Below are 126,061 nucleotides of genomic sequence, written 5' to 3'. Positions count from 1 at the left end.
TTTATAGGCTGTTAGGGTTCATGCTTTCCTAGCCCTTAGTCATAGGCAGCTAATACCCATTAATTATTTTGTTAATGTAGTTTAAATAGTAAAATCAAAACACTGTTATAATGGAGTGATAAAGGATATACAAATATCAAAAATAGAGAATGAGGAGAGCACTCAAGAGAGCAGATACTGCTGTGATCAAGGTTTTAATGGCAGAATACATGATTAAACACACAACATGTTTCAGGACTTGCATGCCCTTTCTCAAGTGTAAGAGGATTGATGCATTCACACAGGTGAAAGGATTGAAAGCAGAGCGTTAGAACAATCCCCAAAATTTAAGTATATACAAATGTGTTTATGTTTTGGCACCTTTACAAAAAATGCCCATGAACACTAGAATGGCAGTTCTACATACAGCAAGGATAAGACATGGGTGGCGGGTGGATATCCTTGTTATAGCCTCATCTAGTGTGTCAAGCAGAGTGTGCTGGAAGAGCCCTGAGGCACGGGAGCCCTGAAACACCAGCTTATGAACGATGGAAGAGACTCTAATCAACAAAGACAAGCAGCAGGAGGACAATGGCAGTTGGAGCAAGGTTCCAAGGCTTAAAGAACATGTAAACTCTACCATATATATATATAAATTGGACACATCTCTCCCAGAGATCTGTGGTTCCCACTTGAATACTGCACTGTCTGCATCCCCCTCCCCCACCAATCCATTCCCTAACTTGCTCAGCATTTATATACGCAAAAACTAGGGAGCGGTAGAGGATGCAGTATGCAATGGGACCCTGTCCTTACCCCATAGGGCAACCGTAAGAACAGGGGTAGTCTGTGTCCTCTGATGTCTGCTTGCATTTTTGGTCTGTATGCATATGGCAAATGTTAGCACTCTAGATGAGTCCAGATTAAATCAAAAGAATCAGCTGCAGCCAGAAATAACCTTCCTTTGTGTTTATAATTAGCTTTATGCATTTGCTAACTTGTATTTGTTGCCTAAACAAATCTCTGCCTGATTTATTGTGTTAAGCGGAGCCTTAGATTATACATATTCATGACCTGCCCCAGAATTTCCTACAGAAGGAAACTTTGTGCCATTTTTCCCATAGTAACATAATACGATTTTGCGGGCTGGAGTATTTTCATAAAGAATTGTCATTTCATCTTTTATTATAATTGTCCCATTAGTTCAGTATGTGTATTGCATATAGGACATTTTCCACGTGTTACTTGCCATTGGAATGTTGGAAAACTCTGTATTGAGAAATACATCAATGAACTAGTTTCACAATAGTCTCCATACTTATGATATTTCAGAACTGCTCTTATTTCCTTCATTCCATTTTATCTACAATGGCTTGTTTACATTGGTTTACTCTCTACTGTCATGCCACCTACCTCTGTCTTCACTTGTGGAATTTTACACTACCTATAATGTATTCTGCATTGTGGATAGCCTTTACTGGTGTAATTGTAATCTATATACAGTTACCATCATGTCTAAAATCTGATGTAGATTCATACACCTATGCATTTTATTCAGTCTATTTCTGTTTTTACATGATTGAATGCAATTTAATATACAGTATATCAAAGCAATAGGTCTATAGATATCGCATTTGCCAAATACAGCAGAACGAAACGAATGATGTTGAGCACGGGGCCAATTCAGAACTGCAGCTGTGATGCAACCCAGCCGATGCTGACCGGCCCCCTTGCCTGTTTTCTTGTATCTGATTGGTTGAGTCACAATAGTGTTTTCAGTGCATATATTCACTAACATTTTGATTGCCTCATATAAAACATATTACATGTGGTGATCCTAGGTTTAGTGAATGGTAATGCATTTTTAGCAGATTTGTTGTCTGTGGGTAGCACAGATTTTCCTGAGGGTGTGCATTATGTGCCGTTCCCTAAAGGTACTCATTTTTTAAAAAAGCAACTGTGCATAGTGTGCTGAAATCTCTGCAAACTACTATTAGTTATATTTGTTGTATTTTGTGTGGCTTTATTTACTGCTGTTGTGTCACTTAGCATGGCTAACAACCCTATTGCTTTGAATTGGTTGTTTTGCCACCTAATCCTATTTAAATTCAGACACGTATAACAATTACAGTCTGCATGGTTAAAGAGAAGGAAAGTGCCAAATCAAGTGCGATCACTTGGGGGTGCCAAACTTTTGGCACCCGTCCCAGTGTAAAAGGACTTTCCTTCTCCTTTAATAAGCAATTTAGGTACATGATGCAGTTTGCATTAATTTTTTCAGTATTTATCACGATTAACCAGTATGTCCATTTTTAAAATAAAAAAAAAATGGATTTGCGCACTCTCTGTTTCCTAAACTGATCTTACACGATTCAGTGGTGCAGGGGGTTGTGGGAGCACTCCTAAGGCTAAGTAAAAATGTATTTAAGTATAATGGAAGTGCTACTGACTTGGCCAAATTAATCAGTGCACATTCCCTAGGCCCCTGTCTAAGTAATTCAGTAAATATGCAAGTGCATGTGTTCACAAAGACAGGGTTTTTTATTTACAAAGTTATGAACATAAAGTTAATAAGTCACCATACCACTTCAAGGTAAACCCCACATGGTGGTCCCTAACTTGTTTACCTCTGGTCATAGTATAAAGAATCTTTATACTAAAAAGGCTTGATAAAGGGTCGTGAGGGCCCAAAACATTGCCTTGAGGCAAATGTTTTTTTCAAACTACCAGAGTGCTGCTGTTGAATTGTTACACCCAGAGTGAATTGTTACACCCAGAGAACAGCGGACAGGGCACGTGTAGATTCAAATAATAAATTAGAATAATTTATGGCACCCTAGGCCCGGCCTTTGTGGCCTTGCCATAAATCCGGGCCTGCACCTAGATGAACTTTAACAGTGAAATGACTAGTAATTGAGCCCAACAGCAAAATCATTGGGGCTATTACAGGTATGGTAATTTAAGTAACTTATGCAAAAACTTACAGTAAGTAACTTATCTAGCAACAAGAAAGCAGAACAGTGTAAGAGGTAGAACTTAGGGCAAACTTCACTGACCCCCAATGAATTAAAAAACTTAAGGTAAACACCAGTAATCCCCAATTAAGACACTGACTTATTAATATTTTTTTACTATTTATATGAACTACTACTGACTAGTTATTTGGACCCACAGCAAGATCATTGGGTCTCTAATCTTATGAAATGTAAGTAATTTCTTACTATCATAGAAACTTATATGTAACTTGTGTGTTAAGCAATTTCAAAACAAAGCAGCTTGACAAGGGCAGAAAGGTATGTAATGTTTAGGCTAGGGCCAGACAGGGCTGAAACCAGCCACTTAAATGCGCTGGATGATTTCAGAAACTCACCGCCAAAAAGTTTCCTCTTCTTCTTCTTTTGGGTCTGGAACCCTTTTGTCAGTTCTGGTGCTTACACTCTCGGCCGATTTTGCAGTGTAATGTGTAAGGCAGGCACAGTCCCTCATAGGCTGACAGGGAATGTGAGTATGAATGGATGCGATTGTCACAAAGTTGCAAGTTGCAACACGGCTGCCGGGGGCACAATGCACAAGTGGGCATAAACTTCCCAGACCTGGCCGGCGTGTAGTTTCCTCAAGGCAGAGGCCATGGCAGATAGATCACCGTACAGTACACGGTGCCGAACACTTCCCCCGGGTCAGCCTTGAAGCCCAGCCGACACCAGCTTCTCCGCATACTTGCAGCGGGTCTTCTTCTTGGAGATCACTGATCTGGATGGGCACAGCCTCCCGCCCCCCCACCGCACAGCACTGAGAACAGCCGAGATCATCAGCTTCACCGAAACAGGTGGGTCCTGCCCTCAGGTGCTCCAGCCGGGCAAACACACAGGGGATTCGGCCTCAGGGGAATCAGCAGGTTCTTTGGGCAAGCAACTAAGAGCACAGCCGAGCACAGAGAAAAGTCTATCTAATTGGGGGGTCGGGCGCTGATCGAGGAGTTCGGGGGCGGCGGGGATCCCTGACTTAGGCTGCGGAGCTGACCTTCTGACTGGCACCCCCAAGGACTGGGCTTCGGTGGAGACGGACCCCGAAGTGAAGGCTGTGGTTGTCGGATTCGATGAGCATTTCAGTGTGGGAGCTAATGGGGAGCCCGCTGACATCGCCTTCCTCTGAACACACATGAACACACGCTGTCAGTAGAATGGGAAAAGAAATTGAGCACAGCACGATGGATCGTTGTCGCCCTTTCACCTTTTCTGTAGAGGACAGGAAGTAAAGTTTCAGTAAGCTATTTTTAATAAAGGCTTTTCTATTTTAAATTTTAATTTGTCTTGGTGTTTTTATTTCGTTATGAAATGACGTTAAAAAATGTTTTTGATGTTACTGGTCCTTTAAATAAGAGGCTTTTGGCAGAGCCCAAAAAACTCAGCAGCCACACTTAGATACATTTGTAACAATTTAAGATATGCAAAAATTCAATTGTAACTATTTAAGATAAGGAGATTGCTTGGGGAAACTGTGACTTGCAGCTTCATTATCAAAACTGTAATAACACATAAAACCTGACCCTAAATCCCCCAGAAATGCGTTCAAACTTTCTATAGCCTGCTAAATTTAGTAAAACAATGTGTTATTTAGGGCCATGAAATGGGAATGCTCAAAACACAACGATTCCCATAGGGAGGAAGCACACCAAACATATGATTTTGCCTTTTAGGACATTTATTCAGCAGTGTTGGCAACACTGCTGAATAAATGTCCTAAAAGGCAAAATCATATGTTTGGTGTGCTTCCTCCCTATGGGAATCGTTGTATGAAAACCAGGCTTGGAAGTAGCTGGAGGAGTTGAATGCACCCTAAAGAAAAAAGGAAAAGTAAGTGGTGTGCTGAAGAATATGTATGCTGGTAAATGCTCAAAACACTACACGCAGTTGATCTTTTTGTCCCTCTTTCTAGTGTTGGGAGGCATGAATAGACCCCTAGTTACACTGCAGATATAGTTAGGGTTGCCAGCTGGCCAGTATTTTACCGGCCTGGCCGGTAAAAATGATGCTTGATGCCAATATTATTATAAGGAAAAAACGGGAAGAATATAGGAAGGCCGGTATTTTTTTTCCAGAAAAGGTGGCAACCCTAGATACAATAGATATTCTTCCTCTCCGTTCATTCCTTTCCTGTAATATCATAATTTTTACCAGCCAGTTTGCAGATGTGCACTGTATTTGTAGTATTAGGGCAGAGACACGTGCTACTATTTTGGGAGATTAGTCGCCCAGCAACGCTTCCTCTTCAGGCAACTAATCTCCCAGAACTGCCTTCCCGTCGGCTAGAATGTAAATTGCTGGTGGGATGGCACTCGGATTGCTTCGGCTTTCCAAAGTCATCTGAAGTTTCCTTGAGGCAACTTTGGAAAACGAAGCATTCCGAGTGCCATCCAGCCAGCGATTTACAGTATACACGACGGGAAGGCAGTTTGGGAAGACTAGTTGCCAGAAGAAGCAGCAATTTGTCGCTGGGCGACTAAACTCCCGAAATAGCAGTGTGTCTCTTGCCCTTAAAGTAAGGCAAGTTCAGCTGGAATTTCATATGCCCTCTATGCGCAGAACTAGACACCATTTTGGTGGAGGTGTTTTGAAGCTGATTTCCCTCTATGCACAGTCAGAACTAGACGCCATTTTGGTGGAGGTGTTTTGAAGCTGATTTCCGAGTTATAGAAATTATACTTTTCAACCACAGATTAATACATCGTAAAGTATTTAAAATGAATTAATTAGACCCTAGTATAAATACATTGCGTTATCTTTTTTAAAAAAAAGTTCAGTATTTGTTTTCCATCTCCCAAAATGTAAAGAAAGCTGAAGCTAGACCACCGCCTCCACACAAAGAAACCTCCTCTCACACAACAGACTATCTCCCTGTTCAAATGTTAATAAAGCGCTTGCATTCAAAAGAGAGGGGTGGTGAGAGAGAGAAAGTCTCTATACTCTCGCGAGAATAATAATTCTGGTGACGCGGCTGAGGGGCAAGATCAGATTGCGGCCTTTCCGAATCTCCTTGTGTGTCGCGCTGCTTTTGCTGTGTGAAGAGAACCAGGTGCAGAGAGAATGGCGGAGATCGATCAGCAAGATTCCCAGGACGCTCTGAACAGCAGTGATAGCCTGTGTGAGGACGCAAGTTTTGCGGAGGAATCAAACGGTGTCAAAAAGTACGTATGGCAAACTATAATGCAGCACGCGCAGGCCTAATAATAATAATAATTAGTGCGCTGGTTGTAGGGGGAATATGAGTGTAGTTCTCTGGCTGTACTCCACCTTCAGCTCTAAATAAAGCAAGCTAATGCGACTCTAAGTGTTGTCGCGAGTATTAATTAGTAATGGGGAGGTGGAGTAATCTTGGGGTACGGGCAGTATTGTTCATGCGGGGGACTATTTAATGTTGCTCGGTCACGAGTCCGCCAGGCGCCGTGGGTACAGGCCCTTATATCTGCGCCGGGCTCTAGCAGTAGCAACTGATTGGAGGCAGAGGCCTCGCCATTGTGTCAGAGCGTGTGCAGATAACAATGGGAGGGAATCGAGCTCCAAGCGCGTCGCTATCCTTTATTGTGTTTCCTGGGATATCTCCTAGCAGTAACTGGGCTCCGCACTGAAATCATTTACGGCCCGCCATAAACGTTAGGAATAAATCATGGTTTATAAGCGGCTGCATAAAGCCAGTGTCCCAATGGAACCCCTAGAGCTCCCGCAATTCTGAATCCTGCGAGAACTTTACCACGTGATACCATTAATAATAACATAGAAGCGCTTGGGAAGCACAAAGGCGATTTTGGGCCACTTGGCGCCTGTGATTTCCGGTGGGGGAGGGGCCTTTGTTAGGTTATTTCAAATTGTTCTACATTAGATCACCTTTCAGTTACACTTTAGTATGATGTAGTGTTCTATTCTCAGACTATTTGTAATTCGTTTATTCTTTTTTGTGTTTTTCCAATTGGTTAGCTTGTTTTATTTACCAGCTCTCCAGGTTGCAATTTCTGAATTCTGGCTGTAAATTACCCTAGCAACCATGCCTTGCTTTTGCTAATTACCCTAGCAACCATGCCTTGAATTTGCTAATTACCCTAGCAACCATGCCTTGATTTTGCTAATTACCCTAGCAACCGTGCCTTGATTTTGCTAATTACCCTAGCAACCGTGCCTTGAATTTGCTAATTACCCTAGCAACCGTGCCTTGAATTTGCTAATTACCTTAGCAACCGTGCCTTGAATTTGCTAATTACCCTAGCAACCATGCCTTGAATTTGCTAATGACCCTAGCAACCATGCCTTGAATTTGCTAATGACCCTAGCAACCATGCCTTGAATTTGCAAATGACCCTAGCAACCATGCCTTGAATTTGCAAATGACCCTAGCAACCATGCCTTGAATTTGCAAATGACCCTAGCAACCATGCCTTGCTTTTGCAAATGACCCTAGCAACCATGCCTTGCTTTTGCAAATGACCCTAGCAACCATGCCTTGCTTTTGCAAATGACCCTAGCAACCATGCCTTGCTTTTGCAAATGACCCTAGCAACCATGCCTTGCTTTTGCAAATGACCCTAGCAACCATGCCTTGCTTTTGCAAATGACCCTAGCAACCATGCCTTGCTTTTGCAAATGACCCTAGCAACCATGCCTTGCTTTTGCAAATGACCCTAGCAACCATGCCTTGCTTTTGCAAATGACCCTAGCAACCATGCCTTGCTTTTGCAAATGACCCTAGCAACCATGCCTTGCTTTTGCAAATGACCCTAGCAACCATGCCTTGCTTTTGCAAATGACCCTAGCAACCATGCCTTGCTTTTGCAAATGACCCTAGCAACCATGCCTTGCTTTTGCAAATGACCCTAGCAACCATGCCTTGCTTTTGCAAATGACCCTAGCAACCATGCCTTGAATGTGCAAATGACCCTAGCAACCATGCCTTGAATGTGCAAATGACCCTAGCAACCATGCCTTGAATGTGCAAATGACCCTAGCAACCATGCCTTGAATGTGCAAATGACCCTAGCAACCATGCCTTGAATGTGCAAATGACCCTAGCAACCATGGCTTGAATGTGCAAATGACCCTAGCAACCATGGCTTGAATGTGCAAATGACCCTAGCAACCATGGCTTGCTTTTGCAAATGACCCTAGCAACCATGGCTTGCTTTTGCAAATGACCCTAGCAACCATGGCTTGCTTTTGCAAATGACCCTAGCAACCATGGCTTGCTTTTGCAAATGACCCTAGCAACCATGGCTTGCTTTTGCAAATGACCCTAGCAACCATGGCTTGCTTTTGCAAATGACCCTAGCAACCATGGCTTGCTTTTGCAAATGACCCTAGCAACCATGGCTTGCTTTTGCAAATGACCCTAGCAACCATGGCTTGCTTTTGCAAATGACCCTAGCAACCATGCCTTGCTTTTGCAAATGACCCTAGCAACCATGCCTTGCTTTTGCAAATGACCCTAGCAACCATGCCTTGCTTTTGCAAATGACCCTAGCAACCATGCCTTGCTTTTGCAAATGACCCTAGCAACCATGGCTTCAATTTGCAAATTACCCTAACAATAGGGTTGCCACCCGGCCGGAATTTTACCGGCTTGGCCATTAAAAATGATGGTTGATCCCAATGTTATTAATAGGGAAAATAAATAAATATATAGGAAGGCCGGTATTTTTTTCCAGAAAAGATGGCAACCCTGCCTAACAACCATGCCTTGATTTTGCAAATTACCTTAGCAACCATGCCTTGATTTTGCAAATTACCCTAGCAACTATGGTTTGATTTGGCAAATTTACAAAGTGCACACTCTTAGAGCACTGGTCAGATTATATTTTAATTAATTAGAATAATGGCACATCAGAAATGTTCTCCACTTGCAGACAAAGGACTGAAAACACCCATGCTGCCCACTGTAGAATACAGTATCACTGCTCAGGTGAATTTTTAAACCATAAAATGTGTTTTGGGCCTGTATGCAAGTTGAAAGGCAATTACCATTGAATGAGGTGTAAACTTAAAGGGGGTGTTCACCTTCCAAACACTTTTTTTCAGTTCAGTTGTTTTCAGATTGTTCCCCAGAAATAAAGACTTTTTTCAATAACTTTCCATTATTTATTTTTTTTTACTGTTTTTCCAAAATCTAAGTTTAAAGCTGAATGTCCCTGTCTCTGGTGTTTGAGTCTGGCATCTCAGTAATTCAGGCCAGACTCTGAACTGTTACAATTTTGCAACATTTAGTTGATACATTTCTCAGCAGCATCTCTGGAGTATTAGCAACAATTGTATCAAGTCTAACAGCTGCCTGTAATGTATCCATTTAGAACAGTTTACAGGGTCGGATGCCCCCCCCCTCCCAGGGCTGCTTTAGAAGATGAAAAAAGACAATTTACACTTCAATATTAGAAAAACAGCGACACATAGAAAATAGAAAGTAATTGGAAAAAGTCATTATTTCTTGTGATCTAACTGAAAGCAACTAGTTGTTTGAAGGTGAACCACCCCTTTAAGGCCCCCCATACAAGCAAAGATTCTTTTTGGTGAATGACCGATTTTAGTGTAATCCAGCCAATCCATCAGATTATCGTGAGGTTAGTGGGAATCGAACAATCGTGCAGCTAACTATTTTTCATCTGACATCTGTTAGAAAATTGATCGCCAGTTTAAAAAATTTTCATCGGTCACAGTGAAATCTATCTATGTTTGCAGGGCCAAAAAGACAGCTACCCTCAGTTTTCCTGGCTTCAACTAGACTATATTGCTTGAAAAAGGAACATTGTTTCATACTTACCGTAATTTTCTTTTCCTGGTCATCCTAATAACCTTTGGGTGTGCTCTCTCCCTGTTGGATAAACAGAAGAAAACACATGCCTCCCATACCCATAAGTACCTCCTCCTCCAACTCCCCTTGTCTTAGTACTAAGCACAAACAAGCTAGGGTGGGTATGCTGCCATAGGGATGACCAGGAAAAGAAAATTACGGTAAGTATGCAACAATTTCCCTTTTTCCTGGTCATCCCTGGCAGCATAATAATAACCTTTGGGTAATACCACAGCAATAAAACACAAAGGGAGGGAAAATAACATGCTGAATATGCTTTAATCAATAAAAGCTGCAAGGACAGACTGTCCAATAGAATCTCTGAAAAATAAAATTAATAATGCTTACTAATTATGAGATGATGCCCAGTTAGCTGCCCTGCAGATTGTCTCTGAAGAGACTTCTGCTTCTGCTGCTCAAAAAGCAGGAACACTCCTGGTAGAATGTGCCTTCAAGCCTGAAGGTGATGGTCTGTCCTGCTCTGTATACACCTTGGAAATAGCTTTATTAATCTACTTTCCCAAGGTTCTCTTAGATGCAGGTTCCCCTTGTCTTGCACCTGCTGGAATAATGAATAGTCTCCTAGATTTCCTAACTTCCTCTGTTCTTTGAATGAAGCTTGAAGACACCTTTTTGACATCTAAAAGACTCTCCTCTCTAACTGAAGGCATAGATGGAAGAACAATAGGTTTATTAAGATGAAAATTAGGCACCACCCTTGGTAAAAAAAAGACAGGACCAGTTTCAAGACCACCTTCTCCTCATGGAAAACTGTATAGGGCTGATCCACAGACAAAGCTTGCATCTCTCCAACTCGTCTAGCCAATGTCAAGGCAACCAGTAAAATATTTTGTTGTCTTCAGAGACAATGGGCAAAGGGAAATATCAAGACCCAGCTCAAAGGGTGCCTTAAGGACCAGAGGAAGATCCCACAGAGCAGCAATCTTTTTCAATGGAGGTCTGATTCTCAGAACTTTAAAAAAAACTGATCAGATAAGACTCCTCTGCCCATTTCTCGCCTAATACCGCAGATAAGGCTGAAATTTAAACCTTCAAAGAACTGAGACTGCATCCATAATCCAGATCAGACTTGAGAAAAGCCAAGATCTTGGAAGTAGAAGGGTTTAGAGGATACCCGAGCCTCAGACCAGGAAGCAAAACGGTCCCAGATCCTATCCTGGCCTTCATAAGTGTTTCGACCACCGGATCAGAGCAACCCTGTTGCTTCAGTCAAACTTTTCAATCTCCGAGCCACTATATTGAGGGTTACTGGATATGGGTGCAGGCACGATCTCTAAACTATAACGATCTCTATAACTCTCCGACTCAGAACATCTGCCTGATAGTTCAAGACTCGTGGAATGTGGATGACTGTGATGTCCAATAAATGGGACTGCGCCCAAGCCATGATTGGAATAGTTTCTTTTAAGAGCATGATGCTGCCTGTGCCTCCCTGCTTCCTTTTATATGACACCGCTGAGGCATTGGCCTGAAAGCAATCCATGCTTTCCGAATCGTTCTCCACTCCAAAATGTTTGATGGCAGGTGTAACAAATCTTTCTTCCACACCCCCCTGAGCTTCTGTACTTCTGTATGGCCTCTCCAGCTTGTGCCAGATGCATCGGTAGAAACCTTTATCCATTGAGGCTCTACCAGGGGAAAAACCCCTGCAAAAATTCACTGGGCCCTGCTACCACACCAGCTGAGACTTGAACTAGAGAGATTTTCTGTGACCAATCCTTGAGATACTGATTCCAGTGAAAGGTCATAGAATGCTTAAATGTTCTTTCCTTGTATGTTCCTGCACACTTGGTAAAGGGCCTAACCCAAAAAAATCATGTAGTGATTTTCACTTCCCCAATAAAATATTTGCAGTGTAAGACTACTGCCATGGATTTGTCTTGCACTTCAACTCTTCTACTGACCAATTCCAGTGAGCCAGGAATCACCTCTGAACAGGCCTCATTCTCCACCTCGCCCACTTGACAAGACTGATGGTAGAAGTTAGAAGACCCAGAAATTCTGTGAGTTCCCTGGCTTGCAAAGAATTGAGATTCTGGAGACGCTTCACCTCGGAGGTAACTTGAGAATTCTCTGCTGGGGTAAAGAACCAATCCCAGCCTAGTGTTGAAGAGAGCACCCAGGAATATAATCATCTGTGTGGATACTGGTTGGCTCTACTCTTCATTCAGAACCCAACCAAAATGTATAAGAGTTGACCTCATCAACAGTAACTAGTTCTTGAGTGTCTCTGGATGTCTTGCTACAATTAGAAGATAGACTTCCAAATCCTCTTTCCTCAGTTTGGTAATGAGCACCACTAACACCTTGGTGCAGGTTCTTGGCAAGGTAGAAAGCCAGGAAATGAAATTGAAAATGAGACCTTCCCAGGCAAATACTAAAAGACGCTATTACTCTGCCACAAGAAGGTGAAGATATGCATCCTTTAAGTTGAGAGAAGCTAACTAATCACCTATGTGGAATACCAACCAAGATGGCAAGTGACCCCATCTTGAATTTCTGATGTTTTAAAAACTTGTTCATACGTCTTAATCTAGAATAGGCCATAAATCTCATGATGCCTTTGTAACTTGGAACAAGGGGAAATAACGCCTAGACCCCATTGCTGAGGGGAAACTGGCAAAATTGCCTCCTTTGCAAGTAGCTGAGATATGTAGTCCTGAAAGACTAAATAATTGGTTCTCCCTGAAGAAATGAAAATTGTCTTGACTTTTGTAAAAAGTTGGACCAGCCTCATCTCATTGTGGCTTTGGTTGCATTTTAGGGGATCTGGAATTCTTAGCCTTAGAGGCATGAAAAAAATCACAACTGACCAGAATGCCAGAAGACTTGTATTCCTTCCCAGGCCTGTAGTATCTAGCCTCCTCTTTGTGCTTGGAAGAACCCATCTTGTCTTCTCTCTTGAAAACACTTAGTTTGGGGCAAAGATTTGGAAATAATAATGCCCAAAGATTTACCAAAAATACTCGTACTCTCGAAGGGAACAATTCCGCTGCTTACTTCAAATCAGAAATGGCTTCACAGACTGCTTCCTTAGGAAAATTCTCCATAACAGCCTAATCAATGTTCTCTGCCCAAACAGACATTGCTTTAAAAAAATAGCTGCAACAACTGCAGCTTACAAGCAGCTTTCTTAAATTCTGTCTGTCCATTGGATGCTTTAAAGTTGAAATGTTGTCAGTCAGAAGTGGTCTTTTTAGATAGACGGGCCACTGGAGCATCCACAGTTAGCGGATTTTGCCAGATCTCCAGACAGGTTAGAAATTTTTATTCTCAACAGGAAACTCTTTAGGGCTTTTCGCCCACTCCTGGTCAATTATGTCCTTGATTCCTGCATCTGAATTAGGGAAGGAATCAATTAGTCACAGGAATAGAGAGAGATTACCTTCGCACACCCTGGCCTTCCTAATCTTTGAGTCCCAGGTGCTCAATGAAAGAGGCGTTGGCAACCTCCAGTTCAGCGTGAAGAGTAGAAGAATCACTGGCACAGCATGGGTTATTTCTAGCAGGGAGAAAACCCTTGCTCATTTATTGCGGATGCAACGTTTTGGGGCGTAACCCCTTTGTCAATCATACTGGATGTTAGTGAACACAGTATTTAAAGGATTGCAAATTCGGCTCTAATTAGTAAGCACAATTACTTAGAAACTTACAAGACTTAAAAGAATCAAAAAGTGAAAAAGGCCACAATTACAAAGTGAATAGTTCCAGCAGACGAAAAATTGTCAAAGGTTGTGAAATGTCCTTCAACCGTGGATAAAATTTGTGTCCGTGTAGTGATAAAGACTTTTGTTTCAAAATTGTCCAATCTGCACAATGAGTTCATGTACATTACATAAAAAGCAAAAGTGGAAAAGTCCAACACAATAGTATATTTCATAAAATATCTTTCCAAAAGGATAAGTGTCCAATATAGTGATAAAATAGTGTATCAAAAACCTGTCATTCCAAAAGCGCATTTACAATGTATCAATCAATCAATAAATTATCTAAAATTACTTTTCAAACAATACTAAGTAACAAGTGCCATAAGTAACAGTAAATGCTAAGGATTCAATGCTAGTACAAAGTGTATAAGAATAGCTCTTTGGTCAAACCACAAGGTTACATCTTGACAATAGAAAATATATAATATAAATATTTATTAATAACCGTTAAACTTCTATCTTACCCTACATGTATGGAGAGAAGCGAACCTTTCCATGAGGCATAGCACGGCAGATTGATTATCTAAAAGGGGAAAATAATTATGATTAATAGACAAAAAATTACAGGAAACAGCTCATATGAAATGCCTCATTTAACCCTTTTGGATAACGGGTTTGTAAAAGCCAGATCCAGATCTCTCTAGAGCAGTCATTTCTTTAGATCCATGCCTGGTTTTGGAAATACTTTTTCTAATATTTGCCACTTTTGGATAACATGTTTGTAAAAGCCAGATCCAATAACACTCTCTCTGGAGCAGTAATTTCTTTAGATCCATGCCTGGTTTTGGAAATACTTTTTTCTAATATTTGCCACCGGAGTTGTGAAAGTTGATGGGTATGAGAATAAATATGTTTAGCAAGTAGTTTCCCCCTTAAATTTTTCTTTTTGTTCGTGATTCCCTGTAATAACTTGTGACGGATGATGGGTACGAATGGTCGATTTGTGTTCATTTAACCTTAATTTTATGGCCCTACTCGTTTGCCCTATATATAATAATCCACAGGGACATTTAATACTATAAATTATGTCCTTGGTATCGCATGTAAAAAAGCCCTGTATTGTATGTTTGGTACCTTGGTGTGGATGAATTACTAAAGGTCCAGACCTCACGTCCCCACCGACAGCACTTTGCAAATTCCTCACGGCAATCCGCAACACAATTCTGGAACTTGGAACTTACCTCGCCTGCATCCTGACAGAGTTCTCCGGTTCCTTTTTTAGAGGAAGGCCATTATACATCAAGAAACGCAGGACACGGAGGGGCCGTGGGAGGAAAACCCAGGCTCATACTCTAGCAAACATGGAGGCACCGCAGGTAACTAATGTTAATTTATCTAAACACGAATTAGAGACTAATGAACTATCCATCTTAAGTAAAGGGTTAAACTTTGTACCCACTTACACCGCAGCACCATTCAGTATGGCGATTTATATGTTTCAATTTATCAGAAATTTGAAACTCAAGGTGTATTTTGCTGGAAAAGATCCTGAGTTAGCGGATAATTTTGTTAAAACACTAAAAGAGAATGGTGGTGCAAAAAAAAGTAATTTCGGTCCCCCAGGGTCTTTTCCTGCCATTGACACCTTTGAAGCAGTAGTAATGGCTGATATCAGTAAACAACTAACGAAAACTAATAAACTTCGAGAAAATATATAAGTTGCTGAGCGCAACGCATTGAAAGCATTAAAGAATAATTCTCTGATATCATCCTTACTAAATCTGATAAAGGAGGTGGTATTGTGTTGCTGGATAAAACTGCCTATGAAATAGAGGCTCAACACCAATTACAGGAGGCTCTGTTTGGCAGTGCACCTGATTTGTATGCAACCAAAACTTGCCTTCAAGTCAGGAATTCAAAAATAAGCTCCTGCTTTGAAGCCACTGGGAGCTACATCCAAGTGGTCGGAGGGCAACATGTTGCTCACAAGGCACTGATTGGGGATCACTGCCTTAAACCTTGCCTTACAGTTACCACCGAATTTTTAACACGACTGAATAGCCTGAATTTACAATCTGACAACTTTACGTTATGCTCCTTGGATGTCAAGGACCATTTTACTTCTATACCCCACTCTGAAGGCATTGATTGCATGCGCACCTATTTGTCAGATTTGAATCTCCCTGACTATAGGGTTACATTTATTTGCCAATTACTTGATCTGGTGTTATCAAGGAACTACTTCACATACAATGATGAATATTTTTTTACAACTGCAAGGCTGTGCCATGGGTGCCAACATGGCACCTGCATATGCCAACATATTCATGGATAATTTAGAAAAAGCCTATATTTTATCTCACCCCGTATACAATCAATTTATCTATGAATATATGTGGATGACACATTCTTTCTTTGGACAGGGTCGTCTGATAAGTTAAAAGAATTTGTCTGTCACCTAAACAGTGTCCATCCCACTATTAAATTTACTTACAAATCGGATCCTTCCAGATTACATTTTTTTGGATGATGATATTCAGGTGGTGGATAAGGTGCTGGTCACTTCATTATACAGCAAACCAATTGATAAAAACAACTTGCTCAGACCTACTAGTTTCCACCCACCAGGTATATTTAAGGGGTTGCCAAAAAGCCAGTTAATGAGGGTAAAACGTATTACATCTACACCTGAGTTATTTAAATCAGAGTCTTTGGCTATGGTGCTATGCTTTGTAGAGGAAAGATAAACAAACTGCATTGATGGATACAAGGAGGGAGGTGGAATAGATTCCTAGGGAAGAGGCCCTCATTAGAAAGCCAAAAGGTAAGCCCAAAACTCAAAGAATACTCTTTATAACTTCTTATGACACAAAAGTGCTTTAGGAGCATTATTTTAAAACACTGGAATATCCTGAGCACAGATCAGAAGCATGGGCATTTACTTTGCTTACCACCCCCGTTTTTATATAGGAGAGGTAGAAATATTGGTGAATTGGTAAACCAAAGAAAAAGCAAGGTGTGCACATTCTTTTGGTGGCCCAAAATTGTGGAACCTTCCCCTGTAGGAATTGTGGTCACTGCATTGCCATAACCCCTGGACCTTTTGTAATTCATCCACACCAGGGTACCAAACATACAATACAGGGCTTTTTTACATGCGATACCAAGGATGTAATTTCTAGTATTAAATGTCCCTGTGGATTATTATATATAGGGCAAAGGAGTAGGGCCATAAAATTAAGGTTAAATGTACACAAATCGACCATTCGTACCCATCATCTGTCACCAGTTATTACAGGGAATCGCGAACAAAAAGAAATATTTAAGGGGCAAACTTTACTTGCTAAACATTTTTATTCTCATACCCATCAACTTTCACAACTCCGGTGGCAAATATTAGAAAAAGTATTTCCAAAACCAGGCATGGATCTAAAAGAAATTACTGCTCCAGAGAGAGAGTGTTATTGGATCTGGCTTTTACAAACCCGTTATCCAAAAGGGTTAAATGAGGAATTTCATATGAGCTGTTTCCTGTAATTTTTTGTCTATTAATCATAATTATTTTTTCCTTTTAGAGAAGCAATCTGCCGAGCTATGCCTCAGGGAAAGGTTCTCTTCTCTCCATACATGTAGGGTAAGAGAGAAGTTTAACTGTTATTAATAAATGTTTATATTATATATTTTCTATTGTCAAGATGTAACCTTGTGGTTTGACTAGAGAGCTATTCTTATACACTTTGTACTAGCATTGAATCCTTAGCATCTACTGTTACTTATGGCACTTGTTACTTAGTATTGTTTGAAAAGTAATTTTAGGTAATTTATTGGTTGGTTGATTGATGCATTGTATATGCACTTTTGGAATGACACGTTTTTGATACACTTTTTTTTCACAATATTGGACACTTTTATCCTTTTGGAAAGATATTTTATGAAATATTGTGTTGGACTTTTCTGCTTTTGCTTTTTATATAATTTACATGAACTCATTGTGCAGCTTGGACAATTTTGAAACAAAAGTCTTATCACTACACGGACACATTAATTTTATCCGCGGTTGAAGGACATTTCACAACCTTGGACAATTTTTCGTCTGCTGGAACTATACACTTTGTAATTGTGGCCTTTTTCACTTTTTCATTCTTTCAAGTCCTGTAAGTTTCTAAGTCATTGTGCTTACTAATTAGAGCCTACTTTGTAATCCTTTAAATACTGTGTTCACTAACATCCGGTATGATTGACAAAGGGGTTACACCCCGAAACGTTGCATCCGCAATCAATTAGTCTCAAACATTCGGAACTTTCAGTTTCCTCCTCAGAGGAATGGGGTTCATAATCATTTGAAATAAGGGATCTTAAACAACAGAGGTTCTTTAGAAACCATAGGTTGCCTTATGGTGGCCATAGATGCAAAGATCCGCTAGTTTGGCGATGTTGCCAAACGAGCGGATCTTTCCCCGATATGCCATTAACAGGCATGGCTATATCGGGGGTAATCTGATAGTTCGGTCGTATGGCCGAACGATCAGATTACGATGTGCCATGGGCTCCTGTGGGATCGGTCGGGTCAAAATCAAAACTGACCGCTCTCCGCCGGATGAAAAATGTCGCCACACACGATCCGAAAATCCTCGATTCGTACGATCGGATCTGTGTCTCTATGGCCACCTTTAGTGTATCAGCAACAGTGTTCTTGATCCTTTGCATAATAGACTCCTGATTGAGGGATATAGTAGAAGTGGAAGCAGACTTTCTTTATCATGCACAGCAAATACCTATGTCTGGCAAAGTCTCTTATGCTTTATAGCAGGATTGACACAAGCCCAACAGGGTCTGAAATCTGCACTCTCCTCCATCCTGTGCCGTTTTTTAGAAGCAGCAGGGACATAATGAGAGTAATAATAAATGAACAGCTCTTTTCGCAGAACCCTAAAATAAAATATAAGTATGCTGGTAGGGCACTCAACCAGTAGATTGTAAGGCAGCCTGATCCATGTTGTAGCACTATAAGGACTTTATAGGTACAGAATGCTGAAGCCACACTGTTTGAAATCAAAAGACCCACCAGTGGTGTCACTTCCGGTATGCGACTGCAGGTGGCACCAGAGCACCAAAAAGGTATGTATACAAACAAGCCTGCCCCGGCTACAGGGGCCTCTGCACAGTAATATATCTGCAGAGCTTCGGGTGGAGGGAGCTGTAGAACTGCACCCAGTGATCGGATTACAAGAATCCATGAGTGCCCTACCCGCAACTTCTACTTACCCACAGTAAAAACAAAGATGAGTGGTGTTGGTACTTATGGGTATGCGAGGCATGTTGTTTTCTTCTGCTTATCCAACAGGGAGAGAGCATACCCAAAGGTGGTTATTATGCTGCCAGGGATGACCAGGAAATAGTCTTTTTAGTTGATGGACAAATGGTACATTTAAACAATTGTTTAAAGATAACGAAAAGATATTTTAAAAATCTTTACATCTATGGCCAGCTTAATACTTCCTTTGTCCCTTGCAGATATCCTTTGCCTTTCTTCCCCAATTGCACAAAACAGAATTCCCATAATACTCTCCTGTACCTAAACAGAAAAGGCAGAGCTGTACATTGTGGTTGATGAAAACTACTTTCCGTGCCTTGCCAGGCATTACAAAGTAAATTAGTATCTGTGGCCCACAGCCTTGGGCTGTTGCTCAGCTTCTCTTATTCTAATCCACCTTTTTGAAGTCTTTTAGTTATTCTGTGTGCTGGTTATGTTGTTTTAATGAATCTCTGTTTCTCGCATCGATGCCAGGTTCTGACACCATGTTTCTGTAACCTCTGTGCAGGTATTGATATTAAAATGCACTTGAAATCCTATGTAAATGTGTAACTTACACTGGCTATGTATTTTCCAATTAAGTGACAGTGAAGACCAGGTTAAAGAAGAAAAGACTTCATTAAAGGAGAAAGCTGCTGGAAATAGGAAGATAAATAGGTTCCATCCATATGGAAAAGATAAAGGTTCGGGAGAAAAGAAGGGTCAGAGTCGCAACAGAGTTTTTATTAGTAATATTCCCTATGACATGAAGTGGCAAGCTATTAAAGACCTTATGAGGGACAAAGGTAAGTCATTGTGATTAATAGTTCTCAGGGCAAGGCAGTCTTCCTTTTTTTTTTTTTTATTCCTTCTACTAGCTAAAAATACCCACTTCTTTGCAAAAGTAACCATACCTTTCATTTGGTTTTTACTTATTTTTTTTAACAGAATAAAAATGGGCTTGCATGTTTTTATATTCATTGTTTCCTGGTAATATATTGCAGATAATTTCCAAAGGCAATTTAAAGAAATCATCCTAGTTAATGAATGGATAGGTTATGGATGATGTTACATTTATGATGCAGTGTAATTACTATACTACAGGGCGTATTGCCTGCATTGTCTATACTGCCAGAGATGGTCTGTTTTACAGTTTTCCTTCTGTCTGCTGTTGCAGTTGTGAAATTTGGTTTAAATAATCCATATAAATTCCACCTCCTCTTTCCAAAATTATTGGGTGAAACGTGTTCTATTCCACTAGTCCCAAAATGCAACATTTGGTCTTATGCTTGCAATTGTCTTTGGTGTATCTGTTGTAAGGTGACAAGACGATTTGGTTTATCTTTTTTACTGTATTCCTCTTGTTTGTAGCTTTGCTGTGAAACACATGATTTGTAAATGTGGATGTTTAGGCAATTTTACAATTTGAAGACAATTTGATGTCACCTTAAAACAGCTGTTGCAAGTTGGATGACAAATATCAGTGATAACGTTGACGTGATAACACGGTCAAGGACTGTTTTGCATCTGAATTAGTTCACCAACTATATTCATACTTGCCAAAACATCATGTGCTGAATAATTAGGTGAAAATTTGGTAGCTTGTATTGCTTTTGATAATGTGGCTTTCACATTTTAAGAAAATGAGCTAAATAATCTAGTTATTGAAAGGAGGTATGATGGTCTGAGTTGATTGATGGTGAATAATAGGTTTTTTCTTTTTGTAGAGGTGTGCACAGGGCACAGTAAAGAACGCTACTGGTGTTAAATGTATTGTCTCTTGGTATTTTTTCCTTTGTATGTCTTATGTAGTTGGTGAGGTTACATACGTGGAGCTCTTTAAGGATGCTGAAGGAAAATCAAGGGTAAGTGCCGTGGGCAACAATGTCTGAGCTGTTCTGAGCCTCAGCAGTTTCTGTAACATCTGTACATGTTTTTTGGAAAGTAAGTTTCATTTTCTTCTACTGTATCGCTGTACACATATTTCAGGCTCCAAATTTTGCCACTCTTTCGTCCAAATAAAATTGGTTAAAAGTAACCAACTGGATTACCATTGTTTAAGGGTTTGCTTCTAAAAGCTTAATAAAGACAAATTGAGTCAGTGTCTGCATTCTGGTCTCACTCTTGTTCTTTATAAAAGTCCAATGGTAAATTACTCAGTAGTGCTAGTATTGTAATGAACTACTTTGCATATTAATGACTGCTTGTGTGGTTTGCTCGGCTGCTTAACAGCCAGTGTGGTGAATGTTTTTGAATTAGTGAGCTTGCCAATTTTATATAGGGGAAAAAATATGATGGATTACATATTTAATGCTGATGAGTATAGGGACAGTCATTGGCCATGTGGAAGAATTATTTACATTTGCTTTAGTCTTGTCATTGTTTTTCAAGGTGTCTTAGCTAAAAATATTTAATTAGACACAAACGGATTGAATAAAAACTTCACAAAATATTATGTATTTTATTAGTAATATAAATATTTGACAATGTTATAAATATTTTACATGCAACCTTTAGTAATGCTTGTGTACATTTCTATGATGTAATCTTTTAATATTGTCTTTTTGGTTTTTTTCTCTTTCCATGTGACTTTATGGATATAGGGTAACGGGTACGTATAACTTTTTTTTGCGTTATTATATTGGTTGCAAATAGTGGTGCTAATTTTTATTTTTTATTCCTCACCTCCGCAGAGTTGTAGAATTTAGAGATATGGAGTATGTAACAAAAGCTGTAGAAGTGATGAACAAGCAAGATTTAAATGGTAGACCACTTAACATCAAAGCAGTAAGTTATTTTATTTCCTTGTGAAATTGTTTCTTGTATGTAGTAGTACAGTTATAGGATTTATTATCCAGAATGCTCGGGACCTAGGGTTTGTTGGATAAGTGATCTTTTAGTAAGTCTGCAAAAAAATAACAAAAAACATTCAGACATTAAGGGGGTTATTTATCAATGGTCGAGTTTTTTTTTCCCAAAAAAATTCCAGTTTTTAGAGGGTAGTTTCAGAAAAAGCTCAAATTTTTCGAGATTTGTTATAACCACAAAGCTGCCAAAAAGCTCAAATCCAAAAATACTCCAGCTAAAACCTGTCGCTCATGTAGAAATCAATAGCAGGGGTCCCTAGCACCATTTGAAGATTTTTTTTTTTCGGTGGGTTGCTCCTTAATTAATTGCATTCATTTGAGTTTTTTTACATTTCAGTTTTTCATTAATAAGTAAACATACCAGTTGTGAGTTTGAGGTAGAAAACCTCACACATTCGACCTTTGATAAATAATTCCTTAATGAGCCCAATAGTATATGAACCCAATATGGATTTATGCAGCTTACTTATGATCAAGTTGATGGTACTGGTTTATTATAAAGAGAAATTTTTCTTTTTGTAATCCTGAGCTTTCTTGATCATGGATTTACCAATAAGTACCTGTACTGTGATGTCTGTTTTGTACTTTTGAGTGGGAACTTTATACCTGCTCAAAGGTAAAAAGAAAATGTATTTTTGTTTATGAAGGCATGCTGCTCTGTAGTTTTCTTTTATTTAAGCGCTTAATTAATGTTACATTGAAAGTTTTATTTGCTGAACAACACCTACATAATAAGCATTGCCTACACTGTCCTAACCGTGAACTGCTTTCCCAGAATGTAATTGAGTCATTCATAGGTTTGTAAATTAGATTTATAGCGGTGGTGGATTACAGCTTTTATTAAATGGGTTCCAGTAGGCTAATGACAGATATGGTGAAGAAACGCAATTGACTCCGAATCCTGTCTTTTCCTCCTTTTAGTTTTCTTAAAAGGAAACCCTGTATATAAACCCCCCCCCCCCGGGAAACGCCCCATACTTTATATTTACCCCTTGTCACAGATTCTGGCAGCGGACTTCACCGCATCCATCTTCCGGGTCTTCGGTAAGATGACTGGGAGATCGCCAATCTCCGTCAATTTCGGTGCATGCACAGTTGTCAAAGACCGGCAAATTGCTCCAACTGTGCATGCGCCGGCATACCGATCTCCCAGTCAGCTTACCGAGGACCTGGAAGATGGATGCTGTGAAGTCTGCTGTCAGAAGCTGCGACGAGGGGTAAGTATAAAGAATGGGGCATTTCCCCAGGGGGGCAGTTAGCCTGGAAGGAGGGGGGTCTACGTGGGGTGGGGGATACAGGGTGAAACCTTTAACGGACAAGGAAAACCTTTGGCAAGAATATTGCAAACGCTTCTTACCAGGACTTCCAAAATATGCATGATTTTATATGGATGTATGATGATATCAGTGGAACCAATATAGGGGCTTTTATAGAGAAGATTTTCTTCAGGCTCAATTAGTGAAAAGTATGGAGATTTGGGGCTGGACTTGTGCCTGAAATAGTTTGGGAATTAGGGTTTCTGTTTTACTATATTTGCATTTACATGTCTCAATACACCGGGTCTGTTGCAGCTCAAAAATGCAGTGTGACTTGCAGATGCAGTTGAAAAGAATGGCATGGATCGTATCCAGCGGTCATTGGTGGGAGAAAAAAATGACCTGTTCATGTCTAGCGTGTCTCTGCACAATCTGCAGTTACTTCAAAAAAGTAACTTAGATTCTGAGCCAAAGTTAAATCCTCTTGATTGGTGTCACATCTTTGCCAACCCCCTTTCCCCAGGTGTTGTTACAACTCCAGCCCTGCCAATTTCTAACACCAGAGGGAGTCTGGTTGATTGTGGATAAAAAACATTGAGGACTGGTTGGGTGTGAGATGACAAACTGCAGAGTTACTACGGTCAGATTTTGCAGGTCCACCGACTAAGTGTAAATCTTGTTCTGTATAACTCTGTTGGACATTTAGTTATCTTTCCTGTGGACATAAGAAATATTTTGACACTTTTCTGGTTTATTTGTAGGATCCTGATGGAGAGCATGCTAGAAGAGCTCTGCAGCGTGGTGGTAGTGGAGGAGGACCATTCCCAGGGGGTCATGGTTCAGACATGGGTCCAGGAATGATGAATATCCCACCCTCAATTATGAATAATCCCAACATACCACCAGAGATAATCGGCGCTCTAAGAGCTGGGCGACTGGGAACAACAATATTTGTAGCAAATGTAAGCTACTTTAATATGAAGATGAATTTTACTAGTAGTTGCTATTAAATATACATTAGGATCCTCCTTTATTTTTAAATACTTGAAAATGTTTCCACCAAAGTCATTAGAAGTTATTGAAATATTTCAGTACCTTTTTATTTTAAATTGATTTGTAGGATGGGACTTAGGGTTTCATTAATGCTGAGCTCCCAAATAAAGTGGTGATTTGCATTTAGTACAATAGATCCCTTAAAAGAACAGTAGCACTGAAAAATTAAGCTTTTAGGTAATGAAAAAGTTGCCCTGCACTGGTAAGACTGATCTGTTTGCTTCAAAAACCACTACTATAGTTCATATAAACAAGTTGCTGTGTAGCAATGGCAGAAATTGAAAAATTACTTTTCTCTGTCGTCTAAAGGGGGACACAGGGACTCTTGGGGTTTAAGCTCCACCCTCCAGGAGGCAGGACACTATTAATAAAATTAAAATTAAGGGGGCGTGCCCATATAGTGGCTTAACCCCACATTCTGTAGCATTCCTTCAGTTTTTAAGTGTCCTGCTTCAAGGAGGATGGATACCAGCTTCAACACAGAAGCATGCTATGGGGTGTCACCAGGGCAGGACTGCCTGTTCCTTTGTGTGTACCCCCCCCTCGAGGGATCTCTCACCGGGGTCATATTCTAGCCCTCTAGGCTATAACCGACCTGCACAGAAAAAATTCCTGCAACCCGCTGGGGCCAGCAGATGTTCTGACCGGTTGAGACGCCAGCAGTGAGTATGAGTTGTTCTACTCGTGTCCTGGCCTGCTCTTCCCCCCCCCCCGGTAGGGACCCCCCCCTTAATCAGCCCAGACCTAGCTGCATTCGAGGTGGCATTAACTGCTCTCTCCGACGCTCTTCCACACAGACGGGATGGTTACCGAGTGCGCGCCCTTCTCCTGCACGCAGTGGAACGCATCACGCTGATGCGTTCCAGGCGCCATTTTGTTTTTTCGGCGCGAAGCGTACAAGTGGCTTAGAAGGCGCCGAACTTCTTCCCGCCACTCTACACAGCCACATTAAGCTGACGCTTCCTCATTCTGCCAGCAGCACCTCAGGAGACACGGGAGCCTCTCTTGTTTTTTGGGGATTAGGCTCTACCTTCAGGCAGCAGTCTTGGATTGCCTAAAAGCACTCTTACAAAGCATATCTTCTGACTGACATTCCTCAGCAGGTACCTCAGCCACTGTTCGTATGGCAGAAGGTAAGTCAGGGGGACTTTTCCCCAGGGCTGGGGGGAGAGCACCAGCAGCACAGGTGACCTATTTTACCTGCAAAAACTGCCAACTAAAAATCCCTGGGGGCCAGGCTGACCCACTCTGCAGATCTTGCTCAAAGGGGCAGGGACCAGCGCCCACCCAGGGGCCCATCCCAACGGTCCCTGAATCTGGGGAACCCGCACAGGATTTTGCTGCAGGGGATGGGGTAGCGGGCACTTCCTCAGAACCCCCTGCACCCCTATGGGCAATTCAACTTTCCCAATCCCTGGCATCCCTGCAGGGCCTCCCTTCCATTGCCACCAATTTGGGAAAAGCCCTAGCCAAACTAGGTCATCACTCCAGTGGAAAGCGGAAACGGCTTCCCAGCTCCAAGGGTGACACAGACACCCATTCCCCCTCTGACGTCTCGTCAGCTGGGGAAGATTTTTCTCATTCAGAGGGGGAACTCCCGCCTTCGGATGCTTCCTCAGAAGTTGAGGAGGATAATGCGGAGGATTCCAGAAGCAAGGAACTCCCTCACGACGTTGAGGGTATTATTAAGGGCGTGCTGAACGTGCTAAAAATCACACAAACACCTGACCAACAGGCTTCATCTTCCAACCTGTTTAAAAGAAAACACAAATCTGCTACATGTTTTCCTTCACATGACCAACTCCTTAACATAATACAAGAAGAATGGAATTCTCCGGAGCGAAAATTCCAAGCTACCCGGAAATTTTCGAAATCGTATCCCTTTCCCAAAGACCTAGTAGAAAAATGGTCACTGCCTCCAACTGTGGACGCACCAGTTTCGAGATTATCCAAATCCACAGCATTACCAGTCACGGACGCTGCAGCCTTCAAGGATCCCTCAGACAGACGTCTAGAAGGTTTCCTCAGAGCAGTCTACTCATCCGCTGGCTCCACACTTCGTCCAGCTCTTGCCTCGGCCTGGGTGGCGAGAGCCATTCAGGCATGGGCAGACTCCCTCGTGACAGACATTCAAAATGGCATCCCCAGAACAGACATCCTGTCCTCCGCACAATCCATCACGGAGGCGGCGGCTTACTTGTGCGACGCTTCTCTCGATACAGCACAGATTACTGCCCGCACGTCAGCGCTCTCCGTCGCAGCACGCAGAACACTCTGGCTGAAGAACTGGTCTGCGGATGTCAGTTCCAAGAAGTCCCTTACCTCACTACCCTTTAAGGGACAACGACTTTTTGGTGAGGAACTCGAAAAGATAATCTCACAGGCCACGGGAGGGAAGAGTACCTTTCTTCCCCAACAGAAGTCAAGGCCCATGACCTCCCCCAGACGTGGTCGGTCCTTTCGTGGCAACACCGGACGTTTCTCCAGACGGCACAGTCCTCCCCAACGTTCTCAGTTTCGCTCTAAACCGAACGACAAGGGACGACCAACAAATTCCACAACAAGTCCACGGCCGACAAGGCCACTTCAGGATGACGGGTCACCCCCTCCGGGGTCACGGCAACCACTAGGGGGACGATTGCTGAGATTCCGGGAGGTGTGGACACGATACTCGTCAGACGCTTGGGTAACCGAAATCATTTCCGAGGGCTACCACCTGGATTTCGCCTCCCTTCCTCCCGGAAAATTTCTCATGTCCAGAGTCCCTTCAAACCCAGCCAAGGGCCGAGCCTTTTTGGATTGCATTGCCAACATGGAACAGACTGGAGTGATCATTCCGGTTCCCCCGTCAGAAACATTTTGCGGGTTTTACTCCAATCTGTTCCTGGTTCCAAAGAAAGACAGGTCCTTCCGACCAGTATTGGACCTGAAGTTCCTCAACAAACACATACAATCGGTCCGGTTCAAAATGGAGACTCTCCGGTCTGTCATACGGGGCATGGAACCAGGTCAACTGCTGATGTCCCTCGACATCAAGGATGTGTATCTTCACGTTCCGATCTGGCCTCCTCGCCATCGATTTCTCCGGTTCGCATCCCGGAATCGCCATTACCAATTTGTGGCACTCCCGTTCGGTCTCTCCTCTGCCCCCAGAGTGTTCACCAAGCTCATGGCGGTGACGGCAGCAACGCTACGGCTCCAAGGCATCTCGATCACTCCTTACCTGGACGACCTTCTCCTGAAGGCTTCCACGCTAGAGAAGAGCAGAAGGGACATGCAACAAGCGATTGCACTACTTCAGAGTTTCGGGTGGACCATCAACTGGACCAAATCCAGCATGACGCCCAGTCACCAGATGCTATTCCTGGGTCTCCACTTCGATACCCTGACCCAACGTGTTTCCCTGCCCATGGACAAACAGAGGAAGATCAGAGCGCAAGTCAATCTCCTTCTTCACGGCCGGCGCCCCACAGTCCACCTCGCAATGAAGGTCCTCGGCTTGATGGTCTCGTCCATCGAAGCAGTTCTCTTCGCTCAGATACACTTGAGACCTCTACAAGCCAACGTTCTATCGGGATGGAAAGGGGGCCTTTTGTCCCAACGGATTGTTCTGCAGCAAACAACCCGGGAGTCACTCCTCTGGTGGCTGAATCACCACAATCTGTCGACGGGCCAGTCTTGGGCGACTCCGGCCTGGACCGTGATCACAACAGACGCAAGTCTCCTCGGATGGGGCGCCACGTGGAACACCTCGTCGGTACAAGGCCGTTGGTCGCCAGCAGAAAAGAGACTACACATCAACGTCCTGGAACTTCGGGCAGTCAGGCTTGCCCTCAGACATTGGTCTCCCCTACTCCAAGACAAGTCGATCCGAGTACAAAGCGACAACTCCACCACCGTCGCGTACATAAACCGGCAAGGAGGTACCCGCAGCAAAGCATCCCTAGCGGAGGTAGTACAAATCCTAGCCTGGGCGGAACTCAGCTCAGTCAGACTATCTGCCATCCACATTCCTGGAGTAGACAACACCCAAGCGGACTTCCTCAGTCGGAACCAGCTGGATCCGGGAGAATGGGAACTTCATCCCGCAGTGTTCACAGACCTAGTGAAACGGTGGGGACGTCCTCAAGTCGACCTCATGGCCTCCAGAGCCAACCGCAAAGTTCCAGCCTTTTACGCCCGTTTTCGGGATCCGACGGCGATGGGAGTGGACGCCATGACACAAGTCTGGGATTTCCACCTAGCTTACGTCTTCCCTCCGTTTCCAATGCTCCCTCGGGTTCTGAAGAAAATCAAGCAATCCTGCACGACGGTCATAGTGATAGCTCCGTATTGGCCCTGGAGAACGTGGTTCACGGATCTTCAGGACATGTCCATAGCTCAACCAGTTCGTTTCCCTCCCAGGAACGATCTTCTCCTGCAGGGTCCCATACTACACCACAATCCGGGACTGTTCGCTTTGACGGGATGGCTGTTGAGGCGGCCATCTGGAGACGGAAGGGTATAGCGGACGATGTACTTGCCACTATGCTGAAGTCACGCAAAACTACCTCTTCTAAAGCTTACCATAGGGTTTGGCGCAGCTACTGGACCTGGTGCGAGGCATCCGGGTTTTCCTTCCATGAATGCGATGTTCCCAGGATCTTATCCTTCCTACAGCGAGGATTTCAACTCGGTCTGAAGCTCAGTTCCTTGAAGGTTCAAGTATCTGCTCTCTCTGTCCTTTTCCAGTCTCGTCTCGCCCTAGACGATTCGGTCCGCACCTTTCTGCAGGGAGTACAACATATCGTTCCTCCTTACCGATCGCCAGTCCCCGGATGGGATCTTAACCTCGTTTTGGAGGCTCTCCTTGACCCCCCCTTCGAACCTCTGGGAGTCGTCTCGGAACAGTGGCTTACATGGAAAATGGCCTTCCTCGTTGCCATTTCATCCGCTCGCAGGGTATCGGAAATAGGTGCCTTATCTTGTGATCCGTCTCTGCTGGTTTTCCATCGGGACAAGGCAGTCCTCAGGACTGTGCCTTCCTTCCTGCCTAAGGTCGTGTCATCGTTTCACGTGAACCAGGAGATTGTGGTTCCCTCTCTCTGTCCGGAACCCAAGAATGACAAGGAACGGAGATTTCACAGTCTGGATGTGGTCAGGGCACTTCGCTGGTACCTTGACCGTTCTAAGTCCTATCGCCGCTCTCAAGCACTTTTTGTCATTCCGTCCGGCCCTCGGCAGGGGCTGTCAGCCTCCAAGACCACTATCGCACGTTGGATCAGAGAAACCATCAGGCAAGCCTATCTAGCTAAGGGCAGAACTCCTCCTAACAATGTTCGCGCTCACTCCACACGATCCTTGGGAGCTTCCTGGGCTTGGCGCAACTTGGCCTCCTTGGACCAGATCTGCAGAGCAGCCACCTGGTCTTCGGTTCATACATTCACTAAATTCTACAGCCTTGACACGTTCTCATCAGCGGACGCCGTTTTCGGCCGCAAAGTACTACACTCTGTGGTACGGTAACGTGTCTCTACCTTTTTTGATTCGCTCCCACCCTGCTGTCTGGGGCTGCTTTGTTAAGTCCCCAAGAGTCCCTGTGTCCCCCTTTAGACGACAGAGAAAACAGGATTTTTTGATACTCACCATTAAATCCTTTTCTCTGTAGTCGATAGGGGGACACAGGGCTTCCCGACCCTGAGCGAAATGTTGACCACTTGGTCTTAAGGAAAAGTTTTCCTGATTTACGGTTTTGCAAGTTGAGTGTTAATACGGTTTGTCTTTCAGCAGTCTCTTTGGTACCAACTGAAGGAATGCTACAGCATGTGGGGTTAAGCCACTATATGGGCACGCCCCCTTAATTTTAATTTTATTAATAGTGTCCTGCCTCCTGGAGGGTGGAGCTTAAACCCCAAGAGTCCCTGTGTCCCCCTATCGACTACAGAGAAAAGGATTTAACGGTGAGTATCAAAAAATCCTGTTATTTTAACTCAGGTTAAATATTGGATAACAGATAACACCATTATGTTCTACAGAGCTTATCTGATGTGTAACCTGAGCCGTTTCTCCTTTGAATGACTGCCCCCATTGCTACACAGCAGCTTATTTATAGAAGTAAAAGTAGCTTTTCTAAAACAAACACAGCAGTTTTAAGAGTGTATGGCAACACTGCATTATATTTGTATTACTTTACAACACTCATTTATTTGGTGCTACTGTTCTTTTAAGAAGTTCAAGATCTAAAGCACTATTTATGAAGACCCACTACTTTGTCTTGCTTTTATGAAGGGCAACTGCCGTATTGACATTAAGGAACCATTATAGTTTTAAAGTATAGTTAGTTTACTTTTTTTTATTTAATGAGTGAGCAATCAGTTACTCATACTACAAGCCCACACTTAAAATAGGCAATTTTTGCTGAAAAATTAAAATGCAGTGTTTTCCGCATTGAAAAAAAAATGGGGCAGAAAAAAGGGAGGGGCCTGGGTTTTAAATAGAAAAAAAATTCTCTGCGTACAAGGAGGAACTAGTTTTATAGAAACTGGTAAGACTTTGTACTTCCGCAATACAGTACACCGTCCTACTGGCTTATATATATATTTTTTTTTTTTTTTTTGCAAGGATAGAAGATGCTCAAGAAATTGCAGTAATCTTGTTTTGACATGCAAAATAGATTTCCCATCAGTGACCATACACTGCCAAATCTTATTTTTTATATATCTATCTATCTCTCTCTCTCTCTCTCTCTCTCTCTCTCTCTCTCTCTCTCTCTCTCTCTCTATATATCTATATCTCTATCTATATCTATCTATATCTATCTATATCTATCTATCTATATCTCTATCTCTATCTATCTATCTATCTATATCTCTATCTCTATCTCTATCTATCTATATCTCTATCTCTATCTATCTATCTCTATCTATCTCTATCTATCTCTATCTATCTCTATCTATCTCTCTCTATCTCTCTCTATCTCTCTCTATCTCTATCTCTCTCTATCTCTATCTATCTCTATCTCTATCTCTATCTCTATCTATCTCTATCTATCTCTATCTATCTCTATCTATCTCTATCTATCTCTATCTATCTCTATCTATCTCTATCTCTATCTATATATCTATATATATTTTTTCTATTTTATGGTAAAACATGACTAAGATGAGTCTGTATACAACCATTAGCTGTTTCTGCAGTCACTTATAAATTCATAATAATTTTTTTTTTTTTCCCCCCCCCCTTAAGCTTGATTTCAAAGTCGGTTGGAAGAAACTGAAGGAGGTTTTCTGCATCTCAGGAACTGTAAAGCGAGCAGACATAAAGGAAGATAAAGATGGAAAGAGCCGTGGAATGGGAACAGTCACCTTTGAACAACCAATTGAAGCTGTGCAAGCTATTTGTATCCTTAACATAGTAACATAGTGAGTAAGGTTGAAAAAAGACACATGTCATCAAGTTCAACCTTTTAGGTTTTTTTTTTTTAATCTGCCTGCTAGTTGATCCAGAGGAAGGCAAAAAAACCCATCTGAAGCCTCTCCAATTTGCCTCAGAGGGGGAAAAAATTCCTTCCTGAAAAATGGCAATTGGACTAGTCCCTGGATCAACTTGTACTATGAGCTATCTCCCATAACCATATATTCCCTCACTTGCTGAAAAGCCATCCAACCCCTTCTTAAAGCTATCTAATGTATCAGCCTGTACAACTGATTCAGGGAGAGAATTCCACATCTTCATAGTTCTCACTGTAAAAAACCCCTTCCGAATATTTAGGTGGAACCTCTTTTCTTCTAATCAGAATGGGTGACCTCCTGTCAGCTGGAAAGACCTTCTGGTAAATAAAGCATTAGAGAGATTATTATACGATCCCCTTATATATTTATACATAGTTATCATGGAATTAATTGGGCTAGATCGTTTTGTGTCATCTGCAAACACTGATACATTACTTACAATACCCTCCCCATAGTCATTAATGAACAAGTTAAATAAAAGTGGTCCCAATACCGTGCCCTGAGGGACCCCACTAAGAACCTTACTCCAAGTAGAGAATGTACCATTAACAACCACCCTCTGTACCAAATCCTGTAGCCAGTTTCCTATCCATGTGCAAACGACTTCATTAAAGGGGAAGGAAACCTAGTCGGCGCAAACCCCCCGCTCCCGTTTGTTACCCTCCCTCCTCCCCCCTGGCCTACCAGTCCCGCTGGGCAAATGCCCCAAACTTGTTACTAACCCTTCTGCGCAGGTCCAGTCCAGGGAGTTCACAGACGACATCATCTTCAACGCGATCATCTTCCTGCTGTGAACGGCGTTTTGGCGCATGCGCAGTAGGATCATTTCGCCGGTACGGATCTACTGCGCATGCACCAAAAGTCACGCGCATGCGCAGTAGATCGTTCCGGCTAAATGATCCTACTGCGCATGCGCCGTTCACAGCAGGAATAAGATCGCGTGGAAGAAGATGTCATCTGTGAACTCCCTGGACTGGACCTGCGCAGAAAGGTAAGTAACAAGTTAGGGGCATTTGCCCAGCGGGACGGGTAGGCCAGGGGGGAGGAGGGAGGGTGGGCAACAAAAGGGAGGGGGGGTGGGGGGTTTGCACCAACTAGGTTTCCTTCCCCTTTAAGCAAATCAAATTTGTCTGACATGGCCTATCCTTCATAAAGCCATGCTGATTGCTGCTCATAATGCCATTGACTAGGATAAAATTTTGAATGTGATCCTTTCACAAGCCTTCAAATAATTTGCCCACCACAGATGTCAAACTTACTGGCCTATAATTGCCAGGCTGAGATTGTGATCCCTTTTTAAATATTGGAATAAAATCAGCTTTTCTCCAATCCATAGGTACCATACCAGATGAAAGTGAATCTGAGAAAATCAGAAATAGGGGCTGGTCTAAAACTGAACTAAGCTCTCTTAGAACCCAGGGGTGTATGCCATCAGGCCCTGGAGCCTTGTTTACATTCATTTTTATTAAAGCTTTTTGAATCATATCCTGAGTCAGCCACTGACAAGATTGAGCTGAGCCATTAGTGCAGCTATAAAGTGAGCCTGGGAACTTCTCTATTGTATACATTGAAGAAAAGAACTGATTTAGCACGCTTGCCTTTTCTGTATCTGTTACAACCATACTGGTACCATTATTTAATGGAGCAACACTCTCAACCTGCATCTTTTTACTATTATATATTTAAAAAACTTTTTAGGGTTAGTTTCCACCTCCACCCCAATTAACTCTTCATTTCTTTTCTTAGCCTTCCGGATTGCTGATTTACAACATTTATTAGTGTTTATATCCATTAAATGCAGCTTCTGTCCCAACAGATTTGTAGTTTTTAAATGCCTTTCTCTTCTTCCCTACTAACTTCTTTACTTGTGTATTAAGCCACATAGGATGATTCTTAGAGCTTCTACATTTACTCCTTAAGGGGATAAATTGAGAACAGTAATGATTTAATATCATTTTAAATGACAACCATTTCTTTTCTGTGTTTTTAGCTGAAAACATAATGCCCCAATCAATGCTCTGTAGGGCCCTCAAGGCACTAACATTAGCTTTTCCAAAATTCATGGTTTTTGTTGCACCAGTACATATTTGTTTTTTGCACCAGCCATTAAATGATATCACATTATGGTCACTATTACCCAGGGGTTCATTGACTTGCACATTTGCTATAAGTTCTGGGTCATTTGAGATCACTAGCTCCAGAACAGCATTTTTTATGTGCCATAAAATTGTCATGCAAAAAGTTTATAAACTTGTTCCCATTAACTGATCTAGCAGTACTGTTGCTCCAGTCAATATCTGGGTAATTAAAATCCCCCATTATCATTACTTTACCCAAACGGCAGCCTTTTCTATTTGCATCAGGAGCTTAGCCTCCTCCTCACTTACATTAGGGGGTTAGCATACGCCTAAAATTAATTTGCTGGACTCTTTACAATTGGTGAAGAACTCCACCATACGACTTCTGCCCCCTCATTTTCTAACATAACCGCCTCCTTTATATAAGCTTTTAAATTCTGCCTAACAAACAGACCTACCCCTCCTCCTTTTCTATTGCCTCTGTCCCTCCGAAAAAAGTATAGCCACTGATATTAACTGCCCAGTCATGTGACTCATTCAGCCATGTTTCGGCCACACCAATCACATGTTTTCCCTCCAGCTCTCCCATTTTATATATATTGTGTATTTTTTATGTTTAGAAATAAGAATTATTTGCATATATTTCTACTTTCCCAGTAGATCAGGGCATCAAATGTCCAAAAATTCTAGATTTATTTAGCCATGTTAACCATTTTGAGCAGTCTTCCTTTACAATTTTTATTCCAGCTATGTTCAATGGGCAGTTTTTGTTTGACAGGCCTATGCATGTAAAAATGGTAAGTGGGGGAAAAAAATTCTTTCAAATGAGGAATATTTGTTTTGTCTTTAAAATAGTAGGCAATTGGGTTTTATTATACAGAGACCGGATCAGAACATTTTGTTAATTATTTATTCCACTGAAAAACACCTGAACACACAGGGAGCTGTGTGTAGTACATCTGCCACTTGGTTATGAGGCAAGCATGACCCCTTTCCTTTCAAACAACCCATATTAGGCTTATTAAACCTTTGTTCTGTACTCTTATTGGCTACACAGACAGGGGGTTTTAGCACACTGTCACACTGTTTATTTCTTGCACCAAAGAAGAAATTGCTAGTCCACAGATAAGGAGTAAAACGATGACTTATTTAAAAACCTGCATTTTAGGGGGTTTGTTCAGTTATATATATATATATATATATATATATATATATATATATATATATATATATATATATATATATATATATATATATATATATATATATATATATATATATATATATATATATATATATATATCTATATCTCTATATCTCTATATCTCTATATCTCTATCTCTATCTCTATCTCTATCTCTATCTCTATCTCTATCTCTATCTCTATCTCTATCTCTATCTCTATCTCTATCTCTATCTCTATCTCTATCTCTATCTATATCTCTATCTATATATCTCTATCTATATATCTCTATCTATATATCTCTATCTATCTATCTCTATCTATCTATCTCTATCTATCTATCTCTATCTATCTATCTCTATCTATCTATCTCTATCTATCTATCTCTATCTATCTATCTCTATCTATCTATCTCTATCTATCTATCTCTATCTATCTATCTCTATCTATCTATCTATCTCTATCTATCTATCTCTATCTATCTATCTATATCTATCTATATCTATATCTATCTATCTATATAAAAATATATATCTATATATCTATATATATATCTATATCTATCTCCCTTTGCCCAAATTACCCATTTATACGGGTGGAAGGAGTTCCACCCCATTAAGCATTTACAAAAACATTTTACAAAACCCAACAACATTTTAAATAGGCATAATACAATTTTTAACAAAGGACCAATTTTGGTATTTTTTAAAAAAGGTGTTTTGGTGTATACTTCAATATAAGACAAAAATCATAGTAATGTAGAATTCAGCGGTAAGCTGGCACAGAAAGTGGACTTCACTCCAAAATAGATGCAAATAAAATGTTTTATTACGCAAAAAGGAACATCTGAGGGTGTCCATTTTCTGTGCCAGCTTACCACTGACTTCTACATGTCTGATACTAACTCCGCAAGCTGAAGGTCTAGGGCTTGAGCACCTGGACCCCCTGTTTGTATTGGTAATTGTACCTTACTACTCACCATTTTTGCAATATTGGACTTTTTCCTTATCCCTTACCCCAGTAAATTTTAAAAACCATAGTAATCCTGGGACATAATTATTGCTCCTTATATAGATCTAGTGCAAATCACTGGCACAGAATACATTTTCTTTTAATTATACTATACTTATAGGCCATTTAATGACTGGCTGTTCACATGTCTTGTTTCTCGCCTAGGATGACAAATCACTCCCGCATGATGATTTTATAGACAAAACACCTCAGTTGCCACGTAAGTAAATTGCAAAGGTATGCCTTTGCCCTCCCCTACAATGTAATCTAATCATGGTGTTTCTTTACACATTGGTCTAATTTGTTGGAACAGGTTTTAAAGATAATGAAAAATATTTATATAAGGCTTCTACCAGGGGCATAATTGGACATTACTGATGCTTCGCTGAACTTGTCTATTAATGATAGATTGTTGTAACTATAGATTAATTCTTTGGAAGCCCTCTCTGCTTCTTTGAGTGTTTTACTTATCTGGCTTTACAGGAGCTTTTGCACCCATATTTAAATTTTAAAAGTGCCTATTCGTAATGTTTAGTTTTACTAATTTTTTGCTAATCTCAAAGTGTTGAATTTAGTCTGATGTGCAATGGGCAGTAGTTCTATGCAATAGTTATTAGAAATGTTGTATGCGTGTTTGTGTCTTGGGCAAGCCACCATTATGTACACAGATTACATTCTAAGTTAACACAAAACAATTTTTGTATACTTTATTTTAAATAGTATTGTACAAACAAAAAATATCCCTTCTGAGCAGTATGGAGCCTTGAGGCACATTGTGGTCTGTTTTATCAGGAACCTGCCTGTATGTTTTTGGTTTTTTTAAATATGGGAGGAAATCAGAGTAACCATGCAGACATTTAAATATACATAGCAAACAGACAAGTAAACCTATAAATTACATGTGTTAGTGGTGGCTCACCTTCAAACTAGTTGTTTTCAGACAATTCACCAGAAATAACCACTTTTTCCAACTTCCAAGTGTCGTTTTTCACCTTCTAAAGCAGCTCTGGGAGGGTGGGTCGCCGACCCTGTAAACTGTTTTCAATTGATACATTTAGTTGTTACATTTCTTAGCTTTGTCCTTGCTGAGCAGAATCCCTGAGTTTTATTAAAGGCAGCTGTTAGAAATGATACAATAGTTGCTAATATTCCAGAGATGCTGCTGAGAAATGTATCAACTCAATGTTGCAAAATTGTAACAATTCAGACCCTGCACCTGAACCCTGAGCTGCCAGACTGAAACGCCAGAGACAGGGACTTGAAACTTAGATTTTGGAAAAGCAGCAAAAAATAAATAATGGAAAGTAATAGAAAAAAAAGTCTTTATTTCTGGTGAACAATCTGGAAACTGAACTGAAAAAGTGTTTGGAAGGTGAACAACCCTTTTAACCGAAGCGTCTCAATACAATAATGCAAGAGGCCATCAGGAAAAGTGAGTGCTTGGTTTCATAAAGTATTCACTTTTCTTTCATACAAAAGCAGCTTTGTCTTAAAGGAGAACTAAAAGCTAAAAAATTGCATTTTATATGCTGAACTTATTGCACCAGCCTAAAGTTTCAGCTTCTCAATAGCGACACTCGTATGTTCAGAGGGCTCTGAGCAACTGTTGAGAAGCTGAGCTTAGGGGGTCGTTGCAAATTATCAAGCAGAAAATGAGTTGTAATATAAGCTGATGATACAGGACTGATTATTAAATTCTGATGCTAGCTGCACTGGTTTCTGTGCTGTCATGTAGTAATTATCTGTATTAATTACTAATTAGCCTTATATTGTGACATTTATATTTTATGTGTACTGTATATTGTGAGTGGGTCCCTAAGCTCAGTAAGTGACAGCAGCACAGAGCATGTGCAGTGAATGAGCAGAAAAGAAGATGGGGAGCTACTGGGACATATTTGGAGACACAGATCTTTACTGCCAAAGGGCTGTGGTTGTCTTGGGCTGGTACAGAAGCCCAAAAAATAATGTACAACATTTCTAGCTACTTCTTTAGCTAGGCTTTAGTTTTCGTTTAAAGGGGTGGTTCATCTGTAAGTTGTAGTATAGAATGGCCAATTCTAAGCAAATTTTTAATTGGTCTTTTTTATTAGAAGTTTTTGCATTTTTATTCTGATTAAGTGAGGGTCACTGACCCCATCTAAAAACACATGCTCTGTAAGGCTACAGATTTGCTATTGCTACTTGTATGACTCTTTCTATTCAGGCCCTCTCCTATTCATATTCCAGTCTCTTATTCAAACCAGTGCATGGTTTTTAAGCTAATTTGGACCATAGCAACCACATTGCTGAAATTACAAACTAGATAGATAATGTATAAAAAGCTAAAAAATGAAAAACCCAATAATAAAAAAATATATATTATATAATTAGTTTCAGAATATCACTTAAAAGTTAATTTAGAGGTGAACAACCCCTTTAGCAGGGAATGAAACAGTGTGCCTTTATGTATTTGAATGACCTGTTATCAAATATTTTACATAGATAACATTATCTGTAATGAGGGTATCCTTTTTAAATGACATGTGCTGGTTTTCTTTATTTATTTTCTCTATTACATGTAATTGTTCCATTAGGGAACTTCAGTTACCGTATCTGAACAAAATATTGTAAATGTCACTGACATTTTAAGAGTTATTAATTAATATGTCTTATTTCAGGTGGGCTGGGTGGCATTGGAATGGGGCTTGGACCTGGTGGACAGCCAATTGCTGCTAACCAAATGAGCATGGGAAGTGGAATGGGAAATATGGGTCCTGGAGGCAAGTATAAATGTTGGATTCTCTTGTACTCGTGACTGAATATATTTTAAAATGCTTGTACTGTTGAGTGGATGTGATATTTGTTTGTATATATATGTATATGTATACACACTATATCTTCAGGCTGGACACCCATTAGAATGAAGTCTGTATTAAAGCTTTCCTAATGCTTTTCATATTTTAATTTCGGAGATATTCCCTCAGTCAAAACATTTCACTGCAGGAAGCAGGGATTTTGCCGATAGGGCTGCAAATTCTTCCCTTGCTTTATATAGCAGCCTAGCAGATTATTTTTATTGTACATTAGAAGTTACCTTTGCATTCTGTAACCTGCATACATATACTGCCCTTTAGACATGTGTTTTTATAGTCATACCCCTTTAGACTGATGAAATAATTTTTAACTTAAAGTAGCAGGTGGTTCTTCATGGCGAGGGCAATGATGTGGAATGTCTTGCAGGTGCTCTGTTAATGCCTTTCAGAGAGAAGCCTGGATGACTTATTGAGCAAACCTAAAATTCGAAACTATAGTACAGTTAATTGAGTATAGGTGTTTATATTTGTGTATGGTTATCTAGGTCTGTTTATGTATATTTATATATTGCAAAATATGCTATCTATTTTAAAGGTATGGGTATGGAAGGTCCTGGTTTTGGATCAATGAACAGAATGGGAGGTGAGCAATATTCTTTGTGTGAACTGCATTGTGTTATGTACATAGACTTGTTTCTCAAAGTTAAATTATTTCTGTTTTTACAATAGGAAGTGGATATGGCACCAGCATGGAAAGCATTAATAGCATGTCTGGATTTAGTGGAATGAACAGAATGACAGGTACGAAGGGTTTATATAAAATTATAGATGGGTTACAAAAAGCATGTATTCTAAGTTGCCATTAAATCCTAGTTACAGTTATTATCCTTTCTAATCTAGAATTATTTTTTATTTCTTTGTAGTGAGCTAATTTTAATATCATTGGATTCTTATAGATCAGGTTCCCTATTATATAGTGGTGTATGACAACCTTGTTCTCATGCTTTTGATATGCTTTGTTTGCAATTAATACTGAGCAGTAAGCTGCAATTAATTCTATCCTACTAAACACTTAGCACTTATTGACCTGGTGATGTTCATAAAAGGATAGCTTTGATCTGATTTTATAAGGCTTGCCATTTCAGTATTTATTTTCACTCTTCCTTTTTTTGTTTTGTATAGGACTAGGTGGCGTGGATGAATTCAGAGGGAGTTTGGGTGCTGGCATAAGTGGAAGCATGGGTGGAATTGGAACTAGCATGGGTGGAATTGGAACTAGCATGGGTGGAATGGGAACTGGCATGGGTGGCATGTCAAGCGGAATGGGAGGTAAGCACATTGACACATCCATCTTGAATAGATTTTTTTTTTTACCCTGATCTTTGAAGTTTTTGTCTTGATGTATATATTTTGTTTTTAAGATATGTTCCGGGGAGGAATGGGCAGTGGCATCGATCGAGACTTTGGTCGCAGTGAAATTGGTTTAAATCGTGGGTTTGGAGATTCTTTCGGAGGAATGAGTAAGCGGATATACTTTTATGTTTATACCTGAATTTAAGCTGAAATAGCCCTCTCCCAGTCCTATTAATAACTAAACAGTTGCAAACATGGAGTGCCTGTTATTTCTTCGTTATTCGTTACAGCTTGGGTAAAATCTCATATTTGACTAGTTAGAATTGCAGGAGCAGCTAATTTGTTGGCCTTTTACCATAAAATACATGTATACACCCACATTTGTATTTTGTTCATGTAAAAGTGACTTTTTCCTTTCCCCTCACTGTTAACCGCTATCTATGTAAAGAAAAATTGTTGCTGTTAGTGTATGCAAAAGATGCATGCCATGTAATACTACATAAACTTTACTGACCTCAAAATCCTTGGTAAACAAACGATGGGCTTCATTTTAAGAATGAGAAAAAATATCAAATGGAAAAATAAACTGATTGTGCCAACTGGCACACAACACTTCTCCATTTGACAAATTATTATAAAGATCTAAGCAAAATGTAAAACCATATTTCATTGGTCATTCTCTAGGTGGTGCCATGGTTGGAGGCTTTGGTGGAATGGGTTCTTCTGCAATGGGTCCTCTGGGCTCTGGAATGAGTAGGTTACATTATTGTAATACAATTATTTCTGATGTTTTAAACCTGCACTTGAATGAAGCACTTTCTTGTGTTTACCTGCTCATTAGGCTTAAAAGTAAATTTTTTTTTTTTTCAATACACTTGATTTTGTAGACAGTGGAATGAGCTCCGTGAATTCAATGGCAATGGGACTTGGTATGGACCGAATGAGCAGTAGCTTTGATAGACTGGGTGGTCTGGACAGGACTATGGATATGGACCGAGGATTTGGAGGATATGGATCTGCTCAGTTGGGTGGTGGTTCCAGAGATAGAGGAATGTCTAAAGGATGCCAAATATTTGTAAGAAATGTAGGTATATTATTCCAGAAAATAATTTATTTTCTTTTTGTTATACATAATCTGATTTTAAAATATTAATAATATTTTTAATTTTTCAGCTGCCCTTTGACTTAACCTGGCAAAAACTGAAAGAGAAATTTAATCAGTGTGGTAAGTATTACTTTGTACTTTTCTTGAACACAAACCTAGATCTATTCAAGGGTTGACTTAGTATGTCATAGAATGGCCAATTTTAAGCAACTTTTCAATTGGTTGTCATTTTTTTTTTAGTTTTTACATTATTTGCATTCTTCTCACTCTTTCCCTCTTTAAACGGGGGTCAATGACCCTATCTAAAAACAAATGCTTTGAAAGGCTGAACGTTTATTGCTAATGCTCCTTTATTACTCCTTTCTATTCATGCCCTCTCCTCCAGTGTCTTATACAAATCCATGCATGGTTGCTAGGATAATTTAGACTCTAGCAACCAGGTTGCTGAAATTGCACACTAAGAGCTGGCGAATGCTAAATAACTGAAACTACATAATATAAAATGAAAATCAATTGCACAAAGAGAAATTCCCAGAATTCCATGCTCCTGCACCAAGACTGCAGAGTCTGTGCAGTTGTTGGGACCAGAAGGCAGTGCATGCACATTTAAAACTGCTTTTGAGCGGGCTTCCATAGAAGTCCAAGGAATAGTCACCCACAGATCAGCTATAGCTGTCCCTTCTTGATGTGCGCACCAACTCAGTCCAGGCGGAGAAATAAATTTGGCGCATACGCTTTGTTTGCTGGCGCCATCTTGGATAAGTCATGGGAGAAAACATGGTGGCGTGGAAAAATGTGAAGTAGCATTTACTTCGGGAGGTCGGTACTGGAGACAGGATTTTTTTTTTTGAAAAATTTCAGCGATCATGTACACGCAGGGACCCTCTATTACATTGGATCAAAATGATTAAAAGCCTTTCCTTGTCCTTTAATGCATTATGTTGTCCCTGGTAGTATTGAATGTTGGGTGGTAGATTAGTGGGGACAACTAACGTTTACCTTTAGAGTTTAATTTTGTGCTATTTTACTTTGTTCCTTGGACTATAAACCTGTAGCTTTTGATTTTTTTTATTTTTTTTTGTGTATGTGAAATTTATTTTGAAAAGTTGCTTTGTGTGTTCAAATATCTTATATCTTAACAGGAGACGCTGTTAAAAACAAAAAAAATTGGTAGTTGGTTAAAGCACTAACTTCTACAGAGCAACTTCCAAACTGGCAGATTACTTGTTTTAATTTGCTGGAAGAGCTCGACTTTTGTTTACTACTTATGGTTACTTAAATTAAGCTGGGAGAAGTGCATATGCCCACTGCGTTTCTGAGCACTTTGTATGAACAGCACATTAGAGATAATACATTAGACCTCCCATATTTAATGGTCACTTGCAGGTCCGGACTGAGAATTAAAATAGGCCCTGGCATTTCAGGTACACAGAGGCCCAATCAGCCCACTAAATATTGACTTTCTGTGGGACCTTATCGAAACCCCTCTGTCAATTGCCAGTCCGGCCTGGTCACTTGCTTCAGAGCCGAGAACTTTGCCCAGCTTCAGACACAGCAGCCTCTATTCGGCACCTGCCCCCTTTGTGTGATCAGAGATGGGTGGGACTGCTGCAAGTCTATAAATATAGGTGCCTTTTTGGGTCTGTTTGGGAGTGGTCAGTGCGGGACGACTATTTTCAACCTCCACATGACGAAAGCTCTTAGTGTAGAGTTGGCAAGGGAACTAGTCTCTCTGGATGTCATTACTCGGTCTGCCATTTGAGTGAAATCCCAATATATAAAGCGGTTATTGTTGCACAACGTGGCTCTGATGAGAGGGACAGAATACTTACTTTTTTTTCTTGTATATTTTCTCTTTTGTAGCTTTCTTTAGCTTCTGTAGATAAAATGTTCTAGCAGCAGTTTTTCTAAGCCATGGGTGACCTGATACAATTCTAAATCTGTATTTAAAGTTATTTGCCCAACCACTATATTAAACACAGGACAGGCAGGCTCTGACTATGCAGTAGCTTGTTTTTATATAGTAGCACTCTTGTTTTCTTGCTGTCTTCTGCTCCATAGGAACTTCATATTCACCGTTTATATTCTTTGGTGTGGATTAGTAACTAGCGCTATGCTTTTTTTAAATTTTTCTTTTTTGTCCATTAACCACCTTTAGGTCGAGTTATGTTTGCTGAAATCAAAATGGAAAACGGAAAGTCCAAAGGCTGTGGAACAGTAAGGTTTGACTGTCCAGAAACCGCAGAAAAGGCATGCAGACTAATGAATGGCATGAAAATAAATGGCAGAGAGATCGATGTCCGTTTAGACCGCAACGCATAATTTTGTTCCCCACCGAAACATTCCCACATTTATTTACTTTTGGTAATAAAATAGTAACCATGAATTCTCATTAGCTGGAAAGGTTGTATTTAGTCTTAAAACTTTAACAGTTTGGTGTTACCTGTTTTAGTTATGTATAACTTGCATTTGTTTTGTTTTTTTAAACACCACATCTACAGTCATTCAGTTTAAATGAATGGACATTATGTTTTTAATAGTCACTTTTCCACAGCTAGTTTAACAGTCTGCATTGTGGAGGTATTTCAGTGCTGTATTTATGTATTAAGCTATGTCCACCATTCCATAAGAGCAAATAAATTTGTAGTCTGACCGGTTGCACAGAATTTAAAAAATATTCTGTCTGTTTTGTTGCGGGGCTCTGTATGCACTAAGCTGAAACAGTACTTTCAGGAATACCATTATTGGATACAGGTATATTTATTAGGTATTAGTCACCACACAGTACCATAGGAGTGTTCCCTATAATTCCAAGTTCATACAATATCGATAAAGTAACAAATACTAAATACATAAATAGGCAAATAACTCCTAACTTCTTATCAAGTTTCCAGCCATTTAAATGTATAGCCACAAAGATGAACATAATGGAGAACAGGAGAGAAATTGTGGTGTATGTGATGCCGCTGCTATTAACCTCCACGGGGGATGATCTGTCGACAAAGACTGTCTTAATAAACCAAGGGACTCCCAAACACAGCATATCAAACACGTTGGAACCCACAATATTGGACATGGCCATGTCTCCTTTACCTAAAAACAAAAAAACACACTTACTTTGGCTGTATAATTAATTAGAGAACCCAGTTTTAACAATTTACAACATTTTGGGTTTGTCATGGAGTTAAATCACGAATATCCTAAACGATTATTTGTGGTTTCACAACATCGGGGTACATTTTATAACCTGAAGCCTCTGCATGCTTGAAGGGGTCCTCCACCCAAAAGAGTTTTGCATTATGACCAAATATAATTCCAAGCAACTTTATATTTTATATACAATGGTTTTGAAAATGTATAAATGTAATTGCATTTAATAGTTTTTTTTTTTAAATCCCTTTCTGTGTCTGACTCATAATGGCTTGCAGCATTGTTTCAGGAGTGCAGCGTATGTAAACAACCAGGCATATGTTGCTTTTCAAGTCCAATTACATATACAAGTATCTAAAACCACTGAAAGACACTGGTCCATCAAGTTCAACCTTTTATATTCATGTATAACCTCCTTACTGCTAGCTGATCCAGAGGAAGGCAAAAAACCCCATCTGAAGCCTCTCCAAATTGAATCACGGGGGGAAAAAATTCCTTCCTGACTAGTCCCTGGATCAACTTGGACTATGAGCTATCTTCCATAACCCTGTATTCCCTCACTTGCTTAAAAGCCATCCAACCCCTTTTTAAAGCCAATCTAATGTATCAGTCTTTACCACTGATTCAGGGAGAGAATTCCACCTCAGCTCACGGTAAAAAAAACCCTTTCCAAATATTACAACAGAACTGCCTTTCTTCTAATAGGAATGTGTGCCTTTGTGACAGGTGGAACGATCCAATGGTAAATACAGCATTCAAGAAATTATATGGTAAAATGTTGCTTATTTTCTTTCATGCAATTAAGTGTTTTTGAGTGGAAGAACCCTTTAATAAAGAGTGCAATCAGGTGGGTTTTTTAAACACACACACACAAGTACCAGTCTGGGCTCTAAACAAGCCAACAAACACTTTAGTGTATTGTATTTGTCCTTTAAACTAAAATATACATGAAGGGCATGCATAAAGGTATGTTTTACTTTTCATAATAAAAGCACTTGGATCACAAGTAAATAGTCAAACATGTTTTAAAGTGTAATGCAACAAGGAAATAATTTGGAACATGTTCTAAAAATATACAGCAGTTCTTACCTTCTCTTGCTACTATCACACTTGCAACCGTGTCTGGGATACTTGTTCCAGCAGCAAGCAATGTCAGTCCCATCACTGTGTCTGGAATATTTAATGTTTCACCTGCAATGTAGTTCATTAGTATCAGCAAATTGGCATTTTATAGGCATATGAAGGATTGATAGCGGAGTAATATAGTACAGCATTGTGAGGGTAGTTATGAGTATGTGCAATGTTAAGTTGGAAGAAAAGCACAAGACAAATGCATCACAAATCTTCCTGTTTTGCTTAAAGAAGAAGGAAAGGTCTTTTTACTTGTGGGTGGCAAAAGTTAGGTTGTATTTACTTACCTGACACCCCGTGCCACCTATCTGCAGAAAACTACACCTGCCCAGGTTTCTTCCAGCGAGCACCACAGAGTGATTGTTTTCCTATTTCTTCAAATTTCCCAGGGCAGATGCATGCGCAGTAGAACAAAAGACTTTTTTTGGCTTTTCACTCTACTGTATATGTGCAGCCAGAAGACGATCGCTCTGTGGTGCTCGCTAGAAGAATCCAATGCAATCACTTGGGGGTGCCTAACATGTGGAACCCCAAGTTAAAAGGCCTTTTCTTCTTTAATATGAAGTAATACCTACTCTGTTTTATCATTTTTTAAAAGGGAACTAAACACCAGGACATTTGAGCTGTCATATTCCTTTACGTGAATAATACATGAGTTTTCAATTGGCTGATTCAGTGATGAAATATTAAAGGAGAAGGAAAGGCTAAAATAAAGTAAGCTTTATCAGAAAGGTCTGTATAAATACACCAGTAAACCCTCAAAGTAATGCTGCTCTGAGTCCTCTGTCAAAAGAAACACAGCATTTCTTTCCTTCTATTGTGTACTCAAGGGCTTCTGTATCAGACTTCCTGCCTTCAGCTTAAACTTCCAGGGCATGGCCTTGAGCATGCTCAGTTTGCTCCTCCCTGCTGTAATCAGAGCTGAGTGAACAGGGAGAGACTCAGGCAGGAAGTGATGTCACACCAAGCTAATACTGCAGCTGCTATCCTAAACAAACAGAACACTGTGGCGTTTACTAAAGTATGGCAAAGCATTCTGCAGAAAAAAAATAGCAATAAACTGCTCCTTTAAAGTCTGTGCCTTCTTGTATGAAGCTCTATGGTCAAACCAAAGGAACGCATTCTATAAGACAATGGACGGACAGAGCTGTAACTCCCACACTAGCAAATTGCATCTTTATTTATGTCAGGTGATCAGCATCACAAAATAGTAAAAGGGCAAAATGAAAAGTAATTATTTCTGCTCCAAACAATGTTCAGACTTTGCACTGGCCCAGTAAGACAAGCTGTCAGTCGCACAGTAAATGTAACTACCCAAAATGAACTTGTTTCTCTATTTTCATTCATTACGGTCAGCAGCAGAAAGGAAGATTGCTCATGTTAATCCATATGAACTCTGGGGGATATGGACAATAATCCTATTACATGTCAGGGCAATTAGCCAAAGAAAATCCTGTGCATCACATGATCACCAGATTGTTCCTTTAGAGGGCAGCCATGTGGAAATATTAATCCCTGTGATGCCAAGGACATTTTTTGGACTGTGTATATTGTAGAATCACTTCTTTTTCTTTGACACAATTGATATTTTCAAAAGACATCAGAAGCCAAAGAGGTTTTGTGCGTGGCAGGAACAGGAGAAAGCTGAAGGAGTTTTGTGTATGAAAAGGGCAAAAAACCATTGAAAGAAAAATTCTGAATGAACAGCCCTGTCATTTTTAGGTGGAATTCCATTAAGATGGCATGTGATTTTGTTCAAGGGTGGCTTTGTGGGTCAGACAGACAGAGACAGCCCTGACTCGTACTTCTGTGATAACCACTATTAGCTAGGAGCATAAAGAGAAAAAGCATTTTGAATAGAGACATTCACAATCATATATATTAGCCTACTTATCTGCTACATTATCATACTCACTGTGACTCAGTATTACATGCAACATCACTGTGCAATGCTCAGAAGCTTTTTAGTGTCTATCTCCTGCTTATAGAACTGTGCTATATTCCAGTTTGCATCTTTTTTATTACCTATGCTATTAGCTATATTATAGTATAATTTCCGCATGAGTGTGTGCATATGAATGTGTTAATATAACAGCACTTAAAAGCAAATCAGTCAATGTAGCAGGTTAGCTACCCTGACTGGTGCTCCTATATGGTTAGCAGATTGAACCTGTGTTTATCACTTCCAACTCTTATTTTATTTAAAATCCTGCCTCATATCTAGGGTTACCATCACCCAAGGTCACATAACTCTTAAGATAATTTCTACAGTAGGGGGGTACATTATCCGCTATATCTTTTACAGGATATTTATGACTTATTCAGTATTATATAAAACATACACAATGGGAAAGCACTGTACGTACCAACAATCGTCACCATCCATACAAGAATGTAAGTCACTGCAGAAATCCAAACGGCTGACATGACAAAGGTGAGAATGAACCACTTTTTCCATGTTTTCCTCCTGCAGTCTGGCACAGTCAGATAAAACAAAGTAATAATAGGCAGCGACAATACCCAAATAATCCTTCTCAGGTCATTTTCTGGCATCTTGAAGACACTTGGCGGGTCTGAATGATAAAGGAACACTTGTCAGGTGACTGTCACCTGCATGAAATGGCAAAAGGAACAACCACAAACATGTCACGTGCAATGTCTATCACATAGACTGTTTAATGCCCGACTATTCCCAGCGTCCTCTATCCAGCCATGACAAAAAATCTTAAGCTGGCAATAAACACTCTTGCCAGCAGTCGGTGTGGTCACATCTATAACAATTGGCAGCTGCTTCCTGATAACACAGAAATCTACGTTTGTGGGTGACTGATGTGTATTACTAAAAAGCAGCAATCTAATTCTATTCTACTAGTCAGGGTCTGAGCTGCAGATAAGCAATAAGTTGCATACAGCCCACTGCTGAGTTATCTGGAAATAGTGAAATACTGGAGCTCACCTGATAGCAACCTGAAAATGACACCAGTGTAGCATGTTCTTCTCCAGAGGAAGCTACATCAGATATCATCACAGATATATGCTTAATATGGTGAATAAAGTACCCCCCTATTGTAAAATATAAGGACAGGAGTCGCATGACCATGTAGTATGAGGCGATAGGCCAAATGCTTTTATAAAGGTCAAGGAGCTCCATGGTAACATCTAAATATCCTCATATTTTTGGGGGGGGGGACTTTATTTATTATAATACACGTCTAAGTGAGTAACGTGAAAAAAATTACATTTCTAAGCACTATTTATACGGATGTAATTTACAGGATATTCATGGCTTTTGTGCATTTTATGTTGAATATCCACTGAGCCACATGCCTGGACAGATGATAGTAAAATAATGATGATAATAATATATATATATAAATATATAAATAATAATAAAAGTAGTCAATTCTGAATTGAGAAAGCAAAATCGGATGACTAGCGAAATGTCTTCAAGAGAAAAAAAATACAGCAAGGCCAGTTGACTTATTACTATAATAAAAAGTAGCCCGAAGAACCCTAGCCTTGGGGTTATAAGAATGTAATGAAGGACCATATCCAGTCTGTAGTTGGACAGTCATTTTCTGGATCTTCAAATTGTATCATTATTATATTTTGGTCAATAATAGATTAATGAGACAATAGCAAGCAGTGTGATAATACGTACTATTAGAGGGTTCCTTTAGCCCACTCAGACTTATTGAGAGTTGAGAATAATCAGAATCTTCCTGAAAAATCCCACTGTCTGATCTTGAGTGGCGGCGAATAACTGGCAAACTCTCTTCTTTCCAACCTAGCAATGGCGCGTGCTCTGTGTTTTCCACCATTGCTTCAGCGCAACAGGCACAGCAAGGACTGAACCTCCTTACAACATATTTGCTAATCTTAATGTCGAAGCACATTATAACAATATATATGCCATATATCAAAAGCAGAGATGCAGATTCATACCTGTATCGGAAAGGAAAAAAAAAAAATGTGTGTGTGTGTATATATATATATATATATATATACACACACACACACAGTATATATATATATATATACAGTATATATATTTACCAAAAACAGTAAACCATATTCATTGGGAATAGGATGTGCTTTTGTATGAAGTACAGAATGTTTGTGCTGTTCTCAGTTCTGGATGGGTGTGTTATAAGTTTGTCACCTGATTAAGACACACATTTGGCCTGGGGAGTGGATTCAGAGCACATGGTATAAAGAGGGCATCATGTGACAATGGTATTGATCAGGGTCAAAGCTGGCCAGATATGCCAAATACCCATTGTGTGGGGGAGACGTTTATTAATATGACTAAGCCTTACAAAGAAAGCATTCTAAGAAAAAGTGCAATTCACTTTTTTAGATTTGTGCTTTTTAAATGTAGGTTTTTATTTATTAACTCTAGCTTGGTCATTTAAAATTCACTTAGCAACCACACTAGCAACACTAGCTAATACACTTGGCTACTAAAGCAACCAGGCAATAGTTTACAGGTCACATTTAGAAACAAATAGGAGAGGGACTGAACAACAGCAATAATTCTAATTATACAAGATTACACTTCGGTCACATCAACTCCTGCCCCAGTTGATCTTACAAGTTAAAGCCCCTATTCCATTCACACACAATAATTTCAATTTTATCAGGACCCAATTAACCAACCTGTATGTTTTTGGCATTTGGGGGGAAACTGTAGTACCTATGTATACCTAGGCTCCAAACCTACAAGGCAGCAGTGCTACCCATTGTGCTGCCCTAATGATACTACCTGTACGAATAATCTAACCCCACATACAATCTGCTTTCTTGCTGTCGCCTTGTAGGGCCATATCTGCCTTGTGTGCATCCAACTGGACAGACCTACTTAAAGGGCACCTACCATCAAAACATTGTTTCTGCACTCTGTTTGGGAGAACAAAAGTTGTTTTCCCCAAAACACTGGCCCCACAAACCCTAAGCCACCCACATAGGGAGGAAGCTCCAGGTGCATGGAGCCATGTTGGGGCACAAGCATAAGACTGGGATGGCTGAGTAGTTAAGGTGATGTTCTGCTAATTCATTGTGCTCTGCAGACGTGGGTTCAAATCCCATCCTCATCCATAAATTTGTACAGACTGCATGCTAATTGCTCAAAACAAAGGTTTCTCTAATTTAAGTTTACTTACATAGCATGTCAATATCACATGAACAATGCATGCCAGTCTTCTCCTGGGGCCTTATAAACGGTGTTAGACACATTTGTGGTTTACCAGGAATCGCCTCATTTTAAGGAGAGAGAGGGGATGATCATGCAAGACTGCCGCAGATTGGTTCATAGTCTACTGTGTGACTACAACATACACAGCCTTGAGGATGAATAGGACTAAAATCCACTCTCATCCTCCCCTCAATGTTTTAAGTGTAAAATAAAGCTCAACTCCACTATCCCTTACCCACTTACCACTCTCCCTTCCCTCCAGCTTTTAATGATGTACAGTATTGTTTTTTGAAAGACCAATGTTAGTGTTGTAGCTCCCACCCTTCCCAGCTATAGTCAGGTGATCCCACTGGTGTCTAATAAAAGGGCAGCCAAGTTTGGGAGTTTTACTTTGAAAGCAGCTAGTAAGTTGCAGGTAAAACTTAGTCTCTTTGTAAAATGTATAATGAAGCAATAGAATTCTTAATGAATCAGATGAAAATTGAGTGTAGGACTGGCCAGATATGGGACTTTGACGTAGTTGGCCAGCTTAAATAGATTGCAATATATGGACAAACAATCCCTGTATTGTTTAAAGTTTGTTTGTTTTTTCAATAAAAACGTAAGACTAGGTGGACATGTACTGCGCCTACACCATACACATAATGAGTGACCTGGAAGACTTGCTCATTATGTGTATGCATGACACCTATCGTGGTTGCCAGTACTGGGACCTCCCTCCTGGTGTGTGTAGCATTGCACTAGCTGGCAGTATTTTTTTGTAAAAAGAAACAAAAAAATCCATCTGGAGGAAAAATCTTTTTTTGACAATAGATTTACTTTAACAAACCATAAGAAATTACATACAATAAAATAGCTTCTCCTTTGTTAGTAAAATTTGTTCTAAATGTCTTCTACAATAAACTCCCACATCATTACATGTTACAAGCCTAGAATTTAATGCAAGTTTGAAGTTCAACCTTTTTGAAATTCTGACTTGAACTTTCAGCTGGGAGCTGAGAAAGTACAGAATCCATGCAAAATGTATGGCAAGTAAATATAATGAAAAGGCTAAATAAGGAAAAATTTCTAATGCATTACACGCAAGTTATGCAACTGCAAAAGCTTTTTAGAGAAAATAAAATAAAGAGCAAGTTGTAAGTGCCCCATTCTGTAGCACTATGGTCTTCTTGTATTGTACTCAGTGCTTTCAAAGGTATAAACACAAACTGGGGTAAAGTTATTATGAATTATACAGTAAGAAAACATACATACGTTTCAATAGAAAGTTGGAATGAGGTCCCTGTCCTGAAGAGCTTACAGTCTACATGAGCAGTTACTTTTTATGTGGACCCTGTATTACATTTTATGATTGATAACATATGTACTCCTTTTGAAACTTACCAGTATATCCTGTTGTCAAATGTTATTGCAATTACTGCTGCTACACTAATTGCATACGCCACACAATCTCTAAACAAAGGCCAGCAAGTGAGCCTTGAAATCTGGGCAAAAAGAAGAAGGGGGGGAGTTACATTCAAATCATAAAACTGTGTTTGTACATTATCTTTTTAACCTTATTTTTCCAGCAGTATGTTTGTCACCAGAACTTGTGTTCAGTGCAGTTGAGAATTACCCCAAAAAATTACTTCCTAAAAATGTGCCAAACTTTAGAAAAAATTTAGATTTAGTGACCAGTTATATGTAGGTGCTTTTAGGGCATTTAATTCCTGGTATTGTTGTACCTAAACCACAAAGTTAGGTAACAACACTGTTCCCTGCAGTGGTGTGTCCTGGGTAATATTGTCATTTATCTGAGATGCAAAAAAAGTGGTCACCCACAATATGAAAGAAATGGAGGGTTGTGTGCATCATGGATCCAACCTTTTTTCCCCTTAGACAGGATTCTTTAAAAGGAGCAATATACACAGTAAGATTTTCCATAAATAGGGCTTTTACTGAAAAGATGCTCATTCTATATACAGGTCTGAGATCCGTTATCTGGAAATCTCTAAATTACAGGAAAGCCGCCTCCCATAGATTCCATTTTATCGAAATAATCCTAATTTATAAAGAATGATTTCCTTTTTCTCTGTAAAAATAAAACAGGTACATTGCAGATAAAACGTAGTCCCTGTGTAAAATGTGTAATGAAGCAACAGAATTCTTGATGAATCAGATGAAAGTTGAGTGTAGGACTGGCCAGATATGGACTTTGACGTAGTTGGCCATCTTAAATATATTGCAATATATGGACAGACAATCCCTGTTTTGTCTAAAGGGGGGGGCATGTATTAGTATCTTAAGGCGCAACATTTCTCAAATTCCTTAATATATTAATCATAGGTTGAGTGCAGAGGACCTCTTGTATTTGTCTATATGCAGTTTATGGTTATAGCCTCATTGCACCCCACTTAACGGTTTACAAATTAGTGGTGTGCAAAAGTTTCCATTTTTGTAACAATAAAACAGTACCTTTTACTTGATCCCAGATAAGATATAACTAATACTTATTGAAAACAAAACCAGCCTATTGGGATTATTGGAGATTGGAGATTATTTACTAAATAAAAAAAGCATGACCAAACTTTCATCCATGATTTTTCCTTATTTATCATTAAAATAACTAAAACAAATTGGATCAGGAAAAAACTCTGTAAAATCGTGCGGAAACCAGAATCGCTCCATTTTTTTCAGGTTTTTGCCCGAAAACAATGCATTTTTCAGATTATCGGGCTAAACTCAGCGCAAATCATGAGATCTTGGTATAGCCAATCTGTCATTGACTTATACATGGCCTGGACAGGTTTGAGATGGCAGATGCTTTTTGCAGCATCTGGGTATAATAAATCTTGAAAAATGTGAGGTTTTTTCCAACAAAAAAAATTTAGCTTTTGCCCCCAAAAAGTCAGACCAGAAAAAAATTGAGTTTTATTAAGTGACCCCATTAAAGTTTAAATGATTTTCAAGTATATTTAAGGTATGAAGATCCAAATTATGGAAAGAACTGATATTCAGAGCATGTTCCATACCTGTACATTTTTTTTAAACCCATATTCTGTTTAATATTCTTAATATTAAGTCTAAATTAATGTTTTTATCTTTACTCCTCCCCTTCTGGATTCAGAGAGTTTGTTTAAATAGCGGAAATTCACTATTTTTAAACAAACCTCTCCCTTATTTTAGTTGCTGCCTGTCATTAGTTTACAGTTAAGGAGATCAGTGTACCCTCTACTCATATAATTGGTCTGAAGCTTTTGTGTCTAAAGTCAATTAGACCTCTTTTTTTCTGTATTTGGTTTTCTTCTGACCCCCCCTTCCAGTTGTACAAGCCATATTTCCAATTATGGCCAATTACTCCATGCATTACCTGTGCACAAGTCCAATGGATCACACTGAAATGCGCCAAAGGGCAAACATAACTCCATACTGAGCATGTAGTTAGTATATATGTATTATCTAGTCCTGTATATTGGTTAAGAAGGGAAAGTGATAGGATTTAAATCCTGTCACATAAATATCATACCGATGATGAAAGCAAACAACAGGCGGCACATATCCCAAGAAGATTGTAGACAGCTGATCCAACAATAGTGCTCACACCAATATCTCCCTTTGTGACAAATACGCCTGAAATAAAACAACACTTTAGAGATTGAGGTTCTTCAGTACAGAAGAAAAATCCTGTAGGTTTCAAATCTCAAACCCACATGCAGCTGAGGGAATGGCTGTATAAGCTTTAACGCCTGCATGTTGGTTTATGTACTGAAAGATCTAATTATTTTGCAGGAGGCTGTGGAGGTCCAGGAGCATGCTGGGAGACAGCTGGCTGGAAGTCCATGGCATATCATTACACATGTCTTTTTCATTCAATGTCATGGTGATTTAAAGAGTTGTATGAAACTTATAGGGGCAAATTTACTAAAATTAGAAAATTTGCCAGTGTGACGTCATTTTGTTACTTTGCCGATTTACTAACGGGTGCTGGCGTAAATTCGCTAGTGAAGTGGATCTACTCTAGCGCTACTTCACACCCTTACGCCAGGCGAAGTTGCGTTATGGCGAAGATAATTCACTAACTTGCGCCTTTTACTGAACGTTACCTCTTGCGCCAGACTTGCCTTTGCCACCTCAGATCAGGCAAAGTGCAATGGAGTAGATAGGGCTTGCTTCAAAAAAAGTTGAAATTTTTTCAAAGTCCCAAAAAACGCTGGCGTCTGTTCCTTTTTTAAGGGTGATAGACTGAAAAAGATCGTACATTTTTTTGGAGGTACCCCCCCTACATTTCCTAACATATGGCACCTAAACTATACAGTGGGTACATGTATAGGGTAAAATAACAACTCCATTTTATTTTATAAAGCTTTCCCAGGCTTGTGTAGTGTAATGTATTTGCTGCGACATATACGTCCATTGTACTTTAACTTGGCGCCGTATGCAAATTAGGCATCGCTAGCGTAACTTCGCTTTGCTTGACGAATTAACGGTAGCGCAACTTCGCTACCTTTCGCCTCCCTGAGCGCAACTTCGGATTTTAGTGAATTAGCGGCGACGGCGTCACTAGTGCATTTTCGGCGCATAGTGAATTTGCCCCATAGTGACTGTAGCAGATTAACTTAAAACTTCCCATCTTACATTCATATACCTTGTCCTGCAGAGTGAGGTGTATCACATATTAGGTCTGTCGGCTTAGGTTAACATGCAACATTATCTGTATCCTATTTGCTTCAGTTGTACACATTAATATTCGATTACCTAGAAATACAGTGACAAATTCTGGAGCTGAACTTCCAATTGCCATAAATGTTGCCCCTGCGACATCCTGGGAGAGACCAAGACCTTTAAATGAGATACATAGGAGCAGATTACAAAATAATATTAATTATTAGCAATATTATGCCTTCTACGTGCAATATACCATTTTCACCTTTCTCCGGTATCTGTACATTTTCCTAGTGCTAATTAGGCTGATTACAGTGATAAGTCTTTCCACAATTTTAATTCTATGCCAACACTTTCTTTTGTTGAAGGCTATGAATACCTGCTTCTCTTCTTCCCTACCCTCCCAAGTAGTTGTCAGCATGACTGAATGAATGAATGAGGTGTGACTGCAAAATATTTAAATCTATTTTATATAGTTACATTTCACTATATAGCTCAACATGATTCCAAAGGAAATCAAAAATCCCCTTAACCATTGCCGGTTGTGCTTATGACTGTGATCTGCCTTCTTTATAAGTATTTAGAATTCTGAAAACGAGCCATTGTACCCATCAATACTAACAAGGAAACATTTCTTCACAATTATACAAGACAGAAAAGTCTATAACTATACAGCTCTGACAGGTTAGAACCTTTTTTTTCATTATTCTTGTTCTTTGTATACTTTTGAGAGTAAAGAGATTCTGGTAATGTCCAGCACCAACCTAAGCGTAACTATAAAGAGTTGGCATATGATCTGCAGGATACCCTCCTCTGAGGAATATAGATTGTATAGCCTTCGCTCTGACCTCCAAATGCCTTTAGTACATCTTCATTTTTTTCAGTTTGGTGGTATCCTTAGTAACTGGAAGCCAAAGTTCACTGCATACTCAAGGTTAAAGCCAACCAAGGATGTATAATGAGGCAAATTGATGTATACTATCACTAGAGAACCTTGGTAGATTTTGAAGGAAAACATCTGCAAAGAGTTTCTCAAGAAGACCCTATTTTGTTTAATATATAACCTTTAGCCTTATATCCAAATTAATTAAACATAAACCAAATGTTCAACATAACAAACATCTACAGGGAATGTACCAAATTCAAAGCCATGTGAATATGTTAAAAAAATGGTCCTAGAAAACACACAAGGCAGAAGTTGGGCCAACATATTAGTCTCTACTTCAAAGATCCATAAAGAAAAGCTATTAAATGCTGCTGTTTCAGGCCTGTAAAAAGGGCAATAGTTCTTGGGATACAGCCCCCAGTTCCAAGGGCATATGTATCAAAACAAATGGAATTTCCCAAAACTCTATGATGAGGTTAAAAGCTAGTTTTTATTTAACATCACGTTAAAAGAATAGGCATACAGACCAACTGGTATTCCACCTTACGTGTTTCATACCCTCTGGTACTTAATCATAGGCATTAATGATACCCAATTCAAAAACAGTATTTCAACCCAAAGGGAGGGACCTTTTGGTGTTTAAATACTGTTTTCGAATTGGGTATCATTAATGGTCTGTATGCCTATTGTTTTAACTTGATAAATAAAAACTAGCTTTTAACCTCAGAGTGTTTTGGGATATTCCTTTTTTTTTTTTTGTTTCTACTTCAAAGATGATTGGTTACCATAGTGTACAGCAAATTTACAAATATGATCATGTATTGACAGTTCTATGCATAACTTACGTTCACTAATGACTTCTAATGAGGGGATAAAATAGTATTCGCATACAACGGACACCGCTAGGAACATGTAAAGTATAACTAGGAAGTGAATGATAAGGCCTCCTTGCTTCCTCTCCTGTTCCGTGAAAAAATCTTCAGGAAATTCTGATGATGGTGATGCTATACAGAGAGTCTCATTCTCTGAAAAATATAAAGGCAGATCATTAAAGGGTAATCACACCAACTCATGATTATTCCAGTATAAAATAATTTTTAAAAGATCCACAACATTTTTTATTTAAGATATATGCCATTTTACATAGTGCTTAAACCAGAATTTCAAGCAGAAGGAGTCCTTGCACAGAGAGACTTTGCCCTAACTTTAATGCCTTTAGCTCAAGGGAATTAAGGGATTTGATGAAGGTCATAAATAGTTTATAGTAGGATCCTTCCTAAATTTGAGTCCAATGACAGACACTTGGCAGGCGTTTCAATGTCACTAGCCAAAAAGTCATTTTCTTACCTGACTAATGAACCCGTACACAGGTCATTAAAAGTCAATATATTTTCTGTATTGATCAATTAACTTAAGGTGGCCATACATGGAGAGATCCGCTCGTTTGGCAATGTCGCCAAACGAGCGGATCTCCCTCCGATATGCCCACCTTGAGGTGGGCAATATCGGGCTGATCCGATCGTTGGGCCCTAGGGATGCCTAACGGGCGGTCGGATTGCGGGACCGCATCAACGAATATATGTGGCCGCGATCCGACAGGATTTTTTGTCCCATCCGATCGAGATCTGGCCGACTTTCGGCCAGATCTCGATTGGTGAAGCCCGTCGGGGGCCCCATACACGGGCCAATAAGCTGCCGACACGGTCTGTCGGCAGCTTTTATCGGCCCGTGTATGGCCACCTTAAGAGTCTGTCTCGGAGTCTGATCCATTTAAGCACTCATTTGTAGACCACACCCACTTAATCATTATCATACAAATTTGCTGGAAATTACTTAAATGAATGAAATCTTGGCATGATCTTGCAGGACTGGTGTAGGAGGAAACACGATAATTATTAAATAAATCCTAAATTTCAGTATTATCGCATTATTTTTAAGGTACACTCTACAAAAAGAAAGCCATACAGTAGTATGGTAACAAATAAAGGCATCTATATCTATCAGCAGGTTAAATTATCACATGGTTCCACATTTATTAGGATTTGATCATTGGCCCAGGGACTGAACAACAGGTATGTGACGTACCCTGGGCAACATTCCTGACTTTTAGGCTCACTTCCTATTCCATGATGGAGGGTTTAACTTGAGAGCATATGAAGACCCTCAGACAACAGAGACAATTTGCTATTACACCTTAACATGTTAAGGAACATTTAAACACCAAAAAGATATTTGAGATGAATTCTAACTGCTAAGATAGTGATGTTAAATGTTTCACCCCTATAAGTCCCAGCATTCTTTAAAACTGGTGTATCACTTTCTGCCTACAAGGCAGAGCACAGTTCTATGCAACGCCCGGGAAACAACTCCATATTACTTACTTTGGTGGAGTACACAACAGTTCTTTATAACTACCCTGTCTATCACATGCTTGGAATGTCCTGGGCTTATGCTAAATGGAGCTCTCATTCAGTAGGTCCCTTGAACTGATTTCCACTAAGGTGGGCAGGGGTGCCCAAACTTTTTTGCCTGTGAGCAACATTCAAATATAAAAAGAGTGGGGGAGCAAAATGTCACAGAGGATGGAAATAATGGCTATGGTTGGCTATTTGGTAGCTTCTATGTGGTCTGGAAGCCTACATGAGGCTCTATTTTTTGTTTTTTTAATTTATTTTATTAAACCATTCAATCAGGAGGCTCGGTTTGGTAGTACACCTGGTTTTTATGCAACAAATCTTGCCGCCAAGCCAAGAATTCAAAAGTAAGCACCTGCTTTGAGGTCACTGTGAGCAACATCTAAGGAGTTGGTGAGAAATATATTGGATCACAAGTCATTCATTGGGGATCACTGTTTAAGGGTCTAACCTCCTACCTGAGGCTACCAGACACCCTCACCCTTTGAGGCAAGTTTCATATAAGCATGTTTCATATAATAACAAAACTGATTTTAAGCTGCCTCGTGCTGCTGTATTGAATGACTCAAGTCATTTATATTGTATACATCTGTATATAAAAGAATAAAAATTCTAATAGAGGCAGAAAATAGCATTGTGAAAAATGTATCATATATACAGTCCATACTCCACACCGTCCCAAAAAGAATTATCAGGACCAAATTCTTGTTGCAATGAATCTTTAAATTGTCAGAACAATCATGCACACAAGTACAACATGAAAGCCATATAAATTTGTCCAGCATTGTGGAAAGAATTGTATATCAGATCTTATCCTTGCAGTAAATTATAGGTTCTGTGACCACAGATTGCTAATGGCAAAGGTTTTCCTTCTTCAGCTTTATATAATGGGGAATCTTGCATTTCTTTTGAAAAATAACTTCGGTACATAGATGTTTCATTACAGAGAGCATTGCCTGAAAACAAGCTGTGCAATTCAGTGCAATGGCAGATTCCATAAACTGCTTGCGTGAAAAATGATAGACGCTGTGAAATAGCGGAGACCAGAGCGAGTCATTAAAGTAAAAAGGGGAAAATCAGTTTTGCAATTATTACTGCATTATTATCTGTGACATGACCTCCAGCTACATGTTACAAATGCTGCTCATAAGCTGGGGGTTAAATTGGATTTTAAATGATAAGACGTCCAATAACACAGTAAATCATTGTTGGAAGGAGTTAACTGTAAGAGCTTTTCTATAGGATGAATAGGTTAATTGACATAGGAGAATATTGTCGGATAAGTCTGTATTTGTATAGGCTAAATATCTGGCATATGCTCTATAACTTAGACATTATTTCTAGATTTCTGGCAAGATGCAGTTATGTGTGTCCATCCTAAATGTCTTTTCTGCCTGAGGGTTCATTGTTTACATTTTTGATAATGTGCCACAGCTCTTATGAAATAGCAGTAAAACTGCTGAGCACAATGTCAGCGGCGGCAGTGGTTGCAAGAAAGGTCAGGAACATAGTAAAAGGCATTCGACTAAGACCTTGATCAAAAATGGGACAAATGCACTATTCTACTTCTAAAATAAAGTCTCTTTGTGAACAGGTAGACCATTTGCCTTTTAACCGACCCTGAATACAGTTTGGAAATGGCCTTTTAAAGGCTCAGATTAGGTTTTTACAAACGTTTTTGACATTGTCTGCCTGATGGGTTTGGAAGGAAAACATCACTTTTTAAAAACATTCTAGCCTCTTCAGAACCACAACAGCAGGCTTTTTGAAAGCATATTAGGAATCATTTTGTGGCCTAGCCTCAAAGTATGTATTTTGTCTCAGACTTTATTAAATTGAAAATCAGTAGCTCCCTGGGCTGCTCTCTCAGGAGTGCCTGGAGAAGTCTGGAAATACTTAAATTAAAACTGCTTCCAGCTGGGAGAGGAAAGAAAAATTCCTTATCTCACTGCCAGATTGTCAAGAAAACTCATTCTCACCACCATCAGTAGAGGCAAGGCCCCAGTAGAGCACAAATGGTCACAATAAGAGAGTTGTACTGAAGCTTATAGCAATAATGCAAAGATGACAAAAAATAATGAAATGTAAGATGCACTATACCAAGCGATTACCCAACTGTATGGCTACTGGACACTAAACAATATGCTATAATTACATGTTCATAATGATGCAAGCCATACTAATGTGTCAATAGCCAAGTGCTCTTTATAGGATAACCTGCATTGCCTGCTACTTTTTGGTGCTTTTTTGTTTATTACTGCACATTAGTGACATCAGACATATGTTGTCAATACTTTCAGACATGAATACGGTTTCTGCTGAAATATTTTTTTTTTGTCTACTTTTTTTAATCACAAAAAATTGTATGTTTTTTGTTATTTCTTAAACTAGGAAACAGGGAGATAGAAGCTACTTCATGGCACCTTGTTATGTAGGAAATTCAATTACCAATGTCCAACCCCCCTTCCTCCTTTGTTGTGACTGCTTTGTTCGCAGGCGTGCATTATTCAGTGTAATTATCTGTGCACTGGTCATCTAATTATCTACCTCGCAATGACCAAACATGGAACATGCATTCAAAAAGGGGCTTTACGCCACACAGGCCACTTCAGTCATGTATTAAAACCAAAAAAACTAAATTTCGATGCTGAGCATGAGTCATATAAAAACTTGAACAGAATCTTCATATGAAATACTCAGTTGTTCTGTTTATACCATTGCAGCTTTGCAGTCTTGGGAGAGAGTATTCATAACATTTTAAAGATATATCAACATCTATCTACTGATTATCAAGTAGATTGACCAGTTAGGTCATAGGTGCCTATTAAAGAATCTTACCAAACTGGAAAAAAAAAAAATAAAGAAAAAAAAAAAAATATATATATATATATATATATATATCCTGACCAGAATTAATGTAGCTCTTAACTTTAACAGGATTCATAAAGTTATAAATAAATGTGAGGGCCACTGAAAGCAATATCTGTCTGCCCTATGCTATTCCCTGTATTCCTTGTTCTGATTACATATACCATAAAGACTATGTTGCAGTAGTTAGCTCTTCTCTAGCCATGGCTTCATTTCCCAAGATACATTGCAAAGACTCTTTGAGTGGCAAAAAAATGGTTCTGCAATGGCTGCTAAACAGTCTATGGCTGGCTGGGAATTCTAGGAACTGTAGTTCAGCAACCTAGTGTAAGCTATTGAACAGAACATAAACTGTGGGATTCACGAAATGTGGGAGGGGCTCAGAATAGTCTAAAGTGCAATTGCGTTATATTTAATAAAAGGCGCTAAGTTTGCCCAGTGACGGGTGACTCTGTCCCGTTTTAGCTTCACTGATAAAAACCTGAAATGCAACGTTTTTGCCCATCACTAACCCAGAAGAGTAACCCATACCTACAAGTGACCACTAATTGCTAAATGCTGATTGGTTACTATAGGTAAATGCACTTGGGCAAACAATGTTTACAAACATGGCTTTTCCGGGTGATACATGAATTAAGTTTGCCCTCAGGTCTATAGAAATATGTTAAACACACACTTCTTATTTGCCATACTGATAGGGCTCTTACAGACGAGCGTTTGAAGTTGCACTCCCCTGCGTTACGTTTTTATGCGTTCAGCCACAGGGGAGCGCAGGAGTAGACGCATTCAGTTCTTTTCAATGGGGCTGTACTCACACAGGCGCATGTAGGTGACAAACACAGGTTGAGACGCAACATGCTGCATTTTCCTGCGTTCAGCGCCTACATGCGCCTGTGTGAGTACAGCCCCATTGGAAAAAACTGCGCAGCTTCAAACGCTTGTCTGTAACAGCCCTTAGAGTTGTGTTTGACTTGGCAGTAGACCCAATACCAATAACTGGCAGCAATAGTAGCACAGATGTTTTTAATCTACATCTCCCAGCACTGCCAGTCTTCAGCTATATATAGGATGCTGGGAGTTGTAGTGCAACAACATCTGGAGGGCCAACAATTGGAGAATTAGACATATTAGATGGTCCTGTGCATGTTGCACTGTGCTTTAGTAGCAATATTTTTAACAAGAATATAACAAAAGCCGTTTTGGTGCCTAAATTATGATTGCATAATGAGATAAACCAAGCAGACCACTCCACTAACAGGATACCTACATAAGCAGGGTCCCCAGGTGATCACCAGGCTATTTAACCACTATAAATACTGACCTATATCCCTCCGGATTCTCTGCGTGCCTCTCACCACCAGGGTAGTAGCCACTTGGTTGACCAGATAGACTGTGCCGCAAACAATCAAGAACAGGGCGAATGAACCCAGCGGAGCTCTGCAGGGCAATCTCTTCTTTCCAAAGGGCCTTCTTCCTACATTCAGAGCAACAGAACCTTTCTCCATGGCTAAAATGCACAGACTCTGCTCTCCCTGCCAGGCAGCCAGCAGCTAGTACTTGGGGAGGAGGTCGCACTAATCTGCATCATGTGAAATAATGTGCCTTGTCCACATGCATCAATTAACCCTCATCAATGTTACTACAAAGGTGAATAGGGGAATGTGGGAATCCCTCAGGGACAGACTGAACAAAAAAGCAGTTCAACTCTGATGGTATTTAATCACGAGGCTTATAAAAGGAAAAAAAAGTTCCTTAAAGTTATTTTACCAGGGGCCTAATAAATCCGCCCCCATCCAGACAAGTCACATCTCATCCGCCAGCCCTGCAATGTGATTTGATTTTTTTTTTTTTTTAAAAAAAACAACTAACTTTTTAATGAGATTCTTCATAAAAAGAGCTATTAATTTAAGTCTAACTATTGGGGATGCTCTTTGCCATCTGGTAAATTGCTTTTTTGCACCTCTGACTTGTAAAGCAACAGAGATCTGGGGTTTTATTTTGGTTGCAAGGCGATTAATATCACCCAGAACATTTTGGGCTTTGACAGAAGTAGATAATGAAATGCAAATTTTAATCCTTTTAGTATGAAGGATGGCATCTGGGAGGAGGACGCTCCCCATAGAGGAATATATCAATGCTAATGTAACTGTTTGTGAATAGTTTTGTGTAAATAAAAGTATTTATTCAGTTAAATGAAAAAAGAATTTAAGTGCAGTAAAAAAGAAGCAGGACTGTTGCTGTTATGATTACAGCAGACTCCAAAGCAGGAAATATTATTAAATATGAACATGCGTCAGTACTGATACAAGGCTCGGCAGCTGCGTGCACCCCTAATGGCTCTTTATGTGTAATCTGACTAAGCAGCAATGTGTTTGGAATGGCAGGGATCATATGGTAGCACTGCAATAAAGCAATAGCATTACTGGCTGCAATAAGCATAGAGTTATACTTATTACACAGCCGCAAAAAGAACTGACCAGGGATTTCTCACCTGATGTCCCCAGTTAGGCCTATAGCACATGGTTTAAGGCAAAGAAGTGGTTGACAAAACTCGCTCCGCCTGCCATTGCTCCGAATACATACAAAATATACAATTACAATATACCCTGGTCTGTCTGTCAATTTTTTGCATATGTCAGACTAGGGTTGCCATCTTTTCAGTTTGGTGAAAACGGACAGCTGGCGGGGCAGATGACATTGGGGGGCAGGCCGGTGATGTTGGGGGTGGAGTAAATGATGTCAGGGGAGTGGCTGGTGATGTCAGGGGTGGGACCGATGATGTTGCGATCAGCAATTGGCTGATCGCCATGTTATTAACTTCAATGTCCTGTCCAGATTTCCTAATTTTGAAATCTGGACAGCCCTTCCAAAAACCGAGCTGTCCGGGTGAAATCCAGACAGATGGCAATGCTATAACAGACAGGGCACCTTTAATTCTTCATTGATGACAGATAGAGAGGGCCATTTTGTCTGCTGCAGGAACTAATGTAAATATTGCAGCATGAGGCCAGAGGTTGCACATCTCTGGACTTGTGTCAGGAACGCCGCCCGGAACTCCAGGCGGCGCACCCTTCTCCGCCGGCATCGCTCCTAAAATGTCGGCGCCCATGGCCGCCACGTGGGTAGCGGCGCTGGCGCAATGACGTCAGCACGACGACGTCGTCGCCGACGCATCAACGCTGACGCAATGACATCATCAATGGTGCCAAATTTGAAAATAAAAGGGCGCCCTGGCCATCTAGACGCTGCCCAATTATAGGAATTGTTTGTTAGCATTCCTGGCTGCTTTATTATTGTTATTCTGGACTTGAACCCCTGCCTGGACTTTGATTCTGATCCCTTCTGCCTGCCTTTGAACCATTGCCTGGACTTTGACCTTGTATTTGCCTTAACCCTTGCCTGTACCTTGAACCTGAACTTTGACCCCTAAAAGGCTTCCTCCTTGGTCCTGACTCTCCCGCTGGGAGCCGATAGGCCCCCTGACAACTTCACAGAAGCAGGACATTGACTTACAGCAGTTATAGCTCAAGAAGGAAGTTCAGTGTAATGGAAACTCCTGGGATGTGTTGTGAAATTAGAGATCATACAAAAAAAGAGAATGAGTGGAGTCAAAAGGACTCAAAGTGAATATGGTAACTGAATCACATGTGCAAGCAACAAAACATGCAATTTATGTGCGTTTGACAAAGGTACCACTGTACGGACATGACAGTGTAAAATCTTGACACACACACACAGATTGGTTGTAGGATTTATTCAACAGGCCATAGAACTGCAAAACCTGCTCCACATGGCTGTGTGCCTAGAATACTCGAGGATACTCTCTGGACTGCTGTAGAGGGGGCCCTCTAATGTCAATATTGCTGCATAGCAATAAACATAAACAAGGCATAATAAAAAAAGGGCTGTTGCTAAACACTACAGTCAGCAATCTTTTTCTATTCTTTGTTGTATAGGCCTTGTATTCACGTACCTTTTTTCAGCATGGCAGTCAAAAGCGTTTGAGCTACCTGGGCAAGCTATCCACTGTGGGGGCCCCATAGGAGTCAATAAATAGGCAATTTTGCAATCAGCACAGCCACCCCCCTGCCATTCTGAAGCACACTAATCATGGCAGCTGACCCTTACCTCCCTCCCCCCACCACAAGACTGGGTCTTTGTGCCAGAGTAGCTTCTGGGTATTTGAAGTTGGTGTCACTTTTTTAACATTATTAATTACATTTTGCTGGTGGTAATAGCATTGAATGGTGAAATGGTGGAATTGTGTCTTTGCTGTTTATTTTGCAGTTTCATGCTCACAAGAGCTGATGGAATTGGTTTGGTAGTGTGGAGAGCAGATGGTGGCTCATGAGCAGTTCTGGTGACCCAATGCCACCAATTGGCATGTTTCTGTATTCCAGCATGGCAATGTAGGGATCCCCACCATTTTGTTTTGCCTTTGAGAGCATTTGCTTGACAGTCTGAACTGTTTTCTTAATCTGTCCATTTGAATGTGGATAGGTTGGACTAGAAGTTGTGTGCTGAAAGTTGTAGGCTTTAATAAACTGTACAAATTCTGCTGATCCATACAGAGTGCATTATCTGATGCAAACTCATCTGGAATTCCATGTCTGGCAAATATTGCTTTCACTTAAAAATGCATTCATTTTTTTATGTTACTGTTCCTTTACTCAATTCTGTTCTCATGGATCTAGGTACTACCAACATGTCACCCAGTGTCGGACTGGCCCACCGGGATACCAGGAAAACTACCGGTGGGCCCAGGTGTCAGTGGGCCCTCATGCTGTTAAATATTTGGCCTATTTCATGGCCATTCCCTATTTCAATGAAGCTAAAGAGATAGAATAATAGTTTATAGTATGTAAAGAATTGAGATTAAAAGAATAGAGGTTGAGTGAGGAGAGGAAGAATAATAGTACTGAGAGTGGGCTCCTGATCTAAGGTTCTTGGGTGGCCCCTGGTGTCCCAGTCCAACACTGATATCACCTTTGCAGATGACATTGTCCATAAAGATCAATTCAGTTTTTTTATTAAGGGTTTGTTTCTCCTTTAGAGGTGACAGAATATCAGCAAGATGTGGACTGAATTTTGCCAGGTAATTGGCTAGTCCCAAAATGGTTTCCAGCTTGTGTCACGTGGTCTCATATTAGCTATTGCCGTGATTTTGTTTGGATCAGGTTTTATGCTTTCCTCCAACAGGATATAGCCAAAATATTTGACTTCCATTTCTCTCAGAGTACATTTGTCAGCATTGAATTTAACTAATTTTCCCTGGACCTCTGAAGCATGACTTTTAAGTTAGAATCATGTTCTTCCAGAGACAATAACACAGGAGACATTCTTACTGTAAGGTGTCTGTATTTAGTCCGTGTAGCAGGCTCCAAGATGGCTACAGAACCTCCTGCATCACAAGTTTCACTTTACATGTAAAAATAATTAATCTGTATTATCCTTTTGTACTGACACATAGGGGGTTATTTACTAAACCTCACATTTTTTATGGTTGGGTTTTTGGACAAAAACTCAAACTTTTCATGGAAATTTTTTCTTAGATTTATTATGCCCCAAAGCTGCTAAAAGTCAGAATCTGAAAATCCGCCATCTCAAACCTGCCGAGGTCATGTAGAAGTCAATGGCAGATGTCCCTTTTACAATTTGAAGATTTGTGCTAGGTTTTGTCTGTTAATTTGCAAAATTTGTAACGTTACAGGCGTCAGTTCTGAAAAATTAGTACGATTCAGGTTTTCAGTCCATTTTATCAAGTCTTTTCCCGACCTGACTTTCTCAATTATTTTATTGATTAGTTAGATAAAATTGTGGATGGGAGTTTATGTTACACCTCTGATCTCCTTTCAATTGGGAAACATACATTTCCTGATGCCACTTGTGACAATTAGGGATTAACTCTAGAACATCAGAACTCATTGTTTAATAAAAAGAATATTTTAGGTATCCATTTCCAACCCTCTAAGTGCTATGTCAAACGACATGTTTGATGCCATAGAAGTCAACGGAAGTATTTAAATCCACCTTTAAATTAACTTTAAGTATGAGGTAGACTTGTAGAGAGTTATATTCTCAGACAATTTGCAATTGATTTTCATTTTTTATTTTGGGATTTTTCATTTATTTGGCTTTTTTATTCAGTAGCTTGCCAGTTTGCAATCTGGTTGCAGGGGTTCAAATTACCCTAGCAACCATACATTGATTTGAATAAGAGACTGGAATATGAATTGGAATAGAAAGAAAGATGTACCAATAACAATACCAGGCCCGGACTGGCAATCTGTGGGTTCTGGCAAATGCCATAGACAGCCACTGTTTAGTGGGTTGGTGGGGAGGGAGCTTTTTGGGCCTGTGTGTGCCTGAAATACCAAGGCATATGTTGATTCTCAGTCCTGACCTGAACAATACAATTGTAGCCTGACAGAGCTTTGTTTTTAGATGGGGTCAGTGACCCCCATTTGAAAGCTGGAAAGAATCAGAAGAAAAAATGAAGACCAATTGAAAAGCTACTTAAAATTAGTCATTCTATAAAATACTAAAAGTTAATTTCAAGGTGAACCACCCCTTTAAGCAATAGGGTTTTTTTCCATGATTTTGCAAAAGCTTCATTTACCCATTTGAGATTTTTCATTCAGTATGCACAAAATCATGATAAACACTTGATAGACCCTTGTTTACTTTTTTGGAACAGGTACCTTAAAATGTTTCCCATATGTATAGGATATGCAAAGAAAAATTTCTGCATAGTTAACATTACTAAAGGGGAGATTAATAATCAAGTTCTAAAAATGTTACATGTTTTTCGATAAACCATTCTTTAAGATGCCGGTACTTTTTTTTTACTAGAATGCCTTGCGTGCCCATCTCTTCTATATGTTTGCACTGAGTATTGAAGTCACAAATCAGCATAATTTAGAAAATTAATTGGCGTCAGTTTTGGGAGAAGAATCTTTAAATCTTACTTAAAGATAATCTTGTATTATAATTTAGAATTGCAGAAACACTGATGTAACCAGACACAACTCATTAAAGATTTCCCCAGTGAAAGGAATACAATAAACAATAAATGCATATTTCTTTCATTCAGTATAATTTGTACTTGTTTGAACAAATTTTTAGCAGCTCTGTGTTGCAAGTACATATCCGTGCTTATCTCAGTACACAGGCAGGATCATAGAGTAATTACATCAAATGTATGTGAAGATATGCTCAGAGGCCGCAGAAGAATTAGGAGACAGATGGAAAACTTCAGTGAACATTTCACTAGCCATATGCTATGTCTTACTGTTGTTAACACTTGTTAACTAAAATGATTAGAAAAAAGTATTTGTTCATAATGGTTTTTTTTTTTTGTTTTCCATAGTTTTTGATAACATGCCTGAATAGTTCCAAGTGGTTCTGAAAATGTACAATGATGAAATGGAACAGATGAGAACCGCTTGATTTTATATGCTGAACTTGCTGTACCTTCCCAGAGGTTTAGCAGCCCTATAACAGTACTGATCCAGAGTTGTCCCCAGGAGTTCACACTTTTCCTTGTAGATCACTTCTAATTACGAGATCATTTTGGGCCAGTGTCTTGTATGTTAAAGCTCTACCCGTAGATTTTCAATGATGTTGAAGTTAGGGGACTGTGAGGACCATTTCAAAACATTCAGCTTATTTTGAGTAGCTCATTGTAGCTTTTGAGGTATGTTAAGGATCATTGTTGTATTGTAAAAACCATACCTACTTCAGCTTCTTGGCTGATTTTCACATTGGCATTCAGAAATTGTTGATATTTAGTCGAACTTATTCATCCATCTATGTGTACGTTTCCCATGCCACTGGCTACCACACAAACCCAAAGTATAATGGATTCATCCACGTTTAGGGCAGAGACACATGCTGCGATTCAGGGAGATTAGTTGCCCGGTGAGAAATATTTTCTTCTTCGGGGCGACTAATCTCCCAGAACTGCCTCCCCTGCCTTCTCGCTGTCTAGAACGAAAATCGATAGCGGGATGGTACTCGGAGTGCTTCGTTTTCCGAAGTGCCCGAAGTTTCCTCCAGGCAACTAATCTCCCCGAATCGCAGCATGTGTCTCTGCCCTTAACAGTTGTCAAGATTTATTTTAATCAAATTGCTACTTCTTTTTTTCCCCATACAAACTTTTGGTGATTGTGGCCAAAAATGAAATTTTGACTTCATTATTCCAATGAACTTCCCAAAAGACCCCTGGCTTGTTTAAATACTGTTTTGTATACATATGTTCTCACATGTGTGCGTTCAACACTGTGTGGAACAGTGCAACCAATCTACAGCCAAACCATTGTGCAGTCATATGAAGGTTTGCCTTTTCCTTTCTTGCCAGCATTTATTATTATTATTATTATTATTAACATGTATTTATAGAGCACCAACATATTGAGCAGCACAGTGCATACCAGCAGTTCTCTAATAAAGTTTTCTTGCTTTTCCAAATTTTGACTTGACTTCTACAGTTCCCCTTAACTGCCATTTCTTTATGGTAATATGGACAGTGGAAATTACAAGCCAGAAGCATTTTGCAATCTTTTCATAGGCTTTCGTTCTTTGTAGGCATCAATTATGTTTTTAGCATTAGCTTTTTTCAGCATTTTCATATCCTCACTCAGTTGCTTAGAGGATCCCATGGTTGTTGAGTGACAGCCCAAACTTTGTCGTGTCAGATATTTGCACATACCACAATTGCTATTTTTCCCTGTGTTTTATAATTTATGACGTTAAAGGTAATTGTGCATTAACATTTGTAGATATGTTATTTTTTGGCACACTGGTTGGTTACTACTTTCATCTTATAAAATAACTGAATATGTAATCTTGCAAGGGGTGCCCAAACTTTTGCATTTGACTTTGTAGAGCCCTCTATAATAAAATATGCTCTAATGCAGTCTGCTTACCTTTAAGTAAGGCCTGGTTACTTTTTTAACCAACCTGAGGATTATGTACAGTGTATAAGAATTTTTCCTGAGGTTTTTCTTTTTCCTTTCACTATTAAAATGTATGTTGCAACTACTATATAAACCATTTTAATAACAAGCAAAAGCATATGTTCTTTTGATGCCTCTGAACAGACGTTTCCTTAGCAATAAAATAAAGTTCCTGATGGCAAGCTCAGATGGCTAAATTAGTCAGATATCTTTATATTGTTGTTATTTATTGAATATAAGTTTACCAGGGCTTATTCATCTTCCCTTGTGTCCCTGTACACTCTGTCTATTACTATTTCTGTTTAATTTAGAATATGGCTTTATAGTGAATGTGAGCAATTATGGTTTTTGACAAGGTCACTTTACATGATAAATAAATGGCAGTGTTTATAAGGCACTAACAGTGCTGCTTTCTAGTGCAACTCTGCAAATTATTTCAGTATATTTATAAATATATGTTTCTTGTTCACTAATAAAGTACCTTATTTCATTTACATTTCTATTTATGGGTTTTAATTACTGTAGAATGCCAATATAAATTACACTTGTTTATGGTGTTTTAATCTTTGAAAATGGCCACTTCTATAAAAGTTTATCCAAAGACTTCACATTTCTCAATATAGAGATCTATGGAGCAGGAGTGGGAAGGCACGATTACAATTATTCATAGCTATACCAGAAATAAAAGTCTCTATGACTAACCGTGGGAATCATGGAATACACGGGCCAATTCCACAGCTTATCTGCCCATGTATGGGGCGTTTTGATGGTTCTCCCTGATCGATACCAGGCCAAAAATCTGGCAGGGCCGAACAATCGGATTACCTGATATCGCTCTGCCTTTGGTGAGCATATCTGGTTAAAGGGATACTGTCATGGGAAAAAAACATTTTTTCAAAATGAATCAGTTAATAGTGCTGCTCCAGCAGAATTCTGCACTGAAATCCATTTCTCAAAAGAGCAAACAGATTTTTTTATATTCAATTTTGAAATCTGACATGGCGCTAGACATATTGTCAATTTCCCAGCTGCCCCAAGTCATGTGACTTGTGCTCTGGTAAACTTCAATCACTCCTTACTGCTGTACTGCAAGTTAGAGTGATATCACCCCCCTCCCTTTCCTCCCCAGTAGCCAAACAAAAGAACAGTAGGAAGGTAACCAGATAGCAGCTCCCTAACACAAGATAACAACTGCCTGGTAGATCTAAGAACAACACTCAATAGTAAAAACCCATGTCCCACTGAGACACATTCAGTTACATTGAGAAGGAAAAACAGCAGCCTGCCAGAAAGTATTTCTCTCCTAAAGTGCAGGCACAAGTCACATGACCAGGGGCAGCTGGCAAATTGACAAAATGTCTAGCCCCATGTCAGATTTCAAAATTGAATATAAAAAAATCTGTTTGCTCTTTTGAGAAATGGTGCAGAATAGTGGAGTAGCACTATTAACTGATGCGTTTTGAAAAAAACATGTTTTCTGATGACAGGATCCCTTTAAGATCCACTCGTTTGGAGACCTTTATATACCATATTACTCAAAGGTAATATTTTATGAGAATAATCCTATCTTAACTTATCTTGAGATTACCTGGTACCAAAAGTATAGATACTTGTGAAGGTTGGGGCAAAGAGGGGATAAGGAAGGAAATACCGTAGGGGACAGGAGGAAGGATAAATAGTCAGAAATGTTGGGCTATTCAGCCAATCCAGGCAACTAGTCTAAAACCAACAGAGCAACGGAAGCAGAAAAGGTTTTATGAATTTGGAGTAAATTTGTAAATCATTTTTGCTTTTATTTTTATTGGAATTGCTGCAGTTAACTAATATCAGCTACATGGTGATTGGTTGCTGTAGGTAAAGACTCTGTATCAATATTTCACTACCTTTATATAAATCCCTCAGCTAGATGGACTTTATACACTGCACCACTGGGTCAGACTTTATTTAAGATAAAGGATTTTGTGGAATGTTACCAAATCTTATCATCCATGCTTTGACGTAAAATCTGATCAGATGCTCCTACATCTGACACTGTATTCAAACACAAGTCTTCTTGACTTCAGCTTGAAAGATGGAAATGTAGCTGTAGCTACATTTGCAGTTTACAGATTAGATTTTAAATCAGTTCTATTACTTTTAGACATGTGCAACTATATCTGACTTAATGTTATCTCATTTATTGTCAAGGAAGGAAAGTAAACACACACAGAAATATAACCGCAGGGGAATACACACGTTTTTTACCACCCTTAGGGTCAGGGCACACGCTCAGATTCGCCGGCTAGAATGTAAATCGCTGGCGGGATGGCACTGGGAGCGCTTCGTGCCTCGTGAGGCAACGTCTGGTGACTTCGGAAAACAAATCGATTACATTCTAGCCAGCGGGAGGCAGTTCTGGGAGATTAGTCGCCCCTTAAATGTATACTGCATTGGTACGGACTGGTAGTACTCCATAGGGCAGAATGGAATCAATTACAATTATATTGCCACTGTAATACATATCGATGCATATCCACAGGTCTTTATACCTGTGTTTACCATGTGATACATTTTTCATGTTGTCAGGGTTTTAAACAGATACCTTAAATCCGTGTGGGGGAAGGAAAAGCAATATATTTGGCAACCCCGGAGATACCTGGGAGCAAGAAGCAAGATGGCGGCAGAGTGCTCTATACTAAAGTACTGGGACTGGTGCATTTTTTTAAAAGAAGGCGGAGCTGGCATAGGGGGGTAACTGACATTGCCCTCTCCAGTGATTTGGGGTTTAATTATATTAAAGCAGAATTGCTGATATGGTAGCAGCCCTGCGTCAGGTGTTTTTTCATTCATGTCATTTATTTCATGGCAATTTTGCAAGAGCTACACCTGCCACAGGGCTCTCAGCAAATCACACACAACACCTGCTTCCAATGTGTCCCAATGTAAGGCTGGAGGGGGCGCCGATCCCAGATACAATTGCTCAGAGTCACAGCATCACATAATAATGTGAAAACTAAAAAGTATTGGGTTATTCTGAAGCAGGAAATGTGACGGTGCAGGAAAAACAGATTGCTTACAAATGTGCAAACAGGTCAGTCAAAATATAGGAACAAAAGTTTCCCCTCAAAGTCAAATGCATCCTCCCATTATCCCTCTGCTCTGTTTCCTGACTGGGCACTGGGAGTGGAATCTGGTTAGCATGCCTGGGCTTGTCCACTCTGCCTTTACTGAGCAATGGCGGAGCTGCTGGGAGTACCAGACTGAAGCTGGGTAAGTCAATGATGACAACATACAGTAATTAGTGCATTAATGCTGTAACAATGTTAATATGTGCTGCTGTGATTTGCTTGACTGTATTACTTACTTACAGCTTGTGTTCCTTTCTATTGGTACCTACTGGGAATTCAGCATAGTATGGAATGTTTAAAGCCAATCTTTGTATTAAGCACATTTACTTTACAGTGCTACGCAATATGTTGGCGCTATATAAATACATGTTAATAATAATAATAAGACTAATACTTCAAACTGGTGTGTGTGTCTTAAAAGATTTGCTGCTGATTGTGTGTTGGTGGATTTTGATAAGCCAATTGTATTTTATCTATTTAATTCAAGTAGTACTGCAAATACTTTTATACTATAGAGCTTCAAATATATATTCAATTGTTAAGAGCTTTTCTCATTTTTAATCCCATTACAACCAAACTGTTATGAAAATCCCCTGCTGCTGCTGTCGGCTGAACTCACACCAGCACAGGTTGGACACATTAGTAATTAGCCATGCAGTATACTGGGGGGAGAAGTCACAAATATTTGTTTATGCCAGAACATTATCAGTCAACAAAGTTACAAGTCTGAATGCCAGCTTTTTCCTTTTTTCATGCCAGCCCATGGCAAAATTATGGGTTTTTTTTCAACAAAAAAGTTTCTTACTCCAATTTCGCCATCAGTATGGGGTTTATGTTAGTTTAATTTTAAAGGGCAGACACAGCAATCATTTAGTAACTAGATTGGATTAATTTGTGCTTGCTATGCAGTGAACTATGTAACCTAGCCAATCAAATACAAGTCTAAATTAAATTTAACCCAAGGCTCTGTAACCACAGCTCTGGTCCCACTTGTAAAAGAAAGGGCCAAATGAAATCAACCAATAAATCCTTATTGTCTGGTCAGTTAGTAGAGAAGGCCCCATCCAAAAATATTTTACAAAACGAAGTAAGGCGTTTGGGAATATTGCATTCTTTTAATGACAATTTAACTCCAGTCATATTTCTTACTCCAGGTTTTTATTTATTCCACTTTTGTGGATTCCTTCCTTGATTGAATTACTCCAGCTTGTATAGATCAGCTCCACCACATAGTACGATAGCCCTGGTGCAAACTTTGGGGCTTTTATTCCATTGTCCCTTTAATGCCCTCACAAAGGCAATTTTCACAAGCCGAACAGCTCTAGCTGATTTCCAATGGATTGGTGAGTGTTTCCTAAAATGTATATGCAGTTAGTTTCATGAACAATCAGTGACAACTAAGTTGCTCATGTTATGCTTGAGTTGTATTGTAGCTAGATGGGTTATATCTGCTTGTCCAGCAGTTGCAACAATATTGCTTGGCAACAACAGTCCTACTATACAGCATCCCATATGTATTTAGAGATACATAAAGGACATATGACCCCTATTTATCTCTACGCAAGTATTAAATAACATTGGGTCTCTGCTGCCACCTAATGATTTGTATATGAACTGTACTGACAGCACAGCAGCTTAAAGAAATAAACCTTTCTAAATCAAGGCTGTCCAACTGGAGACCCATTGGCTGGATGTGGCCCTCCAAAGGATTTTATGGCCCCAGTCTGCTTGAAGGCTTCATTGACTTCACTTTATGACATTATCATTTTAAATTAAAACGGCCTTTAAACATCCTATATAACAAATAATCAGCCCACTACATGGAAAACGTTGGACAGCACAATTGTCAATAAACAGCATGGAAGTTCATCCCAACTAAGATATAATTAATCCTTATTGAAGGCAATACACTCCTATTGGGTTTATTTAATGTTTAAAGGATTTTTTTTGGAGATCCAAAATAAAAGATCTCTTCACCGGAAAAGCCAGGCCCCAAGAATTCTGGATAATAGGTATCGTATCTGTATAACAATAACAAATAGGAATCATTTGTCCCATTTAACTATTCACTTTAGAATAACCTTGTTGATATCCTTGCTTTCAAAGCAAAACTTTTCCATTGACATAATGCACTGGGATCACAGGTCATCTTAAAAGGCAGTTTGATTTTTCCCTCTTTAATTATGTATGCCCTTAAATGCAATGGATTGCTGTTCCTTTGAACTATATTCACCCCTAGATAATGTTTTGTTATTTGGGGATAATGCACGGACAATAACCAAACACCCACGCTCTGAAAAAGAAGATTCTTTTAAACAGTTTTTCCAGAAATTCTAGCTATGATAGACAGTAATTATTCCCCAATGCTGGATCACAGCACAAACCACATTGCTTCTGAACTTACATTTGTATTTCCTTACACGGGAACATTGTTTTAATATCTTCGCCCTGGTATAATTGTGTTCTCTCAGAATACTTTTTCTGACATATAAGATTAAATTTCAGCCCTGGGCCCGTCTGCCAAAGAAATGGGGGGGGATGGCTCATAATGTGACAGACTTGCCAGAGGCTAAAATTTGAAACACAATGGGTATTGCTTTCTGCACAAAAACAATATCTGCACATTGAATAGAGCTATTATACAATCTGTTGAACAGAAGTCCCTGCTACACATGGCTCACGTCTGAGAATCTCTCTTCGCCATAGGGTTTTTAATAACCTTCCTCTATGGAGCATGGGAGTACAACCATAACACCTTAGAGCATGCGGAAGCTGAAGGTCGAATAAAACCACATATGTTCTTTATTGCTCCTTGACTGTAATTTTAGAGCTGTGAAATGCACACTGGATAAGCTAGCTACTGTCAGTATTTTCTGTAGATCTGACATTGATTTCTTCATTTTTCAGTTTACTTTCTAATTTCAAGCTGGTACGAATTGCTAAAATTAGCTGCAAATGTGCTTGTTTGCCCAGACATCACATAATTAAAATAATTTGTCTTCCTGAGCAGATGATTTACAGACTTAAAGAAAGACAGATGGATTCGCAGCCATCCCACTTTCCAGCTAGTTACAGTAAGAAATCTTCCACAGAACAAACCACTAGAGCCAGATAAATACATTACCTAAAATGTTACCTGTGATGAAACCCAAAACCTTCAGTGGAGCAGGATAATGAGTACTGGCTTTAATCTTTTCTTTATTGTGGCCAAAAACAATGTATCAAATTGCTGAAAGTAGAATATGTTTATTTTAAGTATTTACTTACAATTGTTTCTATGGGGAATGTATTTCCTGGTTCTATGCAAAAAAAAACAAAAAAAAAAGCAGCGTTGTCTTGCTTTTTGGCTTGGATAACAGACTCTGAATGAGAGCAATGTTCTCACAAATTACATATGGCTGGAGCAAATAAACTGTATCTGAAATGCTCATTTTTATTTGCAGCACTACCAGCTTCTGCCTTGCCAGATGGGATTCTTTCTTAAAATAAGCGAGAAATGTGAGAAAGTAGCTATAGATGGTGTGCAGACCCCAAGTAGCTTCCAATAGTCTGGCACCAGCATGTTTCCTATAGGTTGTTTGACATTTGAAGTTGACAATACAAACAAAACTGTGTTTTAAAGAAACGTATCCAAAGTAGTAATGAACATGGTTTCATAGGAAAGGTCTTCTCACAACCATTTATGTTTGATAGGATGCCAAACATATGCAAAGGGAGGTAGTAGTCAGATTGACTGATTTAGAAAAAGATCAGGAACAAAATTAAGATTATATCTCAAACTTGTGTTCAGACAAGGACAGGATTTAGGCATGGAGAAACCCAAATGATAAAACCGACTATTTGCAGGCACCTAAATACTCAACGGGAGAGGACCTATCACAAGTAAAGGAGGTATGCACAAGGGAAGATCTGATGGGAGCTGGCAGGCAGATAGTTCTATCTGATACAAGGTGCTGTTGTAGACATTTAGGGGGTTATTTATCAAACTCTGAATACAAAAATCGGATTCTTTTACCAAAAAAAAAAAATCTGTTTTTTTTTGGAATTTATTATACCCCGAGGCTGAAAAAAGTCTGAATCTGAAAATCTGCCATCTCCAATATGTCGGGGTCCTATAGAAGTCAATGGCAAAGGTCCCATTTTGGCAGGAAAACAAATTTTGGGCGGGAAAATTCGTTTTTTTCTGATTTTTTTGCCCGAACCGATTTTAGCATGCTTTTTCTATGATAAATAAGGTCCAATCGTCAATTCGCAGTTGTTCGGACTTTAATAGGAATAGTGAGATAAATTTGGACTTTGATAAATAACCCCCTTAATGTAACTATTAACAGCGAAGGTCCATTAAAATGATAGCCTAAAGGTGGCCATACGTAGGATGCTCACAGATCAAATGACCCTTCAGCTGAACAGGTGGAGAACATGTGCAAAGCAAACGGACCATTGGAATAGCAAAAAGTGAAGAGATGCTACACTGGCCAACATGGTGCATCAGTAGCTGAAATGTTCAAACCTGCCCAATTCCAAAACTGACCAATATACTGTCCACTCTACATGTATATTGGTTGGGATTTGTGGCCCTTTAGTGCCAAAGGCTCTGTATCATTTAGCAGTAACATAACCCAGAGTGTAAGATCAGCACTAGGCACACCTATGCCCATATTTGTATCATCTCACTTAAAGGACTGTTTTGCTTATGTGGTGGTACCCCCTGTGGCCCCTTCTGCAGTTGTACCTCTAGCCACCCCCAATAGTTACACCATTGTTTTTACCTCTTTGTTACACCTCAGGGAGCTGTTTAGTGTTCTCTGATTTGTATCTATACTATTGGTAGTTTTCTTCCCCTGTGGGGATTTCAGCTGGAGATCTGAATGTTTCAGAATCCGGTTATAAAATCCATCAAAGCTTAAACCTGAAAATCATCAGTAAAAATATTTTATCTTTTTATTGATCTTTAATGCCACATTGTGATCAATTTTCTTTGGTAAACTCCAATGTTGCTTTTAATTACAAACTAAAAAGAAAATGGTTATTTTACAAACTCTCATTCCCATTTTATTAGCATGACCTGAGTGAGTTAATATGATTTAGGTGACTCAGCAGACAACTGTGATATCTATGGCTACACACAGCAATTGGGAAGTAGAAGCTGGCTTCACAAAATGAAACCTTATTCCTTTTTATTTCGCGTTAAGACACAATTTCCAGAAAACATGAGTCGCTTAATGTCATGCATTTTGTTGTTTTGTCACAGTTCTATTTAATATGAGCTACGAATAATGGCCTGTTTGTTCAGTAGGAGAGAAATTTAAATCAGCAAGTTCCAACATATGTCTTTTAAAGAAACACTATCCAAAATTTGCATATGTGTCTATTATTCATGAAATTTTAATATTTTATTAGCAAAATTTCATATTAAATTGTGGCAACCAGCATTCGTCACAGTCTTTTTGGCTGCAACATGATGTTTTTCAGTGCAAATTGTATTTTAAACAGGAGGCTATATAAAAATGAATAGACCTGCATTATTTTGGGACCTGATTAAATTAATGCATTGCTATCCATGAATGGCTTTTCATTAAAGGGATACTGTCATGGGAAAAAAAATGTTTTTCAAAATGAATCAGTTAATAGTGCTGCTCCAGCAGAATTCTGCACTGAAATCTATTTCTCAAAAGAGCAAACAGATTTTTTTTATATTTAATTTTTAAATCTGACATGGGGCTGGACATTTTGTCAATTTCCCAGCTGCCCCTGGTCATGTGACTTGTGCTCTGATAAACTTCAATCACTCTTTACTGCTGTACTGCAAATTGGAGTGATATCATCCCCCAGCAGCCAAACAAAAGAACAATGGGAAGGTAACCAGATAGCAGCTCCCTAACACAAGATAACAGCTGCCTGTTAGATCTAAGAACAACACTCAATAGTGAAAACCCATGTCCCACTGAGACACATTCAGTTACATTGAGAAGGAAAAACAGCAGCCTGCCAGAAAGCATTTCTCTCCTAAAGTGCAGGTACAAGTCACATGACCAGGGGCAGCTGGGAAATTGACAAAATGTCTAGCCCCATGTCAGATTTCAAAACTGAATATAAAAAAATCTGTTTGCTCTTTTGAGAAATGGATTTTAGTGCAGAAGTCTGCTGGAGTAGCACTATAAATTGGTGCGTTTTGAAAAAAACATGTTTTCCGATGACAGGATCCCTTTAAAGACCAACAGCAATTCCCTCTGTGCTCTATTTGGATCATCCTACCTTTGCAGCTGGACCCCTGTAAGACATCTTTACATGCTCCGTCACAAACAATCAGCAAGTAATTTATTCTACAATTTAAAATGTTTTTCTTGAACCAATAAATGTATTTTTTAACTGTAATATTGGTGTGTTGGCAGCCATCTCAGGTTATTCTGTGCTTTCAGAAAGAGCAAGCACTTAAAGGAAAACTATACCCCCCAAACAATGTAGGTCTCTATAAAAAGATATTGCATAAAACAGCTCATATGTAAAATCCTGCTTCATGTAAACAAACCATTTTCATAATAATATACTTTTCTAGTAGTATGTGCCATTGGGTAATCATAAATAGAAAATTGCCATTTTAAAAAAATAAGGGCCGCCCCCTGGGATCGTGGGATTCACTGTACTCACAAACATACCAACAAACCATACATGTTAGGTCACATGAGCCAATTAACAGACAGCGTTGGGTCTTTTGCTTCCACACTTCTTCCTGTTACAGTTAGAGTTGTAGTATTTCTGGTCAGGTGATCTCTAAAACAGCACACAGACCATCACGAAATGGTGGCTCAAGGCAAGAGATGTAAAAGGGCAATATTTACTTAAATATATATTCCAGTTTGGTAAGATTCTTTAATATGTCACTTAATATGATATGAACTATCTGTTGCTTAAGTTTTCATTTTGGGGGTATAGTTTTCCTTTAACAAATGAACTGCTTTCGGACAGGCTATTGTTTGTCCTACTCAATGTAACTGATGGAGTTGCAGTGGGACTTGGATTTTTACTATTAAGTGCTACCTACCAGGGAGCTGTTATCTTGTGTCAGGCAGCTGTTATCTGACTGAAGTTTATCAGAGCACAAGTTAAGGGCTAGTCCACACAAGGAGATTCGGGGAGATTTTGTCGCCTGGCGACTAATCACCTCGTCTTTTGAGCGACTATGTCCCAGAACTGCCTCAGCGTTTTTCCCCATAGGCTACAATGAAAAGTCGCCTGCGCTAATGCACACACGGCGATGTGTTTTCCCTAAAGGAACAGTGACATCAAAAATAAGTGTTTTAAATTACTAAAAACATACTGCCGTGTTGCCCTGCACTGGTAAACTGCAATGTTTGCTTCAGGAACACTACTATTGTTTATATAAATAAACTGCTGTGGAGCAATGGGGGCAGCTATTTAAAGGAGAAAAGGCTCAGGTTACACAGCAGATAAGGTCTGCAGTACATAATGGTGTTATCTGCTATTTATCCTGTGCCATATAGCCTTTTTTTCGATCTTCGCCATTGCTACACAGCAGCTTGTTTATATGAACTATAGTAGTGTTTCTGGAGCGCTATTAACTGATGCATTTCGTAAAATTTTTTTTCCCATTACTGAATCTCGGTCTGTTAATTGGCTCATGTGACCTAACATGTATGGTTTGTTTGTGTGCACAGTGAATCCTAGGATCCAGGGGGCGGCCCTTATTTTTTTAAAATACCAATTTTCTATTTAGGATTACTCAGTGGCACATACTACTAAAAAGTATCTTATTATGAAAATGATTTATTTACATGAGGCAGAGGTTTATGCAATATCTTGTTATAGAGACCTAAATTGTTCGGGTGGTATAGTTTTCCTTTAAAATCTACAGTTAGTTTAGTACAGGTATTGATATATATGAGTAGACAGATATGTCTGTATTAGTATGTGTATATATGCACATACATATATGTATATATTTATTTCGAGGAGTTGACTGTGGACTTTTTTTTTCAACCCGACTTAACTCTGGGAAAGCATTTGGTACATTCCTTAAGTAAAACAATTTGAAATTATTTAGGCATATGGTGAACGTAAACTGTTAATTAATAGTATGTTTTTGCTTATTATGTTGCATGAGCAAATGCTTTTTTTTCTGCCTCTAACTACAAGAAGCATTACTGTTTGTATCAGCTATTTGATCAATTGCCATGCAAAAAGTAGAACAGTCTTTATTAATATGGTTAACCACAGAAGGCAATTTAATTGGTGCATATTTTTTTCATAAATAAGGATACCGGGGGATATTAATCAAAGTGAGAGCTTTCGCTTGGTAATAGTACTGGCTGGAATATTTTCTTAGATTGCAGATCTGGGAAAATTGTGTGATTTGCATATGTTTCTGATCATTCAGTTTGTATCATAAGGATAATGCTTGTGGGAGTAGTGTTGACTGGAAATATCTGGTAAATATTTTTGATTTTGTTAAGTACCAGTACTAATTGCAAGTAAATAAAATACATGAAGGTTGCTGTCCATTAAAACACCATAAATGCTAGCTTGTCTATTGACTATTGAAGAGTGATATGATTCTTATCATATGCTTGCTCCTGTTAGGCATCAGTGGTGTGTTTTGGGGGTTATTTCTGCTACCTGAAACCACTGAGAAAATAGTACCCAACAACATATCTCGGTGGAGATAGGCTGCAAAGGTTTGCAAATGTTGGATTCACATGAAAACGTGTTTACTAACTAAACCAAGAACAGTCTTTAACTTGCCCTGCAAACCATTTGTCCTACTGGGTAGTTTTTCCAATACTATGGAATGCCAAAATGACATTGGTCAGATAGGGAGGCCTACGAACCAAGCATGCAAATGGAACACATAACCGAGCTTAGCATCCTTGAAAATCCTTAGATACGTTTTCTTGTTTGCAACAATCACTACTGAGTATTTATAATATGGAATGGCACACACTCATTGGCCTGTGGGATAAACAAATGTCGGATTGAAGATCAGTACCTTTGAAAAAAAAAACCATTTTATCCTTTGCCACAATGTGCTGCTTAGTAGTTCTTCCATGTTATAAAATGCTACAGATGAACAAGCCAATGATTTTGGAGTAAATGTATACCAAATCAAAGGTACAGGCTTTGTTGTGTTGTTGTAACCTATGGAATGCTGAAATCTAGACTGGCAGGCAGGTAGATTGGTGTAGCCTAGTGCTCAATGTCTTGTCAATGAAAAGTGGTTGTTTGGTGTAGTTGATAGCTGTTGATCTACTCCCAGATAAGGGGGTGGTGTTTGCCATGCTTTGTTCATTCATTTTCATCCAATAGACAGCACTCCAATAGTATTAAAACCGTCTTTATTTGTAGGACAGCAGCACAGATGCAACGTTTCGAGCGGCACCCCACTCTTTGTCAAGCATAAGAAGCTCCACCACCACCTGACCTTAAAGGAACAGTAACACCAAAAAATGAAAGTGTTTTAAAGTAATGAAAATATCACGTACTGTTGCCCTGCACTGGTAAAACTGTTCTGTTTGCTTCAGAAACACTATTATAGTTCATATAAACAAGCTGCTGTGTAGCAATGGCGGAAATTGAAAAACGGCTATATGGCACAGGTTAACTAATGGATAATAGAGAACACCATTAGACAGACAGAGCTTATCTGCTACCTACTGTGTAATCTGAGCCTTTTCTCTTTTGAATGGCTGCCCCCATTGCTACACAGCAGCTTATTTATATAAACAATAATAGTGTTTCTTAAGCAAACACAGCAGTTTTACCAATGCAGGGCAACACTACATTATATTTTCATTACTTTAAAACACTTTTATTTTTTGATGTTACTGTTCCTTTAAATACCATTGGGCACAGTGCCCCCTGGTGTCACCACATATATTAACAAGATATACAAAATGTTTAAAAGGTTACAATTTGTCATATGTATCACTTAATATCACATGAGTTGATTATCTTCAAATATATCAAAAGGGACTTATCTTGTTAATGTCCATTGTTGGTTACAGTCCCAGAAAAGTGATACACAGTATCCATATAACCACCTACAAAAGATAAAATCAATTTTAAAAAGAACAGCTATTTCAATAAAAACGGATTCAAGTCATATTCATGATTCAGTCCATTTGGGGATAGTGACCCTAATCTCCTTATCCATTGCGCCTCCTTGCGCAATAGCTCCTTATCCCGGTCACCCCCACGTCTCCTTCTTGGGACTGAATCGAGAATTTGAAATCGCAGCTGACTTACAGTGTGACCATTTTCATTAAAGTGCTTGGCAACAGGTTGGTTTAATTTATTCCTAATGGCCGACTTATGCTCAGTAAGCCTCTCCCTAATACTCCTTATCGTCTTTCCTATATAAATTTTTCCACATGGACATTTAATATTGTACACTACATACGTGGATGCACAAGTAAAGAAACCTTTAATGGGAATACGAGTGCCCTGTAGGGGATGGTATACCCATTCTCCTTTAAGTACATTACTACAGTGGCTACACCCACAACAGGGGAAAGTCCCATTTTTAGCCGTTTTGAGAAAGGTTTGATTAGATTTCAGGGAAGAACCAAGATCTGCTTTTACTAATTTATTTCCAATAGTATCTGCGTTCATGTATGACATCACAGGCGGGGATCTAAAGGCAGTTTTATCTGGGAAATTTCTAGTTAGTAGACTCCATTCCCTCCGTATTATGCCTGAGATCTCATTGCTCAGGACATTATACTGATTTACAAAGGGGATCCTCTTCTTCCCTGAGGTACTATCTCTCTCCGTTCTCCTCAGCTCACTTTCAGCCCCTTCTAAAATCCTATTCGGATAACCCCTTCTTCTAAACTTCTCTTTCATTTCATCCACTCTCATAGTCTGCTGACATTCATTTTGGACAATACGTTTCACCCTTAAGACTTGAGATCTGGGTAAAGATTTCTTTATATGTGGAGGGTGGAAAGAATCATATCTCAATAGTGTGTTTCTGTCTGTTGTTTTTACATAGAGGTCAGTCTCAAGATTGCCCTTTCTAGTATTTTTTACCATCACATCTAGGAAAGAAATACTGTCAGGATCACAGTTCACGGTAAACCTAATAAAAGGGGTGCACCTATTAAGTCTTTCTACAAAATCAATGAGCTCAGAATGTCGTCCCGTCCAAATTGTGAAAATATCGTCTATGTAGCGATACCAACACTTACAGTTTTCTTGAAATCCATAATCAGTGTAAATAAATTGATTTTCCAAAACATCCATAAATAAATTTGCATAGGACGGGGCGACATTCGAGCCCATCGCTGTGCCTTTAATCTGCAGAAAAAATTCATCCTGAAATAAAAAATAGTTTTTACCCAGAACAATCTGTAGTAGTGTTACCAAAAACTTTTTTTGGGCTCCATCAAGGGTGATGTCCCTATCCAAATGATGAAGGACCGCCTCTACACCCCCATCATGTGGGATGGAGGTGTAGAGGCTCTCCACATCTAAGGTAACCAACATGGAATCTGGGGGTAGATCATTGATCATATTGATTTTACTTAAAAAATCACCAGTATCCTTAACATAGGATTTTGTTTTAAATACATACTCCCTAAGTATTTTATCCAAAAATTTCGCCAACGGACAAAACACTGAGTTAACCCCAGACACTATGGGCCTACCTGGGGGCTTGTCCAAATTTTTATGGATTTTAGGGAGTATGTATAATACAGGTGTAGTTGGATTTACCTGTATCAAATAGTAAGCCAATTTCTGATCAATGATCTCCAATTTTAAGGCATGATCCACACAATCCTTAATAGCCCGCTGCACAGAAAAAAGGGGATTAGTGGATAATCTTTCATATGTAGTGGTATCATTTAACATTGCCACAATTGTATCCACATAATACTTTTTATTCATCACCACTACTGCTCCCCCCTTATCTGCTGGTTTAATCACCAGATCCCTATTATTCTGAAGGGACAGCAGTGCCTTTCTCTCCTCTAACGTAATGTTCTCCCTGGACTGGTGTATATCACCCTTTTTAAATTTATCCTCAAGTTTCCTAATCTCGTCTTTCACGCCCTGTATGTATGTTTCCACCACATGGTTAGTTTTAGCAGGCATATATGTACTCGTATTATACAGACCCCAATCCTGTAAATGAAAAGTATTACAATAAACATTCAATTTATCAGCAGTGAGTTCCCCCTTATCGTCCAATTCAGCTGTCAGCCGTATTCTCCTAAAAAAGGCCTCCAAATCTATATCAAGTTGGAAAAAGTCAGGGAATGTTGTTACTGCAAAGCCCAACCCCTTAGACAGTACCTTGGTTTCATTATGAGTTAGCTGTACTGCAGAGATGTTCACCACCGCATTTTCCTCCTGCGATATGGCTGCTTCTTTTTTATGGTGCTTCCTGCCTCCCCTTCTGCGCTTGACCGGATAGAGCCAAGGCTGTCTTGTGAGCCATATAAAAAAGACGATGGTGAGGAAGATGCAGATGTATTCACTTGCTCCTGTTCCACACGGTGCTCAGTGTGCGTTCCCCCTCTATGGATTGATCCTTGCTCCGGATTGTGCTGATGTCTCCACTGCTGGCGTTCCCGTGGAGTCCATCTGTACACGCGGCTCTCTGTGTAGTCCAATTCGTCGCGGAGAAACTTTCCTCGCTTCCGCGATTCAAGCTTCAACCGGAAGTGACGTAGACTTTCATCGAGCTTGGCTTGTGCAGCCTGAAATTGTTCCGCTGAAACTGCAGCTCGAATCTTTCGTTCCGCCTCCTCAGCCTTCAGCGTGATCACAGGTGTCTCCTGTTGTAAACGATCCATTATCAGGAGCATGATATCAAATGAACATTTATTGAGAATCGCTTCCCATCTGTTCTTAAAGGTAACATCTTCCATCTTCCATGCTTTGTTCATTCTGTGTACAAATTAAAATGTTTTTGCTCAAAAAGTAGTTTTTGATCTTGTGGATGAAAGGATGCTCCCTGGAAATTTTTTTATTGCATTGTCATTCGGAATGAACCTATCATGAACCCATAACATTTTGTTCCATTATTATGATATTTTTTTCTCCATGTGCTGCTATAGCAGCATATACACCTCTGGGAAAGTTTCCACTAGATTTTGAAACATTGTTGTTGGGATTTGCTTCTATTCATCCACAAGAATGTTGCTAATTGACTTAGTAGTGGCAAACTAATCTTGTATGGACCTTGTTTTGTGCGATGGGAACATTTCATGTTGACACAGGAAAGTATCTTTTACAAACTGTTGACACATGAAACTACCAAAAAATGCAAATGAGGAACTTCTGTCGGTGTAATTTCTAGCAAGCAGGAGCACTAGTCTAGGTTATTTATGTAGAAGCCCCGTGTCACCATCTTATTCTGTTTCCTCTTCATTTCAATCTGGGCAGGGGCATGCACAAGACATTATCCGTGTTGGCACTTATGTACTTTGCTATATCAGAGGCCACAAGTCCCTATTGTGTGGCTTTCCCCTAGGGGCCCATTCACTAAACTCAAGTGAAGGAATAGAGGAAAATAGAGGGAAAAAAATTAGATTTTCGAATGTTTTTTTTTGGCTACTTAGACCATCGAATTGGCTACTTCGACTACTACCTTCGACTTCGAATCGAATGATTCGAACGAAAAATCGTTCGAATATTCGACCATTTGATAATCGAAGTACTGTCTCTTTAAAAATTTCTTTGACCCCCTAGTTCTCCACCTAAAACCTACCGAGGCCAATATTAGCCTAAGGTTTTTCTGATCGAAGGATAATCGTTCGATCGATGGATTAAAATCCTTCGAATGGTTCGTTTCGAAGGATTTAATCGTTCGATCGAATGATTATTCCTTCGATCGTTCGATCGAAGGAATTGCGCAAAATCCTTAGACTTCGATATTCGAAGTCAAAGGATTTTAATTCAGCAGTCGAATATCGAGGGTTAATTAACCCTTGATATTCGACCCTTGATACATCTGCCCCCTAGTGTCCCAAAAACATCAAGGGAGAATTTGATACCTGTAGATATAACCTTCAAACCCCTAGAAAATAGTGGAATTTGCCTTCTTGGAGGCTGTTTTTTCCCACATTCTATTACTGCAAAGTTTGATAAAACATCAGTTTGTATAAATGATCTTATCTTTGAAGATTTTTTTTATTATAATAATGCCATTTAGTGTTTTAGTAAAAATGAAACAATGCCCTCTCACTTAGCAGTCTACATGCCTGTGTAATAAAATTCCAATGACTGCGTGATAATAAAAATTCTGTGAACATTCTTCACTCTTTCAATCTTGTACAGCAGGGTCCCTAATAGTTGTCTGTCTTATTCAATTTTTAGGGTTAGACTGGATATTGAAAAGTTATATCCCAAAGCATGCATTAGGAAAATAGATTAAACCATCTGCAGAGAATACATTTACTTAGCCAGCCGGTATGATAAATATGTTTCCTGTCTGCATCTTGGTATAAAAGCTTTATTTTAAAAGCCACGGTATTTTTAGAGTCATCATTTCCTTCATAATGTGAGACTTCCTTGTGGTTTTAAAGATTTACTGATGCATTGAAAGCTCATAACTAGGCCTTTCTTAGATCGTTGTGCCAGATGAACTTTGGAAATGGTAGATAACAGCTAGGAATCTATAAAAATTAGGATGTCAGCTTTGAAGGATCTTATCGACTAACACCACCTATTTTGGAATAATAAGCGGTTGCTGATTTACTGCCAGAGATTCCAGGGAAGTTCATAGTGAAGGTAACTTGGCCACATGAGAGTTTTTAGTGAAGTTAATGACATGCCCTCTTATGCCCTTCCATTTTCAATATAATGTCGTTTTCTGGTACAAATCTAAATCAGATTTTTCAGACAACGGCGTCTCATTTTAGGGGACAGTGCTGCTTCCAATTTATACTCCTACTTCAGTGAACAATATAAAGACTGTTATCATTAAGTGTTTTTGGCTAAAATTTTCATTGGTAAATAAGATGTGAAGGATTTTGCCTATACTTTCTCTTTCCAAACAAAACATGTAATTCAATGCTGCCGTTTTAAACTCTCAGTGAATGAGATCAATTAAAGTGGAGGATAAACATATGATATTCTTGCAACATTCAGGCATAGTATAAAAATACAAGGCCATCTCCTATATCAACTGTCACTTTCATTTAATACAGTTGCTACTGCTGCAGATACCCCTCCTGCCATTCCCTTGTGGACACACGCTCATTGCTCCTGAAGTGCTGAAGTACCATTGACCATTTTGGGCAATAAACAAGTATTGGACATGGGTTAGGTTGAGCCGATAATACCATGGTTGTTCAGAAGTAGCCTGTCATGTTGTGTCTGGTCAGCCATCCGCAGGAATATCTGCCAGACAAGAAATCAGAAACTTGATTCAGCCACAATAACATTACATTAGCTTATAGGTTGTCAACTTTGGGAGTTATGTGTACACTGCTGAAGTACTGTGTATATATAAAGTACAAATAAGTGGAAAGTATCAAGGGTGTCATGTGTCCTATACCCTTACCCCTGCTTGTTGTAGTCATATGATGAGCTTTTATTCAGCCAGCTGTAGGTTGTGTGAAGGCAATATTCCATGGGTTATGCCATGGGTTTCTGCCCAGGTGCACATTTGCCCAGTGTTTATGAATGAGCCTCATTGTGCCTTCAACAGGCAGAGCTATAAGAACATCAGATATTTTACCACTAACTAAAGCTGTCCATAGATCAAGATCATTGCCCAGTTTGGCCACCTTAGTGGTGGGCCTAATAATTAGACTGATCCGATTGCTTGGCCCCTGCGCTAATAATTGAATCACAAGAGGGGCCTATGGAGACCCATTCAGAGAGGGCTGTATTAACTACAACTCGTGCCTAGATTTTCAAACCTGCTTTATAGATATTAGGCCAGTCCCCAACCAGGACCTATATAAAGGCCAATAAGCTGCAGGTGGCCAAGATAGCAGTTAATATCAGCATGTTTTGACATCTTATATTTACTTTTACTTACCTGCAAATTTTCGCTTTCGGAAGTCTCCACCATACTTCGTGCAACACCATCAGACGTTATATCGTGACGAATACGTGTAGTCATCAAAATTCACAATTGAGTATTAGCAACAGAATGTTGGAGTACTTTCATCAGTGCAAAGATTTCATAAAGTATTTTATCTGGTATTAACTTAATTAAATACGCCAGCTTAAATTCGGCAGTTATATATAGGTCATATATTTAGTGATGAGTGAAATTGCTGGAAGTGGCCAATTTTTATTAAAAATGTCCAAGGAAGCAAAAAGAAGACAGAGATCATCTAGGCCATGATCCCACCCTTAAACAAATGTGGTATGAGCTTTAAATGTTAAAAAAAAAAAGTGTAAATAAGATATTTTTAGGATTAACAATTTTTAAACATAATCCAACTTTCAATATAAAAAAACGCCACCAGTGTTTTGACTTTTGCTTATGACTTTTTTGCAATACAGGATATGATGTCACTGACATAATAATGTTGAGGATGTAGCTTAATTCACCAATCGGAACCTGGTGAAATAGATTTTGTTGAAATTGAAATTTTTACAGTTTGATAAATTAGCAGATTTATGATCATTTGCCTGAGCGAAAATTTGCTTGGCTCATTGCAGCAAAAGTTCTCCAGTGACAAGGTAATTTAATTTTCTTGTTTTTTATAACAATAGGCAATGTCACTGCAAATTGTCTTTTTTTGAAAAATTTGGCAGAAAAACACAATTCGCTCTTTAGTAAGTAAGCCCTTATATGCTAATAAAACACCAATGACTTTGGTGCTAAATTATAGGTCAGATTATAAAATTATAAAGTCAGATGAATGACCGGTATATGTTTGTGTACAAATGTGATAGTTTGCTAGGTTCCAAATAAACTGAATTGTAGGAAATGTGCTTCGGACTATTGACTACAACCTGCTTTGGTTTTTGTAAATGAGTGAATCAGTGCTGCTAAGCAGATTGCATGCAATGGTCCAAACCACAATGAATGATTTAATCATTTACACAGGATAAGTATCATTGACTCGACTGTGTGTTGTAACTGGTCTCTCTCTCTTCATTTAATTTCCAACCAGTACTGGAAAGAAGCAACTATGGCTTAGTTATAAGGAATGATCCAAAGCATTATTCTGCTGGAAGTGCATGAGAAGTATCTGAATTATAATATTGACCTAATGACTAAAAAGGAATTTCACTGCTTCAGTGTGTGAACCAACATACAGTATGTGTAGTGAGAAAGTTTAAACAGAATGCTAAATAATAGGGAAGCTGGATTTGGGAATACTTTTTATATTTTCTTGTTTTTAATGATGTAATATTACAATTACTTAACCGACTAAAGATGAATCAGCCATTTTTATTGGTAGATGTTATCTTTCAGATTCAGTGGTATAAATCTTATTATAAGCATTTTTTAGATACCTGCAATTCATTGTGGGTACCCAGTTTTAAAAAACTAACTTTATTAAAAGAGGCAGACATAATTCTTAAACTGGCCACAGATACAGTGCCTATGAAAATATTCACCCCCTTTGAAGTGATAGAAATGTAGAAGCCTACTGCAGAGAAGCATTCCATGGTGGGGATTGGATGTCAACGGTAATGCGTAGTGTTTTGTTTTCCACCAAGCATGAGATTGTCTCTGATGGGCAAAAAGCTCAGTTGTGGTCTCCTCAGACCAGAGATGGGTCAATCCGGTTGGGTGTCCTAGGTTAACTGGCAGCCAGCTCTAGCAACAAGAGATGAGGCACAAGGCCTGGAACCAGGGTAGGAGGCAGAATGGATACGTTCCTGGCGCCCCCTGCACCCTATCCACATGCCTATTCTGCTTACCCCTAGTTCCGGTCCAGCCTCAGACCTAGCTGACTTTAAAGATTTCTCATGTGCTTTCAGGTAAACTGTGTGTGAGATCTCATGGGGGTTATATAAAACAGTGGCTTTGATTTTGGTGAAACACTCGTGCATCAATGGTTTTATACATAGTTTCTCCAATCCCATCCACAGAGTTTTCATGAGCCTCTTATTGGCCTTCCTCGTTGGCCTCCTTCTTGCACTGTCACTTATTTTTGGTGTATGGTCTTGTTTTTGCCATACCCTTTCATGTATTCATGATTTAACTCTAACCCAATGGATGTTCAGTGATTTGAAAATTTCCTTGTATTCACCCCCTGAACTGTGATTTTCAATCACCTTCTCCTGGAGTGTTCGTTCACTTTCATGGTTTAAGTTAGAGGATAAGTAAACCTTTTGCAATTTACATGATGTATTTTTAATTTCTGAGCTATTTTTTTATTAACTGCCAGTATAATGAGATTTGTAACAACACTGCCAGTTCTGGTAAGTGTACAGTCACAGGCAGTGGAAGAAGGAAAATAGAGAATTATACTAATGTTGCACTGCTCAGAGGGAGATGGGACAGGGCATCTTCTAAGGCTTCTGATGTCTTCCTGAGCGGGTCAACATCAGATCACTTCTGTTTTCCTTCTGGAGGTGTATCTCTTTGTTTTTGAAACTGACCAGCAGGCAGCACAGTTGTTAGTGCTTAGAAAAGTACCCTGAGCAATGTTACAATCATTTTATTTTAAAGGTTTAGTTATATTTTATGCCACAATACTGACTCAACAGATGTTGGCCACTGCCATATTTTGCTGAGTGAGGGGCAGAGGGTATGATATGGGCCTTTATGCTTAAGGAATAGAGTTATAGAATTATAATTGTTAACAACCTTCCAAAGTGGGGAGGTTTTGTGAATTGTAGGTTATTATCTCGAAGATGTCTCTTTAGTTATTTAATTAGCTAATAACATTTTTTGCCAGTTTAATTGGCTCTATGAATAAAACATAAACTGTAGATGGCAGTATATTCTTTTTGTAGTATATTCACATTCTGTTTTTTTCTATGGAGATTATAAATATAATTTTTAAGTTTTCATGGCATATTCCTGATTTATCTTATAATTTATATAAATAAGCCTGAAATAACTGCTAGCACTAACTCCACTTGCCTTTCACTGCAGTAAATCGCTTTGATTTGAAACATGAATATTCCCTAGCTGCAGTTTACGATGTTACATTATAAATGCAATATTTTAACCTCCAATAATAGAGAAATATTTCAAGGCATTAATATCATCTTAAAATATATGGTGTGCTGGGCCCTAAAATATATTTTTTAAAGTAAAAGTATATGTTTGATTCTGAGCATTATATTCAATAGGGCATGGTTGTTCAATGGTTAGTGTTGCTGCCCTGCACCACTAGAGGCCTGTACTTGATTCTTGCCTTGTAGGGATGGGCGAATTTGACCCGTTTCGTTTTGCCAAAAATTTGCAGCCGGAGAAATGTCGCCAACGGCCATTAAAGTTGTGGAGGTCGATTTTTTTTTTAGCGCACACCGCCATACAAGTCTATGGGTGTCATTTCCAGCGGCAAAACAAGGTGAAAAAATTCGCCCATACCTATTGCCTTGCACTACCTGCAAAAAAATTTTTTAATCCCACACTCCAAAAATCTAATTCAGGTTTATTGGCCCATGACCATTGTGTGGGGAATTACGATAAGTACCTTAGATTGTAAGATACAGTGGAACAGGGACTAATGTGAATCATTTTTGTTAAGAGACGTGGAATTTGTCGACTCAATAAAGACTAATAACTATAATAATGCAGTAAATGAATGTAATTACCGGCTGAAGTTGTACAAGAGGGTAAAATCTGATTGCAGTGTTGGGTCCTAGAAGAAAAGCTACCATGAGGTTACTCCATAGCTGTCAATAAAGCTCTTATCCAGTGAAGAATAATCTTTAGTAGTGATGAGCAAATTTTTCTTCAGCAGCCATTGCTTTGTGGCTAAATTCCTCATTTTGCCTCCTGCAAATCTTTTCTCAAAACTGCAGCATAAATTTGCCATGAAAATTTGCTGCAGAGACAAAAATGTTGCCAAGACAAAAAAGTTGCCTTGAGAAAAAACACCAATTGACTGTAATGCATTTGGACAAAAAAGTCTGATTTGAAAATTTTCGCTCGTGTAAAAAAATTTTGTACGTAAAAAAAAAAAATTTTGACGCCCATTGCCTTCAATCCCTTTTGCAATATTTTGCATTTCGCAAATTTTGTTGTAGTTTGCTAACTTTTCTGCAAAGCGAAATGGGACAGATTCGCTCATCACTTATCTTTAGGTTTTGTTGAAAAAAGAAAGAAAGAAATAGGATAACCCCCGTTGACAAAAAAGAAGAAAACCACTGAGAACCAATACTCAGCAATAAGGTGCTTGTTTATTCCTTATTCCCACCAAAAAGATCACTTCTACAAAGTGCCAGTGCAATAAATAAATTAACTACCCTTTAATAAGGCTTCCAATTTAACTTAATTATTTGAATAAATATAATTAATAAATAAATAAATTTGTATGTAAATAGATTAGCTACTAATTCATTCCCAGTACTAAAACCACTTTACCCCAAGGGGTTAATTAAATAACCTTGTATTCCAATTATTAAGTGCCACAGTTATAAACAAGTTGATGGAGTTTCAAATTCGTCGATTTGTTTGATAAAAATAAAGATAAATAAATTTGTATGTATATAGATTAACTGCAAATTCATTCCCAGTACTATAACAACTTTACCCAAAGGGGTAAATTTAATCACCTTATATTCCAATTAAAAAGTGCCACAGTGCTAAACCAGTTAATAGAGTTTCAAATTCATCGATTTGTTTAAGAAATGTTTTTTTGGTCACTCTGATTCAATGGAGAAGAACAGGAAAAGGGAAATGAAAGGTAGGTGGAGAAGTCCCGTATAGTCTATCTAATCATTTGGCTGCCTGAGGGACCCCACAAAGTGGGAGAAGTCAGAGCTTCTGGGACTGTGGTCTCAAATTTAAATCTTTCCTAGCTAATGTAGAGAGCTAACTTTCTAAAAAACCACAAATCCCAGAGCACTTATAGTGAAAACAGATTGTAAAACTTAAGATTATAGATCTCCTTAGTCAAAGCCAAGAGGAACCAATAATAACGTTATCCAGCAAAGGTCCTTTTAAAAGGCAAGAGAACCCGCCTCAAAATTACACTAAAATGGTATAAACCGTTTTTTTAAAAACCAAGAGCCTCTTAGACTTGGCTCTGCCTCCGGTTCTTAACCCAGATAGGTGACTTTTGGGTTTAGCTGACTCAGAACAAATACTAGATATCTCATTCACCCATTGGATTGGTGTATTCCCCTGACACTCTCGAGATGGATACAACTAATAAACTTGCAGCTAAAACTTACAATCTTACTTACCTGACCGGAGAAGTATCAATTGTGTCTTCTGCTTTTTTTTTTTTAATGATTTTTTTAATGATGTGGAACCACCCTATGAGATGAGTGTTTTTCCTTTTGATAGAATAGGATGCCACATTGTGTACGTAAGAAGTATTGGTTGCACAGATGGCTACATATTTTTGTAAAACCCTTTATTTATTTTCCACCCTCTTGGGGGTCTGCATGTCATTTCAGGGTTGGACTGGTGCGAACGCTGGCGAGGGGGGGCAGCAGATTGGGGGCACATGTCTGTGCCGGCAGGGTCCCATGAGGACCAGGGCCCATCGGGTTTTTCCAGGTTTCACGCCCACCCAGTCCGACCCTGTGTCAGTTATATAAATTCTGTGTGTTTGAGAACTGCCATAAAAACATAGTCTTGTTCTTTCCATTACATATAGATTTATTGAATAATACACTGTAATATACTGTATATAGAGAGGCTCCCTGTAAATGCAATCAAACATGAGTGCAACCTCATGCCAGCTGGAGGGACTTCAGTCGCCTTTCTTACTAACATTGTTAAAGTTGTATATATGGATTCTTCTGTAAAACTCATTATTACGATCAGTTTGTAAAGCACTGTTAGTATACATGCCCCTAAACCTCCTGTGCGGTGTTCTAGGTTTCATTTCATATACATAAAACATTTGTTCAATAAACAGCAATACTAAATATATGAACCCATCCTCTAGAAAGAAACCAGATTTTCATCAGCACAGCATTGTAAATTATTCTGCAAAGCACACCGTGCCCACTAATAAGCCTGTCATGTGATATGAACCAGTTCTTTAACCATGCTGAGCTTCGCCTGTTTGTGGAAAGAAAGCTGTGGCTTTGAATAAAAAAATAAAATAAAACAGAAGTGTTTGGGTGGGAGTATGCATTCTATTAGCAGCATCTTTTCTGTACGTTTTTATAGTTTTGAAGCCTGACCCTATGCCTTGACCATTCTTGTTCTTTTCTTCTATATTGTGTTTTAGCGACTGAATTTATTGGTAATTATTTCTTGTGCATTGTTCCCATGTTTCACAGTGATCACTTCTGTTGTTTTAATTAACTCAGTGCTTGGTCATTATCTAAATTGCATCTCAACGGGGAGAAAAATGTTTTGTGATATTAGTGCTATGTTCTGTTTTGTTTGTAACGTTAAAGAAAACAAATTGTATCTAATATGAGATTAATGAGCCCTCCTCCACTGGTAAGTAGTTATATCACCAGCTATCTGTATATTTTAGTGGTTGACAAGACACACAGAATTGTGTGGCGTGAGCTATAAAGCTGTACTTAGCATTATCATGCACCTATGCTAGTGAAGACAGATCAGACCTGTCAGCTGCTGCAGATTGCAGTCCCAGGATTTTAATTCCTCTGGCGCCTGCCACTGATAATATCTCTGTAGGAGAAGATAACATTTGTGACCTAGCACTCTCCAAAGAAGTTGTGGCTTTATACATTAAGCAACTGATGTTTTATCTCTATACAATATAAGCATGTCTCTAAAAACCTGGGATCTGGATAGAGTAAACCAAGCATCAAACCTAAAATTGCTAGAAACATTCACAGATACATGTGTAAGGAGGACACTGCCAGGATCTGCAAATAACTAAATGCATGTGAAATAAGAAAAATACATAATCATTAATCTTAGGAAAAAACTCTTTCACTGGGGGAGGTGCCTAACATTTTTGACCCCCCTTAATACAGCTTCTCTTATCCTTGTTTGTTCCTGTGTGGTAGAATGCACAAAAAGCCAGGATACAGTATTGTAGTTGTAATTGCTATTATGCATGGGAGACTGCCATTTGTAATCTTATAGGAGAACTAAAGGTTAACTATAGAAGTAGGGCAGAAATGTTGTATATTATGTTTTGGATTTCTATATCAGCCCAAGGCAACCAAAGCCCTTTAGCAGTAAAGATCTGTGTCTCCACAGATGCTCCAGTAGCTCCCCATCTTTTTTTACTGCTGATTCACTGCACATGTTCTGTGCTACTGTCACTTACTGAGCTTAGGGATCAATGCACAATATACTGAATATGTATATAATATACATGTCACAATATAAGGCCGATTAGCGAATCATTCAGATGGGTGCATGGCAGCTCAGAAACCAGCACAATTAGCATCAGAATTTAATATTCAGCCCTGTACCATCAGTTTATATGACAGGCTAACCTCGTTATCTGATATTGATGATTTGCAACGACCCTGAGTGTTGCATACACTCCTAATAAAATCCAAGATGGGAAACTCCTGTGACAACTTCGAAAGCCTCGATCATTACTACTATAGAAATGCTGAACTTTTGGGCTGGTTCAATAATCTCAGTATATAAAATATGGTATTTGTAGCATTATTCATTTTTAGGGTTTAGTTCTTCTTTAAAGTGTAAAAGCAATTTTCTGATACATTCATTACAGATGTTCAACGGTTTTACGGTTCATTGCAAAAGTATTTACTGCAATATTGATACAGCCGTTGCTATTCTCTGCATTGCGGGTTCTTGCTATTGAAAATTTAACAAATCAGGGTCAGTAGTTCAAAAATGGAGAAATACTGTAATTACATTTACAAATAAATTAAAAACCATTGAAAGTGTTGAATTCATATCTATATTAAAATTTACATAGAATTTTTTTACATTAACATTTTTTGAAAATTAAGCAAGCTTTTTGTTTTTGCACCTTTTTAAAGACGGTAGTGTGCATTAACTGTAAGCAATTTGCCCTAGATTGATATCACTTTATTGGAGAAACCTGCTATTTGCATTTCTTTTAGTACCTCTGCATAGTTTTAGTCTTTCTATTAGTAGGGCTCATGTAAAGTCTAACATTGCCTAACACTGAATATGCCAGAAAAGTTAGGTGCAGACTCCTTGAACCTTTAGAGACCCATTTTTTTATGGGGTTTTATTGCCAGATCCATTAAATCAGTAAAATTGATCAGCCTTTGCAAAATTTGCTGTCAAATTGTTTACTAGTCTAGTTATTCATATATATATATATATATATATATATATATATATATATATATATATATATATATATATATATATATATATATATATATATACATATATATATATATATATATATATATATATACATATATATACATATATATACATATATATATATATATAAAAACAGGCCGAGGATGTATGGTTGCATTAAGGAGCTGTTTATTCATCTCTTTTCTTTGTTCAGCAAGTAAAGTGTTGAGCCAACAAGCTCTCTTATACCTCAAAATGTAGTACAGTGTATACTGATGGAGAATGAAACAGCAGATAGCTAGAATAAACATTAGCTAGGCACAGCCATGTCCCTATATTTTCTCAGGCTCGGATTTGTGGAAAGGCCACCTAGGCCCGGGCCTAGGGCAGCAGGATTTTAGGGGGGCGGTATGCTGCCCAACCACACCCACATTGGTTCAAAAACACTGGGGATGCTCAGGAGATACAATAATTTTTTAAATCCCCATTGCTCTGGCCCAGATGAAAATTTGCACGATTAAAGGGGAGGGGACAGGGGCGACGAATGGCAGTGGACCTAGGGGCGTCCACTATGTAAATCTGGCCCTGTATATTCTTAGAGGTTAATGGAGGACAGAGAGTTCAGAAATGTATCTAAACAATATTTAGAGTGCCATTTTATGGATGAACTAGTTTCATATAAAATTGTGGGGGTACAAACATCATGGCAGAATAGCAGTCTTTAGTGTTCTTCCTTCTTACTGAATGCTCACATATACTGTAGATATAGCTATTAGCTATTCAGAATGTGGTCTTAGCTTAGGACTGGGTTACATTTACTGTAGATATATAAAAGTTAATATATAACATTCAAAACAAGAATTCTACACAATTTAACCTTATTGCAGGATCCTATTCTGTGCTTTTGTTCCCTGCCCCATTTTGGGAAGCTGTTTCTTACAACACAGGGCATGGTCAGCTGGAAAGGACCTTCATTGTTCCCCATAATCATAGATACAGCAGGACAGTCCACGTTATTCATAGTCTGTTCAGAGAGATTACTGTAAATCTATTCCAGCACAGATATTCACCTTTGCCGAGCACAATGCAGCATGACAATTGTAATTTATAGCGGCCTTTTAATAACATAGAGCCTCTACATCATGCAAGGGTATCCTCAGCAACGTATGCTGGTTGCTTAACAACACCATACAACAATGCCTCAACACCTGCACACTTTTGGGGACCCAGTGGTGAGGCATGAAGGGCACAGCTTGTGGGGGGAGAGGGGAGACGACGCGTTATGTTTTGTACTAAAAATACTGATCATCTAAACCTAAAGCTACAATCGATTTTTTTGGGTATATTATTATTATATTATTTGGATATTATTTTGGGTTTCCATTGCTAAAATACATACCAGCAAAGATCTTCTTTTTTTGCAGCTCTGTAAGATGGGGGGGGGGGGATGTTGAAAGCAAAATAGTGCACCAAATAGAACATTTTTCATTTCTGTATAGAGTGATATGTCAGTTTACATCCCCTGATTTTATTTTATATGTGTGGTCCCACATACTATGCATAATACATTTCCCTGATTTTACATTTTGCCAAAATTTACACCATTTTTTCCAGGTCCCCTAAAACCCATTATATGTTTTTTTCTGTATTTATGTTAGAGTGGGAGCCATATACATTCTTACTCTGAAAGCAACACAATAATAACTATGGGTTATCTCCAATATTGTTCATTTAATAGCAGGCATAGTGTAAAGGAGTATTTTGTACATAATATTTCCTGTCTGAAATTCATTTATTTATCTGAATAAAGGTCGCCTTGCTCTTTATGGCGAATGCCTCTGTCAAGGTTGACAGTACCATATTCTAGGTTTAAAGGTAAATATGCAGAGAAGAAATATTCTGCTCAGTAGCCTTTGCTAACAGTGTCACCTGCATGGAATATAAACAGATGACTCTGCTTTAAACAGGAATCATTTGGCATTGGCCTGTAACATAGTCAGAGATGCTCCGGTTGCAGACAACCTGTTGATTTGTGCGTCTGTGCTCTAAAGGATGATTGTTTTGTCCTGCAAGCTGCAAGTAGCAAGAGCACAGCTGCCACACAACCATTTCACTCTCTGCTTGCTGGAGATTCACTACCAGATGCGGTGAAATCAGATGGAAATGAGAACAGTTGGATTCCACAAGTGAATGTATATTTGCATCTGTTACCTGCTTTTCCTTGTGTTTTTCCCCTCAGTGGGAACTCCAGACATTGTGCAAATAAACTCTGGTAAATCCCTAAACAAAATGAAGGGAACATGCCAAGGAAAAACATTCTTTGTGGTCTATCAATATAATAGGTTATTTTCTTCATGAAAAATAATATTCAAGAGTGCAGGAGGCTTTTAAAAGTTTGGAATGAACAGTCATGCTAGAGAAAAGATAATACAACTGGTATTTAGATGGGAGAATTTTGTTATCCAAAATATGACTTTGCTTGGATGATTTATTGGACAAGCAAAATATCATAGGCTATTGTGATACTAAAATCGACAATTAATATAGATATTGGTATATATAGTTTATGTATGTGAGTGTATGGAGTTGTTGTTGTTGTTGTGAGTGTGTGTATGTATGTGTGCTGGGTTTCATTTGGAGGGGTTGAACTTGGTATTTTTTTCAAACCAACTTAGCTATGTAACTATGACAAAGCAGCACAGGCTTAATCCATCTTCCGCTCGGCCCTAAGAACCACCCTCATAAATGGGTATGTGGCCTTTTTAATCAATTTCGGAGTTTTTTAAGGTCAGGAGAAAATTAGCAATTGCATATTGCTGCACATGACTTCACTTGTTACCCTAACCCAGACCTACCTCCTATCCCCAGGCCATTAGTGAATACAAAGGGTTCTGTACAGCAATGCAATTGTCACTTGTTTTGTAAATATGTTAGCCAGGATGGAATAAAGGCTTTTTATCATGTTTCTGACTCATCTGTTCATCAAATGTTTTTAAAAAAGTAATAACATCTTGTGACCCACATAGCGTAGGAGGCCCATCTTACAGTAGATTTGTTTTTCTGTAAGTGGCATATAGAATAATGGTTAGAGATGCATCACTGAAAGCATCATTAAAACAATTGTTTATAATATGGGGTTCAACCTAAAATAGTTCTGTGACCCTATTTTAACTGTCTTCCCAAAGGACTGAGAGGGTTAGGAGTAAATTAGAAATTGCATATTACTAGGTACTAGATTTAGTTTTTTTAATATTGCAGGTCCATCTGTGCAAGTAGGGTTCTTGTGTAGCTCAAACTGTAATGAATTTATGAAACTGAGTAACTAACCTCCCAGGACATGCATAATGTAGGACGCCTATCTTATATTTATTTTATATTAATTTATTAAATTATACTATGTGACACATAGACTGTAATTTAAGGGGCCGATTCACTAAGGGTCGAATATCGAGGGTTAATTAACCCTCGATATTCGAATAGGAATTAAAATCCTTCGACTTCGAATATCGAAGTCGAAGGATTTAGCGCAGATAATTCGATCGAAGGATAATTCCTTCGATCGAACGATTAAATCCTTCGAATCAAACACTTCGAAGGATTTGAATCCAACGATCGAAGGATTATCCTTCGATCAAAAAAAGTTAGCCAAGCCTATGGGGACCTTCCCCATAGGCTAACATTGACTTCGGTAGCTTTTAGATGGCGAACTAGGGGGTCGAAGTTTTTTTTAAAGAGACAGTACTTTGACTATCGAATGGTCGAATAGTCGAACGATTTTTAGTTTGAATCCTTCGATTCGAAGTCGTAGTCGAAGGTCGAAGTAGCCCATTCGATGGTCGAAGAAGCCCAAAAAAACCTTTGAAATTCGAAGTTTTTTAACTTAGAATCCTTCACTCGAAGTTAGTGAATCGGCCCCGAAGTGTTTAGAGGTGTACAGAGAGCATAATGAAAACAAATAGTCACAATATTTGACTTGTTATACTGAGTAGTCTACACCTACCTTTTGATATATTATAAATTAGCTTCATTAATGAAAATTATTGATAGGCCATTTATTTTTGTACCCATTCTTCATGTCAAATCATATCATGCAATAGCCTATATCTGTACACTGAGCTGGCAATCAAGGTATAATCTTTGATCTTGATACTCTTAACAGAAAGCAGCAGTTAGCTTTAATTTCCAGTCAATTGCACTGCAGTGCACAGTGATAGTAATGTGTTACTGGGAAGTTGTTTTAATGAGATAACTTGTTAAGACTTTCTGTAATCCCAGGCTTTAATGTCACAGTGCCACCTATACCTACTCTACACACACCATTCTCTTAATCTCTACATTAGAGTAAAACACTCTCTTGATTTCCTTGCACTATCAAGTTTTGCTCAACATGGCAACAAGTGGGAACTGGGCATTAGCAGTATTTGATGTTCAAAGGGACAAGTGCATGTTAATTTCCTTTTATTTTATAGTGAACATAATAAGTAAAATCAATACAGAATAAACGTTGTAAATGAGATATTACAGACAGCTGTTCAGCAGACTATTTCTACTATCCGTCATAATTATCTCATAGAAATATCACATTTATTCCAGCCACTGATGGGGAAAAATAATTGCCTGCTGTGTGATGTGAAATTTGATCTTCCCATCCCCAATTCTCATAGTAAACTCATAGCACCCCATATAAACAATAATTTCTATCAATCACAGTTCTAGAGAAAAGAGCATTTACAAAAAGTTATTGCTAACAATTTCTTAGCTGTTACATTAAGTAAGTTTTGCTCAGTTGCTAAATGCAACAATTGTTTCACTTTTATGTATTTTACAGAATAGTAGATATGCTTTAGAAAATTCTACAAGGAACTAAAGATTATGCCTTTAAATAGGGACCTATAGTATGGGGTGCCGTTTGTCAAAAATACATTCTGTATACAAAACTATCCCTAATACACAGAATGAATGTCTCTCATGGTATATAAGTATTTGTGACCATACACAGAGAAAAAAAATATACAAAAGACTTATTTCTATTAAAGAATGAAAACACAATCTGGTTAGTGCACAAAAGGATGTCATTATATCACAAACTCCATTCTGTACAGTTTAACAAGCAATCTGTCGCACAAATGTATAACCTCCATGTAACGGACGCACTTATGTGCAGAGTTACTTACAGAATGAATTATGTAAAAACAAAGTTGGACATAATATATAATTGTGTAACTAACTAGTGCTTGTCAAGCTAGATTTGACTGACAAAATAGATATTTGTGACAGAAAGCAAGATTTTATAGTACAGGATTCATTCTTTCCACAAAATGACAGTTTTGTTCCACAAAACAGATAAAATAACCATTCTGTGGAGCAACACTGTCAGTCACATTCCTGAACCAATAAGAACAAAGCTTATTGCCATATACAAACAAGATGAGAAGTGGCCAGCTCTGCTCCACATGGCTAAGCCAAAGTATGTGGCCTGCTATAGAGGGCGCCCTCTAATGTCCCCTGTGCTACATAGTAATAAACATGAACAAACCTTTGCTAAAAGAGCTGCTGTTAAACACTACAGGTTCATAAATGGAAGTTTTTACAAATGGCTGAGAAATATAATGCTGCACTTCTAATGATTGTAGAGAAAGAAAAGTATGCAAAACTTATATAAATATGATAATTTTAGGTGATATGGCTAGTCTTATTGTAGTAACCTGCTTGTGTGGCCATTTTGGTTAAGGGCATTCCTGCTGTTTTGCCATTATCTTATGATTCACTCCTGTTCCTCTTCCTGTCTATGCTGAGAGCAATAATGGGACAGGCCACACCCACCTGCAATGTTGTATTAAATGTACCAGAAGTTACTGTGCTTGTCTGGCTGCTTTGCCTGACTCTCAGAGTCAGTTATAAGTTTTGTATATGATAGTTAGACTCCAATGTCTCCTGCTAGCTGTAATCTTGCACCAATTAGCTTGTAGTAGTCTCTTAATAACGTGCTTATCTATAGTTCAACTACTACATAATAGCTTTAGCCAGAGACTTGGGACTGATCATGTGCACACATACCTCCCTTTTTCAGAGGGACAGTCCCTCTTTTGACAGCTCAACCTGAGGTCCCTCATTTGTACTGGAAAGTCCCTCTTTTCTCTGCACTGAACAGCCAGAAAAAAAAACAAAGTTTCTAACTTAATTGGCTTTTGGCAGAGAGGCCAGTACAGCTAACAGGTGCAACTAAGATGCTTTATAACAATTTTGAGATAAGAAAATAAGTAATATTTTAACAGTTTAGATAAGGAGAAATATTTTCACATTTTTATAACCTGCCAAACTTTGTAAAATGAACATGGTAATTAGGGAGTGTGGACACAAAATGGGTGTGGTCAAAAAAATGCTGCACTACATGCAAATGAATTTTTTGTCTCTCTTTTTATTTCCAAAATGTTGGGAGGTATGGTTCAACTACTACATAATAGCTTTAGTCAGAGACTTGGGACTGATGTGCCCAGTCGCATTCTCTATAGTATGATGTGTAGGTTATATGAGCAGCCACTCCTGAGTACTGTGTGTAAACAAAAGGGGGTCATTTAGGCAGGGTCAATTTTAGGGGATCATAATCTATTTATATAGAAGCAACAAGCTGCACAATGCTTTATATTTATAACAAAAGACTCTAATGATGCCATCCCCTTACCTGCCCAGTGCTTAACCCTTTCACATCAGAGTGGGTCGTGGGGGGCACAACACTAGAGGAGAGAGCACAACTGTGCCCATGTCACATGCATGTCCAGGGCCGCCAGCAGGGGGGACAAGTGTTCAGGGCCTGAAGGGGGGCCCAGAAGTGCTGCATTTTTCAAAGAGCTGGGTCTCCTTTACGAGCGCCACGGCCATTTCGCATATTACAGAATGCGGAAGTCCTGGAAAGATGACGCTGAAGTCCCGAAGCGCGAAAAGACCCGAATTCATGAAAGGAGGTGAAGTTGAAGTCCTGAAGCCTTTTGTTTACACACAGTACTCAGGAGTGGCTGCTAGGGATGTCGCGGACTGTTCGCCCGCGAACTAATTCGCGCGAACATCGACTATTCGCGTTCGGCGAATGTTCGCGAACGTCGCGCGACGTTCGCCAATTTGGGTTCGCCTTAGCTGGCGCTTATTTTTGCCCTCTCACCCCAGACCAGCAGATACATGGCAGCCAATCAGGAAGCTCTCCCTCCTGGACCACCCCCACACCCCCTGGACCACTCCCCTTCCATATATAAACTGAAGCCCTGCAGCGTTTTTTCATTCTGCCTGTGTGTGCTTGGAAGAGCTAGTGTAGGGAGAGAGCTGTTAGTGATTTGAGGGACAGTTGATAGTAACTTTGCTGGCTAGTAATCTACTTGATACTGCTCTGTATTGTAGGGACAGAACTCTGCAGGGATTTGAGGGACATTTTAGGTTAGGTAGCTTTGCTGGCTAGTAATCTACCTTCTACTGCAGTGCTCTGTATGTAGCTGCTGTGGGCAGCTGTCTGTCCTGCTGCTGATCTCTCATCTGCATCTGTTCTTCAAACAACTGCCACCTAGCTGTCTAAATATCAATAATAATACCGTCTCCAGAAACACCACCCGAGTGACGTTTTTCAAGCAGCAATAATATATTCCGTATCCAACGGCTGTAGTGTATACGTTGCCCTTGCAGGCATTATTTGCCCAGTCTTTAACCAAGTGCCACCTAGCTGTGTGAGCTTTTTCACATTCCGTGTCCAGAAACATCACCTGAGTGACGTAGTGTGATTTCTGCCCTTTACAGCACAAAACGCAGCGCTGTGTCAACAATGGATTTTTCAGATACATTTTTGCCCTTGATCCCCCTCTGGCATGCCACTGTCCAGGTCGTTGCACCCTTTAAACAACTTTAAAATCATTTTTCTGGCCAGAAATGTCTTTTCTAGCTTTTAAAATTCGCCTTCCCATTGAAGTCTATGGGGTTCGCGACGTTCGCGAACTATTCGCATGTTTTGTCGCAAGTTCGCGAATATGTTCGCGAACATTTTTTCCGCCGTTCGCTACATCCCTAGTGGCTGCTCATATAACCTACACATCATACTAAACACAATGTGTGTGCACATGATCAGTCCCAAGTAGGGTTGCCACCTTTTTTAAAATGTTTTACCGGCTGCTGCGCGGCGAGGACACAAAGGGGCGGGCCGTGACGTCAAAGTGGGTGGAGCCATGCAACGGACGTCACGGTCGCTAGAAGAAGTAAAAGAAAAGGTAAGTTGCAGGGAATTGGTGCCAGGCAGAGGGCTCCTTTTAATAGTATTACAAATTTACCGGCAGCTAAATTGCCGGTAAATTTGTAATACCGGCCTTGGCAGGTATTTTACCGCCTAGGCCGGTAAAATACTGGCCGGGTGGCAACCCTAGTCCCAAGTCTCTGGCTAAAGCTATTATGTAGTAGTTGAACTATAGCTAAGCACATTATTAAGAGACTACTACAAGCTAATTGGTACAAGATTACAGCTAGGAGGAGACTAGACTTCGAGTCTAACTATCATATACAAAACTTGTAACTGACTCTGAGAGTCAGGCAAAGCAGCCAGACAAGCACAGTAACTTCTGGTACATTTAATACAACATCGCAGGTGGGTGTGGCCTGCCCCATAATTACTCTCAGCTTAGACAGGAAGAGGAACAGGAGTGAGTCATAAGATAATGGCAAAACAGCAGGAATGCCCTTAACCAAAATGGCCACACAAGCAGGTTACTACAATAAGAATAGCCATATCACCTAAAATAATCATATTTATATAAGTTTTGCATACTTTTCTTTCTCTACAATCATTATAAGTGCAGCATTATATTTCTCAGCCATTTGCAAAAACTTCCATTTATGAACCTGTAGCGTTTAACAGCCGCTCTTTTAGGAAAGGTTTGTTCATGTTTATTACTATGCAGCACAGGGGACATTAGAGGGCGCCCTCTATAGCAGGCCACATACTTTGGCTTAGCCATGTGGAGCAGAGCTGGCCACTTCTCATCTTGTTTGTATATGGCAATAAGCTTTGTTCTTATTGGTTCAGGAATGTGACTGACAGTGTTGCTTCACAGAATGGTTATTTTATCTGTTTTGTGGAAAAAAACTGTCATTTTGTGGAAAGAATGAATCCTGTACTATAAAATCTTGCTTTCTGTCACAGATATCTATTTTGTCAGTCAAATCTAGCTTGACAAGCACTAGTTAGTTACACAATTATATATTATGTCCAACTTTGTTTTTACATAATTCATTCTGTAAGTAACTTTGCACATAAGTGTGTCTGTTACATGGAGGTTATACATTTGTGAGACAGATTGAACTGTACAGAATGGAGTTTGTGATATAATGACATCCTTTTGTGCACTAACCAGATTTTGTTTTCATTCTTTAATAGAAATAAGTCTTTTGTATATTTTTTTTCTCTGTGTATGGTCACAAATACTTATATAACATGAGAGACATTCATTCTGTGTATTAGGGATAGTTTTGTATACAGAATGTATTTGGGACAAACGGCACCCCATACTATAGTAATATATTAAGTAGAAGCATTATCTTATGAAAAAAATGAACCTTTCAAAACATAATTTGCAGCTGATGTGACATAACTGATTGGTCTCTAGATCAGGGATCCCAACCTTTAGAACCCGTGAGCAACATTCAGAAGTAAAAGTAGTTAGGGGAGAACACAAGCATGAAAAATGCTCCTGGGTGCCAAAATAAGGGATGTGAATGTGATTGGCCAGTTAATAGCCCCTATGAGGATTGTCAACCTATTGAGGCTCTGTTTGGCTGTGTACCTGGTTTTTATGCAGCCAGAAATTGCCTCCAAGCCTTGAATTCAATAATAAGCACCTGCTTTGAGGCCACTGGGAGCAACATCCAAAGGGTTGGAGAGCAACATGTTGCTCACAAGCTACTAGTTGGGGATCACTGCACTAGATCTTTTAAGAGTCATCCTGTGGGGCAAAACAAGGGAGTGTGGTCAGAGAGAGAATAACAATTGCTTGGATTTGGTTCCTTTGAAGTTGAAATTTCTAAAATGATAGAGGTATTCTATACTATTGCCACCCTTGTTTGCCAAAGATCCTGGTCTTAGGTCTGTAGAATAGTTTTTCACTCACCCACTTGCTAGTTATTGTGTCCTGTATGTGACCTGACCTGGACCTGATACCTCGCATTATGCACTGTGAGTGAGGAGGTGCGTAATTTTAAAGTTTTGAAGAAGTGTTTATGGCTGTGATGCACATCACCAGTTTCCAGCTACCAGATTCCATTGATGTTGAAACTGCTTTTTCTGGCAAAGTAGGGATGACAATGAAGACAAAGTAGTTAAGGAGTTTTATTTGCTAATACATTAGCAGAATGTTACTAAAATGCCATTATTTCAACAGCATTTTAATGACAAACAAAAAATATTGATTTTTTATCTTATTTTGCCAAAAATAAGTTTTTCCTTCTTGTGTGCTAAAGCAAAGTATTTCAGAGAAGTTTTGGGTTACGTCAGTAGACAGTATATAATTTTCTAAATTCATAACAAGCTTGATGGCACAAATATGCAAAGGGATAAACTTCTGCCATCCAGATGTTGGGGAACTGAGCCAAGGTGCTTGTCACTGTTTTACAGATCAAAATATTAATAATATGGGACAAATTCAATAACCTCCAAAAATTCACCAGCGACGGCTTCGTTCACAGCACAACACTTCGCGAGGCATAGATTTTCCAGGACAACGTTAATTCACTGAAAATTCGAAGTTTCGTCCAGGGCACCAGACGCTGGAGATGTTGCGCTAGCGTTACTATGCCAAGCGAAGTTGCGCTAGCGTTGCCTAATTTGCATATGGCTGGAAGTTAAAGTTCAATGGAGGTATATGTTGCAGCAAATACATTACACTACACGAACCTGGGAAACCTTAAAGGGATACTGTCATGGAAAAACATGTTTTTTACAAAATTTATTAGTTAATATTGCTACTACAGCAGAATCCTGCATTGAAATCCGTTTTTCAAAACAAGAAATGGATTTTTTTATATCTAATTTTAAAATTTGCTATGGGGCTAGACATTTTGACATTTCCCAGCTGCCCTCAGGTCATGTGACTTGTGCTCTGATAAACTTCAGTCACACTTTACTGCTGCACTGCAAGTTGGAGTGATGTCATTACCCCTCCCTCCTACAAGCTGCTGTAATGTAAATAGAGCCTTGTCTGCTGAGCCTGTCAATTGTACAATAGGCAGGAATCAAGATAAGCTCCCACTGACACCACTTCAGAAGGACTGAAATAAGATAGTCCTGTGATCACTGCCCCTACTTACTTTCAAAAAAAAAAAAAAAATATATATATATATATATATATATATATATATATATATACACACACACAACTAATTTTGGGCACTGGAAAAAATATTTTATATAGATAGTTTAATATATTTGTTTACACAAAAATGAATGGCAGAAACACAGGAGTACACACCCAGGACTGATGAAAGAGAATAGAAAAAAAGGATAAAATAAGGAACTTATTAAGGAGCTTGAAAACCAGGAAAACTTAGGAGGAAGTCTAGGAAGGGTTAAAATAGCTCAGGAGAAAGGAGGCAGTAAGTAGTAAATCAAAAAAGAAGTATTGCAGGTAGGAAAGGAGCGCAGTGTGTGTGAGGTGGATAGCAGAGGGAACTCACAGCTCCTTTACCTCATCTAGTAACCAGTAAAACTAACTAGGAAGGCAGCAAGGAGAGAAAGTTCCCCCCTCCAAAGGAAAGCAGAGAACAAACTTACAGAAGGGCAGGAGCTTTGATAGTGTCTGTGGGAGGAGGGGCTGCTAGTGCAGCTGTAGAGCAGAACATAGGAAAGTGAAAGTAATTGCTTATGGAATGCATTTTAGGACATCCTGCTGCTAAATACCTGTCTTGCATGCGATGTCCTATACCTTCGGAATGGTGCATCGGTTTCTTTTACTGTCACTCATCGTCCAAATCTGCAGTTACACCTCCGTCGTCTACCCTCCCTTCTCAGCCGTCAGTAATACGAACTCCACCCTCACCCTTCTGCCGTCAGACTTCTGACCTCAGTCTTCTGCCCTCAGCCCTCCATCCTCCTCCCTCAGTCATCTGCCTTCCGCCGTCATTCCTCTGCCTTCCGCCCTCAGTCCTCTTCCTTCAGTCCTCTTCCTTCCGCCCTCGCTCACCACTTTAGAAACTTATGGATAAGATTGTCTGCTGAAAAGCGAGATCTGAGGGGGGATGGCTGAGCAGTGAGGGAGGAGGGAAGAGGGTGGAAGGAAGAGGACTAAAAGGAAGAGGACTGAAGGCGGAGGATTGAGGGCTGAGGGCGGAAGGCTGAGGGCAGAAGGATGAGGACGGAGTTCGTATTACTGACGGCTGAGAAGGGAGGGTAGAAGATGGAGGTGTGATTGTAGATTAGGACGATGGGTGACGGCAAAAGCAACCGATGCGCCATTCTGAAGGCATAGGACATTGCATGCAGGACAGGTATTTCGCTGAAGGATGTCCTAAAATGCGTTCCGTAATTGCTTCCCTGCAAACCATGTGACCTCTCTCCTCCAAACATCACACGCATGGGCAGAGAGGGGAGGGGGAGTGTACAGCTGGATTCTCATGTCTTAGTGCGACTTGGCTTTTCATTACAGAGTGGCTGCCTCCAAGCACACAGGTAATGCTGTGCCCTGCTGTTAGAGCAGCACAGGATGAATGTGTAATGAGCAAAAATGGAAGCCCCCATGACAAAATACAAACTAAAATAACTTATGCATGGATTTGTGGATTAACATTTTATTTGCCAGACAGTGTTTATGGATGTATGTTTTTTATAAAAATGCAAAAAAAAAAATTTTTTAAAATGACGACAGATTCCCTTTAATAAAATGAAATAAAGTTGTTTATATTCTCCTACACATGAGCACAGTGTATAATTTATGTGCCATATGTTAGGAAATGTAGGGGAGGATGCCGGTTACCCCCAAAAAAATTTATGCTATTTTTCAGCCTATCATCCTGAAAAAGGAAAAGCGTTTTTTGGGACTTAGAAAAATGTTCAATTATTTTTTGAGGAACTCCTATCTACTCTATTGCACTTCATGTGTTAAGATTAACAAAGGTCCGGTGCCAGATGGTATTCATCCCAGGGTACTTAGCGAGCTTAGCTCTGTGCTTGCCAAACCTCTTTACTTAATTTTTCAGGATTCATTTAGGACTGGCATAGTGCCGAGAGACTGGCGAATTGCTAATGTGGTGCCTCTATTCAAAAAAGGATCCCGTTCGCAGCCTCAAAGCTTTTCAAAGGGTTAATAAAGGATAAGATACTGGACTTCATAGCAAATTACAATACTATGAGTTTGTGCCAGCATGGTTTTATGCGTAATAGATCTTGCCAGACTAACTTAATTTCTTTTTATGAGAAGGTAAGTAGAGACCTCGATTCTGGGATGGCAGTGGATGTGATTTACTTAAAGGAAAACTATACCCCCAAAATGAATACTTAAGCAACAGATAGTTTATATCAAACTGAATGACATTTTAAAGAATCTTTCCAAACTGGAATATATATTTACATAAATATTGCCCTTTTACATCTCTTGCCTTGAACCACCATTTCGTGACTCTATCTGTGCTGCCTCAGAGATCACCTGACCAGAAATACTACAACACTAACTGTAACAGGAAGAAGTGAGGAAGCAAAAGGCGGAACTCTGTCTGTTAATTGGCTCATGTGACCTTACATGTGGTCTGTATGTGTGCACAGTGAATCCTACGATCTCAGGGGACGGCCCTTATTTTTTAAAATGGCAATTTTCTATTTTTGATTACCCAATGGCACATACTACTAAAAAGGTATATTATTATTATAATGGTTCATTTACATGAAGTAGGGTTTTACACATGAGCTGTTTTACTTAGTATCTTTTAATAGAGACCTACATTGTTTGGGGGGTATAGTTTTCCTTTAAACTTTGCTAAAGCATTTGATACAGTGCCACACAAAAGGTTACTGTTCAATTAAGGAATGTCAGCCTGGAACATAGAATGTGTACCTGGATAGAGAATTGGCTAAAAGATAGACTACAAAGCGTGGTGGTAAATGGAACATTTTCTAATTGGACCAGTGTTGTTAGTGGAGTACCGCAGGGCTCTGTACTAGGTCCTTTGCTTTTCAACTTGTTTATTAATGACCTGGAGGTGGGCATTGAAAGTACTGTTTCTATTTTTGCAGATGATACTAAATTGTGTAGAACTATAGGTTCCATGCAGGATTCTGCCACTTTGCAGAGTGATTTGTCTAAGTTGGAAAACTGGGCAGCAAACTGGAAAATGAGGTTCAATGTTGATAAATGCAAGGTTATGCACTTTGGCAAAAATAATATAAATGCAAGTTATACACTAAATGGCAGTGTGTTGGGAGTTTCCTTAAATGAGAAGGATCTAGGGGTCTTTGTAGATAACAAGTCTGGGCAGTGTCATTCTGTGGCTACTAAAGCAAATAAAGTTCTGTCTTGCATAAAAAATTATGCCTCTTTATAGGTCCCTGGTGAGGCCTCATCTGGAGTATACAGTGCAGTTTTGGACTCCAGTCCTTAAGAGGGATATAAATGAGCTGGAGAGAGTGCAGAGACGTGCAACTAAATTGGTTAGAGGGATGGAAGACTTAAATTATGAGGGTAGACTGTCAAGGTTGGGGTTGTTTTCTCTGGAAAAAAGGCGCTTACGAGGGGACATGATTACACTTTACAAGTACATTAGAGGACATTATAGACAAATAGCAGGGGACCTTTTTACCCATAAAGTGGATCACCGTACCAGAGGCCACCCCTTCAGACTAGAAGAAAAGAACTTTAATTTGAAGCAACGTAGGGGGTTCTTCACAGTCAGGACAGTGAGGTTGTGGAATGCACTGCCGGGTGATGTTGTGATGGCTGATTCAGTTAATGCCTTTAAGAATGGCTTGGATGATTTTTTGGACAGACAGAATATCAAAGGCTATTGTGATACTAAATTCTATAGTTAGTATAGGTATGGGTTATATATATATGTGTGTGTAAAAGTAGGGAGGGGTGCTTGTATGGAAGCTGGGTTTTCATTTGAAGGGGTTGAACTTGATGGACTTTGTCTTTTTTCAACCCAATTTAACTATGTAACGAACTATGTAACTTCGCCTGGTCTGAGGTGGCGAAGGCAAGTCTGGTGCAAGAGGTAACGTTCAGTAAAATCTACATCTTAGTGAAATTGCGTAGTTGAGTCTATTCGCCAGGTGTTCGGGAGTGAAGTACCGCTCTAGTCTATCTCCTTCGCTAGCAAAATTATGCCAGTGTTAGTCACTCGGCCCTTTAGTAAATTTGCCTCTATGACTTACTACATTAAAGTTACTAAATATATTACTGTTTTGTTTTTGGGTATTACATACAAGGAACCCTGTTTTCCAGGGCAAGGTGCCTTTTTTTCACACTGAAACTTGCCCCGCTCAGAAACTGAGCTGTTTGCTGTTCTAAATTTATACAATTTAATTGTGCATATTACTCATAAAGTAAAGGAGATCCACAAAAGTATAATTTGAAAAATACATGAGCTATTTAGTGCAATAAAACTATTTTAATACAGATCTATAAATAAGTAAGCACATAGGATAAACATGCTGTTAACAATATTTCATTTGTGCAAGTGCCATTTAGTGGGTATATTTCATAAAACTAGATGTCTATATAGTTATTTATTCACTCCCTGAACAATATATAAAATGTATCTTGGGTTATATCTCGGTACATAACACAGATTACCATATATATTAGACTGCATAAGAAAATAGCACAAAGCTAAATATAAAATAAATGTTTGTATGTCTTTTAATGGTTCAGGAAAACTTTATTTGGGTGAAGAAAACATTTCAGACTGAAAAAAGTACAACTGCACTTGGTATCAATTTTGTTAAAAATAGGGCATAATCTTCAAAAACGCTCTAATGCATATTAAACAGCAGTTTGATTGGCATATGTTAATTATTCATTATATTTTGGTGCTGTAAATGAATCTGCATCTGTAAGGAAAAATACTAGTGCTTGTTTTGAATAACTCTGTATTTAAACAGTCATATTAATATCTATGTAAAAATTTGCATATATCTCATATTTCATATTTTCATCTAATTCATGAAGCATTCTATTGCTTCATTATACATTTTTCAAAGGGACTAAGTTTTTATATATATATATATATATATATATATATATATATATGCATTTACTCATACGTGTGTGTGTGTGTGTATGTATATATATATATATATATATATATATATATATATATATATATATATATATATATATATATATATATAAAAAAGCCGTAGGGTCGGTGCACACAGAACACAAAATGGATGCCTAGGTGCTGGAGCAGTTGAACATTGTATGGAAGTAACAAAAAAGGGTCCGCACACACAGGACTTGAATGAGAAAATAAGTTGGTCGTTTATTCAACGTTTCGGCCCAGTCACATGAAGACGGCTCATGTGACTGGGCCGAAACGTTGAATAAACGACCAATTTATTTTCTCACTCAAGTCCTGTGTGTGCGGACCCTTTTTTTTTTACTTCTATATATATATATATATCTATATTTATATATATCTATATATATATATATATATATATATCTATATATATATCTATATATATATATATATATCTATATATATATATATATATATATATCTATATATATATATCTATATATATATATATCTATATATATATATATATATATATATATATATATATATATATCTATATATATATATCTATATATATATATATATATATATATATATATATATATATATATATATATATATATATATATATATATATATATATATATAATATATATATATATGCATATTTACTCATACATGTATAAATACATCTAGAAAATACCGAAACTATATTTACTTGTATAAAAATCTATTTATTGATGAACTCCACTGACATCTATTTATTCAAAGGACAAAAGCAATTGCAGAAAAAGATACTTGTACTGCACTAAAGTGCCTTCTTTGGCCCTTGCACTTTGCTGTTTAGAAATAAGACTGAGTGGTTGATTTACAAACATTTGAAATGGTTTTCATGTAAAAGTACATGTTTTATAAGTGGAACAATCCTTCCCATCTGTAAAAGGTTGAGCTAAAATATTCATTTTTTGCATTTTCTATATGTGATGGCATTTTTGTGTGTTCTTTTCCTGCAACTTTCTAAAGAATTGAAAAAAACAAACCATAATTTAGAACAAATTGGAGGTTTAAATTGAATTTACAATCAAAGTCTTGTGTCATAGAATGTGATTAGTAGATGCTAGTTGTAGCAGGTTATAAAGTTTTCTATTTGGACATTATAGACTACTTTGGAGCGGTGCCTGGTGGAGCACGAGGCCCTGTTCTTATCGCCTGTCCTATGGTGAGGCACAGAACACCGCTTACTCTGGGGCGCGAGTGTATGCTAAATAAGCACTCTTGCACTTTCATGTACATGATCACTGTGGTGTTGCTTCTACAAAACTATTCATATCTGCCAACTGTCCCATTTTCCGCGGGACAGTTCCGATTTTGACAACTCTTTTGAGCAGTCCTGGATTGTCCCAGGTTTCTCTTTGATCTCCTGCACTGAACAGGCAGAAAAAGATACAATGTTTCTGAAACTGAATTAAATAAGTGGCTTTTTGGCAGAGAGCCCAGAATAGTCGGCACCTGCACTTAGATACATTTGTAACAATTTATGATAAGCAAAAATACAATTGTAACAATTATTTAAGATAAGCAAAAATTACAATTGTAACTATGTAAGATAAGAATGTCTCTTGGGGAAACTGACTTGCATCTTAATGGTCAATTCACCTTTATTTGAAAAACTGTAATAACACATAAAACATGGCCCTAAAACCCCCAGAAATGTGTTCACACTTTCCATAACCTGCCATATTTTGTAAAATAGACATGATATTTAGTGGGTGTGACCAAAAAATGGATGTGGTCAAAAATGCATCCCACTACCAGAACTTTTTTTCCCTCTTTCATGCATATTATATTATATATATTTCCTGTAAAAGATATAGGAAGTCAACCTTAAAGTGCCATATTCTATGGACCTTCCTTCCTTTGAGGATTTTTTTGAAATTAGAATATCTAGTACACACCCTTAGGCTATATTACACTCGACGGCGCTCCTTCTGCATCTTCCGCAAGATGACGGCGCCCAGGGGAGCCACATGGGTCCTCAGATGCCGGTGCATCAAACCAGGTGTGGTGTCAAAAATCTTTAAAAGGAAGATTTTAAAAGGAAGCCAGAGGCCTACAGACAGTGCCCAATAATAGGTTCTACTCTGTGTGTTCCTGGGTGCGTTATATTTGATATTTGATATTCTACTGATTCTGATCCTGACCTTGGCCTGTTATAACGTCTATTGAACCCTTGCTGCCTGAACTGACCCTTTTGCCTGGACTTGACCTCTTTACTCTCTTAACCCTTTGGATACCTCGAACTGTGTTTGGTGCCAACTGCTTCCTCCTTGGTCCGTAATTCCAACCTGAGCCTTCGGGCCCTGACAGCAATGTAGTAGGATGAGGTGGGTAGCATTGTACTCCATTAACTACTATTTTGTGTGGTTGGTTGGTTATGGTGTAACATCCACATAATAACATTTTAAAATTCACATAAAAAACATTTTAATCATTGATTGATCTTGTTATTTATTGATGCTTTCCTGTTCAGAAGCGCATGTTTTAGTGCAAACATAGAGACCTTCCATTCCATACATCACAGATCTCAGTGGGCCAGCACTGATCTCTATAATTCCTCTCCCATATGATAGGCCAAACTGAATGTTGATTGAGCTGATAAGGATTTTTATTAAGGACACAGAGAAAAAAAATACATAATGCTCTGCATTTAAAACCCCCTGGCCACCTTTCCCCTAAATAACTGCCTCTTATTATCCTGAACCCATGCTCTCGGTAATGTAATTGTTGTTGGTCATTTTCAGATGCCCAAAATTGCCATTTTCCACTTGAAGACCAGCACTGTGTATGTCATGTTGATAATAAGTATTTGCATTATACGATTATGTGTGCAGAAAAATGCCGCTTGACTTGTCACTAATGGAAGAACAAAGTGTTCCCACTGTTAAGCAGGATAATGGCCATTGACTGTAGTGATGGAGTTTCTTTGTTAGAACAAAATTATAAATATGGCTCTTCAATAAAAATCAAGCTTAATGTTGTGGCGGTTATATAAATGTATTTAACGTCTTCGGTTAAAATATTTAACATGCACTTTGGAATATACCGGCTCATTTTTCCTTCCTCTTTTGTTTTGTAATCATTCTAATTGTTCATGAGCAGAGTAATGGCTGGGAAAGTGATCAATGCAGCAGAAACAAGTACTTTGTTGAATATAAACCTCTGATTGCTTAAGAAGTGCTTTTTACAATTACCAGGCCGCTACAAGTTGTGAGTCCCTGTGGGTACAATTAGTGGGGTAGACATGCAAGTTCCCAAACAATAATGATTTACTAATAATGTAATTATATGAAACATTGTTCAGTCAAATGGTTTCGATGCATTTGACTTATTGAGCTATAGAGTCTGAAATGACATTCAGGGGAAATAAACCCTAATGTATAACTGTTACTGAGTTACAGAGCACAGTGATTCTCGTGCAGTATCTATGTAAGACTTTACCCCCAGAGACACATTGGAGTAAATTGGCTGAAGTGCTTGGACAAAACTTTTCATGAATGTTACGCTCAACAAGATTGTCAGTTTTTTAGATGGTAGTCAGTCTTTAATTCATTCTGCTTTGTACTTTAGAGTTAAGTTGGCTACATATAGACTCATTTACTCACACAGTTAATCTGTGTGTGGGTAACAATGATACCAGAATAACCTGTAAGGTAAGACCAAGTTTGGTGCACAATTGTGTGAAAATAATAAATGTGATCCTAAATGCACCATACTGTTAAAATAGACACATGCTCTTGCAAAAGCATTTTTTGCACACAACCTAAACCAGTGATCCCCAACCAGTAGCTCGTGAGTAACATGTTGCACACCAATCACTTGGATGTTGCTCCCAGTGACCTCAAAGCAGGAGCTTATTTTTGAATTCCAGGTTTGGAGGCAAATTTTGGTTGCATAAAAACCAGGTGTACTGCCAAACAGAGTCTCAATGTAGATTGACAATCCACATACGGGCTACCAAATGGCCAATCACAGAATTTATTTAGCAACCCAAGAACATTTCTCATTCTTGTGTTGCTCCCCAACTCCTTTTACTTCTGAATGTTGTTCACGGGTTCCGTGTTGGTTGGGGATCCCTGATCTAAACCAAGGTCATATTCCAAGGAGCCACATTATACTGTACTGAAGTGAGTGATGTTTATAAGCATAACTGTCCCCTTGGTTTCCAATTCTTCTGGGTGGAGTGTTTGGTCACTATAGTATCTCTGCGTTTCATTTTAAAACTGAAAAAGGAAAGCCTCCGCACACACAGTATGACATGTATACTTCTCCCATATCTGTTCTCATGGAATGAGCATCACTCAAAGTAAATCATAGGGTAACTCTCTGATTGATAAAGTAAACCCATTTTATAACCAATATTATAGTGAGTGATGCCAGAACTAAAGCTCTAATTTCAAACCAACTACTCTATAACGCACCATGATTTATGATCCTGGTGATTTAGGACCATGTTATCTGGATGCAGAGATGCGGGGAAGGGAGTGTACCCCTCTCTTTGACCACTGGCGAATGACTTTTTGTCTGCCAATGGCTTCTTCTGGATGGCAGCAGTGGGCAATATGCCCTGTGTGTCGAAACCCAGTTACTAAATATCACTATTTATTTCTTTTTTTTTTTTTTTTTTTTTAAATTCTTTAACACCAATTGTATATAAAATAGAGCACTTTTTTTCTCCTTTTCTTTTGGTCTATTGAACAATAAAAAAACATTTTATTGAAATGAAATGTGAATAGCTTACAACTTGGCTCTTTCTACATTTGTTCGGAGTTCTTTCTGATCTTCTTTGGAAGCAAATAACCACTAACCGTTATCACAGCGATAGGGTGATTCTTAGTCCCTAGGCAGTTGTTATGGAGTTTTTTTTTCATGTAAAGCATATGTGGAATACAAGTTTCATATTATTCATTTTATAGCTTTCTTTTTGTGTTTATTGCTGATTAGTAAGTGTATTGAGTTGTAGACTTAATTCATTATTCATGTTATTGATTTTCTCTCTGGGACGATGTGTAACCTTACCAGCAACCTACATGCATGACCTTACAGCGCACATTTTTCATGCTAGGTCAGCATTTGACTTTGGAGAGCGACAGTAAAAAGAGATCTTAAAAAATATATGATTGGAAGTAGCACATTCAGCTATACTAACGGATGTGTGTCAAAGCTTTCTCTCTTAATTGGTGCATTTCTTAATTGCCAGTTTTCATTTCACAGCTGAAGGCAGCACAGAAACTTTCCAGTAAAGGTAATATTAGCATGAGAACTGGAGTAAGCTATCATTTAGTGGGTTCTTGAATAATATATCACAATAGAATGCTTACTGACAGCTTGAAGTGGAACAATGTGCAGCACAAGACAGTTGCGAGTTTTTTGAGAATAAATATGCAAACCCATGAAGAGGTATGTATGTATTATACACATGTGACAATAAATAATTACAGAGTGAATATACAAAGAATTACCCCCAAAGAATATCCCTAACTGTCCTGAATTGTGGGACATGATTTTCAATATAAAAAATCACAATCCAGGATAGAAGATTCATTGTCCTGACTGCTGTTCTACCATGTGAGAGGGGGAAAATCAAAGATGGCTGTGAGTTCCACTGTAGAACTCATGGCCATCTTTGATTTTTTTTAAATTTTTTTTACAAGAGTCTCAGCTTGGCACAAGGAGGCAGTGAAAAACAACCATCATGGGAGCACTGAGAAAAATGAACAAGTTTGTGGTATTCTACTTATGAAAGTGTAGATGAAGTAATGCATTCAATTTATCCATTTCTGCAGTGATTTTACTGGCAAGTCTGGGGTCAATGAGATGCTCATTAGTTATTTCTGCAGAGATCTTTCTGGCATGTTTAATGGTTTTTGTTTTTTAAATGGGTTTTTATGGTCATTGTATTTGGGGGCGAGTTCAAATTGGGAACAGAGGGGGTAATAAGTGATTGGGACACTGGCCCTTAATTCTATGAGACATGATTATTAATATTGGACACAGACATCACTGGTGATATTGCCTATAGCAACCAATCAGCAATTTGAGTTCAGCAGTCACCTACAAGTTCTAGAACAAAAGTACAGATCTAATTGGTTACTATCTGCAAAATCACCAGTGATGTTTTTCTCCAATGTTAATAAATAAGCCCCGTGGGAGCTAGGGATGTAGCGAACTGCCGATTTGGTGTTTGCGAACGCCGTTTGCGAACACCGGCAAAAAATGCGAACGTTCGCGAACAGTTCGCGAACTTCGAACACCCGCTAAAATCGGTCGAATCGAACGATCGAAGGATTTTAATCGTTCGATCGAACGATTTTCATTCGAATCGAACGATCGAAGCATTCGATCGAATGCTTTTCATTCATTCGAATGCTTACAATCGTTCAAACGAATGGAAATCGTTCGATTTTTAGCGGTCGAAGGAATTCGAATGGTCGAACGATTTGTATTCGAATCGAACGCGAACTCAAAATGCGAAAGTCGCGCGACGTTCGCGAACATTCAACGGACGCGAACGGCCGAAGTTCGCGCGAGCAAGTTTGCCGGCGAACAGTTCGCTACATCCCTAGTGGGAGCCTATTTATCATGCTGTTATATATTTTGTAAACAGAGCTGTGAATAATTAGCAATGGTGTGTAAGGAAACAATGGATAATGGGGCGAAAGGGGCTGCAGGCTGGATATTCTTTATTGCATGGGATAGATATGGGATACAAGCTGGTGACTGCAGTTCAGCCACAGTAACAGGGGGAAATGTGTTCCTTATTTCATGTCTACAAACACTTACAGTATATGAGAGATTGTATTACATATTTATATATGACTAGATATTCACTGGTGGCCAGCGAGCTGAAAGCAGCATATCCCAGATGGGAAGATGATTACTTCTTGTGTCTGTAACCACAGACTCGGCCGTCCATGAGTGGATCTCCTGCTGGGAGCAGGTGTCTTTGCTTTGACAAGACTCTCTTTTATCCACCACTGCATGATAAGTACTTTTACTTTTGACTTGGTTAGAGGTTTAGGTGAGGCTGAAGCAAGGCTTGAGCAATGAATTAAAAGCAGAGAACAATGACACGTGAAACAAATGACTTTGTGTCAGAATAATTCTAGCACCCAGGTTGGAGCTGCACATGTTTTTCTTTCAGGGCCAGTGAAGGATCAAGTATATAAAGCTCCATAAATAAGACTTTTTAATGGATTAGTATGGTTATATATGGGCAGGGGTTTTATAGCCCTCTCAGATTTCCTTCCATGAAAGGCAACACAGACCAGGCAGCACACACCTCATCTAGCACAGGCCTAATTACCTTAGTGATAATAGTCTCAGTAACCACTGCCATACATCAGAAATGTTCCCTAAAATACATGTGCTGACAAGCTTGTAAAAACAAATGGAGCTTATAGTAGTGTTATTAAACCCTTATGCCTGTTTTTGTGGCCTGCAAAGAAACACATTACTAGCAGACACCCAAAGGTTAAAGGGCACGGGCAACAGTCAATGAATTTCTTGCTGAGTGACACATATTGCCTGCTTTTAATTGTACTAACAGACTAATATAATGGCTCTGCGTTTGTCATGTTAGAGGAACCCTGGGAATTCAATCTACATGGCAGAACTAGCTGTTAACAGCTACCGAGACGCATTAAAAATATTATTTTAAATCATTTTATTATGCTTACAAAGTGAATGTTGTGGGTCTGGAAGGTCATTAAAGTCAGCAATGTTTCACAAATCTAGGGTCCATGTTCTTTCACTATATCAGTTTCAGTTTGTCATCTGGTTCTACTCTGTCACATTATATAAACAAAGGTTTTTTTTATGAACAACCATGTCCTCGAGATTTATTTTCTTTTAAATCTTTTGCACATTTCCAGGCTTAGTAAAGTGTGGGATAAAGGTAAAGATTAGGGATGCCACCATTTCTAGGAATATACTTCCTATGTTTTTAATTTTTGCTTTTAGCACTGGCCTCAAACATCATTTTTACCAGCCAGGTCTGTAAAATACTGGCCAAGTGGTAACACTAGTAACAAATTGGGCTGATCAGATTTAGGCTGTCGCATCATAATGCAGACCTGAGTCAGTCATCATCCAACTTCTAACCTGCCCGATATTAAGCCAGATATCGGTAGGGCAGGCCATCATGAAAGCCAGGCCAGTGACCTGCCATCTTCTCTGAAGGGTCCAAGTTGGCAGATGATATCATGTATGGTCAGCTTGACTTGGACCAAACTCAGATATCAACAGTTGAGGCAGGGTTTTGGTTTTGAAACAGGAAACTGATTTAATTAAGATTAAGATGGCCAGGCCAAAAAAGTGCCCACTAAAGTATTTAAAAGAAGGTCTAAATCTTACTTACAAAGTATGGTAGAAATGTTGGACAAAATGATTTGGGGTTCTGTACCATCCTAAGGCAATTATATCCCTTTAGCAGTAAAGAACTGTGCCTCCAAAGATGTCCCCAGTAGCTCCCTATCTTATTTTCTGCTGATTCACTGCACATGCTCTGCACTGCCGGCCATTTACTTGAGCTTAGGGACGGATCCATAATATACTGTATTGGATATAAACACCACAATACAAGGCTAATTAGTAATTCATTAAGATTCTCATTGCATGGCAGCTTAGAAACCAGTGCAATTATCATCAGAAATTCATAATCAACCCTGAGCATCAGTTTTTATGACAAACAAACCTAATTTTCTGCTTGATTTGCGACAGTTACTAAACTTCTCAAGAGCTGCCCAAACAACACTAAGCATGTACAGTTTCTTTGACAATCCCAACAAAATCCAAGATGGCGAGCTCCTGTAACAACTTTGAAGGTCTCGATCTTTACTGTTATAGAGGTGATGAACTTTTAGGTTGGTGGACGAATCCTAGTTTATAGAGAAAAGTATTGAGGAAACATTGAAGAAAAATGCCTCCTATTTAAAATCGATCTTCTTTTCATTGGTAATCTGTTATTCAAACATGCCTAAATCTTCCTCTATTACATATAACATAACTTACCTCCAATGGGTATGAGGAACACTTCCTATCACATTCTTTGTAGGATAAAAGATGAGAAATACTTTTGCCAAAACACACCGACAAACTTTAACTTACCTAATTCACCAGTGATGCATTTATTCTGAATGCTTGGATCCAGATATTACAGTACACAAAAGCAGGAGCGTTGTATGAGGAGTTCCAAAGCTGCAACACTTCTCCTGATAGCTTCAAGGCTTAGACAGCTCTAACTGCCAATGTCTTTTCAAGTGGAATATTCTTTCGAGTGCACATTGTGATGGGATGCAGTGGCCCATCCTTAACCACTTCAACCCATTTTCTTCCGATAGTCTGAATTTAATGGCACATTAGCATGTCTCTGTGAGCATGAAACGTAGCAATCAAAGCACCTTAGACATTTTTGGTATTGATTCTCTTTCTACTAAAACATGAAAAGTATTGAAAGGTCATATTGCAGTTTGGGTTTTATTTTGTGAGTGCAAAGTTTTGAGACAACTTATCTCTATGTGATACCAGCACATGGAGCAGCAGCAGTTCGCCCTGGGGTGGTAACAACCATGTATAAGTTTTGTCAATTATATTTCTAATTATATCCTTGTATTTAAAAGACACTCATGGTTTCAGGTAAAGCTGGATCCAATAAAATGTATATCAAAGAACTAGTTTGATATTTGTAATATAGTGTTATATCACATTCAATAACTGTCCGATACACATGTCCTGTACTCATAAAGTGCATTTTACAGCTTATGGGTCAGTTCTGTTAGATAGAATTAATCCAGCACACGAAATCTGCTCAAGGGTTATTACCCGTGTTTAATGTCAAGCCAAACAGGTTACAACGTTTCGGGGGCGTACCCCTTCGTCAGGGGGTACGAAGGGGTACGCCCCCGAAACGTTGTAACCTGTTTGGCTTGACATTAAACACGGGTAATAACCCTTGAGCAGATTTCGTGTGCTGGATTAATTCTATTACGTACCGGTTGTTGGAGGTGCCATCCTCCTATGATCCATGCACCGTGGACGTTGAAAGAGGGACCAGGTGTGCATCTGCATTTCGTTTGGCTGAAGTTCAGTTCTGTTAGATACTGTATCACTTAGAAAATCCATTTATTCCCATTTGACCCTATTTAGTTAGGGGCAATTCTCCCAGTACAGGGAAATGCTTCTTTTGTGATGATATTTTTGTACTCTCTGTACAAGCTTAAGGAGTCTTGCTAGCACCTCAGATCACTCAGGGAACAGAACTGCAACCAGTGCATTAAAAAAAATCCATTACCTGAAAGTAACCACAAAGGCAGCATTGTCAGTATAAATGCCACAAACTTCTGGAAGAGTTTCTAAAATATATTTCAAGTTGTTATTTAGACTTGTGGCACTATGCATATGCATAGCATTACCGTTTTTAGGCTCCCACCTATTATACATCAAGAATCAAACCAGCACACGGAGTTGCCCTTCAACAGGGCGATTCCCTGTGTTTATTGTGTCAACAGGGGATAACCAAATGGAAGAGGAACTCCGTTATTTGAACTGTATAATAGGTGGGTGCTAAATCACCCCTCGGTACTGAGCTCCAGAGTCTACCCTCATAATTGAAGTTGAATGTGCCTGTGGACAACCTGTGACTTGATACAATAAAAATAGTGTATTCATTAAAGATGTCATGGTTTTTGTATGCTTTACAACACTGCGCTTTCATCAACAATTTGCTACTAAGTATAATTTCTTTACAGCAGTGTTGAATTGGCCATACATGCCCAGATTTAGAAAGGCAGGTTGACCAAGGGCCACAGCTCCTCTTCTGTACCTTCTTTTCTGATTTTTCAGGCTGTTGGCTGAACTAATGCTACGATAAATTGGTCATCATATATTCTTACTGTATCTGTCCCTTAGGCCTGTTACATCTGTAATAAACCTGGTTTGTTCTTTTCTAAGCCACTGCAGCCCAGAGAGCCCCGAATAAGTAGGTAGATAGATGTTAGGCCTGTAGCATTCATACCCTGGACCCAATGCAGTTCATTTTACCTTGACCTAGACTATTTGGGCCATCACTGTAGTTGAAACAAGGGTCATATGCTTGATCTCCCTGTTCTAAAAGACCTTAATACTATAGTGCATTCTTGTTTAGCCATACTGCTAAAACAGGAGCACATTTAATTGTATACCAAGAACTTTAGTGGCAACCCCTGCATACTGTATCTATTAGGGTTGCCACCATTCTGTGGCTCACGATCCTGGCGGGGCAGTGATGTTACAGGGGCGGATCAGTGACATCACGGGGTGGGGCTATGACATGGCGATTGGCTGGTCATCATGTCAATTGGTTTTCCTTATTTAGAAAACCTGCAGACTGTCTTGACCCGGGCAACCCTTCTGAAAACCGGGCTGTCTGGGTCAAAACCAGATGGGGGGCAATCCTAGTATCTATAGAGCACTATATACCAGGCCAGTGATCTGCAGTGAAGACTATGGCGTAATACTCTTCCTGCTTCTTCCTTCTTTGTGCCAACAGTGCATGTGTAGTAGAGTAAGCACATGTGATTTATTCTACTGCACATGTGCTGGCCAGGGGCTACTGAAAAATGAAGAAACAGAGGACAATTGCTCCATCTTGCAATCTCTGTAGTACCAGGGACAGGAGCAGTTTGCTGCTAACAGGAGCACCAGCCTGGAGTATCAGGTAAGCGATTATAATCACTGAGGGGTGCCTAACATTTGACACCCCCCAGTGACTCCACTTTTCCTTCACCTCTTTGAACAGGGCTATTGCCTTGAATTGTGCTGTGTACCTGGACTACATATCAACAGCATGTTTTGTGATTCTTACCTTCTATCAAGACCAGTATTACCACCCACCAACTGTAGCGAGCAGCATGCAACCCATGTATACACATGTGACTATGTACCATACCATATTAATTGTTTCAGATTAATTGTTGATCCTTTAAAAGGTGAATAATGACAACCTGATTTTTGCAATGGATAGTACCGTCCATATCTCACCACATAATATATTATAACATTCATTGGGTATGTGAAGAGTTAACATAAATTTCCTTAGCACAAAATGGGTCATTCAGCTCTTCATCTATTTTGATTGACCCTCTCCGCTTGGGAACTA

General features: G+C 39.1%; 2 protein-coding genes across 6 annotated transcripts; one reads left to right on the top strand and one right to left on the bottom strand.

Annotated features, from left to right (window-relative positions):
- Positions 1–5,924: 5,924 nt before the first annotated feature.
- Positions 5,925–43,628, top strand: myef2.L (myelin expression factor 2 L homeolog). Of its 5 annotated transcripts, NM_001096673.1 has the most exon segments (20): positions 5,959–6,163; positions 14,755–14,848; positions 17,048–17,106; positions 19,369–19,571; positions 20,578–20,630; positions 21,369–21,376; positions 21,459–21,552; positions 23,650–23,850; positions 31,166–31,319; positions 34,257–34,306; positions 35,869–35,923; positions 38,361–38,462; positions 39,091–39,138; positions 39,225–39,296; positions 39,678–39,824; positions 39,917–40,015; positions 40,533–40,601; positions 40,736–40,932; positions 41,022–41,073; positions 43,112–43,628. In NM_001096673.1, coding segments are annotated over 20 exon segments (2,022 nt in total). In that variant the 5' UTR covers positions 5,959–6,062; the 3' UTR covers positions 43,276–43,628.
- Positions 43,629–43,697: 69 nt separating this feature from the next.
- Positions 43,698–62,966, bottom strand: slc24a5.L (solute carrier family 24 member 5 L homeolog). Its single transcript, XM_018253090.2, has 9 exons — positions 62,559–62,966; positions 56,801–56,980; positions 55,163–55,246; positions 53,934–54,037; positions 51,812–51,912; positions 48,896–49,179; positions 47,601–47,807; positions 45,193–45,294; positions 43,698–44,046 (listed from the first exon to the last, which is right to left on the bottom strand). Exons 1-9 carry the CDS (start codon positions 62,740–62,742, stop codon positions 43,724–43,726), a joined length of 1,569 nt encoding a protein of 522 aa, XP_018108579.1. The 5' UTR covers positions 62,743–62,966; the 3' UTR covers positions 43,698–43,723.
- Between the last annotated feature and the right edge of the window lie 63,095 nt (positions 62,967–126,061).

This window comes from Xenopus laevis, chromosome 3L, assembly GCF_017654675.1.
Source record: "Xenopus laevis strain J_2021 chromosome 3L, Xenopus_laevis_v10.1, whole genome shotgun sequence".
NCBI classification, from domain to species: domain Eukaryota; kingdom Metazoa; phylum Chordata; class Amphibia; order Anura; family Pipidae; genus Xenopus; species Xenopus laevis.
This window is presented reverse-complemented; position numbering and strand designations above follow the sequence as displayed.

Excerpts from the sequence above, each read along its gene's own strand:
- myef2.L (XM_018251281.2), top strand. The coding sequence starts at position 6,063 with ATGGCGGAGATCGATCAGCAAGATTCCCAGGACGCTCTGAACAGCAGT. Across the intron at positions 14,849-17,047 it reads CAAACATGGAGGCACCGCAG|AGAAGCAATCTGCCGAGCTA; the intron begins GTAACTAATGTT and ends TTTTCCTTTTAG. Across the intron at positions 40,933-41,021 it reads GCCAAATATTTGTAAGAAAT|CTGCCCTTTGACTTAACCTG; the intron begins GTAGGTATATTA and ends TTAATTTTTCAG.
- slc24a5.L (XM_018253090.2), bottom strand. The coding sequence starts at position 62,742 with ATGGAGAAAGGTTCTGTTGCTCTGAATGTAGGAAGAAGGCCCTTTGGA. Across the intron at positions 54,038-55,162 it reads ATTTGTCACTGTATTTCTAG|GCGTATTTGTCACAAAGGGA; the intron begins GTAATCGAATAT and ends GTTTTATTTCAG. Across the intron at positions 49,180-51,811 it reads TTTGACAACAGGATATACTG|GTATGAATCTGCATCTCTGC; the intron begins GTAAGTTTCAAA and ends TTTCCGATACAG.